Source organism: Mobula birostris, chromosome 2, assembly GCF_030028105.1.
Source record: "Mobula birostris isolate sMobBir1 chromosome 2, sMobBir1.hap1, whole genome shotgun sequence".
NCBI lineage: Eukaryota > Metazoa > Chordata > Chondrichthyes > Myliobatiformes > Myliobatidae > Mobula > Mobula birostris.
The window spans coordinates 154,227,629-154,371,807 of NC_092371.1; the positions used below are offsets into that span (position 1 = coordinate 154,227,629).

Consider the following 144,179-nt stretch of genomic DNA (forward strand, 5'->3'; position numbering starts at 1 on the left):
GAAGAAAAACCCCTTGCAGAGCTACAGAGGTTGAGAGGTTAAATGGATTACTACATACTGCATTAAAGTGTTGCAAAAGGAACAAAAGCACAAGAAAATCAGAGCGAGAGAATGCTGCTCAATCCCATCATTCAATATGATTATTGCTGATCCTCCCCCACCACCGCCCCCCCCCAGGACCCAGCTCCTCTTCTGTCCCTGTTCCTCACAGTCCTCAATTGTCCGAACACTCAAAAATGTATCGACTTCCTCTTTCACCATCATCCTTGGGGAGACAATTCCAAAGATTTATTGCAATCTGCAAGAAGATATTCCTACACATCCCAGACTTAAGTGACTGCCCTTTATCCTATACCTGTGTCTCTTGTTTGATACTCTACCATTCAACATGCACCCTGTCATATCCCAAAGATCAAATTATTTTCAATGTTCATGAAAGGATAACACATTCATCCTATGAATTAGCCGAGTGAATCTCTTCTGGCTGCATTCAAGAGTGCCGTATCCTTTCGCAATATGAAACTTGTATCGGAAGGGGCCAAATGTTAGGAATTGGAATCACATCAAATTAGTATCTTGGTCAGCATGGACAGGTTGAGCTGAAGGGTCTGTATCCATTCTCTATGAATGTAAGACACAAACCAGCACACTTTACTCCATAAGACCATAAGACATAAGAGCAGAATTAATCCATTTGGCCCATCCAGTCTGCTCCGTCATTAAATCATGACTGATCCTTTTCATTCCCCTCCTCAGCCCACTCCCTTCTCCACCTAACCTTTGATGCTATGTCCAATCAAGAACCTATCAGCCTCGGCCTTAAATGCACTCAGTGACCTGATCTCCACAGCTGCCTGTGGTGACGAATTCCACAAATTCACCAGTCTCTAGCTAAAGAAATTTCTCCACATCTCTATTTCAAAAGGACGCCCCTCTATCCTAAGGTTGTGGCTCTTGTTCTAGACTCCCCCACCATGGGAAACATCCTTTCATTCCCAGAATTGTCCTTGCAAACCTCCTCCGCAACACCAGCACATCTTTTCTCAGTCAAAGAGCCCGAGATCCGAGGAAGACCAATATTCTTTACCAGCGCTGTTGGGAGTTGTTTAAACTAATATGGCAAGGGGATAGGAACCAGAATGATAGAGCCGATGATGAGCCAGCACATTTACAAGTAGATGATGCATGTAATATGTATGCAAGGAAAGACAAGCCAATGATTGGATACAAATGCAGACAGAGCAGAGAGTTAAATTGCACCACAGAGCTCAATTCAAAAGGGTGAAGAAGGCAGGATTGAAGGTGTTGTATTTAAATGCATGTAGCATTCGAAATAAGGTGGACAAACTTGTGGCGCAATTAGAGATTGGTCAATATGATGTTGTGGCATCGCTGAGTCATGGCTGAAGCTTAACATCAAAGGATATACTTTGTATCAAAAGGACAGGCAGGAAGGCATAGGTGGTGGCGTGGCTCTGTTGGGAAGATATGGAATTACATCTTCAGAAAGAGGTGACATAGGGTCAGAGAATGTTTAATCCTTGTGGCTGGAGTTAAGAAACTGCAAGGGTAAAATTATGGGAATCATACATAGGCCTCCAGATAGTAGTCTCAAGTGGCAGGGGTAGGCAACCGTGGCTAACAAGGGAAGTTAAGGACTGCATAAAAGCCAAGGAAAGAGCATATAATGTAGCAAATGTGAGTGGGAAATTAGATGATTAGGAAGCTTTTAAAATCCAACAAAAGGCAACTAAAAAGCTATAAGAAAGGAAAAGATTAAATATGAGGGCAAACTAGCCAATAATATAAAGCAAGATACTAAAAGTTCTTTTCAGTTATGTAAAGAGTAAAAGGGTGTTGAGTGTTGATATTAGACTGCTGGAAAATTATGCTGCTGAGATAGTAATGGTGGGACAAAGAAATGGTAATGAACTTAATAAGTACTTTGCATCAGTCTTCACTGTGGAATACACTAGCAGTATGCCAGAGGTCCATGAGTGTCAGGAAGCAGGAATGAGAGACATTGCTATTACAAAGGAAAAAGTGCCAGACAAACTCAAAGATTTTAAGGTGGATACGTTACCTGGACCAGATGAACTACATCCCAGAGTCCTGAGAGAGGTTGTTGAAGAGATAATGGATGCATTGGTCACGATCTTTCCAGAAGTACTTGATTCTGGCATGGTGTCAGAGGACTGGTAGATTACAAATGTTACTCTGCAATTTAAGGAGTGTGAAAGGCAAAAGAAAGGAAATTATAGACTGGTTGGCCTAACCTCAGTGGTTGGGAAGTTGTTAGAGTCTATTATTAAGGATGGAGATGAATGATAAAATAAGTCAAAGTCAGCATGGCTTCTGTGAAGGGAGATCTTGCCTGACAAATCTATTAGAGTTCTTTAAGAAAGTAACAAGCAGGGTGAACAAAGGTGAGGCAGTGGATGTCATTTATTGGATTTTCGGAAGGCATTTGATAAGGTGACACACATGAGGCTGCTTGTATAAAGTATAAAGTATAAAGTTAACAAGATAAAATCCTATCGTGTTACAGGAAAGATACTGGCATGGATAGAGGATTGACTAACAAGCAGAAGGCAGCAAGTGGGAATATAGGAGGCCTTTGCAGGTTGGCTGCCAGTGACCAGTGGTGTTCTTCAGGGGTCAGTATTGGGACCGCTACTTATCATATCATTTGTCAATGATTTAGATAATGGAATTGATGATTTTGTGGCAAATTTTGCAGATGATATGAAGATAGGTGAAGGGGTAAGTTGTGCTGAGGAAGCAATGTGATTGCAGCAGGATTTAGACAAATTGGGCAAAAAGGTGGCAGATGGAATACAATGTTGGGAAATGTATGATAATGCACTTTGGTGAAAGAAACATTAGTGCGGACTATTACCTAAACAGGAAGATAGTTCAAACAACCCAGGTGCAAGAAGACTTAGGACTCCTCGTGCAAGACTCCCAGAAGGTTAATTTACAAGTTGAGTCTGTTGTAAAGAAGGCAAAAACAATGTTGGTATTTATTTCAAGGGGAACAGAATGTAAAAGCAAGGATATAATGCTGAGACTTTATAAGACACTAGTCAGGGCACACTGAGTACAGTATTCTCAACAGTTTTAGGCCCTATATTTCAGAAAGGATGTGATGTCATTGGAAAGAGTCCAGAGGAGGTCACAAGGATGTTTCCAGTAATGAAGGGAATAACATGAGGAACTCTTGGCAGCTTTGGGCCTGTACTCACTGGAATTTAGAAGAATTCATTGAAACCTACCGAATGCTGGAAGGACTAGATAGGGTGGATGTCAAGAGGATGTTTCCTATGCTGGAGGTATCCAGAACTAGAGGGCACAGCCTTAAAATTGAGCGGTGACCTTTTAGAACAGAGGTAAGGAGGAATTTTTTTAGCCAGTGAGTAGTGAATCTGTGGAATGCTCTGCCACAAACTGCAGTGGAGGCCAAGTCCTTGGGTATATTTAAGGGGGAAGTTGATAGTTTCCTGATTGGTCAGGGCATTAAAGGATATGGTGAGATCCAAGATCAACCATGATAGAATGGTGGAGAAGACTCGATGGGCTGAATGGCCTAATTCTGCTCCTATGTCTTATGGTCTTAAAACTGTTCACAATACTCAAGGTGAGGTCTTATAAGTCCTCAGTTTAACATACTTGCTCTTATATTCTACACCTATGTCAAATGGTCTTAATGGTCTACCTCTTGAAATCAATGCAAACATGGCATTTGTCTTCCTCACTACCAACTCAACCTGCAAGTCAACCTTTACGGTGTTCTGCACAAGGACTTCTAAGCCCCTTTGCGTCTCAGATTTCTGCATTTTCTCCCCTTTTAGAAAATAGTCAGCACATTTATTTCTTTTACCAAAGTGCGTGACCATGCATTTTCCAACATTATATTTTTCTTACCACTTATTTGCCCATTCTCCTAATCTGTCTAAGTCCTTCTGCAACTGTCCTGTTTCCTCAACACTACCTGCCCTCTACCAATCTTCATATCATCTGCAAACTTGGCAACAAAGCCATCTATTCCATCATCTAAATCACGAATATACAGCATAAAAAGAATACCGTCCAGCCAACACTCTGTTGACTTCTAACAATACTTGTCTGTATCTCCAAACAATAGCCAGGATGTGAGCTACAAATTATAATGGGAAATAGAAAAGGCATGTAAAAAGGGCAATGTTACAAGTATAATAGGGGATTTCATGTGCAGGTTGATTGGGAAAATCCAGTTGGTGCTGAATCCCAAGAAAGAGCATATGTACAATGGCTATGAGCTGGCTTTTTGGAGCAGCTTGTGGTTGAAACCACTAGGCAAATGGCAACTCAGGATTGGATATCATGCAATGACCCAGATTTGGTTAGGAATGAGAAGGCAAAGGAATCCTTAGAAGGCAGTGATCATAATATGATAGAATTTACCTAACATTTGAGAAGGAGAGGCTAAAATCAGTTGTATCAGTATTACAATGGAGTAAAGGGAATTGCACAGGCATGAGGGAGGAGCTGCCCAAAGTTGATTGGAAGAGGACACTAGCAAGGATGACAGCAGAACAGCAATGGCTGGTGTTTCTGGGGTAAATTCAGAAAGCGCATGAAAGATACATCTTAAGGATGAAGAAGTATTCTAAATGGAGGATGAGGCAACTGTGGCTAACAAGGGAAGTCAAAGACAACATAAAAGAAGAAGAGAGGCCATATAATATAGCAAAAATTAGCAGGAAGGTGAAAGCTTGGGAAGCTTTTAAAAACCAACAGAAGGGAACTATAAAAGTCATAAGGAGAGAAAAGTTGAAATATGATTGCTACCTGTGCCATGCACTAGTGAGGCCAGAACAGGAAGATCAAACAGTTAACACAGGAGCTGATGTAGGAGGAAGGGCTTCATATGTTTGTATCATTGGGAAGGTAAGCCCTCTAGAGAAGAGATGGTTTGCACCTAAACTGGAGGTGGAACTAATATCCTAGTGGGAAGGTTTGCAGGTACTGCACAGGGGGAGGGGGTTTAAACTAGATTTGCAGGGGAATGGGAACCAGATTGCCAGAACAGATAGTAGAGTGGTTGTGGAGACAGATGTTGTTAAGATCTCAGGCATAGTCAGGAAGCAAAAGGTTGAGCATGGTGAGACTAATTTCTGAGTTGCATGTATTTCAATACAAGAAGTATTGTAGGAAAGGCAGATGAGCTCAGGACAATAATCAAAACATGGAATTATAATATTATAGCCATTAGAGAGACGTGGTTGCTAGAGAGACAGGACTGCTGCTTAGACTGCTGAGTTCTTCCAGCATTTTGTGTGTATTCTGGGGATCCATTGTCAAAGAGCAGAAGGGATTAAAGGGGGAGGGGTGGTGTTATTAGTCAGGGGAAATGTCATGGCAGTGTACAGTCAGGACAAACTGGAGAACTCAACTAGTGAGGCTTAATGGGTGGAACTAAGGAATAAGAAAGGTATGACTCTGTTAATTAGGCGATATTATAAACTACAAAACAGTCCACAGATTTAGAAGAACAAATTTGTAGAGAGATCGCAGACTGTCGCAAGAAACATAAAGTTGTGATAGTAGGTGATTGAACTTTCCGTATATTGACTGAGTCTCCCATAGTGTGAAAGGACTAGATGACTAGTCCTTTTACTAGAGTTTGTCAAAGATGTTCAGGAAAGTTTCTTTGATCACTACATTGAATTCTCAATGAGAGACTGTTCAATACTTGATCTCTTATCAGTAAATGAGACAGGGCAGTTGACAGAAGTTTGTGTTGGGGAACACTGCAACTAGTGATCATAATACCATTAGTTTCAAAGTAATTATGGAAAAGAATTGCTCTGGTCCTTGGATTCTAAATTGGAGAAAGGCCGGTTTTAATGGTATCAGAAAGGACCTGGCAAGTGTGGATTGGGACTGGCTGTTTTCTGGCAAAAGTGTACTTGGTAAATGTAAGGTCCTCAAAAGTAAAACTTTAAGACTATAAAGCTTGCATGTGCCTGTCAGAATAAAAAACAAGGATAACAGGTCAGAATCAGAATCAGATTTAATATCACCAGCATAGGTCATGAAGCTTTGCGGCAGCAGTACAATGCAATACATGATAAATACAAAAAAACTGAATTACAGTAATTATATTTAAATTTATTAAATAGTTTAGTTAAAATAAGTTGTGCAAAAACAGGAATAAAACGAAGTATTAAGATAGTGTTTGTGGGTTTAATGTCCATTTAGAAATTGGCTGGCAGAGGGAAAAATGCTGTTCCTGAAGGTTTAGGGAATCTTGGTTCTTGAGAGATATTGAGGCCCTGATTAAGAACAAACAGGGGGCGCTTAGCAGGTTTAGACAGGCAGGAACATATGAGGTACTTGAGGAGTATAAAAAATGCAGGAGAAGACCTAAGAAAGAAATCAGGAGGGCTAAACGAACACATAAGGTTGCTTTAACAGAAAAGGTGAAGGAGAATCCTAAGGGCTTCTAGAGATATGCTAACAAAAGGATTTCAACAGACAAAATTGGTCACTCCACTCTCTAAGAAGGGAGAGAGGCAGAAGAAAGTAAATTATTGGCCAGTTAGCCTGACTTCAGCAGATGGACAAATGGAGTCTATAATCAAGGATAAGGTTTCAGGGTACTTAGAAGCATGTTATATAATAATCCCAAGTCAGTTTGTGTTTTTTTTTTAAAAGGGGAAATCTTGCCTGACAAATCTGTCGGGATTCTTTGAGGAAATAACAGGCAGGATAGTCAGTGGATTTTGTTTATTTGGATTTTCAGAAGGCCTTTGACAAGGTGCCACATATGAAGCTGCTTAACAAAATAAGAAACCAGGGTATTACGGGAAAGGTACTAGAATGCATAGAAGATTGGTTGACTGGCAGGAGAAAAAGAGTGGGAATAAAGGGGGCCTTTTCTGGTTGGCTGCTAGTGACTAGTGGTATCTTGAAGGGGTCAATGCTGGGACCACTTCCTTTCATGTTGTATATCAATGATTTGGATGAAAGAATTGATGATTTTCTGATGAATTTTGCAGAGCATACGAAGATAAGTGGAAGGGCAGGTAGTGTCGAGGAAGCAGGGTGTCTGCAGAAGGAATTAGAGAGATAGGGGAAATGGGCAGGAGAACTAGAATACAACAGCGAGGGTGTAATGCTAAGACTATATAAGGCATTGGTCAAACCACATGAAGTATTGTGAACAGGCCCCTTATTTAAGAACATTTGTGCTCTATTGGAGAGGGTCCAGAGGAGGTCCATGAAAATGATTCCAGGAATGAAATAGTTAACAAGGAGGCATATTTGATGGCTCTGGGTCTTTACTTGTTGAAGTTTAGAAGAATGAGGGGAGGATCTCATTGATACCGATTGAAAGGTCTAGGTACAGTGGATGTAGAGAGGATGTTTCCTATAGTAAGAAATTTTAGGACCAGAGGGCACAGCCTCAGAATTGAGGAATTTCTCTTTGGAACAGACATAAGGAAAAAATTTTTTAGCCAGAGGGTGGTAAATCTGTGGAACTTTTTGGCCGGCTGTGCAGGCCAAGTCATGGGGTATATTTAAGATGGAGGCTGACAGGTTCTTGATTAATCAGGTGTCAAAGGTTATGGTTACCAGACAGGAGAGTGGAGCTGAGGAGGATAATAAATCAGCTGTGATGGAATCGCAGAGCAGATTCAATGGGTTGAATAGCCTGATTCTACTCCTATGTCTTATTGTCTTATATCTCAGCTTGCATCAGATGTAATAGATTAATGGCCTTTCTTCTGTGCTATATCACATGTACCGTACATATGAAAATAGGAGCAGGAGAAGGCCACACAGCCCCTCAATCATGCAGCATAATTACAGTTGATCTTCCCAGCCTCATCTCCTCTTTTCTGCCAGATATTCATAGTCCTTAATCCCCTGATCTTTCAAAAATCTATCTGCTTCTTTGTTCAGTACCCACATCCTTCTCAGGTAGAGAATTACAGAGAAGGCTCTACTCACCACAGTTTTATCTGGCCATCTCCTAATTGTAATTACCTCCCCCCCCCCATTGTGGAATTATCTGAATATCTAGCCTATTATGGCCCCACAGGATCTCCCCACATTCTTCCAACCTCCAAAGAGCACAGGTTTAATTCCTTTAATGCTGGTGGATGAACAACCATCTCATCCCAAGTATTAAGCTGATGAATCTTTGCTGAGCTGCCTTCAATACCGGTGCATCTTCTCTTAAGTCACGCATAGTACTCCAGATGCAGCCTCACCAGTACCCGGTACTACTGTATCAATGCTTTCCACATTTTAAGCTACCACACCAATACGCTATATTGACAGTTTGAGCACCAGAATAACGAAATCCCTCTGTACTTTACTCACCTGCAAGCCTTATTCATTTTAATAATTGTCTGCCCTGAGCTTCTTCTTACTGAAGTGCATGACCTCACATAATCTCACAATAAATGTCATTTATCTGTATCATGCTGAATAGTTGAAACATCCTTATCAGAACAACCTCCAAGCTACTTTTTGATATTGGCAAACTTGGATATCTTCCACTCTGCTGTCTCCTTCAGCCTATTAATATAAAGTGGAAATTATTGACGACTAAGATATGTTCCTTAGATCACCTTAAGTCATGTGTCCTCCCAGCCTATAAAAGAACCATTTGTTGCTTTTCTCTTTCTTGAATCTTTAGTCCAAGCTAACACACTAATCCTATTACAAAGAACTCTTGTGCATCACCCTTTTAAGTGGCACCTTGACAAAAGTCTATTGAAAATCCAAATACCCTACACTTATCATTTCCATTCTGTTGACTCCCCTTGTATTGTCCTTGAAGAAGATTATGCAATGAAGAAACCTCAATTAACAGCCTAAAAGATATAGTAATATAAACTCTTTAGTGAATTAAATTATACAGCTGGTTACATTACCCAGCAGTCTCCTTTGCAAGTTAATGAAGGAATGTCTTCATAAGCCACCCTAGGATTTCCTAATAACTCCTGTACTCTCCAAGTGACCATCAATGTATCTTTAACAATGCTCTTTAAGAGTGCATAGAACTCCATTTAAACTAATTGGCCTGCATTATTTAGGATCTGGCTTACACCTTCTAAACTATTGCATCACCTCTTTCTCCAGAAATTAAAAATCACAATGAGTAATAAACAATTCAACAATTTGTGTTACAGTAGCTTCAATCATTTAATAAATAATCTCACAGCCTGATCAATATTAAGAGCTTTAATATCAGCCAGGGCCATTTTGACTTTATCTTCCAGGAGTTATATTTTCGGAGATATTCTATCATTCAGTAGTGACAATGTATCATCATCAGTAGTGAAAATAAATGCCAAGCAACCATTTAACACGTCTGTAACAGGAACAATATCCATCCATGTAGTACTTTCAATGCAATTGAATATCTTAATGCATTTAATCAGATAAAATTTAATACTAACTTACATAACAACATATTCAAACAGGTGGCCAACATTTGATCAAGCAGTTATAAGATCGTAAGTCATTGGAGCAGAATTAGGCCATTCGACCCATTGAGTCTGCTCTGCCATTCTATCATGGTTGGGTTATTATCCCCCTCAAGCCCATTAACCTGGCTTCTCCCTATAACTTTTCACACCTTCACTAATCAAGACCCTATTGTAGGTTTTTGCAAATAAAACAAAGTGAGGCATTTTATGTTGAATGAAACCCGTTATGCATTTTATTGAACTCCTAAATCTACATACAAAAGCATGCTAAAACTCTTTATGTAATGGCACCATCATGTCAGACCAGCCTCTTAAAGGGAATCCAAACTCAAAGTCAGTGTTTGTGAATTATGTACATTTCTCCCAATTGTGTTACACTACACAGGCCCCCCAGAACTCATTAAAACCACCATTGTGATCCTATCTGGAGCTCAGAACAAGCCACCCGGTTTGTGTCCTGTGATCCATGGACAGAGGAACAGCAGGTGCCTCTGGCTCGAATAAAGCTGTGCTGACACGCTCATAGTCACGTTGTGACGCCAAGGACAACTTCTGTTTAAATATATTCAACGACTTGGCCTCCATAGCCATCTGTGGCAATGAATTCCACAGCTTCACCACACTTGGGCTAAAGACATTCCTCCTCACCTCTGTTTTAAAGGAATGTCTTTGTATTCTGAGTCTGTGCCCTCTACTCCTAGGCTCCCCAACCTCCTCTCAAGGTCCACTCTATCTGGGCCTTTTAATATTTGATAGGTTTCAATGAGATCCCCCCTCATTCTTCTAAACTCCAACGAGTACAGGCCTAAAATCATCAAATGCTCTACACATTAACCCTTTCATTCCTGGGATCATTCTCTTGACCCTCCTTTTACAAAGTTATGTAAGAGTGATTCCAACAGTAAGTTAGTATCTTCATTCTTCATCATAAATTGCTGTGCAGAGACCCAATGCAAATTTGCATCAATGCTTGATTCCTCAGAGGACAGAAACATTCTTTTCTACTGCCCTTTTGCCTGTCCAAGGTACAGGTTTTGTTAACAGCTATAATTTCTACCTATCCCTATTCTTTTGAACGTCCTTGGATGAATCTTTGATTTGAGTCCTATGAGAGCACTTGTGTCATCCTTGATGTCTTCAGCGACAATGCACAACTCATAGTGAACGAAAAAATTCCTGTCCACAGATATTGTGGGAAATTCATTGTCAGTGCTGAGCAGTTCAAGGACCAAGGGTCAACTTTATTCACCATATACGATTACATATATTAGGAGTTTGCTGTGGTGTGTTTGCATGACATGCAACAATATTCAGCTATCATAAAAAATAAGGAATTACATAAAAATAAAGTTAGAAGTACAGATATGGAACAAATCTTCTAAAATACATAAATACCGGCATGTATTTCCAATTTTAAAAGGTTTATAATAAGCTGTCTGAAGTGTTTACAGTGCAGTGATTGAGATATTAGATAGAGGGGGCGTGGGAGGAGGGCTAGGTAGAATGGTTGATCAGATTAACTGCCTGGGGGAAGAAACTTTAGGATGGCGTAAAGTTTCTGTTTTAATAGCCTTATATTGCTTTCCAGAAGAGTGCTTTGCAGGGTGGGTAGTATGTATAGTGCCTGCAATCATTTTTCCTGCCCACTTCTCAGTCCTAGACTCACACAAGTCCTGCAGTGACTACACCCAATTACCTTTTCTACTATGCTAACAGTTTGCTGTAGTTTTCAAATATTTTGATAGGATGCCACACCAAACCAGACTGTAATGGCTGATGTGAGGTTGCTGTCTACGATGGCTGTGTAGAATTACACCAGCATGTTCTGGGGAAGACGGAATTTTACCAGCTGCCACAAGAAGGACATCCTCTGCCAAACCTTTTTGTTAATGAAGGAGATCTGGTTTTCCCATATGTAAAGTAATGATGCTACTAATGATCATGTTAATAATAATGATTTATATTATCAAAAATAGATTTTGACTATCTACCCTATATACTTCCATCAGGTCACGCCTCAGCTTACTTTGCTCCAAGAAAATCAAGCCCTATCCAATCTTCCCCATAACTGGCCTTCCATTCCAGGTGACGACCTGGTGTATGTCCTCTCCAGTGCAACACAAAGCCCCGGGAGTAGACTAACTAATGTTCTGAAATGTTGAGGCATAACCATCCAATTCATATATGTTCATGGCTTTCTGCTGCTGTGACCCATCCACTTCAAATTTCAATGTGTTGTACATTCAATGCTCTTCTACACACCACTGTTGTAGCACATGTTTACTTGAGTTGCTGTCGCTTTCCAGACAGTTTCAACCAGTTTGACCATTCTCCTCTGACCTTTCTCATTAACAAGGCATTTTTGTCCACAGAACTTCCACTCCATGGACGTTTTTGTTTGTTTTTTGCACCATTCTCTTTAAATTCTAAAGACTGTTGTGCATAAAAAACCCTAGCAGATTAGCTGTTCTCAGATACACAAACGATCCCATCCGGCACCAACTATCATTCGACAGTCAAAGTCACTTAGATCACTTTTCTTCCCCATTCTGATATTTGGTCTGAACAATAACTGAATCTCTTACTATTTCTGCATACTTTTATGCATTGAGTTGCTGCCACATGATTGGCTGATTAGTTATTTGCCTTAATGAGCAGGTAGGTGTACCTAATAAATAGGCACTGAGTACCTAATAAAATAGGCACTGAGTGCATATGCTGACCTATTAAGATCACAGTGCCATTTTCCTTCTTCACCAACTTATCAACCTATGTTTCAACTTTCAAGGAACTATAGATTTGTAGTTCAAAGTCTCTCTGTTCATTCTTAGTGTCCTGCCATTTACTGCATATGTCTTACCCATATTTGCATGCCAAATAACTAGAATGGATATTAAAGATAGCACATTAGACCTGAAAATCTACCATTTAAATTTTGCAACAGAATATGAAGGCCTGGCAGAACCAATGCCTTGTATCACTATCATCCAACTTCTCCACCCCCATTTAATATAAAAACAAATAATAAAATAGAAAACCCACTTGTATGCAATAGTCCTCCTTACCAGTAAAAATAATCAAATCAGGTCTTTATTAGTAAAGGAATTGAGTTGTGTTGCAGTTTTATAAAAATCTAGTTAGACTGCATCTTGCATTCAGTTCTGTTTGCGTCATTATGGGAAGAATGTAGAGGCTTTTGGAGGGTGTACATAAAAGATTTACCAGGACGGTGCCTGGGTTGGGGGGCATATTCTATAAGGAGGAATTGGACAAAGTTTGGATGTTTTGTCTGGAGCAGCAGAGACTGAGGGGAGATCTGATAAGAGTTTTGTAAGCTTATCAGGGCACAAGGTAGGTAGCAAGTATCTTTTTGCCAACATTGAAATGTCTAATCAGGCTTTTTATCACTAACATATGCCATGAAATTTGCTTTTTTGCTGTAAATACCAGAGAGTAGGGAATTTAAGGTGGGAGGCAATAAGTTCAAAGTAGATGTGTGAGGCTTGGAATGTGCTGCCTGGAATGGTGGTGGAGGCAAATACAATGGCAGCAGAAAAGATTAGCTGAGCATTTGACTGCAAATTGAATTAGTTCCACACAACATTTTTGACTGATGGGCCAATTCCTGTGCTGTACTGTTCTATGTTCTAATTATATTTCTATGACTTGCCATGACCAGCACCAGTTAGCTGCTCAACTGGACACAAAGTGACAGCATACTTGTCAATGACTTTAATCTACAAATATAATTACAATAGGATTAGCCTTTAACCTGATAATGATTGTTACTTGTTTATTTTGTTATTAAAATTACCATGAACTTTGTCAATTACAAACTTAAACTGTAGAGTAATCCTTCCCTGTCTCCCTCCCTCCCCCTCCCTCCTGGTCCAGGATTATAACATAAAGACAATGAAAGAGATGCATGAGGGTCTGTGGGAGAGGATGGATTAGAGAGCAGGATATTAATTCATTATTAAAGCAAATGCGGTGATGTTTACTGAATGACAGTGCTGGCAGGGTCTGTTCTTCAAATCAAACCTAAAGTGTTTTATTTATTTTTACCTTTTTCATTTCTGGAAAGGCTGTGATGGTTTTAGTTAGTTGACTTAGTTTTGTTTAATCTCATCTACAGTACCAAACATTTTTTAACCGAGAATGATTTGTCCATTCAGATTTTGGTTGTATGCTGGAAGACTCCTTTAAGCTCCTATTAACTATCCTAAAAAAAGGTCATCATCCTGAAATATAAACTCTGCTTCTTTTTCCACTAATGCTGCATATTTCCATCATTTAATACCTTTGTTGACCCTGTGCTGTTCGTAAAATTTAAAATCTTTTAGTCTCTCATCTACGAGCATCAATTTCCAGGTTCTGTGGTTTTGCACTGGATTGTTTCAAACAGCAGCCCAGCCTCAGCTGCAATCATTTACAAATGATACTGAAGGGTTAAAGTATGAGAAGAGATCACTCTTCCCTGAGTTTAGGATCTGGAGGTTGGTTTAATCGAGTTTGCTAAAATGATAAAGAACTTGGTAGAGTTCATGGAGGAAAAAATTATTTCCTGTGATAGGAGACACCACAGCAAATCGGGACAGAATTAAAGATGGAATACTCAACAGTGAAATCAGGATCCATACTTTCAGGCAGTGGAGATCTGAAGCTTTCCCTTCACAGGCTGTGTGTAGACAATTGAGGCTGATAGATTTTTGTTGTGTGTTGGTGTCTAGGGATGTGGAGCAAAGGTAAATAGTGCTAAGGTTCAGATCAGACATGACCTAATTGAATGAGGGAACAGGCTCCAGATGCTGAATGGTCTCACCCTAACCCTAGGTTACCAGGAGCCAATTTTAACTGCTGTCAACTCTGATTTCCACAGAGACCCAACATAACTTTAATGAAATCAGTGCCGATTATGGAGTCAATTCTGTTTCAGAAGAGATGCAAGAATTAGAGTGCTTTTGAGTATTGCAGAGTAAAGGTATTTTTTTAAAGCCATTTCATCCAGCCAGAATTTGCCCAGCTCAGCAAAGCCCAGAGGTCTGGATTTTACTTCAGCTATTAGCTTTGCACTGTCCAAGGGCTACAAGTGACACCAGGATTTATTTTACAGAAGTAACTTTTTATTTGTTAGAATAATAGATGCTTAGAAGGAACTTATCAATCACCCCTGCTGTGGACCACTTTCTGGAGGTCCAAGACACTAACTTCTACAAAGAAGGGATCTGTATGCTCCACAACCACTGGACTAAGTTTGTACATGTAGGAGGGGACTATGTTGAAAAATAAATGTGCTCGGTTTTCTAAAATTGACTCCTTCTACCCTAGGCCACGAATTTATCAATCACCCCTCGTACTTATGACAATGAACTGGCTGTGACTATGTGCTGGAAACAGAGTGAACCAACAGATTGATTCACACCTGGGGCCTGGGTTAAATCCAGCACAGGCTGAGAAAATGACACCTCCCTTGACGTTGCCTGGTAGGTGCAGGAGAGGGAAATTTTCACCTGGTAGAATAGAGCTTGAGGTTATGTCAATCTTTCTCTCTGACCTGTGTGACCTGACGGTGGACTCTGGGATATCCAAAGAGGAAAAGTCCTGTGTTCCCTAGCATTAGCTTTATTCACACTGATGAATAGTAAGTAAAATCAGTTTCTCAAAATTTCTGGCTGCATTCCAAATCATTTAAAGCAATTATATAAAATGTGCATTACGAATGAATCTGTTGGGAGCTGCCACGTAGAATAAGACACATTAAGTACACTGCAGCAACATTTAACTAGACGTAATGTTCATCGACCTTCTGAAGGGCACCACAGGAAAACTCCTGCAGGGTGTACAGTTTCCTCATTACAATTTCCTAGCTCTCTCTTACAAGATGTGTTGTCATGGACTGTCTTTTTTAGAAATGAGAGATTTTGACAAGTCTCACATGGGAGACTGGCCCAGAAAGTTAAGGTGCAAGGATTTCAAGTCATGTTCGCAAACTGGATCCAAAGCTGGCTTTGTGATCAGAGGCAGAGGGTTCTTTTTCTGCCTGTAAGTCCATAACCAGTGCAACACTGCAAAGGTGGGTTCTGGGGCCTTTGTTCTCTGTAACATATACAGTACAATTGACTTGGATGAGAACATGGGTGGTCTGATTAGCAAGTCTGCAGATGATATGAAATATGTGGAATTGTAGATAATGAAGAAGGTTGTCTAAGCAAGCAAGAGGTAATGCACTTTAAGAAGTCAAATTCTGGTAGGACATATGGAATAAGTGGCAGGGCCCTAAGGAGTATTGACGTTCATACGGACATTGGGGTACAAGTCCACAGCTTGACGTACAGGTAGATAGGGTAGTGAAGAAGCCATCTGGTATGCTTGCATTCATAGGCTGAAGCACCAAGTGTAATATTTGGGGTATTACATTACAGCTGTGAAAAAAACATTGTTTCAACAGGGAGTATTGTGTTCTGAAGAATGGTCTCAACTTGAAATGTCGACTGTTTACTCTTTTCCATAAATGCTGTCTGACCTGCTGAGTTCCTCCAGCATTTTGTGTGTGTTGCTTTGCAATATTGTGTGCAGCCCTGCTCACTGCACTACAGGAAGTACACAGTAGCAATAGAGGGAGTGCAGGTGAGATTCACCAGGACGTTACCTGCAATGGAGACCGCCGTCATAAGGAGAGATTGGATTGGCTGAGCTTATTCTCTCAAAAATTTAGGAAGCTGAGGGGTGAACTTACAGAGGTTGATAAAATTATAAAGGAGACAGATTGGGCAGATAGAGTCCTTTTCCCAGGGTAGATGCCACCTGGAACATGAGCTTTAGGCAAGATGGGAGAAAGGTATTGACTTACTACAGAGAGACGAGAAATGATAGAAACAGCTGAGGAGAAAGGGGAAGCAAAATCCAAAAGTGACAACAACACAGACATTGCAACATTGCATATACCAAGACTTTCCCAAGGATTCCCCTAGTGTGACAGTGGAAGCTCCAATAAGAACCCCACTAGCTTGCAATGGAGCAAATGACGGTGCACAAAGAAATTCCTATCCATACAGCACCAGAAAACATCAATGATGAGGGTAAATCTATTGGATAAATCCAGGAAAGGAAGGGAAGAATGAGAATCTGATTTATTATGAGAGAGATATGCCATGAAATTTGTTGGTTTGCAGCAGCAGTACAGTGCAATATATAAAAGTAAAGAGATCAGGTGCAGAGATTTAATAAAGATTCCCTGATGAAAATAACAGATTAAGGTGGACCTAATGTGCAATGTTATCTTGTAGAGTGCAGTAGACCCGCTGCTCATCTCCACAAGCTATTTAGTTTAATAATGCATTCTGGTGGGTTCAATTGTTGGCTCTCTTCTGATATCTCACTGAGTAAATGAGAGAAAGGCACTGGGACAGATATGAAGAAAGCCTTGAGAAATGGGACATGGATTAGTGTCCCCCATTGTTTCTTCCCACATTATCATGGATTTTGTGACTGTGATCACTTGCAAGTTATTGTTGTCATTTTATACCACTCTGACCATCCCTTTACCCCACCACATCTAACTGCTGCTGTTATATTTACAAAGTTCTCAAAAATATTTGCAATTCTCTGCTTCCTTCTTTTTAAAATTTGTGTTTCCAAATTTCATTATAGTGCTTTAAGTGTATTTTACCTTTAGGCAGTAACCTGCCTAAATTACGATCATCCACTGGCATTAACATCAACCATTATGAAATGCTTTGAGCGGCTGGTCATAGAACACTTTAAAGCCTTTCTCCTGGACAAATTGGATCCTTTCCACTTTGCTTTTCGCTCAGATTCATCCAATGCTGATGCAACAGCCTCTGCCCTCTATTCTGTCCTGTGCCACCTGGAAAATGGGGTCTTGTATGCCAGACTGCTGTTTATAGACCTCAGTTCAGCATTCATCACTATTGTACCCCAAAGACTGATGGAGAAACTGTCCTCACTGGGTCTCAACACCTCCCTCTGCAATTGGATACTGGTCTTCTTAACAGTAAGGTCACAGTCAGCCAATGTGGGCAGCAACGTCTCTTGTCCCATTACGCTGAGCACTGGCGCTCCCCAAGGCTGTGTGATCAGCCCACTGCTGTTCACACTGCTGATGCACGATTGTCGCAGGATCCAACTCAAACAGTGCCATCAAGTTTGCAGATGACACAATGGTGGCTGGCAGGTTAATGTGAGAAGACCAACCTAAGCCTGAACGTGGAGGAGACAAAGGAAATCATTGTGGGCTTCAGGGAGGTGCAAGTGACCCATCCCCCTCTGTGAATACGTGGCTCCTCTGTAGACAGAGTTAAGTGCAACAGGTTCCTGGGAGTTCACATCACAGATGACCTCACCTGGTCCCTTAATATCAACTCCCTGAACAAGAAGCCACAACTTCCTAAGAAGATTGAGGCAATCAAGGCTCCCCCATCCACCGCCCCCCCATCTTAACTGTGTTTTACCGGAGCAACGTTGAGAGCACCCTGACAAGTTGCACCTCCAGCTGGTGTGGGAGCAGTCGAGCATCGGACCAGAGATCCCTACAAAGGACTGTGAGAACAACTGAGAGGATCATAGGGATCTCCCTACCATCCATTGGGACAGTTATCACAAGAGCAGCATACGCAGAGCCCTTAGTATTATTAAGGACTCCGCTCTTCCCTCCAGCAACCTCTTTGACTTTCTACCATCAGGCAGAAGACTGTGATGCACAAAAACATTGGTCAGGGTGAGAAAGTTTCTTCCCCAGGGCATTAGGCTTCTGAACTCCCAACTGCATTGTATTTGAAGTGTCACTGGTTATCTGATCTGTACTTAACATAAAATCTGTATTTATCTGTATTTAACATAAATGCACTTTAGTTTGTAATTTATGTGTGATTCACCTGTAGATTTTATCCCTACCTTCATAAGCTATTGTTTGTTATGTGTTTTACACCTTGGTCAGAGAAATGTTGTCTTGTTTCTATATACATTATATACATGTAGGTAGTTAAATGGCAATAATCTTCACTTGACTTGACTGTCTCTTTGGCACAAATATGTAATTGTTCTCTTGTCTGCTCCACCCTTCAATACAGTCAGAGGTATTCCTCCCCACCCCTCAACTCGTCTTCTGTGCCAGTTCCCCATAGACACTCCTTCCTTTATTTTACAACAGTTTACCAATGTCCTCTCTAAATGCCCTCAACAGCCCCCAGCACCCTCTGCAGTAAAGGTTTCCAGTGAGATTAACAGGGGGAATGATGGAATTTTCCATTTGCGTTGGTTCCAGTGGCAGGTTACAGGATTGGAGGTCTGAAAGCAAATTATCCAAAAACTAATGTTCGTTCAGACCCACTGCACGGCAGCCAGAGGTGAAGTGTTGAAAATAAAAGAGAAGTCCATAAAATCTGGGTAGCGATCTGAGCATTCAGTTCACATTTCCCTTTAGGCAATCCCTCCAGGTTGAGCATAACTTGCTTCAGGAACAGCTTCTTCCCCTCTGCCATCCAATTTCTAAATGGTCATTGAACCCATGAGCACTACCTCAACACTTTTTTAAAAATTTCTGTTCTTTACTTTACTTTATAGTCACCAAACAATTGATACTAGAGTGTAGAATCATCACAGCGATATTTGATTCTGTGCTTCGCGCTCCCTGGAGTACAAGTCGATAGTAACCATAAAAAATTTAAATTATAAATCATAAGTAGAAAAATAGAAAAGTGGAAAGTAGGGTAGTGCAAAAAAACCGAGGCGCAGGTCCGGATATTTGGAGCGTATGGCCCAGAACCTGTCAGGATCCATTCAGCAGTCTTATTCAAATTGGAAAGAAGCTGTTCCCAAATCTGGCCGTACAAATCGTCAAGCTCCTGAGCCTTCTCCCGGAGGGAAGAGGGACGAAAAGTGTGTTGGCTGAGTGAGTCATGTCCTTGATTATCCTGGCAGCACTGCTCCGACAGCGTGCGGTGTAAAGTGAGTCCAAGGATGGAAGATTGGTTTGTGTGATGTGCTGGGCTGTGTTCACAATCTTCTGCAGCCTCTTCTGGTCTTGGACAAGACAACTTCCATACCATGTTGCGATGCACCCTAGAAGAATGATTTCTACTTGTACTATTTACCTTAACATAACTATTTTTTTTAGAGTATGAGAACACTCAGTCCTCTTTTATTGTCATTTAGAAATGCATACATGCATTAAGAAATGATACAATGTTTCTCCGGAGTGATATCACAGAAAACAAGACAGACCAAAGACTAACACTGACAGAACCACATAATTATAACATATAGTTACAGCAGTGCAAAGCAATACCATAATTCGATAAAGAGCAGACCATAGGCACAGTAAAAAAAAGTTCTTAAACTCCCGAGTCGATCGACTCCCAAGTCCCCAATAGCAGGCAGCAAAAGGGAGAAACTCCCTGCCATAAACCCCCAGGCACCGTCAACTTGCCGATACCTTGGAAGTAGCCGACCCCAGCTAACCCTGAGTCCATCCGTCTGAAAGCTCCGAGCCTCTCCGATGCAGCCTCCTGAGCGCCATCCTCTGCCGAGCGCCTTCAACCTCTCCCCAGCCACTGAAACACGTGGAGCCAAGGATTTTGGGGCCTTCAGCTCCGGAGATTCCGGCTACCACACAGTAGCAGCGGTAGCAAAGCAGTCATTTCAGAAGTTTTCCAGATGTTCCGCTGTACTCTTACGTCTGTCTCCATCAAATCAGGATTGTGCACGGTCCCCTACTTGACAAATAAAAGATATTCATCACCGAAGTGGCCGCGTGCGCAGTCGTCGCACCGCCATCTTCTCCCCCCTCCCGGGTGGATTTAAGATACATATATATAATTACTGTAGTTCAATCTCTTTTTCTTCAGTGTTTATCGTTGTACTGTTGCCACAACGTTATCCAATGCCTTGACATATGCCAGTGATATCAAACCTGATTCCATACCATTTCAGATTCAGAGTTGACCGATGAGATCAATACCATGCAGAGTCTGACAAGGTTTGCTGGTGGGGAGGGGGTAGTCGGTTGTTGGGTAATGCACTCCTTCCAGTGTTATACAGGATACCTGTGCAGAATTCCCAGTGGCATCCCACAATATTCCTTCTCCAATTCGAAATTCATGCATAACATGACATGCGTAACCAAGACCAAAAATCCACAGTAAAGCCATTGGCATTTTGGCTTATTTAAGTCTGAACACAAAATACAGAGTTTGGAAATAACAATTGACGTGTGAAATGATTTGGAGTTACAAGAGACTGCAGATGGTAAGAGCCCTGGTGGGGATCCAATATGGGCCAGCAGCATCTATGGGGGGAAATGAACAGTCAACATTTCCGGTCAGGGCTCTTCATCTGGACTCATAGATGGATCATCTGGATACGTGAATTAGTGACTGAAGTATAGTTTTCAGTATGACAATAATGAAAGGACGTAAAAGTATGTGCTGGATAATGCCAGAGATCAAGGGATTAATGATAATGAAGGGAGGGCAGCAAAGTGCTTTTTCAATGATGGTTTTAAACTGTTATTTACATTAATAACAATTAAAATAGTCTTTAAGAACCTCCTTCGAATAAATCAGTCTACTGAATATGAACTATACGAGAAGTTGAATGTGTGTCAGTGTATGTGACCCAATGGTAGTTCTGAAAGTACTGTCACAAACCTGCGCAAGATGTAACAATGGTTCAGTTTTACAATATTAACTAAGGTGGTACTTTTCACATGAAGGTATATTTACACGGAATCCTCTGGTTTAGCCAGAAATCACTGGTGTTTCCTTCTTTTCAAATGCTGTTTTTTTTCTGTACTGTTGAGAATTTGGTACCAATATTAGTATCAGAATCAGTAAAATTACTATGTTACAAAAATAATTAATAGGTTCCGGTAATGTCATCGTCCAAAATGGCAGCTTAAATCAACAGCTCCTCCGGAAAAACGCATATTTTGCCCCGTTAATCCATCAAATACAAGATCTTTCGAAGATATCTGAATTGATAAGGGGGGCAAAAATGGAGAAAAAGAACGGAGATAAAAAAAACCATCACTGCAGAGCCTGTGGAAGAGAGAGGTACAGCACGTGGCTCTTCTACACGTGCACGTAGCATTGAAGCTGACGGAGGCCTCCTACAGGCAAAGCGGCAAATATAATAAGGATTCTGGAAGAGATAAGGGAAGTCCAAAAAGATATAAAGCAGCAACTTAATGATATAAAGTCAGAACTGGCCAACGTCAATCGGAAAATAGCAGTGGCAGAGACTAGAATTAAGAAGGTGAAAGATCGTGTGCAAAACCTGGAACTAAGAAAGCTCACCAGCGCCTTTACTTCCTGAGAAAACTAAAGAAATTTGGCCTGTCCCCTAAAACCCTCACTAATTTTTATAGATGCGCCGTAGAAAGCATTCTTCCAGGGTGCATCACAACCTGGTATGGAAGTTGTCCTGTCCAAGACCGAAAGAAGCTGCAGAAGATCGTGAACACAGCACAGCACCTCACACAAACCAAACTTCCGTCCATGGGCTCACTTTACGCCACATGCTGTCAGAGCAGTGTTGCCAGGATAATCAAGGACATGACCCACCCAGCCAACACATTTTTCGTCCCTCTTCCCTCCAGGAAAAGGATCAGGAGCTTGAAGACTTGTACGGCCAGATTTGGGAACAGCTTCTTTCCAACTGTGATAAGACTGCTGAATGGATCCTGACCCGGATCTGGGCCATACCCTCCAAATATCCGGACCTACCTCTCAGTTTTTTTGCACTACCTTACTTTCCATTTTTCTATTTTCTATTTATGATTTATAATTTAAATTTTTAATATTTAATCATTTTTACTATTTTAAATATTTTTAATATTTAATATTCGTAATCAAGGGAGTGGAAAGCGCAGAATCAAATATCGCTGTGTTGATTGTATGTTCTAGTATCAATTGTTTGGCGACAATAAAGTATAAAGTATAAGTAAGACAATAAAAATATTAAATCAACAGAAAAGTAAATTGCTTGACCAGGAGGGAAGATCGTGACGGAAAAATATCAGGATTTATAATGTTCCCAGAGGAGTGGAGGGATTGTCGATGATGGACTTTGTAGACAAGCTGCTGCGGGAAGCACCGGAGATTCCCCAGACTATAGAGATTGAAATTGAAAGGGCACATCGTTCACTCGTCCCACGGCCTCCCAGAGACAGACAAAGTAAACCGCGCTCGATAGTACTTAAATTCCTTCGATTCAAGAGCAAAGCGGAGATTCTACGAAGGGCCTGGGGTAAGAAGAGGGTTTTTTGGAACGGGAAGTTAATATACTTCGATCATGATTACCCCCTGGCAGTCCTACAGAAACGGAATGAATATTCCGAAGCGAAACAAATATTAAAGCAAGAAAAGATTAAATTCCAGACCCCGTAACCTGCTAAACTGAGAAGGGATGCGACTGTACCAGACGGTGGAAGAGGTGACTACAGACATGAACAACAGAGGACTGCCCATTAGCGTGGTCAACCAAGGGAAACTCTGGCTGAGCAGTTGTCCCGAACTGCTTGGGAAATGGTGAGAGAACCTAGGAAGCAGGGGACAGGAGCAGGACGAGAGAAGGATATTAGGAAGAGACTGTCAGTTCTCCAAGGGCAGCCCTCACCTCCTCCAGAAGAGCCATAACTTTAAAAGTGCTGATAAGCTAAACGGAAGCAAAAATAGATGGTGATATACCTATCTTGAGAAATACATGTTATAATGTGGATTTTATATTACTCCAATTTTTTTAAATTCATTTATTCATTTCTTTTTCCCCACCTAAATGAGAATATATACATGGGAGGAATACACAGGGAAATCATTTCTGTGTAATGGACATAGTTTTTTTTACTTACTTTTATAGGTACTGCAGTGGGGGCCCTCAACCCACAGGTAGGAGGGGCTATCCCCCACGGCTAGACTTTTCTTCTAGCCCAACCCAGGGTCATCGAGAGACCCCAATCTTGGAATCACACCTTCATTACCTTTTTTTTAAATTATTCTTATTTTTTATTTTTTCAGGGAGTAGATCGATTAAACTATATTCTGCAAATTTCAATGATATACTAACAGATATCATTGGCTAAGGACAAAGTAAAATTCATTTCTTTTAATGTCAATGGGCTGTTGAATCCAGTCAAGCACAGTAAAATTCTATCAAAAATGAAAAAAGAACAAGCCCATGTAGTATATTTACAGGAAACTCACTGAAGTGATAATGAGCATGGAAATTTAAAGAGAATGGGCTTCACTAATTCGTTTTTCTCCTCATATAAATCAGGACATAGAAGAGGAGTTGCTATTCTCATCTTAAGTAAGCTAAATTTTGAAAAAATATTCGAAATGGGAGATAAGGAGGACAGATATATTCTGGTAAGGGGGAATAAGACGGAAATCCAGTTACTTTATTGAATATATACGCGCCCCCAGGAAGTGATAATAGTTTCTTCCAGAAAATTACTAATATTACGGTAATGGAAACAGAAGGTCTCTTGATATGCGCAGGAGACTTAAATTTGCCATTACAACCAAAGTTAGACTCTTCCAATAGAAAAACTTATGAAACAAAGTCTTTACATAAGAAAGTTAACACTCTTTTTGAGGATGTTGGTCTAATTGATATATGGAGGGACCTTTTCCCCGACAGAAGGGACTACACTCATTATTCTGCCCCCCATTCTGTATATACAAGAATAGACAATTTCATAACATTTGGAAAAGATAAAGACAAAATAAACACCTGTGGAATTGGGACAATAGATGTAAGTGACCATGCACCTATATATTTATGTTGATTTTGACCTACAATCAAAGAATACTACTTGGAAACTAAATTCAAGTCTACTCAATGATCCCTATTTTAAGGAACAAATTAGAAAAGGAATTGATCTTTACTTGGAATTCAATGATAATGGAGAGATTTCACCTCCCATTCTATGGGATACACTGAAGGCTGTCTTAAAAGGGAAAATTATAGCGATATCTTCATATAAGAAAAAAAATAAGGAATAGATTACAAAATAAGCTGAAGGAACGAGAAGAAAGCACAAATTGAGTTTGGCACAGGATACACTAGAGGATATTTTAAAAATTAGGAATGAAATTAATAGTTTGGCTACACAAGAAATTAGAAAAAATTTACTGTTTCTGAAACAGAGACTCTGTGATAGTGGATCTAAATCTATGAAAATACTGGCGTGGAAACTGAAAAAAAAAAGCAGAAAATACAATTCATAGAATAAGGGATCAAAGAACAAAAGTGATAAAAAAAAATAAGCTAAGTGAAATACAAGAAATTTTTTAAATGTTTTACAAAACTCTATATTCCGAAGTTCCGGGGGGAGCATAACCCAAATTGACACCTTCCTGAATTCTTTAGAGTTACTCACTTTAAGAAAAGAACAAAACAGAACGATGATTGCTGACATAACTGAAGCTGATCTAGAAACTGCAATTAGTAAGCTTAAATTAAGCAAGTCACCAAGATCAGATGGATATACGGCAGAGTGGTATAAAGAGTTTAGAAGTGAGTTAATTCCTACTTTAGTCCCCACACTGAACTGGACCCTAAGAAAGGGACAAATACCACCCAGCTGGAAGGAGGCAGTAATCTCAGCTATACCGAAAGGCAGCAAGGATAAAATGGAATGTGGGTCATTTAGAGCAATATCTGTTCTTAATGTGGATTATAGAATATTTACCTCCATCATGGTCAAACGATTAGAAGAGTTTCTACCCACACTGATACATAATGATCAGACAGGTTTCATACAACAACGCCAAGTACAAGACAATATACGAAGGACACTTCACATTATGGATCATGTTAAAAAAATGAAATTGAAGCAATAGTGATAAGCGTGGACACTCAAAAGGCATTTGATTCGGTTAATTGGAATTTTCTTTACAGAGTTATACATAGATTTGGACTACATGACACAATTATTAAAACCATACAGGCACTATACAACAATTCTACTGCCAGGATTAAAATCAATGGATATTCATCTACTAGTTTTACCCTAGAAAGGGGCACGAGACAGGGTTGTGCATGGTCACCGCTACTCTTCGCATTATACTGGAACCATTAGCTCAATACATCAGACAAAATGAAGATATCAGGGGAATTACTATTAAACGGACAGAGCATAAATTGGCCTGTTATGCGGATGATATTTTGATCTATCTAGGGCAACCAACATACCCTTTACCTAAATTGATGCAATCCTTTGAACAATATGGCCAATTATCAGGATACAAGATCAACATAGATAAAACCCAACTACTTTCATAGAACTATAGCCCACCAAGAGAAATTGAAACTAGATATCCTTGGGCATGGCAAACAGAGCCCATCAAATATTTGGGCATCATTTTGCCAAAAGATTTGGCAAAATTATCAGACTGCAATTATCAGCCTATATATAAAAAAATTAAGGAAGATATTGCAAGATGGAACCTAATTCCTTTTCTTGGTCTCACTTCAAGGACTGAATCTATTTTAAAATGAATATACTGCCCAGACTACTATATCTCTTTCAGACCCTACCAATAGAGATTAACCAAAATCAGTTCAATGAATGGAACAAGATGCTATCAGGATATATATGGCAAGGTAAAAGGCCTAGGGTTCGTCTCAAAACTTTGCAATTAGCCAAGGAAAAGGGGGGATGGGGCCTACCTTCTCTTAGAGTTTATTATTTTGTAGCACAGTTGAGAGCTGTGATATGCTGGTGCAACCCATCATGTGGCGCTCAATGGAAAAACATTGAGGAGAGGATACTCTCCATCCCCATACAGGCAACTTTGGCTGATAACAACCTATAAAGTTACATAAATAATATTGACAACCCATGGGTGAAATGGACTCTTAAAATATGGAAAATTATTATTAGAGAATATAAACTAGAGAGAGACATTGCAATTCTTAAATGGTGTGCATATGACTCGGATTTTACGCCGAATAAACTGGATACTAGATTTAAGGACTGGACGGCTAAAGGAATAACAGCTATTTGCAATATAATGAAAGAAGGAACACTGTTCAGTTTTGAAATGCTCAAAGAGAAACACTTATTAGAAAAACAAGACTTTTACTGGTATTTACAGATACGACAGTATGTTAATACGACAGATAAAAATGTAACCAACGCAAGTACATGTCTGATGGAGCTACTTAGAAAAGCATATAATTCAGACAACAGTAGTAGAATAATTTCAAGCATTTATAAGGGCTCGTCAAATCTTAAAACACATTCGACTTCATACATTAAAACAAAATGGGAGAAGGAAGGAGGGATAATAATATCTGAGGAAGACTAGACAATAATATGGAGGTATCAATGGAAGTGTACCAGTTCACAGAAATGGAGGGAGTTCGGGTGGAAAAACTTAATAAGGTATTTTATTACACCCTCTCAGAAATCCCATTACAATAGTAACTCCCCTGCTTGCTGGAGAAATTGTGGAAATCAAAATGCAAACCATTTTCATATTTTCTGGGAATACCCTGTTATCAAAGACTATTGGAGTGGGATACATAATGCCTTACAAGACATCTTTAAATGTGAAATACCCTTAGAGAGTTAGACCATATATTTTGGGTATCTACCTGAAGAATGGTTGAAAAGAGATAAATATTTAATGAATGTACTGCTGGTGGCTGATAAAAAGACCCTTACCAGGAAATGGTTATCTCAGAAGAGTCCAACTTTAAATGTACGGATGGAAATTACAATGGACATTTACAAAATGGAGAAGATAACAACATCAGTTAATCATAAGTTGGAACAATTATATTCATACTGGAAAAAATGTTTTAACTACATAACACCTCATAGGCCTGATTTTATTCTCACAAGTCAATGAATATGTTGTAAAAAAAAGATCACTCCCTTTCTATAAGTGTATACCTCAGATAAATATTATGTGGAGATTTGTGACAAATATGATTATATGAGTGTATAAGTGTATACCTCAGATAAATATTATGTGGAGATTTGTGACAAATATGATTATATGATATATATGTACAGTATCTGAAATACATCTTATGGAAATGTTTGTTTGATGATGAAATTCAATAAAAAATAAATTATAAAAAAAACAAAAATAATTAATAGTGCAAATGACAAATAACGATGTTTGTGCGTGGACCATTCAGAAATCAGTTGGCAGAGCAGAAGAAACTGTTCCTAACATGACAAGTGGGGTCTTCAGTATCCTGTACAATGGTAATAACACAAAGAGGACACTTCCAAGCTGAGGGTCCTTGATGATGGATGTTGCACTTCCTCTTGAAGATGTCCTCGATTTTGGGGAAACCTGTGATGAAACTATCTGAGTCTCCAACCCTTTGTATCCTCCTGCAATCCTGTGCATTGGGGGTTCCATAACAGGCTGTGGAGCAACCAGTCAGAATGCTCTCCACTGTGCACCTGTATAAATTTGCAAGAACCTTTGGTGAAATACCATATCTCCTCAAACTCCAAATAAAGTAGAGTCATTCTTACAATGAGCAGGTCATATTGTAGGTATGACTGTCCAATCCCAGTTGCCTTTGAGAAGATCATAGCAAGCTGTTCTATAATCACTTGAATCACTGGAATTTCAATGCTAACTGAACAATCATTCAACCACTTCAGAGGACAGTTTAGACCTTGGGACAATGAAGCTATAGAGGGATAGAAACAGGTCAAGTGAATGAGCATGAAGTTAGCTGATAGAGTAAAAGGTGGGAAAATGTGATATTACTCTCTAATATCAATGAAAATTATACTTAGATGATGTGAGACTACAAAATGTTGCTATACAAAGAAATTTATGGAAATCTTAGTACATGAAGTGCAAAAGACTAGTATGCAAGTAAAGAAAGAAATTAGGAAGGCTAGTGAAATATTGGGCTGTATAGCAAGGGGGAACTTGTAATAAATATGTTGTTACAACTTTACAGGGTGCAGTTAAAACCACATGTAATACCCTGGGAAAGGTTTCACTGCTAATGTGATGGTCTTTCTGTAGCAGCAGTGTTTGGGTTATGGTTAGAGATAACGGGTGCTTTGGAATGTGAGCCATCCAATGAGGGGAGTGTTTTCTTGTTGTGTGCCTGACACTGAGGTAATCTGGGTCTTTTGTTTGGCGGGAGATGGAGAGAGAAGATGCCAGAAAGGAGAGGTCGTAGACACCAGAAAGGAGTGGACTTGGAATGGGGTCAGGAGTCGACGAAGCCTGGGGAAATCGATGGAGGACCAGCAAAGGGGAAACCATGAGCTCCAGCTTGTGCACATTAGAGCGTTTCATTAAAATGGGCCCTTTTCATAGAAACAGAGAGAACCTACAGCACAATACAGGCCCTTTGGCCCACAATGCTGTGCCGAACATGTACTTACTTTGGAAATTACCTAGGGATATCCATAGCCCTCTATTTTTCAAAGCTCCACGTACCTATCCAGGAGTCTCTTAAAAGACCCTATCATATCTGCCTCCACCAACATTGCCAGCAGCCCATTCCACACACTCACCACTCTCTGCGTAAAAACTTACCCCTGACATCACCTCTCTATCTGCTTGCAAGCACCTTAAAACTGTGCCCTCTCGTGCTAGCCATTTCAGCCCTGGGAAGAAGCCTCTAACTATCCACACAATCAATTTTCTTTTTGTTTTATTTCACTAACCCTTTAGTCCAAGTAAGAATTATAAAGCTAAGTCATTTAATTGTATATGGTGCGCTGCCTGTTATTTCATACTACTGATTTGTATCAGGATAACACATCACACAGCATCAACACAAACAGGAGGTTTTGCACCTCAATCTCACACGTTTGGTCGGGCCAGATATTGTCTGCCCTAGACTTATGCAGTCGTCAGAACCTGAGGGTTCCACACTTAGAGTCATTATTGAAACATACTGTCTAATTTCCAAATGAGATTGATCTGAAGGATTTAGAAGGACAATTCCCTGAGTACCTACTAGGGAATAATTTCTAGTACCTACTAGAAAGGGGGAAAATATTCAGAGTGACGAAATGAGGAGAAACTACTCCTCTCAGACTTGTGAACCTTTCTCTATCCCAAAGAGCTGTGGATAAAGACTTAGTGAACAAATTCAAGTCCAAGAGTGACAGACATTTTAACTACAAGAAAGTCAAAGACCCCAAAGAGAATAGGAAAGTGGAATTGAGACCAAAATTTCATTATAGTGCCGGTTCACAGGTCTCCTGCTTCCTATGTGCCTATGGCAATGGATAAAATGTACAAATTTTATAACTAACTTCAGATGTTCAGATTATCTCAGTAGTTAGTCCATTATAGTAACACAACTATTGCATTGCAACATTCAAGCACGGTGGCTGTAGAAGCAATGGTTCTAATCTTCCATTTTGGAGTTCTTCAGGATGCAGAATGACTGGTTTCGAGGTGGCTGACATTGTCAATATGGGACCCACAAACTCTCCCACAGATGGAACAGGAGTCACCAGATGGGATGGGTGAGTGGGTGATTTGTGAAGTGTTCACAGAAGCCTTACACCACTAAATGTACTTTGATAATAAGTTTACCTTGACTTCGAGTAATTTTTTTTTTAAGTCTTGTGCACTTTACTGCTGCCGCAAAGCAACAAAGTTCATGACATGTGTCAGTGATAAAAAACCTGTCTTATTCTGATTTTGTCTCCACAAAATCCCCCAAATTCAATTTGCTTCAATACCGCCATAGCAATTATGGTCTTTACTATATTGTTTAAAGGAAGAGTTTAAATCCAGGAAAAGAACCAAGGAGCACTGGATGTTACAGAGACAGTTTATTCGACCTTCAGCCCTTTCTGTCACCATTTCCACTTCCCTACCACCCAGTGGGGATCCACTCCTGGAACAGGTAAAAAAAACCTTTAACAGTCCAGAGTGCATCTGAGTTTCAAGCCTTGCATGTTAATAACAGAAAAATTGGAGAGAACAAAGAATTGTACAATACTGACCCTCAGTGGATTATTGAAGTGCTTGTGTTCTGGATCGTTTGTTCTATGCAAAATAAGGCAAAGTGATCCTCAGCACTTCGTATAAAAGATGAGCGCAATTAAGATTATTTTATGTACCAATTGCACCATCTAGTGGTGATTGTCAATAGTGCACCTGCTGCAGTACTGTGTATTCACAGCTACTGTAAGAAACAGTGAAGTTCAAGTTCATGTTTATCATTATCTGACTGCACCAATATACAACCAAATGAAACAATGTTTTTCTGGGCCATGGTGCACCCACAAAACATACATCACACACAGAACAAAAAAAAAACAAAATATACCATAAAATAAAAAAAATAAAACATAATTCAATGTGCATGTAGTGCTCAGCACAGGTAAACAGTAAACAGTACAGGAAATAGTAAACTGTTTGCTGATCTCATGACAGGACCTCAACAGTGGCAGGGTGGGATACTCCTATATCTCTTTCCACAGTAGTGGGTCAAAGAGATTGCAGGAAGGGTGGTAGGGATCCTCAACAATGCTTTGGGGCCTTTGTTTGCAATACTTCAGGAAAATGATGTAAATAGGGGGAGCGAGACCCCAATGATCTTCTTAGAGGTTTTTACGGTTCTCTGTAGGGTCTTGCAGTCCGATGCTTTGCAGCTTCCAGATCAAACAATGATGCAGCCAGACAGGTGCTCCTTTAGAAAGTTGTTAGAATGGAGGTGATGTGCCTTGCAAGCCTTAGTCTCCTCAGAAAGTGTAAGTGTATGGTTCAAGTTAATTCATCCATTATGTACACACCAAGAGAGCCTGCGCTCTTCACTCTCTGCAGCAGAGCCATTGATATGCAATGGAGAGTGATCAACCTGTGGCTTCCTGAAGTCCACAATCATCTATTTTTTATTGTTCATGTTGAGACTCAGGTGGTTGTTCTCACACCACTTGACAAGCCTCTCTGCCTCTTCTCTGTATGCCGACTCATCATTGTTGCTGATGAGGCCAACCACTGTTGTATCATCAGTGAACTTGATGATACGGTTTGAGCTGGATCTGACAGTGCAGTCGTGAGTCAGCAGCATAAACAACAGCAGGCTGAGCACACAGCCCTGGGGGGCACCAATGCTCAGTGTGATGGAGTTTGAGATCTTGCTGCCAGCTTGGACTGACCAGGGTCTTTCCGCCAAGAAGTTCAAGACCCAGTTACAGTGGAGGGTGTCAAGTCCCAATGGGGACAGTTTACCCACCATGTCTGAGGGATGATTCTGTTAAACGCTGAGCTGAAGTTGACGAACAACATCCTGGTATATAAGTCATCGTTTTTGAGGTGGAACAGGACAGAGCGGAGGGCCAGCGCTATGGCATCATCAGTGGACTTTTTGAGTGGTCAGCGAACTGGAAAGGGCCCAATGCAGCCGGAAGATGGGATTTTACACAGTCTATTACCAGCCGTTCAAAGCACTTCATGATTGTTGAAGCCAGTGCCACTGGGCTGTAATTGTCTAGGCACATTACCATTGCTGTTTTGGGCTCAGGGATGACGGTGGTGGCTGTTTTTAAGCCTGCAGGCACTGTGCAATATTTCAGAGAGATATTAATAATGTCTGTTAAGACCTCTGTTAGCTGGGCCACACAGCCCCTCAGCACCTGATTAGTTATGTTCTCCAGCCCTGCACTTTACACGGGCATCCCCCTCACCTCAGCTGCGGCCAGTCAGGGTGCTAGATCCCCCAGGGAGGGGGGACTTTCCTAGACGTTACATCATTCAGAATGCAGAGAAGGCATTCAGCCTATCAGAAAGGGAGGCATAACTATTGTTGATGCACAGGGTGGACTTGTGGCTATAGTTGGTTTCCTTGCCACATGCGCCACACGTCACTGTGGCGCGCAGGGATAAGGAAATTTGATATGTAGTCTGAGTATCCAAGTATTGGTATAGTTGAGATCTAATGTATTCTCTCCCCTGGTTGCGAAGTTGACATGCTTGTAGAACTTCGGCAGAACTGTTTTTAAGTTGGCCTGTAAACCACCAGTAACAATGAAGACACCATCAGGTGAGTGGCTTCGGGGTTACAGATGGGAGACACTGGGTCTGCAGGGATCCATTTTAAGTCTTGCTTGAATACCAGTGCACTTACTTGTAACGGCCATTGTAGTAGACCTCGGCATGGAGAAAGGGCCCACGTTAGTGTGCCACCTTTGTTATTCCGCTCACTAATGAGGTGCACTTGCAGACTTTAGTATTCTTTATGACCAGCAGTGTTCCCAGGCATAGAAAATTCAAATAGCACAAAAGCTTTCACTGTTGACTGGAGTCACAGTGGGCACTGTGTCCATGAGCACAGCCATCTTGTAACGTAAAGATCATCAGTTTGTTTCCACCTGGGGTGCAGACCAGGATTTCTTTTCCCCCCACGGTCAGAGCAGAAGAATTCCTTGACCTCAAAGGTGGTTTCTGGGGCTAAATATACCCACATATTATCTCCAAAATCAAGATCCTCTTCTAGCCTGCCCTCATTGTTTTCCACTAAGGTTTACAGAAAGACTGCAAACTATTTACTCCCAATATCTCAGATGACAAAGGCAATTATCAATAAAGTTCACCACTAGTGGAATCCAACAGTGGAAAAAATCAAGACATCAGATGTGGAATAAAATTCACCAGCTGTGATCCCTGCCTGCCACTCTGCTTCTGAAATCAAGGCATGGGATATATTTCAGCAACACTGTCTCAAATCCGCCAGGCTGAATGCATGCAATATATGGAAGAAGCTGGATGATCTTGTAGCACAGTTAGAGACTGGCAGATACGACGTTGTGGGCAACACCAAGATACCGCTGAAAGAAAATCATAGTTGAGAACTTAACATCCAAGGATACATCTTGTATGAAAGGACAGGCAGGTAGGCAGAGGAGGTGGCATGGTTCTGTTGGTAAAAAATTGAAATCAAACCCTTAGAAAGAGGTGACAGAAGATTGATAGGTTTTGAATCCTTGAAGGTAGAGTTAAGAAACTACAACTGTAAAAAGATCCTGATGGGAATTATATACACTCCCCAAACAGTAGCCAGGATGTGGGATATATATTTCAACAGGAAATAAAAACGGCATGCATTAAGGGAAATATTATGATAGTCATGATAGATTCCCTTTATGCAGATAGATTGGGAAAATCAGGTTGGTCCTGGATCCCAAGAGAGAATTTGTAGAATGCCTACAAGATGCTTTTTTAGAGCAGTTTGTGGTTGAGCCCCCTATAGGAAAACCAATTTTGGATTGGGTATCGTATAATAAAATCAGATTTGATCAGGGAGCTTATGGTAAAGGAACCCTTGGGAGCCATTTGATCTCCTGAAGTGCAACACCTCATACTGGGCCAGATTAAACTCCATGCCCTATTTCTCCGCACTTAACTGCGTTCTGATCTATATTCCACTGTAACCTTTGGTAATCTTCTACGCTATCCGTAACACCACCAAACTTCGGTGTACTTACGCCAAATTTCAGCTTCCGCTCTGGCATTTTATTTGGGAAGAGATTTTGAGTACCACAGATTGTATGTTTTATCTCAAACACACACAATAAAAATGCTAGAAACACTCAGCAGGTCAGCATTTTTTTAAATATTTTTATTCAGACATCTGTCATTTGTCCTGACGAAGGGTCTCGGCCTGAAACGTCGACTGCACCTCTTCCTACAGATGCTGCCTGGCCTGCTGCGTTCACCAGCAACTTTGATGTGTGTTGCTTGAATTTCCAGCATCTGCAGAATTCCTGTTGTTTGTTATTTGTTTATTTTCAGTTATTTTATCTTTTATCTCATTTCTGATGAATATTACAAAAACACTTAATGCTAACACCAATTTACCTACGAACATATGTGTCCCTGCCTAGATTATCGACTAGTTGTGGGATGTTCCTGGTAAATTTATTATTGTCATATGTACCAAGGTACAGTAAGAAACTTGTCTTGCATACTGTTCTTACAGATCAATTCATTATGCAGTGTACTGAGGTAAAACAATTACAAACTGCAGAATGTGCAGTGCACATAGACAATAAGACACAAGGTCACAACAAATTAGATGGTGTGGTCAAGAGTGTCATCAACAATTGAATCAGCACCCATCTTTCTGATGGAAGAATTCATCACTATACTTCATCATTTTTAACCATGTTCCCCTCACATAAAGGAAGACAGTTGTAATTGTTAGAAGTCAATTATCCCAGCCCAGCACATCACTGCACATCTTGAGCCTACAAAAAACTATTTTCAGCTATTTTAATCAATAATCTTTCTCCCATCATAACACTAAAAATTGGGATATTCACTGATGAATACACAATGATTCATTCTAGACACACTCACCACAAAGCAGTGCTGCCCATGCCATATGAAATAGATTTGGACAACATTCAGACATAGCCCAACAGTTATCAAATAACATTCTGGCAATAACTAACTCCAAGTAGAGAGACCTTAATTTCTTACCTTGAGATTCAAGAGCATTACCATTGCTGCGTCACCCAACGCTGCCATACCACCATTGACCAGAAACTCAACACTACTAGCAATTCAAAAACTGTGGGTGCAAGAACAAGATAGAAACTGGGCATTCTGGAATGAGTGACTCAGCTCCTGACAACCCAAGGACTTTTCAGCATCTTCAAAGCACAATTCAGGAACATGATGAAATGCTTTCCACTTCTCTATAGCTCCAAAAACTCTGAAGAAACTCCACACCACTCAGGATAAAGCAGATACTCCTAAAGCAACTCCAAGTCAAGTGGTCCCCTACCATGAAGAAAAGCAATGAAGGGAAGTCGTTGCTCACTGCCACTTACACAAGGGAGGAAGGGGAGCTGGGGGATCTTTGGGGTTCTTGCGCTTAACTGTCATTCGTGCTTTGGGGTACTCCTTTTTGTGAATGCTTGCAAAGAAAAAACATTTCAGGATGTATATTGTATACATTTCTCTGACATAAAATTGGACCTTTGAGCCTTTGAACAACACTGAGGTCACCTTCACCAGGAGCTCAGCAAATCGAGAAGATGGGTCATCGTCGGGTCTTACCTACTCCTGGAAACTACAGGAGAATATTAGTTGTTTGTGCCCATCTGTTCCCTTTTGTGAGCTGATGTCTTCTTCGGTCTCCATTCACACACACACAGACCAGTTTCTTGACTGACATAATAGTGGTGATTTTACCTGGTGTGTAGATGCCTTATGATTATATTCCTTCTTTGCTCAAAGAGTATTCACCTGGAAGCCAATTACATTTGGAATGAAGGGAGCAACATTAGATAATTAGCATCAACATAGTAATTAAATCTGAATTAAAAACAAACATAATTTTCAAACAAAATAAGAAAAGCACACAGTGAACAGTAATGTACTATCCATCTTTCTTAATTACTTGAGTCCTGTTTACAGTACATACATTCCTCGGGACCATATAATACCATCCCAATTACATTATCAGAGTGGATAATCACCAATGCAAAATGGGTCTATTCAAGCATTTTTCTATATTGGAAATATCTACATAAAATATTTGAAGCTTTGCATTAGCATTATCTAAGTGCTATAATTACTTTAATTATACAAGCAATGAATTAAGTGTAAATGTGTTATTTATAATATACGTAGCATATATTTTAAAAAACTAATTGGAAGTATAATAAAAGTCTGAAAATGGTGCTGGCAATAGCTCAATGAATCATTACCGGCATCAACCATTGAAGGGCACTGCTTGCTCTTTGAAGAAATGTGAACATGGAATTTCACTTCATTAATGATCAAATGAAAATAAAACATAACTAGAACATAGAACAATACAGCAGAGAACAGGCCCTGCAGCCCACGAGGTCGGGCTAAACTAATTAAACTACCACCTGCATGGTCCCTCTTGGCTCTCCTAATTCCTTCCTTGAGTTCTTTTCTAGCCTCTAAAAATCATTTGGTTACATTTTCAAAGAACTCTAAGATTTGCATGTGTTGGTTGTTAACACAAACACATTACACTATATCAACACACACAAAATGCTGGAGGAATTCAGCAGGCCAGGCAGCATCTATGGAAGAGAGTACAGTTGACCCGAAGGGAGGGGGGGGATGAAGTATGGAGCTGAGAAGTTGATTGGTGAAAGAGACAGAAAACCATGGCAGAAAGAAAAGGGGGAGGAGCACTAGAGGGAGGCAATAGGTGGGCAAGGAGATAAAGTGAGAGAGGGAAAAGGAGACAGGGAATGGTGAACGAGGGGGAGGTGTGACATTACCAGAAGTTTGGGAAATCAATGTTCATGCCATCAGGTTGGAGGCTACCCAAACGGAATACAAGATGTTGTTCCTCCAACCTGAGTGTGGTCTCATCGCGACATTGGAGGAGGCAACAATTGACATATTGGAATTAAAATGGGTGGCCACCGGGAGATCCCACTTCTTCCGGCGAGCAGAGCCTAGATGCTTGGCGAAGTGGTCTCCCAGTCTATGTTGGGTCTCACCAATATACAGGAGGCCACACCAGGCACACTGGTACCGCAGCATTAAAGCCAGGAGCAACAGGTTCTGGCAGCATCTCTAGGAAGAGGTACAGTTGACGTTTCGGACCGAGACCCTTCATCAGGAGGGTAAGGGGTGCTTTGGAATGTGAGCCATCCAATGAGGGGAGTGCTTTTTCAGCTATGTGCCTGACACCAAAGTGATCTGGGTCTTTTGTTCGGCAGAAGATGGACAGCGAAGATGCCAGAAAGGAGGGGTCGCAGACACCAGAAAGGAGAGGTCGTAGACACCAGAAAGGAGTGGACTTGGAGTGGGGCCAGGAGTCGACGAAGCCCGGGGAAATCGATGAAGGACCAGCAGAAAGGAAATCATGAGCTCCAACTTGTGCACTGTTTCATTAAAATGTGCCCTTTTCTTTTTGTTTTACTTCACTAACCCTTTAATCAAATGAAGAATTATAAAGCTAAATCATTTAATTGCAAATGGAGTACTGCCTGTTATTTTGTGGTACTGATTTGTAACAGGGTAACACATCACACAGCATCCACACAAACGGGAGTTTTCGCATCTCAATCTCATACGTTTGCTGGGGCCAGAGATGGTCTTCCCTAGACTTAAGCAGCCGTCAGGACTTGAGGGCTACACACATTCAGATGGAGACGTAATTACTTCTCATGTATGTGTAGGATGTAAGAAATAAAGTCAATTCAATGATGAGTCCTAGAGAAGAAAAAGTTATGCAGCAGAATGACATTGATGCATTATCCATTTTATAATAGACATTAAATGATGCAACATAGCTACAATGGCAATTTTTTCAGTAAGAAATTTAATATTTTTTTTTAGAAAAGAAACATGCAATTGTCAAGAAACACAGGTAGATGCACCATGCTTTTCAAATGTACAGGACAAAGCAATATATACATAAATTTCACAATATACAAATACTTTCATAAGGTAGTTTAATCCTTTTAAGATGGTAATTAAGATTTGGCAGAAATTCTGTAAAATAATTTTGGTTGTGAGAATCTATTAAATATTTTGTCATTTCTAATGATAATCCCTCCCTCAAAAAGATGTTAAATTATGAAGACTGAGTAATAAACTAAAAATTAACATCTTCACAAAAAAATAAAATGTCTATCCTTATCTTACAAAAAATATAATGAAACCTTGGCTTTTTCTTATCCTCCACTGTAAGTGAAGTTTGGCAATTGAACTTGCATACTTCAGCCACTAATTCAGTACACCAAGATTATGTCTGCATTTCAGAATACTTTTTCTACATATATTGCAAATTTACAAATTCCTATCCCTTCCCCCAAGTGCATAAGTTATGTATAACAATTTTAAAAATAAAAATTTCTAAATAACACACAAGCATAATGCTTGACATGAGCATTCTGTGCTTGCCATGCATATACAAATGTGCTACAGTGAATTTGCAAATCAATCTGGAAACCTTTTAAAATCGGAAGCACTATTAAACAGAGTTGAGGAATGAAGGTCTCTTCTAAAGTCACTTCCATGTCTTTAGATATACTTATGCCATGGTATATCCATAGCTGCCGCAGTGTAATGCCACGAGAATTCGATCTTTCAGGTTTTCTTTGCTGGGATATTCTGGCAATTTCAACATGTTAATGCTGGAAAAGATGATTTTGAAATGTTTGCATTAAATTTGTATAAAGATCTGAATTGTACCTATTAATGTTTTAAATGCATCAAAGAACAAGGTAAGCTTCTGAATTTATGAATTACGATTCATCCTGAGATCCGACCGTCACAGAAATTTGTTGTAAAGAAACAGCTGAGGAGGAAATAACACAATGATTGTTGGTCCAGTCAATATTCCAGCTTATAGTTCTGGAGAATTGAGCTCCAGAACACTCTGCATTTTAAACCAAGTTGTTCCTATAGTTACAGTAATGGCACCCAACATGGAAAAATTGTCAACATCCTGTACAAAAAAAAAGTAGGACAATCTGGCTTACCACTGCCATGTACGCTCTCAGTCATCAGCAGATAATAGAAGATGTCATCATTTTAACTACACTCAAGAAGCTCAACATCCTACAAGACACAGCAGCCCACCCACAACCACTCACTCCAGCACTGATACACAGGACTAGCAACGGGTACCATCTACAAGGTGCCTTGTAGTAACACACAAAGACCACCACCTGAAAGTTGCCTTCCAAGCCATGTAGAAATATATTGCCGGCATTGGGCGAAAATCATGGAAATCTCTCACTAACCTCATTGTAGGTATACCTACACCTCAAGGACGGCAGCAATTCACTGCCATTTTCTTAAGGACAATTAAGTGCTGACTTAGCTGCAAATCCCAAGTCCCCTTCAATGAATAAACAAAAAAAATACTAAGGCTGTGGCAGAAAGTACCCAAAATATCTTGGGGCATGATGTCAACTGTTAATCTAATGAAAGTCAATTCTAAAGGTGTTTTATGGTCTATTTGCATAAATATTAAACTTAAGTAAATCTCAGACATGTAATATTTTATGGTTTGTCAATTAGATTTGATTTACAAATAGAGAAATATAAAAGTAAATACCATTGTACATTTCATTGTGGTGGCAATTCTTTTTAATCACAGAAAATTACTGCCTACTATTCTAGCTACATGAGAGCCCATAAATACATTTATCTAACAGCTGTTAAAAGTGTGCAAAGAATACCTAATAAATGACAATACTGACAATTAGTCTTTAAGAAAATGGCTGTTGGATTGCGATGATTTTATTGGAGAAATTTCTGCCTTGACTTAACAAAATTTCAGAGTACTTTAAATGCTTCCAATACATTGTTTCATTTATTCTTCTGCTGGCATTTATCTTCCTGTCACAGCATTTAATAGTCTAAACAGACTATCATCTTGAAATCAATTCATTTTTATGAAACCAAGGACAAACCATAGTTTGAATGACATTTCTAACAGATACAGATGGAATTAAGAGAAAGATTTATATTGACTTATAAATTTAATAAATCAAATGCTCCCTCCATTTTACAATGCTCATAGATTCTACATACCAGGTACTGGATGTTGGTAAGAGGTTAGAAGTGTATGGTACAGCAGCTATCGTGAACTTCTGCAATCCACTGCCACCCATAAGGTAAGCAAAGCCACCATGTGGGACCCTTGAGCTTAGAAAATGAAAAGTTTAAGAACATAAATAAACACAATCTGTTCATTTCCGTTAAAACATACTTGTATCAAAGTAAATAAAAATGTTACACTTTGTACAAAGCATGGTACTGTAATACACGTTTCTACGTACTGTTAGCTTCAAATAATCAATCTGCAAAGGAAAGAAATACTAGAGCAGCATTTCTGCTATTTCCAACAGCACCACTCAGTGCAGCATAGCTCCTAACATCAAGGGTATCAAGTTAATAAAACCAACCCTCCGCCAAACATCAAACACACATGTAGATGAGCCCAAAACCAAGAAATTGCAGAGTTGTGGACACAGCTCAGTCCAGCGCAAAGACCAGCCTCCCCTCCCTGAACTCCATCCACACTTCCTGCTGCCTCAGAAAAGCAGTCAGCATAATCAAAGACCACCCCTATGCCTCACCATTACTCCACCCCACCCCCACCCGATCACTCTCTCTTCTCCCTTCTATCAGATAGAAGATACAAAAGCTTGACAACTTTTAACCACTCCACTTTACGCCATCAGGCTACCTGGACGAAATAGGGGTGCTGCCCCTCCACCCTGAGAGCATCCTCATTGTGGCAAAAGAGGCCATGGACCAACATGTCGGAACGGGAATGGAGAGAGGAATTAAAATGGTTAGTCACTGGGAAATTCCACTTTTGGGGGATGGAGCAGAGGTGCTCATCAAAGCTTGATTTACATTGGTACTCACCAGTGTAGAAGAGGCTGCATCAGGAGCATCAGATCGGTAGCCTCGAACCTGATGGCATGAATAACGGTTTCTCCTCCCGGTAATTTTATTTCTCTCTTCCCACCTTCCCTATTCCCCACTCCAGCTTCTTAGCTCTTCTCCTCACCTGCCTATCACCTCTCCCTGGGTACCCTCCTCCTTCCTTTTCTCCCATGATCCACTTTCCTCTCATCAGATTCCTTCCTCTGCCGTCCCTTATCTTTCCCACCCACCTGGCTTCACCTATCAGCTTCTAGCTGTTCCTTCTTTCCTTCCCCCTTTTTATTCTGGCATCTTTCCCCTTCCCTTTCAGTCCGGAAGGTGGCTCAGCCTGTAACTTTGACTGTGTGTTAATTTCCATAGATGCTGCCTGACCTGTTGAATTCCTCCAGCATCTTGAGTATGTTGCTCTGGATTTCCAGCATCTGCAGAATCCTGTGTTTTCTGGATATCATAAGCACGGTCTTTCTCCAAGCTCCCTCAGCTTATACAAACATGCACATCCACACCAAGACTTCATGCTGTAGCTCATGATCACCAATTAGCAAAGGCTCAGACAATCCAGATATTCCAAATCACCAGCACATAGAGAACCAAAGGGCATTATTCAGAGTCATGTGATAAACAGGGACAAGAAAATGATCTGCGGTGTCCACCAGTTGAACTTGTGATCTGCAGTAAATGCCAACAGGTCAATGCCTCAATGGTTAATTCCCAACAACTCAACTGCTATGCAGATTTAGGATATCGATGTACTCACTCACAATTCATCTGCCATAATGGCTTCTCAGTAAACTTGATTAAGTAACGCCATTGACAACTATTCCAGACTGCTCCATCAAGCCAGCCCATCGAGGGCAATAGCTTCTGTGGTCAAACTGAAACAGTAGTCTTTTAGCAGCCACAGGAGAATCATGCCAGCACATTTTAACCAACTTAATTTTTTTTTTTTAGGAAACCACTGAACACGCCATCGCCGATTAAGTGGACAGTGAGAACTTGCACTCATTCCATGGTAGCATAGCGGTTGGTGCGGTGCTGGGCGGGCAGCGTGGTGACAAGGGCCAGAAGGGCCTATTCGTGTTGCTCTCAATAAATAAGCTGTACACAAGGAGAACAGCATGGCCTTCGTCAGCCACAATTCTGAATTCTAAACAGAGAAATGCCATTTTCATATAGATTTGACTAGCAGTTATGGATATTGGCTATTTGGTAAACTGTGAATGTCTGAATTCCTTACTTGCAAAATCAATCACCATTCACAATTACAGGTGTTATAAATTAATTGAAAGTACAAGTTAACAACTTGATGATACTTTGAAGTTGGCAAAGTAATTGTCACTTCATTGGTGTGCATGTCCCTTGCATCCCTCTGTCATATTCTTACCTTGTCTCAGTAAGCCTCAATGGCTCTGGTAAACTGCTGTGCAAAGGGAAGCTATGCTTCTCAAAGACCTTTCTTGCCTGGGCTGTCTGCACTCTATCTGTAATCTAACCTTATCTGGACATTAACCCTTGCCTTACTGCAACTTCCACAAAAAGACCTATTCAATGTGCATCCCTGGATACTCATCAACCACATCAATTGATCTGGTGTCACACAAAAACCAGACTGGGCAAGGATGGCAGATTTTTTTGCTTGAAGGATATTAGATAGGTTTTTACAACAATATAGTTCTTCTGCAGTCCTCATTACAAATGACCAGAACTTTCATTCCAGACAATTACTCAGATTTAAGTTCAACAGCTAACATGCTGTGATCTGAATATCGGTCTCTGGATCACAAGTTTGGTACAAGCTCAATTTAATGTTAATAGACAAGTAATGACATATATTATTTGATTTTGCATTTCACATAGCATTACCCATATACTGGCACTGCTTAGAACAGATTCTTTCACTGCACAACAAAACATGATGTAGCACATGCTAGAACTGATGCACATCCTGCAGTACTTTACTCAAGTATAGTTTTTAATGATATGCCTTTCATGCCAATGTGCTCAAGGAAATCCTAACTGCAACAAGGTAATGAAGGAGGATTTTCATATAAAAATCACGACGTCACTCAGCAGAGCAGTGAAATAATCTGACAGATGCCATTACTGCTTGTTCATTCTGACAATGATTAAATGTGACATCCAAAGTGAAGTTTACTTCTAGGTCAGAAGTTTTCTCCATCAACTGATCCATCCTTGCATAATACCAACCTCCCACAGGAGTCCGAAATACAAGCATGATCTGATGTTGAAATTAAGCATCTGCTCTGCAATATCTGTTCCCAGGTGCCTACACTCATGAATGGGATTGAACACAACACAAAAAGATGAAGGTGAGATCATAATTCTTGCTAATAGGGTGAAATATGATCCTACTACCACAGGGACATCAGGAAGTTATTCATGCGTAAAAATCAGTATGTGAGGCTCTGGAAATCAGCATGAGAGAATATAAAGCTTCAGTTAGGCCACATTGGAATACTGTATTCAATGCTGGTCACCCCCATTATAGAAAGGATATGGAGACATTGGAAGTGGTGCAGGAAAGGATCATCAGAATGCTGCCTGGATTTGAGAGTATTAGCTACAAGGAGGAAATGGATAGATTCTCTGGAGCATCAGTGCCTGAGGGAGACTAGACAGAAGTTTATGAAATGAGAGGCATAGATAGGATAGGTAGTCAAGAGTCCTTTCCAAGGGTAAAAATGGCAAAGACTGGAGGCCATAACATTAAGATGAGATGGGGTAAGCTTAAGGAGATAGGCAGGGCAAGTTCATTTTCTACAAGAGGAGTAGGTGCTTGGAATGCACTGCCAGGCATGGTGATGCAAGTAGACACAACAGTGACATTTTAACAAATGTGTAAATGAAGAGGATGAATCATAGACAGGAAAGCTGGGATTAGCTTCATTTGGCATCATAATCAGCACAAACATCATGGCCCAATGGCCCTGTTCCTCTGCTTTAATTTACAATATTTTATCTCTCTCCAAGCTGTACGTTCGTGACAATGGGTGTAGAGAGTGTCACTTTGTTTGCAGTGGGATGGAGGTTTTGCAGGTTGCATGAACAAGCATTTATCTTTGATTAGACACTTGGTCAATGCCTGGCTCCTTGGCTTAGCAGAACAAAGGATATCCCGTTGGTAACCTCCATCTATTAGGATAGCACTAACTGCTGTAGATCCCTGACAGAGCCAACCACCTCAGTATTAATAAGTCATGGGATTGCAATGAAGTATGGCATTCGATATCAAGAACTTCCTATGATCCATGCAACACACACAAAATGCTGGAGGAACTCAGCAGGCCAGGCAGCATCTATGGAAAAGAGTACAGTTGACATTTTGGGCCAAGACTCTTCAGGAGGACTGGAGAGAAAAAAAAAATGAGGAGTCAGAATTAGAAGGTGGGGGGAGGCAAGGAAGAAACACAAAGTGATAGGTGAAACCGGGGGGAGGGGAAGTGAAGAGCTGGGAAGTTGACTGGTGAAAGAGGTACAGGGCTGGAGAAGGGGTAATCTAATAGGAGAGGGCAGAAGTCCATGGAAAAAATTAAAAGGGGAAGGAGCAGCGGAGGAAGGCAATGGGAAAGCAAGGAGATAAGGTGAGAGAGGAAAAAGGGGATGGGAAATAGAGAAGGGGAGGCCATTACTAGGAGTTCGTATGATATGTACGATTGAATTGAATTGACTTTATTACTTACATCCTTCATATCCATAAGTAAAAGTCATTACATTACGTCTCCGTTCAAATATGCAATGTGCAATTATAATAATTTATAATAAATATTATGTACAACAGGGCAGTCAATATAACATAGAAATACAGTTGCATTAGCATGAATTAAGCAAGTCTGATGGCCTGAAAGAAGCTGTCCTGGAGCCTGTTGGTCCTGCCTTTTATGCTGCCTTACTGTTTCCCAGATGGTGGCAGCTAGAAGTTTGTGGTTGCAGTGACATGGGTCTCCAATGATCCTTCGGGCCCTTTTTACACACCTGTCTTTGTAAATGTCCTGAATAGTGGGAAGTTCACATCTACAGATGCACTGGGCTGTCCACTTCCCTCTCTGCAGAGTCCTGCGACTGAGGGAAGTACAGTTCCCATACCAGGCAGTAATGCAGCCAGTCAGGATGCTCTCAATTGTGCTCCTATAGAAAGTTCTTAGAATTTGGGGGGGCCACACCAAACTTCTTCAACCATCTGAAGTGAAAGAGGTGCTGTCGTGCCTTTTTCACCACACAGCCGGTATGTAGACTATTTGAGATCCTCGGTGATGTTTAATCCAAGGAACTTAAAGCTGATGTCTTGAAAATTCATTCACAATGAACTCACCCTAAGAGTCGTTGCCTCGAACTTTAAAAAGTTCCCAAGCCTCTCTGAATACTCTACCATATCTACTAATTCATACAGCACGAAAAGTCATTTTAACCCAACTCGTCCATGCTGACCAAGGTGCCCTCCTGAGTAGTCCCGTTTACCTATATTTGGTCCATATCCCTTGAAACCTTTTCGATCCATCAATCTGTGCAATTATCTGTTAAAGTTGTTATTGTACCACCCTCTACTATTTGCTCTGACAGCTCAATCCATACACCCACCACCCCCTGTATCAAACACCTGTTCCTCTGGTCCCCTTTAAATCTCCCACCCCTTCACCTGCAACCTATGTCTTCTAGTTTCAAACAGCCCTACCCTGGGAAAGACTGACAATGCTCCAAACCTAGGCTCCTCATGATTTTATAAACCTCTGTCAGGTTACCCATCAGCCTCCATGACCCAGAGAAAATAGTCCCAGACAATCCAGCCTCTCAAGCCCCAGCAACATCCTCAACCTCACAAATTTTTTCTGCATCCTCTTTAGCTTAATCTTTTAATATGGCAACCAGAACAACACACAATGCTATAAGTGCGATCTCACTCGTGTCCTATACGGCCATCGATCCCAAAGCCTTTTGTAATGGAGTAATGCTAACGTTGTTACCATTGAGGCACTCACTGAATAAGTAGCTCAACTGATGACTGCTGCAAAAAGCAGAGTGTTTGTTTTAGCATATTGGATATTAGCTTATTTGAATAATTCTGCAGTCAGTACTGACACTATCCTGTCAGATCTCCTGATGTCAGCAGAAAGTCTTTTGAAATCAGAAATAAAACACAAACTAGAACTCTATGATCGATCTACTGAGACTAAACATAATAGCTGTCATGTGTAGCTTTGAGCGACAATTTATGTTAATCTGGGTGAAAACATGCAATGCAATTATGACAAAGCGCATTCAGAAAATGTCAGTAATGCTCCTATAGATTTGTGATCAATTGCGTACCATGCAATTTCAGAACAAAGAAAATTAAATTAATGGAAGTTACTTCAGGTTAAAATCAACTTTGGTTTGCATTAGCCTGAAAAACTGCTACTCAGTCCAGTATCTGGCCAGTTTTGTTTACATTTTTAATGCCAGTTTTCCCCATCAAGATCCACTAAGTACATTCAGTGGCCACTTAGGTATCTCCTACACACCACTGTTGCAACACATGGTTATGAGTTACTGTCGCCTCCTTGTCAGCTTGAACGAGTCTGGCCATTCGGGAACAATGGCGCCCGTTGAAATGCCACTCACTGTTTTTATTTGTTTTTCACACCATTCTCTGTAAACTCTAAAGAATGCTGTGCATGAAACTCCCACAAGTTCATCAGTTTGAGATATTCAAACATCTCATCCAACACCAACAATCATTGCATGGTGAAAGTCATTTAGATCAGATCTTCCTTCATTCTGATGTTCGGTCTGAAACACAACTGAGCCTCCTGACTATGTCTGCATGCTTTAATGAGTTGCTGCCACGTGACTGGCTGATTAGATATTTTCATTAATAAGGATAGGTGAACCTAATAAAATGGCCACTGAGTGTATGTTACAAATTGTGATCACAATTGGATTGTTTCATACTCCAATTGACCAAAATCAATTTTAAAAATATTTACCAAAATAGATTTAAATGTTCATAAATACTATTGGAAATCTTCACGATGACAACCCCGAACTATTTCAAAAGCTGAAACAAATTCCATTTCATTTGACTTTAGTGCATTAGTTTTTTTTCCTCAGCCACTTGCCGTCTCTTCCTTCACCCAAGCATTCCAATAATTAGAAAGTCAATTAGCAAAGTCAGATATATTTGCAGATCTGAACGGGTGCCTGAAATTATGTCGTCACATGGCTTTATGAATCAATTTTAATCAGTTTGCCTTACCTGCCTGTAACAAACTGTAATAGTAATACACATTCTTCTTGAGTGAACTCTTTGACAACTTCCCAGAACCACTAGAAAAAAAGATTTGAGTTGACATTACACAGGAGATTCTGCAGCTGTTGGAAATTTTGAGCAACAAACACAGATGACTGCTTTGAGATAACATTAAGTGATATTTTTAATGGGTGGAAAAGGTACCTGTGTGTACTTTACACAACAGACAACTTTTCTATAAGGGGAATAAACTGTTCTCTGGCTTTTAACCAAGGACAGCATCAATTTTAAGCAACGTTTTGATGACAAACCCTGCCATTTTCACCAGGGATGATGCCTGATGGAATGGCAGAGCTTGTCATTAAAACGTTGATTAAAATCAATACCTGTACTCAGCTGGATGCCCGAGAAGGGTTTATTTGTCATATATGCTGGGAAAGCACTAGGTCCTTTTTCTATAAGGGCTTTTTAAAATATTGATAAATTATATTGTACTAGCCCTAGAATGAATAGAGTTCATTTCCCATGCCTTCTGAATATGGTAGTTAGCTCAGTTCACTGAAATCTTGAGATTGCCATAGTTTTTGATGCAACTAAGTGCCTTAAGGCTAAACTGCTCCATAAGGTAGGAAGGTAGTAAGAGTGAACTATAGTGGAACTGGAGTCCCATCTGGCACAGGTAAACATAAAAGTTTCTTACGTAAATAATGTATGACTACAATTGAAATACTTCATTGCCTTTTATCATCTTAGTTTCAGATTTTTGAAAGCAAAAAAATTAAATTCAAATTCTCAAGATGCCATGTGATGTATGAATTTGTGAACTAGTATTGTTGATCTCTGGATCACTCTACATTATGATAGACTATATCCGATGTAATGCGAAAGGCAGAATATACCTGCTGAAAATCTGAAGGTTTATTTCAATAATGCAAACACTCACTATGGATTCTTAATAGACTATAAACATGGCCTTACAAAAAAAGTTTTATAAATACAAAGCACTAAATAGCAGTTAAATGCCAATTTAACTGAGGAATTCATAGTCATGGCAACATTAATGCTGACTTTTTCTTTTTCTACAATGGCTATTTTACTTGCTGGGTGTTTGCACCATTCTTTCATTACAGATATCCAGCAACTACATCCAATGCCCTGTTTTACTGTTCCTGAATCATGTTTCTGCTCCTGCCTTCCTTCATTTACATCTCTTCCAGACAGATAATCTGTACTGACAAGACTTCATATCCTCTGTCACCCAGCATCATCACCATTTTGTATTCACCAACATCATCATGAAATACTTCTTGTTCCACTTCTCTCCAACACAAAAGACATTTTTAACTAGTTCTGATGAAAGGTCACAAACCTGATACATTAACTTTTTCTTCTCTCTACCTTACCTGCTGTGTATTTCCAGTATTTTCTGGTTTTTCTATTTCATCAGTCCAAAAGTCAAAGATAAATGGAAAGGAAATATTTTGTACATCTTCAGCCCAAAATGGTCCATGCCAACCAAGATGCCCCACACAAACTCATCCCATTTGCTAGCATTTAGCCCATTTCCTTCTAAACCTTTCCTATCCATGTACCTGTCCAACAGTCTTCCAAAATACACTACACGCATTTTCAATTACATTTTATTAACTTAATTATGGTAATATTTTTGTAATATTAGGTGCTATGTGTGATATATGTTTTGTGGGTGCACCGTGGTCCAGAGGAATGTTGTTTTCTTACATTCAGATTATAATACACCTGAAAAGTTATGTAAATGCCTCAATAACTTCCTCCGGCACTAATTCCACAGTGATACCAGACTTTCTGTAAAATTAAAAATTGAGTCCATCTTATAATTTTTTCCTCTCAACTTAAACCCTCATTTCTTGATTCCTAACCCTATCTACGCCCCTAATGGCTTGAAACAGCTTTGTAAAAATCACTGTCCCTTACAGTCTACAAAATAAAGTCTAAACCTATCCAACCTCTCCCTATATCTTAACGCTCAAGTACTGGCAACATCCTTCTAAATTTTTACCACAATTTTTTTTACACTCTTACTATTTTAATATCCTTCCCACAGCAGGCTGACAAAACTCAACACAATACTCCAAGTGTGACCTCCCAACTTCTATACTCAATGTCCGCACCTACGCAGGCCAGTGGGCCAACAGCCTTCTTCACTACCATGACTACACGTGATTCTACTTAAGTGAACCACTATACCACCTACTTCAGTTTAATTTTCAATTTACTAACCATTAAGTTACAGTTAAGTTACTTGACATAACCATATCTACATTGCTCAACAGTAACACATATCCAAATACTTTACTATAATCCTGAATACATAAGTCATTGAAGAGAGTAACATTTTCCCCCACTAATGTTAACTAGAGTTAGTGCATTATATTTACTGCGTTATCTTCCACGTATGGCAAATATTTATACTTTAATACTGCACAACTATGTAACAATGCAATCCACATTCAAGAAACTTAAGCGACAGCACAAAGAGTGAAGTGCAAATTAAAAATGTTTTGCAAGTTTCTACAATTTAGATTTTCTTTTCCTCGTATGGAGACTTCCTTCTATCTTCAAGTTTGTTTTTTTTAAACATCTTTTAGGGATACATTCCTGTACTATATGCTGATAACAGAGCTTAAATATAGCCTTCTTGAAGAAAAGGTACACAGCTAATGAATTTTATCTTGCAAGCTGTACTCAGTACCTTTATCACTGGTTCTTCTTTATCATAGCCACTGGTGTATTCTGTATTGTGTTGCCAGTCAGTCACGTCAATCTCCGGCATCCCTGACAGCAGCAATTCCTTAAGAGAACAATTTGTCATTGTTATCTGTGCAGCCAAGAAATAAAATTCAGACCAGAAATAAAATGCAAATCAGAAATTAAATGTAAACATTTGCATTGTGCCAATTCCATGTTATCCTTTCATCAAAGCTGTTTAATTACTTTCCTCAATATTATTATATCTCACCTTGAAAGGTTAATGAAAAAATTGTTTAATATAACTTCAAGTCTATCAGACATCACTTCAGGAACATATTATTTAAAAAAGTTAGCCTTGCACAATTGAAGACGATCTTCATAAGTTTTTTATGCAAGTAACTGAGGTAGACACTGATACTTTCAAAGTCTGACATGTCCTCTCATAGTAATGAGGTCATTTCTTTAAATTTTTATTATTTCAAAAGGGAAAGAAATAGTCCCAACTATCTAATATAACGATTCACCAATTGATTTTCATGAAGTCCAAAAAAATTAAACAAGCTCGGATTTAAAAGTATTTTTATGCTATCTGTATTTACAGCTTCACTGTACGTAAATACTAACCAAACAGTAACCGATTAGCTGTGGAGGCAAAAGAGACTGCAGATGCTGGAATCTGGAGTAACAACCAGCATCTGTGGAAGGAAAGAAATTGACAATGTTTTGGGTCAAAACCCTGCACCTGCTGTGGAAAGACTTATCAACCCATGCACTTAAAATTATTGTATACATTTGGCAAAATACTTTAGAAAAAAAATTAGAGGACAAAGACATTCTTTTTTTATTCAGCTGAAATACTGGTCAAGGTTTAGACATGGCAGCATGTGTGGGACTGTCAAGAGCATTTTAAAAAGGAGGACAAAAATGGAAGCAGTGGTCTAGAAAGCAGCCATTTGCCAAGGGGACTTTGAAGTCAGAGCATCAGGCTTCAGCAAGAACAGTTAATAGTGATCAGGTTTTTTTTTGTTTTTCTCTCGGTAGGAACTGGTGTTAGAGGATTATGGAAGCAAGGGCAGCGATATGCTCCTCCTGCAAGATGTAGGAGATCACTTCCAAAATACCTGCAGGAAGTATGTCTGCCACAGAACAAATGAAGCTCTAGTAAAATTTACTATGGAGCAACTGAGACATGGAAAATGTCATAGATAGTATATTTAGTGTGGCAGTCACAGAAAGGAGATAGGTAACCTCTGCTTCAAACAACAGACAAAGGGATGGCCTCTGAGAGGAAAAGCAGAAGCGGTAACTAAGTTTATGATGCTACCATTGACTGTTCCACCATTAGGCGAGGACAAAGTCTAGCAACAGCATTGGAAGGAAATAAGTTAGCCCACGAGCAAGACTCCAGAATATACATTAGTTCCTTGTTGCCAGAGTCAGGAGTGTCTTGGAGTGGACTTGGAATGTCTTGAGATAGGTGGGACTTGCACAAGGTCAAATCTAAACTGGAGGGGGACCAATATCCTTGAAAAGCAGTTTGTTTATGCTGCTCAAAAGTGTTTAAACTAATTTGGCAGAGACATGAGTTCAGCAGCAGTGTGGTTGGCAGGAAGATTGACTCAAATGTCAAGGATAAAGTAAGCTCAGTAGGCAAAGTAGACAGGCATGATAGATGACGTTGGTGAGCAGGAGAAGATGGTGTGTGGTAGGCTCAACTGCGTTTACTTTAATGGAAGGAGACAAGTCAGATAAGCTTAAAGCATGGATCAGTACATGGAACTATGACTTTACTGCATGAGAAAAGGGCAGGACTGGCAGCTTATTGTTCTGCAGTATAGAAGTTTCAAGTTTCAAAGCAGGATGCAATAAGGAAATACATAGAGAGGAATCATCCAAAGACACTAGAGGGCAATCACTTTGTGAGGGTAATACTATGGTCAGTGGGAATCAGAAAGAAAAAACAGTTATTTAAGCAAATTGCAGCTAGATGTAAAAACAATAGAGTATAATAGTGGAAGATTATAGTGTTGCCAATTTTGACTGAGATTACATAACATGGGACAGAGTTTGTCAAATCTATCAAAGCCAAATTTGGAGCCAACATGTAGATAGCTTTTAAGAAACCAGGCTGTTCTTAACTTTGTCTTAGGAAATGAAATGAGGTACATGGTGAAGGTTTCAATTGGGGAATATTTTGGGAATAGTGACTATAATTCTGTTCATTTTATGGCAGTTACAGAAAGGTGAAGGTTAGTCCTTAAGACAAATCGTGGCAAGGCTGATTTGAATGGAGGAAGAGAGGACCTAGTGAAAAGGAGCAAACAGTTGTGAGTAAAGCATTCGATAAGCGGCGATTTTTGAAAGTCAGTTAGCAAGAGTTAAGGTAGTATGTTTAGGTAAGGGTAAAAGGAAAAGATGGCAAGATTATAGCATTTTGAATGCCAAGTTATTGATTGTTTGATCAAAAAAAGTGAAGCACATGACAAGTACTAACAAATACAGTTGAGTCCCCTGGGGACTATAAGGGTGTAAAAGAGTGTTGAAATTGGGAGGGCAAAGAGAGGCCAAGAAATATCCTTCGCAGGCAAGACTGAGGCGAATCCCAATTCATTCTATATTACAGGTACGAGGACATCGTGAAAAAGAGTGGTTGCCTTGGGGATCAAAGGGATAATGAATTTTTAAAGCCGGGGATGTAGGCATAGTCTTTAATGAATACTTATCATCAGTACTTACAAAGGACGCAAACAGTAGAGAGTAGAGGGATACATTGAAGGTCTGAAGTATGTCAATACAAGATGTGTTAGATGTCTTAAAAGATACAAGGTAAATAACTCCCCAGATTCCTATGCGATACATCCCAAAATGTAATAAGAAACAAGGGAGCTAGACCCCTGATGGAGCATTCTACATTTTGATTAGGCACAAACAAGGTAACAGATTGGAGGATAGTTAATGATGTTCCTTCATTTAAGAGTAGCAGAGATAAGCTAGGTAACCGAACACCTTCACCTTGTCCGCTGCAAAAAGCAAGATCACTTGGTGTGTATCCATTTCATTGAACTTCCCATTCCCATTCTGATATTTCTGTTCATGGACTCCTGTACAGCCATAATGAGACCACTCTCAGGTCGGAGGAGCAAAATCTCATTCTGTCTGGGTAGTCTCCAAGCTGATGGCATGAACATCGATTTCTCTAGCTTCTGGTAATTTCTCCCCCCCACCCCCAACACCTTCTTTCTTTTTCCATTCCCCATTCTGGTTCCCCTCTCACCCCTTGTCCTCTCCTCACCTGCCCATTTTCTCTCTCTGGTTTCTTCTCCTTCCCTTTCTTCCATATTTCACTGTCCTTTCTTATCAGATTCCTTCTTTAATCTTTTATATCCCAGATTCTTACTTCATCCCCTACTGTTCTCCCACCCACCCACCTTACCTTCATATTCTGGCTTCCTTTTTAGTCCCGACGAGGGGTCTTGATCTGAAACATTGACTGTTTATTCTCCTCCACAGATGCTGCCTGATTTGCTGAGTTCCTCCAGCACTGGTGTGTGTGTGTGTTGCTCAAGATTTCCAGCATTTCCAGAATCTCTTATATTTATAAACTCAGGCCAGTAAACCTTCCATCCACGGTAGAGAAATTACTGGAGACAATTCTGAAGGATAGGAATTCATTTGGAAAGGCAAGGACTGATTAGGAATAATCAACATGGCTTGTGCAGGGTGTAGTTCTATCTCACTAATTTAATTGAATATTGTGATGGATGATGACGGTAGATATTGTCTACATGAATCCAAGGCATGGTAGGCTGGTTCTAAAGGATAAAGCAGCTAGGATCCAATGGAAACTGGCTAATTGGATCCACGATGCCTTGGTGATAGGGAAACCACTGGCTTCCTACCTGATGGTTTGGTGACTAATAGTGTCCTCCATGAATCAAAGCTAGGCCTTTACTGATGTGACATACATTAGCAATCTGAATGCAAATGTAGGAAATACGATTAGTAAGTTTGCAGAAAACAAACCCGATGGCATGTAAATAGCGAGGAAAGTTACTTAAAGCTACGGCAAGATATAAATCTGACGGGACATTTGGCAAGCATTGTGATTGGAATTTAATCCTGATAAGTATAAAGTGATGTATTTTGGCAAATCAAAAGGGGAGAACGTGTACAGCAAATGTTAGAGCACCAAGGAATGTTGATGAACAGAGAAACTAGAGGTGCAAATCCATGGTCCCCTAAAATTGGAAACATAGGTCAACAGGGTAGTGTAGAGATCAGGACAATAAATATGCAACGCAAGTCCTTATAATGCAACTTTACAAGCCACTTGTTAGGCCACACATGGAATACTATTTGCATTTCTAGCTGCCACAATACAAGGAGGATGTGATTGCACTGGAGAAAATGCAGAGAAGGTTCACTAGAATGTAGTCTGGATTGTTTGACTTGGTCGAGGATAGGATTACTTTCCATGGAGCAAAGGAAGATGAAGGGTGGCAGAAGTATATAAAAATACAGTAGTTAAGGTTAATAGTAAAAAATCTTCCGCCCATGGAGTACCAAAAACAGAAGCACATAGATTCAAGGTAAGGGGAAGGAGTTTTATAAGGAAACTTTGTTTTTATTTTCACAGAGCAGTTGATACCTAGAATCTGCTGCCAGTGGTGGTAGAATCAGATAAAAGCTGACACATAGAAACTGCAGTCCTAATGTGGACAAGTAGGATTAGTGAAAATGGGTTAAGCGGGCATGAAAGTGGTAGGCTAAAGAGACCACATCTAATTCTGCAACCTAATAAATTAGCTTGATTGCACTTTTAATCTGTTCAACATTTATGCATACTCCTCTAAATCCTTTCACCTTTATTAGCAAGTTGGAAATTCAGCATAGTATATGAAGGTATTCTAATTTTTTTTGATTCACGATTTTCACAATAAGACATCATCTACTGGGGTATGCATCTTTGATTTGCAAAGGTAGATTTGGCTGTAATGAATAGCACGTCATTCCCTGTCCATACAAATACATTTCACTCAGACTTGACAATTTATCGAATTTTGCTGAACTTCTCCCAAGAATGCACTCTCCTAAAAGTACAGACAGAAATGACTGTACTGTGGAAATAATTCGGGGGTGGGGGCGGGGGACATGATCATCTCAAGTACTCCTTGCTCTCATTATTCTTTTCTTCTTCTTGATCCACTCCTTAATCACTTATATTAATTTTAACAATGGTTTAGTAAATTGCAAAATACAATGTGCACTTACCAGCTCATATTCATCAAAAAGCTGAACGAGGGATGCTGGGATGAACAGGTGAAAGCCTTGCAAAAATGCATTTATCTGAGGCTGAATAGCACGAGTCATTCTTAATTCAGTAACCAGCTGGACGTACTCAGCCTACAAAGAAAGGGTAGCTATTTAATGGTCTGCAAATTGGAAGTCCATTAGCTGAAATAATGCACAAAGGTCAACAAAACTAGCACTTTTATGTATTTGATCCTTTCAATTATCTTTTAATCATTACAACAAGCAAGTTCTGTTGCGTTATTAATGAATCAATAGTGCAATACAAAATGTTGGTATTAATAACTTAAAAAGGGATTCAACAGCAGTACTGAAACTTCCTGAACTTATAGATCGTGGAGACTGGGGAGGCAAAATACATTTGACATTCAATCAAGCAACAAAACAGAGTTGTGAAAGTTTGCTTTATCTAGCATCCTGTACAACTGTAAGCATTCAAAAGTAGAGGTAAATTAATTGGGAACATATGCCTCGTATTCAAACTCTTCATAAATGTATACAATCACCAAGAATTTGAGAAACAACCTACTGAAAAACTGCCCTGTTTTTTGCCTTTTTACAAAATTATAATGATTAAAACATTATTGGCATTTTGGCACATATTTCAATTAGACTGAAAAAGTAATCAGACAAGAAGACCACTGAATCCATTGAAGTTTCTGATGACAAATGATTCTTTAAGGAAAGACCAATTTCCTGGAGCAAATATCACTGCTCAGATAAAACTGCAAAACTAAAAACATTAAGAGTCAAATTCAAAAGACCTGAATAGCTTTTAAGTCACAAAGTTTTTAAGACTTTTTCAGTCCAAAATGAATAAACACTTTTTCCAATAAAATACATCCACCAGTTTTTCTGTTTGCTCATTCACTAAACTCTTTGCAACTTAATGCCTCTACAAACACAACTCATGATGGTGGAAAACAAAAATACGTGATTTTTCTGTCCCGTCATCCAAATGCCACAGAGTAAAGGAAAAGATATCAAACTATCAAAACATTAACAAGTGTGTAAGTTCCAAGAAAGCATGGGTTAAAGACAACCATATGACATAGGAGAAGAAATAGGCTAATTTATGATCTCTCTCAATCCTAATCTCCTGCCTTCTCACCGTACATTTTCAGCCCTAATCCAGAGCCTGTCAACCCCCACTTTGAATATGCTCAATGACTTGGCCCCCACGGCTGTTTGTGACAATGAATTCCACGGGTTAACCACCCTCTGGCTAAAGAAATTGCGTCTCATCTCTGTTCTAAATAGATGTCCCTCTACCATGAATCTCTGTCCTCTAATCCTAGACTCACTCAATATAGGAAACATTCAAAATATAAACATTCAATATTCCGTAAGTTTCAATGGGATCTTCTAAACATAAGAACAGGCCCAGAGCCATCAAATGCTCCTCATACTTTAACTCTTTCATTCCCAGAATCATTCTTGTAGATCCCCTCTTGACTCTCTCCTTGGATAAGGGGCCCATAACTGCTCATAATACTTCATGCAGTCTGACCAATGCTTTATAAAGCCTCATCATTACATTCTTTGTCCTATATTCTAGTCCACACAAAGTGAATGTTAAAATTGCATTTGCTTTCCTTATCAACTCAACCTGCAAATTAATCTTTAGGGAATCCTGCACAAGAACCCACAAATCCCTTTGCACCTCTTCATTTTTAAATTTTCTCCCCATTTAGAAAATAATTGACAACTTTATTCCTTCTAGCAGAATGCATGACCTTACACTTCCTAACACTACATTCCACTTGCCACTACTTTGCACATTCTCCCAATCTGTCCAAGTCCTTCTGCAGACTCCCTACTTCCTCAAAACTATCTTTCCCTCCACCTATCTTTGTATCATCTGCAAACCTGGACAAAAAGCCATCAATTCTGTCATCCAAATCACTGACATAACATGAAAAGAAGTGGACCTAACTCTGACTCCTGCTGAACACTTGTCATCAGCAGCAATCAGAAAATGCCCGCATTATTCCCACTTTTTGCCTCCTGCCAGTCAGCCAATCTTCTCTTCACGCTAGTAACTTTCCTGTAATACTCCCTTATGTATAGCACCTTGTCAAAGGCACATCCACTGACTCACCTTTCCTCACAGAATTCGAACAGATCTGTCAGGCAATATTTCCCTTAAGGAAATCATACTGTCAATGGCCTATTTTATCATGAGCCTCAAAGTATCCTGAAAACTCACCCTTAATAATGGACTCCAACATCATCCCAACCACTGAAGTCAGTCATACTAGCTTCTTCTTCTTCTGCTTCCCTCCCTTCTTAAAAGAGTGTAGTGGCACTTGCAATTTTCCAGTCCTCTAGAACCATTCTAGAATCTAGTGATTCTTGAAAGGTCATTATTAATGCCTCCACAACCTCTTCAGCTACACTTTTCAAAATCCTGGGGTCTTTTCATCTGGTCGAGGTAAATTTGCTACCTTCAGACCTTTCAGCTTCCAAAGGAACTTCTGCTTATTAATAGCAATTACATTCACCCTGCTCTCTGACACTCTAGTCTCTAGCATTCTGCTAGTGCACCCCACAGTGAAGATTGAGGCAAAATACTTGTATTCATCTGCCATTTTTGTGTCCCCCATTCCCCATTACTAGCTCTCCAATGTCATTCTCCAGTGATCTAATATACATTCTCGCCTCTTTTTTACTCTTTATATATCTGAAAGAACTTTTGATATCCTTGTATATTATTAGCTAGCTTTCCTTATTTCACCATTTCTCTCCTGATGGCTTTTTAGTTGTCTTCTATTGTTTTCTAATACTTTCCCAATCCTCTAACTTCCCACTAATTTTTGCTACATTATATGCCCTCTCTTTTCCTTTTATGTCTTTGATTGCCCTTGTCAGCCACTGTTGCCTCATCTTCCCTTTAGAGTGTTTCATCTTTGGGATTTGCCTTCCTGCGCCATCCAAACTCCAGCCATTGCTGTTCTGCCATCACCCCTGCTACTGTCCCAGTCAACTTTGCCAGCTTCTCTCTTATGCCTCTGGAATTCTCTTGGCTCTACTGTAATACTGATACATCTGACTTTATCTTCTCCCTCTTAAATCGCAGAGTGAATTCTATATTATGATTATTGCCTCCTACCCAAATTTGGTTCATTACACAACACCCAAACCAGAATTACCTTTCCCCTAGTGTACTCAACTACAAGCTGCTCTATAAAGCCATCTCACAGGCTTTCTACAAATTTCCTTTCTTGCAATCCAGCACCAACCTGATTTTTCCCAATCTACCTGAATATTGAAGTCCCCCATGACTGCCCTAACTTGCCCTTTTTAGGGCAACACACACACAAAATGCTGGATGAAATCAGAAGATCAGGCAACATCTATGGAAATAAATAAACAGTCAACATTTCAGGCCAAGACCCTTCTTTAGGACTTTTTACATGCATTTTCGATCTCCCACTGTAACCTGTATTCCAGATCCTGGCCACTATTTGGAGGAGTGTATATAACTCCTATCAGGGTCTCTTTACCCTTGCAGTTTCTTAACTCTACCCACAAGGATTCAACATCTTCCAATCCTATGTCACACCTAAGGATTTGATTTCATTTTTTAACAACAGAACCACCCTACCTCCATCTGTCTGTTTGCTTGTCCTTTTGATACAATATGCATCCTTGGATATTAAGGTCTCATCTATGATCTTCTTTCAGCCTCACTCAATGACGCTGATTTCAGCTCATTCTGCTGACTACAATTTTTTCCTATCATTTGCCTGTCCTTCCTCACAGTCTCACTGCACTCTGCACTGCCAAGTCTTTCAAAGGCAGAGGTGGAATACGCTTCAAGGTTTGTACACCTTGTGGTGTTCAAACGGAGCGATTCCGTCTCAGACCTGTTCACACGACCTGGAACACCTTGCCATTCCTCTGCAACTGGATACTTGACTTCCTAACCAGAAGATCACAATCTGTGCAAATTGGTAATATCTCCTCCTTGCTGACGATCAACACTGGCACACCTCAGGGATGTGCGCTTTGCCCACTACTCTATTCCTTCTACACCCATGACTGTGTAGCTAGGTACAGCTCAAATACCATCTATAATGATACAGCTGTTGCTGGCAGAATTTCAGATGGTGACAAGACGGCACACAACAGTAAGATATATCAGCTAGCTGACTGCTGTCACAGCGACAACCTTGCACTCAACATCAGTAAGACCAAAGTGCTGATTGTGGACTTCAGAAGGGGTAAGACAAGGAATCAGAAGGGGGAAAAGTGACCAATTTCAAGTTCCTGGGTGCCAATATCTCTGAGGATCTAACCTGAACCCAACATATCAATGCAGCTACAAAGGCGGCACAACAGTGGGAGTTTGCGGAGATTTGGTTTGTTACCCAAAGCACTTCTAAATTTCTACAGTTGTACTGTTGGGAGCATTCTAACTGGCTGCATCACTGTCTGGTATGGGGGGGGGGGGGTGGATACTGCACAGGATTGAAGTAAGCTCCAGAGAGTTGTAAAGTTACGTCAGCTCCATCACAGGCACTAGCCTTCATAGTATGCAGGTCATCTTCAATCAGCGATGCCTCAAAAAGGCAGTGTCCATCATTAGGTACCCCCATCACCCAGCTCATGCCCTTTTCTCAATGCTACCATTAAGAAGATACAGAAGCCTGAAGGCACACACTCAACATTTCCCCTCTATTATTATGTATTGTATTGTACTGCTGTTGCAAAGTCAACAAATTACACAACATATGCCGGTGATATTAAACCTGATTCTGATCTACTTGCATACCAACTACCCCATTCTCAGCCCTATCACTTTAGTTCACATACCCTTGCGAATTAGTTTAAACCTTCCCCAACAACTCAAGCAAATCTGCCCACAAGGATATTGGTCAAATAAAACTCACTCCCGGGGAGTCTTGTTCTTTTCCAATAGCTCCTGCCTTGCAACGATGTTTCTCTTTCACTCACTACTTCAAATTATGACTCACTCCCGACAAGACTTGTTCCTTTCAAATGTCTCCCTACATTCAACGATATACATCTCCCTCTCCTTCAAATTAATACAACATCCAGGCAAGGATAGCCTTGGGTAGTTGCAGTCAAATCAGACCTTTGAAATCAGACCACCGGAACCAACCTTGCTCGCTGCAGACGAGATAATGTGTCACCAACCTAGATGAACTTAGCCTCCCTGTACACAATAGGGCAGGGGTCCCCAACTTTTTTGCACTGCAGACCAATTTAATATTGACAATATTCTTGCGGACCGGCCCACTGGGGGGGGGGGGGGGGGGGGGGAGAGGAGGGTTGCCAATGGACAAGAGTAGCAGTCAGATACGTTGAGCTTACCCCGAGAAAGACTACAATGACCATGAAGCCTTGCGCATGCGTGACCTGCACATGCGTGTACCTGCCAATTTTTTTTCTGCAAATCGTTTTTGCCAATTCCGTTCGGGGGGGGAGGGGGGTGTTCATCACGACCGGAATATCAGTGATAAGTGGCTAATACACTCAATTTCATTTCTAAAAGGGTTTATTTAATATTAAACACACAGCACATATTTTGCTCGCATGAATATAGTGATAGGTCAATTATCAGGGGAGGACAGGGGAGCTTGAAGTAGGTGTTGAATAAACTTCCAGTAGAAGTGGTAGAGGCAGGTTTGATATTATCATTTAAAGAAAAATTGGATAGGTATATGGACAGGAAAGGAATGGAGGGTTATGGGCTGAGTGCAGGTCGGTGGGACTAAGTGAGAGTAGAGTTCAGCACGGACTAGAAGGGCAGAGATGGCCTGTTTTCGTGCTGTAATTGTTACATGGTTATATAAGTCAATAGCATCATAACATTTTAAGTAACGTTTGGAAATTAAACACACAGCACATATTTTCCCCGTATAAACACATAAAATCATTGCAACACACCAATATCGCTGAATCAGTGGGAGCCCTGGGCTTGTTTCCCTGCAACAAGACGGTCCTATCGAGGGGTGATAGGAGACAGCGATACTCGAAGGGGGTTCCTTATGTCCAGTCTATTCCGCAATTTAGTTTTCGTTGCATTCATTGCAGAAAACTCCGCTTCGCAGAAAGAAGTTGGAAATGGAAGCAACGTTTTCAGTGCTTTTGTGACTATCTCAGGATACTTAGCCTTGACTTTAATCCAGAATACCAGCAGTGATGTTATGTCAAACATACTTTTCTGCCCGCCGTCATTTGCAAGCTCGAAGAGTTGATCTCCTTCCCGCGCTGACATAGATGAAACGCAGGTAATGACCTCGCATGCGTTCAAATTCAACAGTGGGCGTGACAGGGAATAAGGAAAGGTGCAGCTGACTCCTACCACGAAATCATATCGTTTCCTCCCGGCCCGGTAGCACATGCTTTGCAGCCCAGTACCGGTCCATGGCCCGGTGATTGGGGACTGCAGCAATAGGGGGTGCCAGAGGCAGACAAGATAGGAATAATGGAAGGATAAGAAATACACCCAACAACTAAAGGGCGATTGTTTTACTGACTTCTATGTGTTCTTGCTTGACAGCGTGTAGTTTCTATTGACTTTTAACTTCTCTATTGTGAATGGTAAGTAAGGAATTCAAACAATTTACCAAATGGTCAATATCGGTAACTGATAAGCCAATTCTGTATAAAAATAGCCTCCATTTAGGTTTCAGAACAGTGTGGGTGACAGGGGCCATTCTGTTCTCCTTGTGCACAAGTAATATGAAATATTTTTGAGTTGTAAGAGTGCATGTGTTCTGGACCCAGTTATTTTATTATCAGCATAGATACAAATAATTTCACAAATAATACACTACCGCATGTTTGACCAAATCATTGTTTTGGTGGTTGTTATATTCAGTATTATCTGTTTGTTGCCCTCCAATACTTAGACAAGATTCAAAAGCCCTTTTGCAAATGGAGTATTCACTGACATTTTGAAACACGTTACATGTGGTAAAATCTGGAATCTACATACTGATAATAAAGTCTTCGCTAATCAGTAAACGTTGCAACCCTCGGTCCACATCAACTCTAATACAATTAATGACCAAAGATGATGTGCAAAAAACGTCTGCCACGTGAAAAGAAAGAAATATTATCATAGCCAACTTACCTTATTTTCCTGTGTCACAAGTATACTTATGCCTCCAGGTTTTAAAGGTACTTCTTCCATTGCACCAAATACATCAGTCTCTACAGAAAAAGTAAGTTCCAGCCCAAGGTCACTAATATCATTATCCAGAATCCACTGAAGGTTTTTGGCATATTCTGGGTCAATGGATGCCACATCTTGATAATTTACAGGGATACCTGAAAACATATACACACCAGGACAATCTTTCAGCCACAAAATGCTATGATGCCAAGTAGATACAGAAATCAAATTATGAATCCAACTAAAGCTAAGTCCTTGTACATGTGTGTCATTATCAGATCTTAAGTCACACTTCAATTCAGTAACGACTTTGAAGTGTAACCTAAGATTGCTATAGTTTTTCAATCACCATTCTTGTTGGATAATAATTGATTTTCTTTTTGCCTGCCTTTGATGAATCTAACATTGTAACCTTCTCTTATCTACATGTTACAATGGGACATGGATAAGATACTGATCTGGGCTGAAAGTGGCAGATAGAATTCAATCCAGAAAAGTGTGAAGTGATAAGCTTTGCAAGGTTGATCTTGAAGGGTTAATGGCAGGATTATTAACAGTGTAGCGGAACAGAAGAATCTTGGAGTTCACGTCCACAGATCCCTCAAAGTTACCATGCAAGTTGATAGGTTGTTAAGAAGCAACAGGGTGTGTTGACCTTCATAACTCACGAGACTGAGTTCAAAGCAGCTCTATAAAACTCCAGTTGGGCCACACTGATCAGTACAGGCTGCCTTACTTTAGGGAGGGTGCTGAAGAGATTTACTGGGATGCTGCCTGGATTAGGGAGCATGTCTTATGAGGAAAAGTTAAGCAAACTAGGGCTTTTCTCTTTGGAGAAAAGGAGGATAAGAGGCAACTTGAAAGAAGTGTACAATCTAGGCTTAGATGGAGAGGAAAGCCAGCACCTTTTTCCTCAAAGCAGCTAATATGAGAATGCATACTATTAAGGTGATTGGAGGGGGGGAATATCAGAGGCAAATTTTTTTTTAAAAACATATAATGTTGAGTGTGTGGAAAGTCCTGCCAGGATGCTGGTAAAGGCCAATAAATTAGGGACATTTGAGAAAAGCTTAGATAAGCACATGGATGAAAGAGATGAAAGACAAGTGGAGTACTATGCGGGAGGGTAGGCTTACGTTCAACTTGGAGTAGGTTAAAAGGTCAACAAAACACTGTGCCCAAAGGACGTATATTGTGCTGTACTATTCTGCATCTTCTATGTTTTATTTGTTTCTCACATTCTCCTCATGACACTATTCCAGCTCGACCATGAGGATGAAAGAGATGATTATAGATCAATACATCATTTACAAAGGCCAAATGGATCAGTGGTGATAGCATCATTAGAAGTACATCTTTTGTGATAATAAACTTCAAATACATTATTTGAGCAGTCTTTAATCTCTCAACTTTCTTGCCACAATAACTTGTTCAGAAACCCCACCCTCAGAACATGAAGGAGACTTCTGCATTCAAGATCAAAAGGCATTAATATACTTGTCAGTCTTTTATGCAGTCGCCTTCAAACTTACTGACCCTATGAAATCCCAAATACCTTAATTAAAATCTCTTTTGATCAAACTTATTGCCACCTTTTTTGGATTCAGCATCAAGTTATGTTCCTATGAAAAACCTTGAGATGTTAGCTTATGTTCCAGATGAAATCAATTTTTTACCGCTGTTACAAAAGGCAGCTTCCCTCAGCCTCAAAGACTATATTCACGTCTTCCTTTTTGTTCCCATTTTCATTGGAGATGGCCTGTACTTTCATCATGTACATGTGTGACCCAAAACCAAAATAACACGAGTTATTGTTTAGTTTCCCACCCATGAATTGCTATTCTTGAAAACCAAAGAACAGTTCTAATTACAATATGAATTTCCAAACACAATTCTTACCAAGTATATGTTTGTAGAATGAACGTGTAAAGTAGATGTTAACCAGTTGTCGGTGATAAAGTGCCAAACCTAGAATCTGCCCTGCAAACCGGAAATAATTCAAATGGTCTGGATTCACTGAGGAATTGCTGTTTGGCTGGAACGTAGTTCCTAAATAAAAAAAATCAACTTACTTCCTCAATTTAATTGATAAAGCAAATATATACTCGAAGAACTTTTGTTCAAAATTTACATTAAAATAGTTATCAACAAATTGAAAAGGTTGAAATTTTTTAAATCTCAAATCAATATTGATAATGAAGGTAGCTTTTATCAGTGTACCAGGAACGTACCATCTGCTGACTGAGTGAAGAGAGCATAGTCTGGGTTAATTATTTCACTGGACAGTATGTCGAACCATTCACGCACCACTCCTTGGCCCTGAATGCAAAAAGGGGAAGAATTCAAAGGGAAAATTTAACAGTAGGGTCCCTAGTCCTTTGCTCCCATTCCCCTTTCAGCAAAGTATGCCCAAATGCATCTTAGTTGAAGCAATTGAAAACCCTTTCCATAAGACCATAAAACATAGGAGAAGTTGGCCATGCAGCCCATTGAGTCTGGTCTGCCATTTAATCATGGGCTGATCCAATTCTTCCAGTCATCCCTACTCCCTTGCCTTCTCCCCATACCCTTTGATACCTTGGCTAATCAAGAACCTATCTATCTCTGCCTTAAATGCACCCAATAGCTTGGCCTCCACAGCTGCTCATGGCATCAAATTCCACAGATTTACTACCCTCTGACTAAAGTAATTTCTCCGCATCTCATCTCTGTTCTAAATGGACATCCTTCAATCCTGAAGTTGTGCCCTCTTGTCCGAGACTCCCCTACCATGGGAAATAACTGTTCAGGCCTCTTAACATTCAGATACTTTCAATATTATTTAGAAAATTTCACAATAACTTCCAAAATCATTGTGATTGGGAAATTAGATTTACAGTGTAAAGGAATTGTTCATCCCACTGTGCTCATGCCAGCTAAAAAGTGATTTGAAGTTAATCCTACTTCACAGCTCTTGAAGTATTTAATCTTTTACCTGTATACACTGCCCTTAGGATATGAAGAGGTTCTGTTTCTACAGACATCTGGACGCCAATTTGCCCATAGGTCGGAAAATACACAATTCACTGATACTTTAATGATAGCTCCAATATAGTATAATGAATTGTGGTGGTAGCTAATTAACAGTAGCATGTATTTGTCTTCCACTGCCTGGCTATGATGGTAAATAATGAGGATGTTAGAATAAACTCTTCTCGGGCTTCCAGTCAAGGTACAAGTGTCAATTATAACCGACATTTCTATAACAAACTCTGCCACCTTTTTCAGGGATGATGCCTGAGTGTAGTCCAGTAGTATTTATACCCCCTCCCCTGCCCCCACCCCCCCATCTGTCCCTCCTAGTTGGTTAGTCCCCATCCAATCAGCCGGTTTCTGCTCTCCTACACCATTTGCAATCAAATTCCAGTTCTTCCTTACAGCAAGACCTCAGTCTTTATTAAAATTCTTTTTCCTCTAGTTTTATTTCAAGAAAGTCTTGCTCTAAGTAAGAACTAGAATTCGATCGTAAACAAAGCAGGAGAATGGAAACCTGGTTGGATGAGGACTAACCAATCAGGAGTGTCGAACTGCAGGGGTATAAATACCACCGGATTAGATATGCCCAGGCATCATCCCTGAAGAAGATGGAAGAGTTTGCCATCGAAGCGTTGGTTATAATTGATACTTGCACCTGGCTAAAAGCCCAAGAAGAACTTATTCATCATATACACCAAGAAAGCACTAGATCTTTTTTCAGGATGTTACAGTCCTTTTTGCCAAAGTATTAATAAAAATAATTGCTTGTCAATTTCCAAAGCAATTCTAAAGTGGCCTCCTGCCATGAAACTGGCAGCTTGTGTTCTTAAAAGATGATAGTATCTGATGCAAACCACACAAAATGTTGGAGGAATCCAAAAGGTCAAGCAGCATCTATGGAAATTAATAGACGGTCGACATTTTGGAATAAGACCCCTTTTTCAGGACTGAGAAGGAAGGGGGAAGATGCCAGAACAAAAAGTTGGTGGGATGGGAAAAAACTAGCTGGAAGGTGATAGGTGAAGCTTGGTGGTTGGGAAAGGTCAAGGGTTGGACCATAGGAGAAAGGGAAGAAGGAGATGACTCAGGGGAAATAATAGGCAGGTGAGAAGTAGTAAAAAGTCAGTGGGGAATAGAAAGGGAAGGGAGTATTTGTTTAGGAAGGAAAAAAATCTATATTTATGTCATCAGGTTTGTAGGGTACCCATACGGAATACAAGATATTGTTCCTCCACCCTGAGGGTGGCCTCATCTTGGCACAAGATGCAGTCATGGTCGGACACATCGGAAGGGGAATGGGTAGGGTATTGGAATTAAAATGTTTGGACACCGAGAGGTCCTGCTTGTGGTAGATGATACGAGTGGTCCTCAGTTTACGACGGTCTCGTCAATGTAGCAGAGGCTACATCAGAAGCACTGGACACAGTAGACGACCCCAGCTGATTCACAGGTGAAGTGTTGCCTCACCTGAATGGACTGTTTGGGGCCCTGAATGGAGGTGAGGGAGGTGTATAGGCAGCTGTAGCACTTAGGCCACTTGCAGAGACAAGTGCAAGGAGGGATAAGTCGCAAGGGACAAATGGACAAGGGAATCGCAGAGGGAGCGCTCCTGGCAGAAAACTTTGGGGGGGGGGGGGGAGGTTTGTGAGTAAAGATGTAGGATCCCATGGAGATGGCAGAAGTTGCACAGGATGATGTGTTGGATACAGAGGTTGATGGGGTGGTAAGGACAAGAGGGACTCTATCACTATTAAAGCGGCAGGAAGATGAAGTGAGCACAGATGCATGGGAAACGGAGGAGATGCGAATGAGGATAGCATCAATAGTACAGGGAGGGAAACCACATTCTTTAAAGGAGGTCATCTCTGAGATTCTGAAACTGAAAACCATGTGTAAGGGGGTTTCGTCTTTTATGTTACTGTGTAGGCTAATTAAAATGGCTTCTTTGTTATGTTATACTTGAGAATGCTTCTTTGTTATGTTAAACGCTGAGAAAGTTCTTGCGCTAGCAGCTTGTTTTGGGTTAGAGTGTGATAAGGATATGTTACGAACCAATTGGGATAGTTGTTATGTTTTTGGTGTATTTGAAGATACCGTATGTGCGGGGTTTTGGGGCAGAAGGTGGAAGAGAGAGACAGAGGATGGATGAGGTGCTGTGAGCCCTTTAACGGGGTCGGACCCCAAGCGGGGCGATCAGTGAGGAGAGGAGACGGAGACGGACTCGTGTGGAGCATCTAGTCGACCACTGTTGTTGGTCCCAGGCGGCTGGTCGAGGTGGTCCGAGGGGTCGCAGGTGAAGAAGAAGGGTCCTGAGCTCCAACTGTTTGTGCACGAAGAGTTTGAACTTTGATAAGTGTGGTGCCTTTGATTTTCCTTTTATATTTTATTCTCTGTTAATTATATAGTTCCAGTAATATCTATAAACTGTAAATCATTTAATCGTATCTGGTGTATTGTCTATTATTTGGGCGGGGTGGGGTACATCACATTGCATCCACACAAACTAATTACCTAGTTTGCCAGGGCCGAGGGCTGTTTCCCTAGACGACAGCGAGCCCAGCGACCCTGAGGCTGGCTGGGGGGGCTACACTGGGGGCTCGTCCGGGATTGGATCTACTGGTATGCTGTGTGGTGGCCCTGTTTAAATCAGTGATGTGTGTCTCTGTGGGTTATTTGCTGGTGATTGCTGCAAGTGCAGTGGGTGAGGTCTTTGTTCGAGTTCAGACGAACATTTACGAGTTGGAGGTGGAACTCGGGGCTTCTATGCTGTTGGGAGAGAGAGGAAAGAGTGGTCTGATTTGGAGGTAGTGTCTGCGAATAAATGTCCTAGCTCTGGCAGGCTCCACCTGGCATTTGGGATAGTGTCCACCCCTAGAGGGGCGGAGGCATGCGAGACGCGGGTGGAGCGGATCTCTCAGTTGTTAGATGAATGGCAGTGTTCGGTTCAGGGAGAGCGACGGGGATTGGTGGAAAGTTTAAGTAGGCGGGTTGGTCCCCTGAAATGATCCCCCCTGGCACAGCAAGCAACTTAGCTGCCCTCCTAGCCAGAGAAGACGCACTAAAAACTTTCCCCCCCTCTTTCAAATAACTGACAGCTGTCACTATGGTGTAAGTGAACCTGACAGCTCTAACACCGTCACCAACCCGTTCAGCTGATCACAGAGGTGTCGGGAAGCTTAGTGGAGGCCCAGTGGGGAACAGCTTGGGGTCTCTGGGGAAGCACATTCCCAGCAACGTACCAATGAACTTCCGAAAGGAAAAGACCCTATTCCTGAAGGCTTACAGGGACAACGCCCCAGGGTGTCGTTACAGATAGAGAGAAGCGATGCTAAAGCCATCCTCGACCCTGGGGCGCAGGTCAAGTTGTTGTACAGTTCGTTTTACAACCAGTGTCTGAAGCATTTATCCTTGACAACTGCAAGGGCACCGGAGACTTTGGGTACTAGTGGCAGTAGTTATCCAGAAGATGATGATTGGTTAATGACCCTGGAGTTCATGGGGGCATTGTCTGGGCACCCAGCCTGTTGAGTTGCTTCTGAGGACATGTGTAGTAGCCTTGAGCCGGTACCGAATTTAAATGAGACCCAGCGGTGTTACGGCCTGGGGAAAGTAGCTGAGGGTGAGATCCTCTTAGTAGATGCTCCGAACTACCACGAGGGAGGGGAGTTGACCGCTGAAGACACCTCAGTGAGAGAGAGGTCACGGCAACTGGACCCTGGCGGCGTGGAAGATGAAGGCAGCGTGTGTGTGGATTATGCGACGTGGTTTAATGTGCTGGATCTGAGGAGTGGATGTTGCCAGATCCCGAGGAGTGCGGCTGTCCAGCCGAAGACGGAGTTATTAGTTCCCTAGGATTCTTCTGATCCGAAAAGATGCCCAAGGGCATATCCGGAGCCCCTGCATCCTTCCCGCGGGGCATGAGGAAGACCATGGGGTAAGTGAAGGTGTGTGGAGTTTTGGCGTATGTAGATGACCGCCTAGAGTTTGGATTCGCCTGGGGGGATTATGACAAGAGGTGAGTGGCTGAGCCCGGGTGACAGAAGTGAAGTGTCACATGTGGAGGAGTTTTTGGCCGGAGGAGTTTGGTGCAATGTGAGAAAAATGACCAGACATACCAGTTGAACTTCCTGGTGTTGGAACAGACGGTGGTGGACCTGGGGATGGAAACACAGGTCGTCAATCTGAATGAGACACAGGGGAAAGAGGGGATCTGCACCGCTGAACTGAGTGCTGAGAAATGCCAGCCGGAGACTGAGTGCCGCGCTTGTGGGACGACCATTGCAGACTTGGAATTCACGCTCGTCAACGTGGAGAAGGAGCAACTGGATTCTGAGCCGACACTGCAGTCTTGTACTGATAAATTAATCCAGCAAGAAGAAACAACGACCCACCTTCGAAGGGATCAGCAGAAACTCAAAGACGTCGATCCAGAAAGGATTGGAAGATTTACAAGATCAAGGAAGTGTTCTGACTCAAGCCAACAGAAAACCAAGAGCCCAGGGAGGGGAGTTTGACTACACTCCCGAGGAGGTGAAGAAATGGAGGACAGATCTCGGAAAACGGACACGGACGCTTGAAAGGAACCTGAAGACAACCATCGACAGTTTAAATGAAGTGGAAAAACTGAAAGTTGACCTGGAAGACGTCATCAGGAAGAAAAAACTGGAGGCTGAACATCCTTTAACTGCTGCTTTTCAGGTCAGGGTGGAAGAAGCTAGTAGGATATCTGCGTCTCAGATTGAGATGGCCAAGAACCCTGAGCCGGAACTGCTGAGGCTGTGGCGAGAGTTGAAGGAGTCCCCAAAGAAGCTGACGTCTCGACTGCAGGAGGCTGAAGGGGTAGCCCCGGCTAAATGTTTCAGTTTGGAGAAACTCAAACAGCAGCTACCGATCGGGAGAATGAGGAAGAAAACGGATTCGAAGGATGTTGTGCTGGACATGTGGTACATGCTACCTTTCGCTAATTTCCCCGTGATTGAGGAAGAGACCTTTGGCCCTTCTCCCACGAGTCAGGTGTAGTGAGGAGGGCTAGCTGTGGGCAGTCTGAGTTACGGCAGGAGCAGGAAGGAAAAGTAGCGAGGCCCTGGACACGGGACAGGGGTCGCCGAGTTGTAATGGTGGCCTGAGTGAGAGTGGGACAGGCGTAAGGTCCACTGTTTGGGGAGCACTGTCACTGTGTGTATCTGTGTATATGTGTGTTGTGTGTCTGCAGGACTGGTTGGCGAGTTATTTAGAAGTCATGAGGACATGACTTTGTTTGGCAGGGGGAGAGTGTAAGGGGGTTTCGTCTTTTATGGTGCTGCATAGACTAATTAAAATGGCTTCTTTGTTATGTTATACCTGGGAAAGCTTCTTTGTTATGTTAAACGCTGAGAAAGTTCTTGCACTAGCAGCTTGTTTTGGGTTAGAGTGTGATAAGAATATGTTATGAACCAATTGGGATAGTTGTTATGTTTTTGGTGTATTTGAAGATACTGTATGCGCGGGGTTTTGGGGCAGAAGGCGGGAGAGAAAGAAAGAGGATGGACGAGGTGCTGTGAGCCCGCTAACGGAGTCGGACCCCGAGCAGGGTGATCGGTGAGGAGAGGAGACAGAGACGGACTCGTGTGGAGCGTCTGGTCGACCACTGCTGTTGGTCCCAGGTGGCCGGTCGAGGTGGTCCGAGGGGTCGCAGGGTGAAGAAGGGTCCTGAGCTCCAACTGTTTGTGCATGAGGAGATTGAACTTTGATAAGTGTGGCGCCTTTTATTTCCCTTTTATATTTTATTCTCTATTAATTATATAGTTCCAGTAATATCTATAAACTGTAAATCATTTCATCGTATCTGGTGTATTGTCTGTTATTTGGGCGAGGTGGGGTACATCACATAGCATCCACACAAACTAATTACCCAGTTTGCCGGGGCCGAGGGCAGTTTCCCTAGACGACAGCGAGCCGAGCGTCCCTGAGGCTGGCCAGGGGGGCTACACATGCATTGGGAACAGATATGGCAGAGGTGAGGAAAGGGAATAGCATTTTTACAGGAGGTAGGGTGGGAAGAGATATAGTCAAGATAACCACAGGAATCAGTAGGTTGGCTCCAGAAATCGAAACAGAAAGATCAAGAAAGGGAAGGGAGGTGTCAAGAGGTGGACAAAGTGAATTTAAGGGTAGGGCAAAAGTTAGTAATCTGACTACTGCAGAGAGGTTACACGTAAATAGATCTTTTGCATAATTAAGCTCAAATTGTTCGTAAACCAGGGCCTGCACTCTCTCCTCCCTAGTTCTAACCACAGCAAAATTTTCTATCCAGGTTTTTTCCCCAAGAGAACTGAGGCTCAAGGGTATCCTGGAAATTTCAGGTATCAACTCACATTCTATCAAGAGATCTATTCAACATAAACATAATCAGGTATTTAGCATACTAGCAATTATAGCAATGAAAAATCAATCTACATGTAAAGCAGGCCAATGCAAATAAATATTTAAACTTTTCTAGTATTACTTTGTCAAACTGTTTCTTCAATATTGCTGCAGCATTGAAAGTGACCGGCCAGATTTCTCTTTCAAATGGCACAGGGTCAATGAATTTCTTTATCTTGAATTTATGTGTAATTTATCTGAATAATTTTAACAAAACTTCTCAGTAGAATAAAATTAGGATCAATAAATTTACATGTTGTTTTCTAAGTGCATAACCATACCTTGGAGGAATGAGGACCTTATAAGGGTGTACAAAATTAAGGGGCTCAAATATAGAAGTAAAGTTATAGAAGATATCTAAAACCAGATTGGGTTAAGGGATAGGAGACCTAGAGGGGATCTAAAGAAAAGGATGGTTGAAATCAGGAATACTGCTTAAAGGTATAGCTGGCACTGTCAACATTTTTGAATACAGGCAAATCTTGAATCAGCAGGGCACAAACTGTTACCAGTGTATTTGTAATAAGGATTAGTAGACATGGATGTTTGATGGTTGGTATGGACATGGTGGACCAAAGGGCCTTTTCAAATGCCACATGATTTGTTTCAGCAAGAATACTATAAGTAATCAGGAAAATGAACCGATCCAACACGATATATTGTTTCTCAGAGCCCGTCAGAAATTCCGATGTAAAATTTTAAATGGTAATCTTAATTGAAAACATTAACGCACTATCGACTTAAATGTTACAATATCACTGATGACATCAAAATTATGTAACAATCTGATAACTTGATGTATTTGTAAAATGTATAGAATTACATAGGTACCAGAAATTATTTAAATCATTCTGAAAGGGAAACAATGCATACCATCCCTTCTTCTCCATGAAAACGCACAGCGACACCTTGTTTCAATTTTTCATAGCTTGCTTTTGAAACAACCTCACAACTACTCTGGAAAATTGAATCTACAAAAAGAGAATCCATGTTATTATTGCAATTTCCAAAGAGTTAGAAAATTGATGTGACAACAAGTTATGATGTAGCCAAGCTCTCAACTGAGGAGTGTGCCAGAGGTCATGCTGAAATAATAGCATTACCCAAGGCACTAATATCAAGGGAGATGCTGCCTCAAGGCATTAAAAAAACTAACTTAACAATACAATATTATTACTGCAGTTTTCAAAGGGTACGGGAATTGATGTGATCAACTGAAGTGACAACAAATTATAATGTACACTGCTGGATGTAATGGCCTTCAAACCTTCCCTATATACAAATCAGCCCCAAACTTGTAGCTGAACTTCTGATAAACAGTCCCTCAGCAGCCTATTTCCTCTATTCTAATTAGTCACGCAAAGCTGCCAAAAACAAAGCAAAAATTCTTTCCTAGTTCTAACATCACCAATTTTTTTTCACCTCACGAGGGATACTGGAGTACAAGCTTATCCACCAAGGATGCTTTCCACATGCACCTGTTCAAACTGATTTTCATCACAGTTTTATTACTTAAGGGGGAATAGGATTGACAGTCCATTATATTTAGATCAATAAACCAAATATCTCCTACACTATGAAGAGACATAATATTGCACATACAATAAAGCAATTTTAAAATATACATCTGAATTTTGGTCTGGGTTATTAATTTCACACAGAGATCATGCAAGTTTTTAGATTTTCTTTTGGTGATGCATATGCAAGCTATTATTTACATACATATCATTTATTTACATGACACGCAGCAACTTCCAGCAAGAAAGCATACAGTGAAACCACAAGTTAAGGAAGATGTCAGAAATTCCATGCTTTGACAAAAGGTACATGATAATGGCATATTGTTGCCCAGCTCAACACTTAGACATATTAAAATAGCTTTATATTGCTGTATCAACAAATAGGTAATAAGCAAAGCATGCTGGAGCTTGCTAAATCTATGAAATGCAGTAGATTCTAGTTAATCAGGCTATCAGTAAATCGAGCAGTCGCTTATTTGGGACACTAAACTGCTGCCAAACAGTTTCTAAATAATGGCAGTCACGTGCACTTGTGTGGCCTCTAGATACTAAAGAGTTTATAAATAGCGTCAGTTGTATGTTTGTGTTCAAAAAGCAGTGATTTTTGTCAGTGATAGTGAGAAATGAGCAGTAAGACAAATCTGGACCGTTTTGCTCACTGTGATTTCAAGCTTTCAGGTGCTGGAAACAGCCAGCAGTGAAAATGGATTGATTTCACGGCTTCAACAAGTTAGGAACCACGCAGAATTTGAAGGTGTCAACAATCATCTTGAATATTACAATGAAAATGAACATATTGAGGATGCAATCGTCAATAGCATTGTTTGAAGGCAGGCCATTACCTGCACTAGGTGCCTGTGCTGATTTTGTTCATTTATAGTCAATCAAAAGAACACGGTAGCATACACTGCATGAATTCCTTCATTGATAACTATTAGGAACTAATACAGTTTTATACTGCTGCAGTAGTATTGGCTATGTTCTAATTTGTGCTTTATTTCATTTAAATACATAATTCATTACTCAGTCAAACTGTACTTTGTCTTTTTTTAAATACCTTTTTAACTATTTCCATGAAACTATGGTTAATTAGGGCAAAATGTACTGGTCTCAATCCTTCCCAATTAACCGGAATCTACTGCATATCCAGTGTAACCTTGATTATTCCAAAATAACTTCTTGATATCGGAAAATTGAAAAACTAACCTTCACTACGAAATTGCCTAATATCTTCAGGTTTAAATTACTGATAGGAGATAGAAAAATGTTTCCCGTGACCCTTGTATCCCAATTGTTATTTTACTTTCCATTTGTGATTGGATATTGAAAATACTACAGTAACCTAAGCCTTGTCCTACCCTTCACACTGTCAGTTCCTCTTCAACCTCTCTGCAACTTAAAACCAACTTGTTTGCTCAGATTCCCACTTCCGATTAAATGCCTTCAACCCAAAATTTTACCTCTTTCCCGAGCTACAGATGTTGGCTGACCTGTTGAGTATTTCCTGTATTTTTATTTCAAATTTAGAGAATCTGCATTTTTGTTTTTGTTTTTTCAAAAATACAATATATTAAAATCCAGTAGACAATATACACCTTAAGGACAAAAGAAATAAGAATAGCAAGTAGCCATATAGACTCAGAGGAGAATACACCGTCATTCAATAATGCCTAATCTTATTTTGACCTCAGGGTCAACTTTCCAATACCCATAAACTTTAAATTCCCTGTCATACAAAAATCTGTCTCAGCCTTCAAAACGTTCAACAACTCTGCCTGCTCTAGAAAATGTATAACTCTAATAGTCAGCCACTCACTAAATCAAAAAAATGACAAATGTGTTAGCAAAAAAGGAAAATAGTGTGACTCACTTCAAAGCCACTATGCAAACCAATGTTCCCATAACCCTGCTCAATCCTTCAGATAAAGAATGGTAGAGGAAGGGAACAAAACCAATTTCTCTTTTTACCATTACAATCCCCATTCACTACAAAAAGAGAAATGGCAGTAAACCTTAGAGCAGTGGCAGCACACAAATAGAACAATATAGCTAGGAACAATGTACAATGTTATGCCAAAATCATTAAAATAATGCTGCTGAATTAAACGAATTGCTTCTACCTGCACACAGCTGCATCTTAAACACCTCTGTAGGGTCTGCCCCCACCATAATGCCTAGCAGTGTATTCCTTGACCTGCACATCTCCTTCGAACTTTCTACCTCTTGCTTTAAATGCATGCCTTCCAGAAAAAAGATAATGGCTGTCTGCTCTACCTTTGTCTCTCATGAAGTGATAAACTTCTATCAGGTCTTCTTTCAGTCTTTGCCACTCCAGAAACGAAACTACAGGTCAACCCTCACTAATCCAGCACCATTGGGACCTGAGGAGTGCCGGATTAGTGAAAATGCCAAATTACAGAAGGATCACATTAAGCATAATCAGTGCCGGATTATCAAAAGATCCGAATTACAGGTAGTCGGATTAGTGAAGGTCGATCTGTAGTCTGTCCAACCTCTTCAGAGCACATGCTCTCTAATCCAGGCAGCGTCCTGGTGCCTTTTTCTGTGTCTATCAACTTGGGCAGCCATTTTCAGAGAGCTACAAACTTAGACTACAGGATTCTTCTGCACATCAATTCTATCCAGTGTCCAACCATTAACTGTATTTTCTTTTATATTTGACATCCCAAAATGCATCACTTCACACTTAACCAGATAAAACTCCACCTGCCATTTCCCAAATACAAATTACTTACATCATGCTGCATCCTTTGGAACTCTTACACTATCCACAATGGCACGTCTTCGTGTCATCTACAGACTTGCTTACCCACCCGTACACGTTTTCAATCAAGCCACTTACGTAAAATTACACAAATAGCAGAGGTCTCCACAGAATACCACTAATCAGATTTCCAGCCAGATTAACTCCCAATGGCCATTACCCTCTGCTTCCACTGCAAACAAATTCTGAATCTAAATGGCTAAGTCACTGTGGATCCCATGTATCTTAAGAATTAGATAGAACCTGAAGGTAGCCACTTCTTTAAGTCTTTACAAGCTATCCTTTTATTAATGTATGAAATATTTTAAAATCTTCATACATTCTCTCTGCCTCAAACAACTGCCAAAAATGTAATACTTCATCTTCACTTGGAAACAGCAAAGTGGGAGAGAGAATTATGAAATTGGACAAGGATAATCACTGGATCAGGAAAGCTGCCAAAAGACAACTTTCCTGGTTTGGGGATAACCCAACCTATTAAAATACAGCACAAATGCAGGCCCTTTTACCCAAGCAGTCCATGCCCACCACAGTGCCCATCCAACTAGTCCCATTTTTTGCATTCAGTCTATAAGCCTGTAAGTCCTGTCCCTTTGTGTACTTATACAAGTGTTCTTAAATATTACTATTGTACCTGCCTCAAGTATTTCCTCTGGTAGCTCATTCCAAGCTTTTCCATCTTTAGGATATAAAACTATCAGTGATTTACCTATTTCTAGCAAATGCAAATAAAACTGAGTAATCACATAATAGATAATTTCTGAATTCTTTCCATTTAACATGTTGTAATTTAGTTTTGAGTGAAGAAACCTTTACATCATATTGAAAGAAAACCTGAACCACCTTTTTTTTGGTTTCATTAAATGAGAATTTTCACAGTTTAAATACCTTTATCAAAGTGACATGATCCCAGATAAAGCACTTCATCGAAATAAAATTTATTTAGATAACATTTTCAAATTAACTGTTATTACTATGGATAAAATAAACAACTTTGAGTACCTCGATGAACAAGCAAGATATCATTTTCATTAACAGGCCTGTGTACCATGTCAGAATCAGGATGATTGGCATGAAGGTGTTCATAGAACCACTCGCATCGATCTTTGAAGGGCTAGATGATAAGAATGAAAAATATTTAAAGAATGAATATTGATTCTCTGGAAAAATACACAATAGGTCAAAATCCTCAGGTAAAAACACGAAGGCTATGATGTCTTCATTCATTGTTATCCAACATTGGACCTCAGTCATTATTCCCCACTGCTCCAAACTAGTTCAGAATAACAAAGGAGGTTTCACAACTGGACAAGGTCATCAAAAAGACAAAAAATGAGGAAGAACAGAGAAAGTGATCTCACTAGAAGCCAAGTTTTCAGCCTGCCATTTCCTTCCATCTTCAGCTACAAAATAATTTACTGGCTAAACGTTAATAGTAATTTTAGTTAGAATCAAAGGTTTGTAGCACAAACAGAGAGATGAATTTGTCAACTAAACTTCACAGATTACTAACACTGGGGGGGGGGGGGGAACACTACATTGGAATTAAGAGTATGACTTCAGTCAATCTTCTGAACACCCAGAGAAATAGAACAGCATAAAATAAGTGGTTAAATAGAACAGCCATCTGCTGTTTAAGATCAGAAATTGAACTTGATAAAATCTCTACATTTTATAAATTTAGAAACTGAAGCAAATTTACAATGAGAAATTAACCAATACCTGTGCTTTGATGATGTGCATGAACCTCGACATCAACTCAGGGCACTCCAGAAGAAAGTGAAAGTGGTCAAATATTATTATAGGGTTTCTGCAGCAAATAATAATAATATTTTTAAAAAGATAACTACAATAAAGTAAACAACAAAGGAGACACCTGAAAACATCTGCTCACCTTGTCACAAAACATTTCAAAACATCATCATGCCTACACACAAATTCAATGAAGCGAGGTGATGTCATTCTGTAAAAACAAAATGTACGATGTTTTACGCAATCAATGACACTAGAAAACAGCAAAAAAAATGTGATTACATGACTGAGGTGATAACAATACAAAGGGGATACTAAGCTATGTAGTCATACCTAAGGCATAAGAACTACCATCAGAAGCTTAGGAGATCTAATGTGATCTAGCTGAATATCTTCGGTATTTCCAATCATCAACAGAAGGGAATTTCTCCTCAATTATAGACAATTCAGAGACACTGGAATATATCCACTGTATACGTGATATTTTCTCTCCCAATGGGTATACTATTCCTGAAATATTTACAACTTTGGTACTTATTTCCTTCATCCTCAGACTGTTATCATGTGGTTCTTTTCCACGCTCCTAAGCTTTCCAACTTGCTTCTTCAACTTTTCTGAAATCTCACACAATGTTCTGGAAACTCGACATTCTGATGACTTCCCATCCAGTAATTCTGAAACCATGCACCTCCTCCACTGTAACGTTATTTGTCCCTCTGTAATGAGCTTGACCAGCACTGCTTTAAAATCATTTTAACAGTATCTGCCTTATTTCTAAACATCGGGTCTTACCTGAAGATCAAATCTATATATTCTGTAATAACTAAATTTCAGTGTAAATGTTTAAAAATGGAACAAAATAAATTTTAAAAAATTACAGATGTTGGAATTCTGCTAAGGTGAGTACTTGCAGCAATTTCTGGTTTTATTCTAAACTATTTGCCAGTTATTATGCAAGTGGAAAGCACAAGTAGCAGCATTACATCTGCCCCTTAAGCCTGTCTTACCATTCAGTCACACCATGACACAAACTTAAGCACAAAACCACTTTCCTACCCTAGCAGCATACCCCTCAAATCCTTGTTATTCTAGTATTTATCAATTTCTACCCAGACAATATTCGACAAGTACCTCCACAACTTTCTGGAATGAAGAATAACAATACTTGCGACCTTCAATATTCCTCAACTCTGAAATGAGATGCTGTCAATCTCCCGCGGAATCTGTTTCATTAACAGCTGTGCCCTACTTATAAATTATTCTGTCATAAGCAAACGTGGCAATGGTATATATTCACTTAATTCATCAATATAGATAATAAACTCTCATGATCTATGATAGCTCACAAACCACTGATCACCAATCAGAAAATAAAACATTTATTCCCATTCTTTTCTGTTAGCTAGGTGCCTTCTATCCATATCAATAAATTGCTCCCAACACTGAACTTGCATTTTATGCAATAACATCTTCTGGCACCTTATCAAATACCTTCCAAATACTCAATATCTTACGCCTGCTGTTCCTTTATCCATCCTATCCACTATACCTTGAAAGAAATCCAGCAAACGCATCAAACACTATTTCTCATAAAATCATGTTGATTCTAAAAATAGTTTACTACTGACTCCCCAATGGCAGCTGCCAAGCTAATTGGCCGATGTTTTTATGCTTCCTGCCCCTCCCTTTTTGTACCTTTGCATCACGTACATGGTATTCCAGTCACATGACATCTCAGCAAAATGTAGGGAATTTTGGAAGATTACAATAAATGTATTCACTAGCTTCAATGTCATAAAATACTTTTCAGGTCCAGGGAACTCGTCAATCTTAAGTCCCATTCATTTGCCTATAATGAATTTTTGCTAGTTGGTAATTATTTTAAGCTCTTCCCTCACAAAATTCCCATGGTTAACTACTATTGGGATCGTTTGATGTCTTTTATTGTGAAAACCCATTTGGAACCTCTGCCATTTCTCAATTTTATTTATTAATGCCTCAATCTCATCTCCTGAGTGACAAACTTTAGATGCTCTTTCTTTGTTGTAAATAGTTCTTATTCAGATGGTTTTACCATACAGCAGGGGATGAAGTTGAAATTAAGGATATGATCAAAATTAATCCCAAGTTTCTCACCCCTGTGGCATCTGACAGGAGCAACACATATAAAACGCTTGGATCACGGCACTCAGTCGATTTGCTGTCATAGAAATTACATCTAAACCATCTGAACTGGCATCCTGTATCTGATCTTCACTGTCTTCTTCCTTCTCAGAGCTGGCACATTGATTTTCCAGGACCTCCTTCCTTACAGTATCAAGAGTCTGTGCATTTACAACAGCTCTTTGCTCTTGGGCTCTCTGTTTCAGTAAAATGGAAGCAATATTTTTAGAATCCATTGCAGAGTCTTCTTGATTTTTCTTCAATTCAGTAGCAATGAGAACCAGCCACTCATCCAGTGAATGCCACAGCAGCTCTAATGGCTGTAAAAGCAAAAAAAAAATTAAAACCATCACAAAAACAGCACTTTATTATGGAAGTTTTCTGCAAATTCACTAAGGTTTATAATGCTAAAAAACAAGTACTGTATTTGATTCTATTTTCTGGAACCACATCAATCCTATTAAATGCCAATTGTAGTGACTTGCATCTTAGAAATGCTACAACGGGAAAACCAAAGACCTGTAAATCTCTGCCACATGAAGTTTTTCAGGTTTATGTGGGGATTTTCTAAGTTTCTAATGCTAAAAATGGAGAAATACAGTGCTGTGCAAATGTTTTGAGCACATACATCCAGCTAGGGTGCCTTAAGACTTTTGCACACCCTATTTGTCCATGTCAAGCAGAGAGCATGTTTATAAATCTGATAGAAGCAAAGGACACACACAAAATGCTGGAGGAACTCAACTGGCCAGGTAGCATCTATTGGAAAGAGTAAATAGTCAACATTTTGGGCCGAGACCTTTCATCAGGACCGTAGCTATTGATTGGGTAGGGTTCATCATCAGCCTTGGAGATGGATCATTTGAATATATTCATGGCAGAGGCAGATAGACAATCAAGCTACAAGGTAACATCTTAGGATTATATCGAAAATAGAGAATGGCTTTGTTGAGAAGACCCGATCTTATTTATTAACACCCAAAGCTCACAGGCCAATTGGCCTACTGAGGTTATGCTGTTTAATGCTTTAGGTTTATCTCCCAGCAAAAGAATCCTGTTCTTCAAAATGGTGCTATGGAACTTTTATTCTCCCACTCCATCACAGAGGCCTGATATTATGTGCTCAAGTCACCTTAAAAAGACCAACATTCTGAAACACTGAAAATCGTTCTAATACAAGAATCAAAAAGAGGGTATTCTTCTGCCATTGAAAACAAGGGCTGTTTTTAGATCTCAAGACAATTTTCCAGGCCTACCCCTACATCCTTCAGCTCCTCAACATCCAGAATTCTAATGATCTCTAAAGAAATTTCACCTAGGCTCAGTCCTAAATTGCCTACCCTATATTTTTAATGTAACTCTTTCATTGCCCACAGAGACTGGAATTATCTCTGCAATGACATTCAAGGACCTAACTACACTGATGGCTCGGACAGCCCTAATGTTTGGACTCTAGTCCTCACTGGCTATCAAAATAGTTTCATGCATTCAATTCTGTGCTGATAGCTACAGTCTTATATTGAGTCACTGCAAACCCCTAGTAGCCAAAATCTCAACTGAGATCTGTACCATGGGTCACGCTGAAATAATAGCATTGGCCTAGGCACTAATATCAAGGGAAAGGAAGGGAAGGGAAGACCTGCCTCAAGGTATATTGGAAAAAAAACTTAGCAAAACAACTTTAAGAACCAGAGCAAATCAATGCTTTATTTGAAATGTATGAAATATATTAACTAGAAGTCTGCTTCAAAACTTAAAGCTGAAGATTCTTCATTTTGGAAAACTGAAACCATTTAATACATTAAAATTAAATGTATTTTTTTTGATCTGCAGATTCCTTATGACACATCCCAGATGAGGGAAAGTAAAAGTTATCTAATTAAAGATTATGCTTCATATGACTTGTAAACATGTACATACTCCGTTAACCAAACTTACTTCTTTTTCAAGAGATGTCTGATTAATGTTTGCATGCTTTGTGAAATTCAGCTCTTTTACTTCAATCTTCCTAATAACGTCATACAATTTTCTGACCTTGAAAACTTGGCTTCGTGGAGTTTTATTTCCATTGTAAGCCATATCATTTCCATTACTAGGAGAGGATGGGCCTAGGCGAAATACATGACAGAAAAGACGCACTATCTTCAACAGACTCTTCATCTGTGCTTCGTAGTTACTTGATATACTGAGAAAAGAGAATAACTAGGATTTATAATGAGACTGTAAAGGTTTTGCATAACAAATATTCCAAATAAATATTTTTAATTGTTGCAGAATGGAATACACTCAGTCTGAATGAATATTAGCCAATTGGTATGTAGGAATTCAAAATAATAGGTCAATGTTCTTTGGGTCCATGACTACAATGATGTAGAAATAACAAGCTCAAATACATACAAATCAGAAATACAGATACATAATCACCTTTGCCGTTGTTTGAACATACCTATAACTAAATGTTCTATAACAATCAAACATTTTTGTACAAGCAGCTTACAATACAGAGCAGCTTTCTACAGACCATTCTATCATATTGATTTTATCAGATTAAAGTGCTTTCACCTCGAAGACCAAGCAAATAGTATTTTGGTCCTTCATTACTCTGGACATCTCACAATTAAGCGTTAGGATGATTACATTACAGATCTGCACATACAGCTGAAGAAATTTGGAAAAATCATTTTGGAAACATAGCCCAGACAATTTCTTACTAATTAGAATGTTATATTATGGGTGAAAAAAGCAAATCAGAACTAAAATAATTAAAATATCTTTTGATGTTTAAAAAAGTACCTCAACTCACCTGAGTAGCTTGTGACCATTTGTTGTGGCAACCTCAGCAAGACTGGTGAGGATCTTCTGATACTGGTTCTCATTCTGTGGACACAAGTGCTCAAGAACCTTGCGTAACTAAATGCAAAAACTTAGCTTTAGTCACTTAATTTGTCTAAAATACTTATAATGTATTCTGCACAGCTACCAGAAATACAAAATTTTAAAAACTTGTAACAATCACCATCACAAGTGATAAGGTATTAGAAAACTGATGGGAGTAAAGGAAGACAAGCCACCAGGTCCAAATGGCTTGCAGATCATTTTAAAGAAAGTGGCTGCAGAAATCGCAAAGGAATTGGTTAAAGTTTTACAAGGTCATTTCCAGGAAGGTACCAACTGGAAAACTGCAAGTGTGACTTCATTGCTCATGGAAATAAGACAAAAAGCAGTTAGGGGTACAGTGAAAAATTCTGTCCTCTAAAGAACAGCATACTGCATTGAAAGCATTACAAAAAGATTCACGAAGCTGATGCATGGATGAAAGGGCTGTCGTATCACAAGTAGCCAAAAGATTATACTCTTTAGTGAATGAAGAGTGATCATATTGAAGCATGAGATTCTGACTGGGGCATCACAGGGTAGACACGACTATGTTTCACCTTCTAGCTTTCCTCCTTCCCCTCCCACCACCTTTTTATTCTGGCATCTTCCCCCTTCCTTTCCAATCTTGAAGATGGATTTCAGCCCAAAACATCAACTATTTATTCATTTCCATAGACGCCACTTGACCTGACAAGTTCCTCCATCATTTTCTGTGTTGCTACTTTGAATTTGCAGCATCTGCAGACCTTTTTGAGTTTACATTTTCACAAGTCAGTGAAAACACAAGACGTAGCTACAGTATGAGGGGATGGTTGCTTAAACATTAAGCATTAGATGTGCTCAATATTTTTCATATTGACAAGTCTCTTTTTTGAAGATAAGCTCTACTTAAAGTGAAATTTAACAAGTCTCTTTTGTTAGAATTAAACAGAAGATCTGAAGAGTATCTAGAAAAAAATGGTTTCTCTAACCGAGAAGAACTGCAGTGAATTCACGAATTCAAAAATTGAGAAAGAGTGGATAGGAAAGTAAATACCTATTGCAATAACCACCAATGGGGTTTCCACCTTTAAGACAGGCACTAACTAATAAAACTATATAACATAAATCTTTAGAAGTATAATGTTAGAAAATTTACATCACTTCAGTATCACTGAATATTTAATCCAATTCTACTTATAGAATCCAATATAGAATCCAAGTTGGAATACTACATCAGTGAAAGTTTAAAGATTACACAGGTCATTAATCCAATATTACAAGTCACATTGTAACATCTATTACAAAGGCCAAAACTATTCCATAATATCAGCACCATGATTTAAGTGTCTTTTCAGAGAGGAAGAAAAGGCCTAGTTTTTAAAATCACTCCCAAATGATCAGAATCATTGAACAGAACTGAGGTTCCATATTGTAACACTAGATGGCGCAGGATGACATAATATGACAACTGTATATACACACACACACATTTTAGTATTCACTGTAAATTGTGCAAGTACATTTAAAATAAGTAACTAATCCTGTTAAGTTCGACTTTACCATGTTTTCCTTGATATCCTCACTCTGTGTCATCTGGATAAGTGTTTGAAAGAGCCGGGGATGGTGTTGGATTAAAATTTCACACGTTTCCCCATATCCACCCTGAAGAAGCAAAAGCATCATAGCATTATTCGTGACCAACTTGCTAAGAAAATAAAGTAAAACTTTGAGCAGATAATTATGAAAAGGGCAAGCGTGAGGAATTGTGCAGGAATTATGTTGGACCCGTCAATGGCATTCCAAACTGGTTGCCTTCTTAAGATACTAAGTCCACTGGAGATAAGTAGAAATTTGTTAACTTGAAGGGCAGCAAATCAGGAGGGCTATGACAGCTCAAATACTGAGCATGCCTAAGAAAAAAAATTATAGATTTTTGAATAAAAAGGAATTAAAGGTTGCAGGGAACTAGCACTGAGAAATAAAAATCAAATTGAAAAGTAAAGAAAACACAAAGAAGCAAATGACCTACTCATTTCTGCTCCTTGTGTTCCTACAAATTAGTGCAACAACTGTAACTAAAGCAATTGCAAATTCCTGGCTGTTAAAATTATACACTATGAAGAGGGGATGAACTCTGGTCACTGCAAGGATGGTTTAAGCTTATGCATGATGCTAACTTTGCAGAAAAATGAAATAATTCCATAGATAGCTTTGCATGTCTTTAAATAATTCTGACAAAGCTATACAGAATGCAAACATTGTTTTCTCTTGCTAGGGTGTCTAAAACTTCTGCCCCATTACAAGACTGCAATAGGAAGTTTCTTCACCCCAGGGAGGGTGAACTTGTGGAATTCATCATTAGAGAACAAGTTGCTGAATATACTTTGAGACTGATATACTTATGCAAAAGGCAGAGAGAGATATATAGAAAAAGTGACAGCATACCTCGAGATGATTGATTTGAGATATTATCAAAATGAATAGCAGAGAAGGCTCAAAGCTCAACCTATCTACTTCCGTGTTTCTAATCAAAGTCGCATGTCCATCAATAGTTTAATTCAGAACCACAGAAACTTCATAATTCACCTATTAGAACCTACGCTAAAAAATATTATATGCCTCAACTCTAATTTCTATTCCTCCTATGGATGGAAAATAGGAGGACCTTTCTTAAATTGCTATATCAGAAAAAACAATACGGTGTTATACCTGCACACAGAGATCCAGTGGAGTAACACCATTGTTGTCAGGTAAGTATTTGGCACCTCTTGAAATCAAGATCTGCGCTGTATCCCTTTGACCATGGCTGCAATAAATTGACATAATATCAACTTCAAAAAGGTATAATCAGGAGCATTACAAGACACTGAAACTAACCCAGCTTTTTCTGTGGCAGCCGATGTGGGGAATAAGGAAGCACAGCAGCACTTGGGAATGTGGAAAGATCTTTCTCTCCTTTTTAATTCAAGTCAGAATCAGAATGTGGAAGCACAGGAGACTGCAAATGCAGGAATATATATAGAACTTGACAAATGAACAGAGTTAAAATCTGGCAAGCTCAGCAGCTGACAGGTCTTAAAAGCAGCTGCACTGATTTTTTGAAGTTTCCTACATTACCAATGGATCTCACAGACTGGACAACCACAAAACATTCAAGTCAAGAGGGAAAGAGGGACAGAAAGCACGAAATTGAAGGCCATTAGCCTATTATCAATAAAGTATCTGCAGCAGAACATTTATAAAATCATAAAATGATTAAATAGCATTGATACGGTTTAATGAAAGGGGAATCCTGTTTGATGAATTAGAAAGCTTTCTCATGATACAACTAGCAAAGCAGAAAATCATTAGGTGTAACACAGTTAATAACTTACAACAGAAATAACCGTTCATAGCATTGGAGGTAATACATTAAAATTAGTATTTACAAGAATAGCTCACTAAAACTATAATCAGATAAATGGATTTTTTTTTACGATTTGAAGTTGTTAACCTATGAGATGCCAGTTTAGGGCTGGAACCACAATTATTTGCAATCTATAAAGGGCTTAGAATACAGATGACATTTTGTGTCTGCTATCCCATTCAGTAATATCATGACTGATGTGATTAACTCCATTCTCCTGCCTGCTGCTCATAAACCACAACTGCTCTTTGATCAATAGTGTACATACCTGACTGTATTCAATGATTCAACCACCACAGATCTCTGGGATAAAGAGTTCCAAAGATTTATCGCCAATCTAAGAAATCTTTGCTCACCTTAAATTAGAATATTTTTCCCTGAAACATTGCCCCCTCATCCTTGAATTCCCCAAGTGAAAAATCCTCTCACCTAACCCTCCCTACCCAAAATTCTTCCCCCCACTACGATATTTCATTATCCTAAATCCTTGACAAGTATAGTTCAAACCTATTCTTCCCAAGAATCAACCTAAAGCACCCCACACAACCAAGTTTGCCAGTGTTACAAAAATTGACACAAAATTTGTGAGGACAGAATCACCAAATGGGTGAGAGCTTAAGCTGTCAAGCAAGCCACAAAAAAATACTTATGAAACAGAACATTATGCATTTAATTCAGACATTAAAACCTCACGCTGAATGGACAAGGATAAGAGGTAAAACAGGAGATATCCCTGTTTAATTACTGGAGCAATTTTGAAAATGCCATTAATTACTTAATGCCATCAACAAACACTGGACTTCCAGATACGATCTGCTAACGTGAAGAACTATATGGTGGCAAGACCACAATCTTTGCCCTAACTCTACCTTACTAGTTCAGGATTAAAGAGAATAACTTTCCTGTTTTACCTCTTCTTGGGGGGAGAGAAAGGGGATGTTACAAATAGAGGAATCTATTATGTGGCAGGTAATTTCATATAGTACTGAGCTTCAAGCCATACGGGGAAACATACAAATCCGGTGCAGGCCACATGGCCAAGCCTAGTTACTAGATGACAATACTGTCATTGAAGGAAATACTCCAATTACGGAGTTTAGTTTCAATTCACAGACACTCCCAGTTAGAACAACTTTGCCTAATGCTGTTTTAAAAGTTTGCATAATTCAAAACATCTTTTTAAATGCTGGTCTTCAAAATGAGAAGCCATATTCTATTAGTGGAAATCAACCCATAAGACCTAGTGCAAAAGCAAACAATTACAGATTTAAATCTGACCTAAAAACACAATTCTTTAAAAAAAATTGCATGGTACCTGCAAGCGAAGTACAAAGGAGTAGCGCCTGATACATTAGGCCTGTTAATATCCGCACCACTGTCAAGAAGACAAAGTACTGTCTGTGAAGAAAAAAAAAGATGAGATAACTGCCAGATACCAAAACTAAGAATAATCTCACTGCTGTAATATACACAAAAGGGCCAGTGAAGCTTCAAACAATTTCTTCCACAAGAACAGAAAAACTGTTTTCGCATGCTGGCTGAAGGAGGGAGGTGAGTGAGGACATCAAGTCACTGCAAATAAGAGCTTGTACAATCAACAGGACAATAAATTTAACATGATTAAAGCTAACAACATCAATGACTTAACAGAGTAAGAAAACTTTTCTATGGCAAATGGGATTAGAGGGATACAAGATAAACGGCAAGAGCAGCAAATGATATCCGGATGAAAAACTTCACACAGTTATGATGTAAATGCATGGTTTGAAAGAAAGATGGAAGGACATTATTCAATAGCATTTTTCAACAGGGAATTGAATTAATATTTCAAAGGGTAAGATTTAGAACAATGGTGAAAAGCTAATTGGAAAGATCTCCAAAAAAGAATATATGCAGAGACACATGCCTAATTGATTGTTTCTGTGCTACATCAGCCTATGATCTTGCACAGTGCAGCATTCCAGCTTCTGCAGTTTGATATCAATCCAAACTATGTCAAATTTGAACTCAGTGTCCTGCTTCAGGGTCAAATATATCACCACTAACCAAAGCAAACAAGTCTTTATTTAATTCATGACAACACTACTGTCAAAATTTACCCTTATTAAATAATGCAGTTTTACCTTGGAATGAGCTTTAAAAATTAGTAAATAGATAGTCCTAATACAAAGGATGTTGTTCTGGATTTTATCTTTGCAATGGAATCTTGCAAGTACATGAAGTGGTTTTGTTATGAAGCCCAGTTTTGATTTCTTTGCAGTAGGGAACCCTAAGGAGTATTTGATATGGGTCTTATGACTGAGCTTATGACTAAATCAATTTCCTGAAAAGATCAACTGATGTGCACATTTAGCTTGTTGATGTCCTCACTCAGGATCACCAATTCGCCACTTATCATGTATATTCTAGCTGGTGAAATAGTGGTTGTTAAAGGAAACAAGACCCAGACCACAACATACTTTACAAAGCGAAGTGACAAAGAACTGAATGCACCAGATAGACTGACAATGAAATGTCACGTCACGAACACCAAAGAAATTGTAAAATATAAAAGACAAAAATAATAAGAGCACAGCAGAAAGCACTGAAATGTTTTCAGCAAGGCCAACCTGATCAGTTAAATTTCCAGTTATCGTATTTACAAGATGTGTGTATCTTCATGTTGATTTATATTGTGTCCTCCCATTTACCAGCCATATTCCCCCATTCCCTTCATATTCATGTGTCTATCTAAAAGCCTCAATTCTAAACTACTCACTTCCACTACAAGCCCTGGTAACTCATTCCAGGCACCCTTCCACTCTCTGCGTAAATAAACTTGCCCCTCACGTTGCCTTTAACTTCAACCCTCCAACATGAAAAGTCTGTCCTCTGCTGTTTGACATTTCTACGCTGGGGAACAGATTCTGACTGTACCCTACCCATGCCTCTAAATTTTAAAACCTTCCAAGTGGTCTCCTCCAGCCTTGAATACTCTAAGAACAACCCAGGTTTGGAGCTCATATATTTTAATCCAGGCAGTATCCCAGCAAACCTCTACTGCACCCTTTCTAGCCTCCTATAATGATGATACCAAAACTGCACAGAATATTCCAAGTGCAGTTCAATTAAAGTTTTATAGGGCTGCAGCATCACTTCTTTACTCTAATACTTAATGCCCCCACCAACATAGGCAAGCATGTCATATGCCTACTTCACTTTCAGTGGACAGTGGACTGTGGACTTGGACTCCAAGATTCTGCTGTACCTCAGTACTATTAAGGGACCGACCATTACCTGTATACCTCATTATTTCTCCCTTCCCCTTGACAAGATTAAACCCCGTCTGCCACTTCGCTGCCCAGACTTCGACACATAATTTAGAAATAAATGCGATGCATTCAAAAATACTCATGAATTGAAATTTCATTTTAAAATACATTATGTTGTCCATCTAGATATTTAAAAGCAGTATTTTTCTGTTTGACAGTTGCAAAAGCAATTCAAAATGGCATCAAACCATTGCTTTTCTTTTAAGGCTTTTGTACTAACCGTCTTATGCCCATTCTGACAAGCCACATGTAAAGCAGTCTGGCCCATTGCATCTTCAACATCCACATTACTAACATGCTGCAGTAGATCATGAAGAAGCTCAGTGCGTCCATTGACAGCCAGCCAATGAATCTGCAGCAAAGAAATTGCTTTCTTTAAATTGTTGCAATTTACTTGTTGCGATATACTTAATTGTAAAATAATTGGATTTCTGTGTATAAAACCAGAGATAAACAGCAAAGACCGTGCATTTCTTGCAATTTCCAGTTGCTTCAGCAACCTGAGAGATCTATAAATTCTTTTCTTTAAATCCCAAAATCAAGATTGATGCCATGTAGCATTATTTATTCTATATTTGCTAAAACTTCATTTACATAAAAGGTATAAATCAGACTTTGACATCACAAATTGGAGTAGCTTTATTAGAAAGTTATGGATCAAACTACATTTTCTGCATACATCTCCAGACCCCAAATTAGCACACAGTTAAATAAGTACAAAAGCTACTGTAAAGCCAATTAACAAAAATGCAATTTTCAGCAATAATCTTCTTTAATAAATTGCAAATTAAAATGGAACAACTTGAATCAACTCCATTTACTTATCTTTTGCCCCCTGAAGCCTCTGAACATCCTGCTCACTGCATATATGGCATTTTGCTTCACATCATCATCGAACTTAAACATTACACTTACTTGGTTTTCTGCATTAATTACACATAAAATGTGGTCTGATCTTTATCTAAGTCACAATAATAGCCAGAACATAATCTGCCTAAACTATTAACACACAAAAAATTGTACTTCCTCTCCTCAATGCTGAGTACACCATTTAAACAATCGCAGTCTAAGTTCAAAAAAGTATGTAAACCTCTTGGGGCAAAGCCTTCTACAAAAGCTATTTGGAGTCAGGTGTTCCAATCAATGAGATGGGATTGGAGGTGTGGGCTGTCAAGGTGCCCTGCCCTATAAGAAAAGACACTCAAAGTCAGGTTACTGACAGAGCCTGCTCTTCTCAAGAAAGGCCTGTTTATGTGCACCATGCCTCGATCAAAACAACTTCAGAGGACCTTAGAAGAGCTGCAGAGATACATGAAGCTGCAGAAGACTACAAAAGCATTCCTAAAGACCCGAGTGTTCATCAGTCCACTGTAAGAGAAAATATCTACAAATGAAGGAAATTCAGTACTGTTGCTACACTCCCTAGGAGTGGGCAACCTGCAAGGATCACACCAAGAACACAACACGCAATGCTGAAGGTGCTGAAGAAGAATCCAAGGGCAACAGCAAAAGATCTGCCAAAATCTCTAGAACTTGCATCCACCATAATAAAACACTGAACAAGAATGGTGTTCATGGAAGGACATCACAGAGGAAGCCACTGCTCTCCAAAATAACATTACTGCATGTCTCAAGTTTGCAAAAGACTACCTGGATGTTTCACAATGCTTCCGGGACAATGTTCTTTGGACAGGCAAGACAAAAGTTAACTTTTTGGCAGAAATGCACGCACCTTTGTTTACAGGAAGAGGACACTGCCCATCAACACCAAAATCTCATCCTAACTGTGAAGCAATATGAGAGGACCATCATGGTTTGGGACAGCTTTGTTGCTTCAGAGCCCAGACAGCCTACAATCACCGAGGGAACAAAGAATTCAAAATTGTATCAAGACACTTTACAGGAGAATGTCAGGAGAGCGGTCCGTCATCTGAAGCTGAATGGAAGTTAGATGGTGCAACAAGACAACCATCTGAAGCACAAGAGTAAATTAACAACAGAATAGTTTAAAAGGAAGAAGATTTATGTTTTGAAATGGCCGCATCAGAATCCAGACCTTACCCAATTGAGATGCTGGGGCATGACCCGAAAAGGACTGTTCAGGCAAGGTATCCCAGAAATATTGATGAATTGAAACAGTTTTGTGTGGAGGAAAGTACTAAAATTCCTCCTCGCCATTGTGCAAGTCTGATCAGCAGCTACAAGAAACGTTTAGTGGAGGGTATTGCTGCTAAAGGAGATTCTACCAATTATTAAAAACAAGTGTTCACATACTTTTTCCAGCCTGGACTGTAAATGATTAAACAACGTGTTCAATAAAGACATGAAAATACAACTGTTTATGTGTTATTAGTTTAGGCAGATTGTGTTTGTCTATTAACGCAACTTAGATGAAGATCAGACCACATACGAGTAATTAATGCAGAAAACCAGGTAATTGCAAAGAATTCACAAACTTTTTCTTGCAACTATAATTCCCTCATCCAATTATTGATATAGACTGAAATCCAGGCACACCACCACCAATGCTTCCAGCACCTAACTCATCACTTAACCCCAACTCAAAAATGAAACCCTTTTTCTTCTATTCGGTGCATGATTCCATGTCAAATCTGTTTAATAATCATGTGGCGTTTTGCAAATCCAAATAGATATCAAACGGTTCTTGTTCATCTATTCTGGTTTCATCCTCAATTTAAGAATTACCTGACACTATTTCCTTCCCACAAATCCAAATGTCCCGTTTCCGTGCTGTATTACTCTGTGACTAGTGTAACATTGGTTTACTGTAATCTGTCCAAAAATCAGTTTCAGGTTTATTATCACTGACATATGCTGTGAAATTTGTTGTTCTGTGGAAGCAGTACAGTGCAAGATATAAAAATTCCAAAGTTACAGAAGTAAAAAGCCGGCTAATAGTGTAGTGGGACCCGCGCTAGACTTAAAAGGCGAGTGAAACATAGAAAACCTACAGCACAATACAGGCCCTTTGGCCCACGAAGTTGTGCTGAACATGTCCCTACTTAGAAATTACAAGGCTGCCCTCTATTTTTCTAAGCTCCATGTACCTATCCAAAAGTCTCTTAAAAGACCCTATTGTATCCACCTCCACCACCGTTGCCAGCAGCCCATTCCACACACTCACCACTCTCTGCGTAAAAAACTTACTCCTGACATGTCCTCTGTACCTACTCCCCAGCACCTTAAACCTGTGTCCTCTTGTGGCAACCATTTCAGCCCTGGGAAAAAGTCTCTGACTATCCACACTATCAATGCCTCTCATCATCTAATACACCTCTATCAGGTCACCTCTCATCTTCCGTCGCTCCAAGGAGAAAAGGCCGAGTTCACTCAACCTATTCTCATAAGGCACGCTCCCCAATCCAAGGCAACATCCTCATAAATCTCTTCTGCACCTTTTCTATGGCTTCCGCATCCTTCCTGTAGTGAGGCAACCCGAAATGAGCATAGTACTCCAAGTGGGGTCTGACCAGGGTCCTATATAGCTGCAACGTTACCTCTCGGTTCCTAAATTCAATTCCTTTTTTTTTTAAATTTTATTTTTATTTGGATAAGGAATTCACAAATATCATGTACTTTTTTCACACATATAACCTTTTCCATTTTTTATATGTATAAAACTATAATTATTTATACATTCTTAAGTACACATTGAGATGATATAAAAGGAAATTAGACATTTAAATAGATAATTATGTACTGTGGTAATTCTAATCTATTAGGCTAAGTAATGGTATTAGTTGTTAAGAAAAATGGTAATAATAGTTTCCATATAACTCTTCTGGACCATTTCCACTGGTCCAAAATGTTGTATATAAGCCTATGTATCAACCATTGTAGGTGTTTATATCCTAATTTGTTCATGCTTGCTCCTGCCCGCAGACATAATTATCCTATCCTTATGTACTTATTTACTTAATTTTTTCATTTTTTATCCCTTTCCCAATTCTTTCCCTTTACTTGTGTTAATTCTCTATTTTCCAAAAGAAAACAAAAAAAAAGACAGTTAGACTAGGGGTGCTTACGTTAGCAATATTACTGTGTTGATGAGAAGAGCAGTATAAATCATTAGGAGAGTCATCTAAAGTCTGCTCGCATTGGGGTTATATATTCAATCCATTTATTCCAGATTTGATAAAATTTTTCTTTTTGAATTCTCAGGGAGTAAGTCAACTTTTCCATTTTAAATATTTCCAAGATAATTTCGTGCCAATCTTCTAATGTAGGTGGTATTGGATTTAGCCACTTTCTAGTGATTGATTTCTTACTTGCCGCAAAGAGGGCCTGCAGCAACTTTATATCTTCCTTCTGTTCAAGAAACAATACATGCCCCAAATAGAGCGACTCAAAGTTCAGAGGTATATGGGACCTAAGTATCTTAACTAATGTTCTATGAATACCTTCCCAATATAGACTTAATTTAGGGCAATCCCAGAAAATATGAAAATGATTTGCCTCCTTGGAGCCGCACCTTCTCCAACACGTCACGTTTGTATCTTTATATTTTTCCTGATATGGGGTCTTGAAGTATCTTATAATGTTTTTCCAACAATGTTCTCTCCAAGTCAAAGAATTAGTCGAGGACCATTGAAAGCTGCAGATTTTCCCCCAAGCCTCCTCTGTAAGTACCAACCCCGCTTCTTTCTCCCACTTTATATTAAAGAGAAGTGGGAGAAAGAAGCGGGGTTGGTACTTTCAGAGGAGGCTTGGGGGAAAATCTGCAGCTTTCAATGGTCCTCGACTAATTCTTTGACTTGGAGAGAACATTGTATAATGCACTCTCCCATGCTAAAAATGTAAATACACTATATTAGTGTATTTACATTTTTAGCATGGGAGAGTGCATTATATAATTGAGAAACTGATTTACTAGGTATTGAACTGCAAGCCGAATTCAGAATCTTGAAAAATTCTAATTCTACTGTTGATAGGTCTGTATATCTACAACTCTGGATAACATAGTTTCGTACTTGAAGGTACCTAAAAAAGTCATTATGTTCTAGGCCATGTTTGTCCTGCAGGATTTGGAAACTTTGTAATACTCCTTTATCTATAAATGAGAGGTAGGTTGTAAGACCTTTCTTTATCCATAGCTCAAATCTTTTATCTCCTCTGTTGGGAAGGAATTCGGTATCATATGCACACCATCTAAAGAGTTTTAACATGTTATTAATTCCACATGAATTAACCACCTTCTGCCATACTTTTAATGTAAGATTTATCCAACTGTTTTTTAAATTTTTCCAACTGGGCCATCAATCCTTTGTCAGCTATTGAGGCCTGTAGAGGAAAACTGTCAACTAATCCAAATTCTATTTCCTTCCATCTAGCCTTATATTCCCTATTACACCAATATAACAGAGTGGTTATCTGTGAGGCATAAAAATAATTTCTCAGGCAAGGAAGAACCATACCTCCTCCTTCCTTCCCTAAATGTAAGGTGTTATATCGAATTCTAGGTTTCTTTCCTTGCCAAATGAAGCGGGAAATCCATTTGTCCCATTCCCTGAATTGATTATCTTCCACCTCCACCGGTAAAGTACAGAAAAGATACAATAACCGAGGAAGAATATTCATTTTTATAGTATTTATCCTTGAATTTAAACTTAAAAAGGGGATAAGATTCCATCTATGCATATCTGCTTTTATCTCTGAGATTAATGGCCCATAATTTACCTGTGACAGTGTTGAAAGATCCTTCAGCAGGGTTATTCCTAAATATTTTAATGATTTAGCTTCCCACTTAAGATCATATGTATCCTGCAATTTTTTGGATGGTGTATAATTTAGGGACATAACCTGCGTTTTCTTTACATTTATTTTATAACCTGATATTTTCCCAAAGTCATCCAACAGTGTAAACAATCCTATAAATGATTTTTCTGGTTCACTCAGATAGACCAAAACATCATCTGCGAATAACGCCACTTTCTGTTCAATCCCTGCCACCTTGATACCTTTTACAATTTCGCTCTGTCTTATTAGTTGGGCAAGCGGTTCAATATATAGCGCAAAAAGGAGAGGAGAAATTGGGCATCCCTGTCTAGTGCCTCTCTCTCAGATGAAGGAGTCAGAGAGGTCCCCATTTATCTTAATTCCGGCTGTAGGGCTGTCATATAGAGTCTGAATTATTTTAATAAACTTTTCTTGAAAGCCGAATCTTCCTAACACTCTGTATAGGAATGCCCAACTAACCGAATCAAAAGCTTTCTCAGCGTCCAATCCTACTACCATTGTCTGTCTCGTTCTTATTAACCTGTTCTAATATGTGCAGAGTTCTCCTTATGTTGTCCTGTGTTTGTCTTTGTTGAATAAATCCAGTCTGGTCTAAGTGGATTAGGCCAGGCAAAAGCTTTTCCAATCTGCGCGCTAATATAGATGTAAATAGTTTGTAATCTAAATTAAGAACACTAATTGGCCGATAATTGCCACATTCTAGTTTATCTTTACCCTCTTTAGGAATAACTGAAATAATCGCTTCTCTCCAGGAAGGTGAAGTTTCTCCTCTCTGCAAGATCCAATTAAAGGTGTTAAGTAGTAATGGGGCTAACTGTGTCTTCAGGGACTTGTACCACTCTGAGGTAAACCCATCAGAACCTGGGGACTTTCCAGCCTTTAACCTAGAGATGTTCTTTAACAGCTACTGGTTCTAATAAACTTTCATTTTGTAAATCTGTAAGTTTAGGTAGATCTAAAAAATTCAATACACTGTCTATATAGGGCTCATTGGGGGCCCGGGGTTGGGAGTACAGCTCTCGATAATATGTTTCAAAACTCTCTTGAATTTTCCCTATTGTACTCTCCACAAGCTTTGTCTTTGGATTCTTTATTTTATGAATTGTATTGTCTGCTTGTTGTTTTCGTAATTTATATGCTAATAATCTAGCTGATTTACCTCCTACTTCATAATTCTTTTGTCTCAGGTAAAGAAAATTCCTTTGAGTTTCCAACGTATAAATATCGTCAATTTCACTTTGCAATTTCCTAATTTCCGGTTTTCGATTTGAATTACTTTTGTTGCTATCTACAACTTGAAGTTGTTTTAATTTTCCTTGAAGGTCTGCTAATTTTTGTGCATTGATTTTTTTCATGTGAGTGGTAATGGAAATAATTTTCCCTCTCAGTACAGCTTTCAATGTATCCCATAAGATCACTGGTGATGTTTCTCCCGTGTCATTAAGGTCTAGATATTCTTTGATTTCTCCCCTTAATCTCTCCATTACTTTCGGGTTATTGAGTATATGTGAGTTTAGCCTCCATAGTGTTTTCCTCATTTTCCTTTCCAGGATTAGAGACATAGAGACTGGGCTATGATCCGATAGATCAATTGTTGCAATATTACAGTTTTTTATCCTGAGTCTATCTGTATTAAAGATAAAGAAATAGTCTATCCTTGAATAGGCTGAATAAGGGAAAGAGTAATGTGTATAATCTTTACTAGTAGGGTGTAATTCCCTCCAGACATCTATAATTCCCAACTCCTCCATCAATGAATTCATTTTCCAAGTCAGAGGTTTATTCTGAGTAACTATTCTTGAAGAATCTAATACAGGATTTAATCTAATATTAAAATCCCCTCCACAAATTACTACTCCTTGAGAACTGACCATTAGGTCAAAAATGTGTCTATAAAATAACCATTCACAACCTGGAGGAGCATAAACATTCAGCAATGTTATTTCTGTACCTTCTATTCTTCCTGTGATTTTTACAAACCGTCCTTCTTTGTCTTTAGTCTCTGAAATATGTTCATAATTAAGAGTACTTGATATTAAAGTAGCTACCCCCCTTTTGTGACTCAATTTATATGATGAATAAAATACATGCTTAAAGCCCATTCTTTTTAATTTTCCATGTTCAGATTGGCTCATATGTGTTTCCTGGAGGAAAGCTATTTGTGCTTTCTCTTTTTTCAATTTAGACATAATCTTATTTCTTTTAATTGGATTCAAAACCCTATTAACATTATAGGAAATTATTTTTACCAATTCAGTTTGCATTTTTCTCTAGTAGAAAAAAAAACACTCTCCTTTTCTAACCAAACAGTAAGCAATCCCTTCTCAACAGTAAACCAAGACATATAACCACACTCTAGACATTTTTGAACGTGCAACATTTGAACGTGTAACATTTTTCCCGACTTCCTGAGTGAATATTCCTGCCTGAGCACCGACCCCCCTCAGTTCAGAGGGATAACCTCTATCTTCACCCTGTGTTAGAGGGCCCTCAGCAGTTTGAATAATCATAGAGGATTTTCTCCTATTTATGTCTCGACCAAATTGCTATCATTCAAGTTATTCCGCCTAGTTTATTTTCAGTTACCAGTTTTCATTTTACCTTTAAGTCCGATTTACTCTTTTCAGTCATTTCTCTTAATTAATCTGTATTCTCTGTACATTCGCGTCTGAATATTTGCAGCTTTTCCTTGTAGTTTGACACTCTGGTTCTTGTGGAGCGTCCTCGCCCCACTAACTGCCACGACTTCTGCCGAATCCTCTCCAGTAGCGACTCCGGTTGGGTGATAACTTTAATAGGTAGTCCCCGGTCCGCCAGGTCCGACGTTGCCTCCTCCACCGTAGGGTAAGTTTTTGTCCCTTCGTCGTAAAAGACTCTCAGCCGAGCTGGATACAGGGTCTGGAATCTGATGTTGTTTTCCTTCAGGACTCTCCGTGTTTCCGTATATTCCTTCCGTCTGGCAAGAATCCCCGGTGCGTAGTCATGGTCTAAACTGATTTTACAGTTGTTCCACATGAAACCTTTATTTTGCCATGCCCTTTTAAGCACCTCTTCCTTCGTTCTGTAACTGAGAAATCTGACTAGAATTGATCTGGGCTGGGCGCCTGCCGGGGGCTGTGGTGCCAACGCGTGGTGAGCTCTTTCTATCTGTAGGTCTTTTGCGGCCGGTATATCAAGGTTCTCTCTAAGCAGCTTCTCTATGAAGGGAATCATCAATCCGGGTTTACCTTCGTTTCCTTCGGGAACTCCGTAAGTCCTCACATTTTCCCTTCTTGAGTGGCCTTCTTGATCTATTAGTTTCCACCGGAGCTGGTCTTGCAGCTTCAGCATTTCTGCTATCACTTCCTCGGCGTTTTGTAGCTTCTCTTCAATTCCAACAATCCTCGCTTCGGCTTCATCTATCCGCGAGTTAGTTTTTACTATTTCTCCTTTAATATCTTCCAGCTGTTTGCTGTTATCTTGTCGGAACTCGCGAATCTCTCCGAGAATCAAAGACAGAGTCACCGATTCCCCCTCATTAACTCTGTCCTGGCTTGCCGTGGGGGAGCTAGGCCCGTCGCCTTGCTGCGTCTCTTTATGTTTATCAGCCTTCGGAGTGGACTTTTTAATCTTGTTGTTAGACATCATCCTTGCCCCTTTTATTAATATAGTTATGCAATATTAAGTATTTGTCTAAATTCGATTTTGGGGCAGTTTACCTTCTTTTTTGTCGAGAGACCTTTTCCTTACGCCACCATTCCCTTGATGACCCGGAAGTCCCCTAAATTCAATTCCATGATTGATGAAGGCCAATACGCCGTACGCCTTCTTAACCACAGAGTCAACCTGCGCAGCTGCTTTGACTCAGACCCCAAGATCCCTCTGATCCTCCACACTGCCAAGAGTCTGACAAGTGGTCCTGGATTGGAATCCAGCCGGCCTCTTTCACACTTTCCATCCATGCTGGGTCAAGCATCGAGCTAGCAACTCGGCATCATAATAATAGACAAAGAAGCTCAAGAAACGGCATGGTTGTCTCCTGATGTGCCACAGAGCGTGGAGAAGAAGAACAACAACGTAAATAAATAAATACATAATGTGAAAGCGAAAAAATGAGATAGCATTAAAGGACCATTCATAAATCTGATGGTGGAGGGGAAGAAGCCAATTCCGAAACATTGCAGGCTCCTGTACTTCCTCCCTGATGGCAGAAATGAGAAGAGGCATGTCACAGACTGTGAGGTTTCTTGAGGTCCCTTGAGGTTTTTGTGGCATCACCTTTTGAAGATGTCCTTTTGCTCATGATGGAGCAGGCCAAGTCTACAACCCTGTCCATAAGACCTATTATACTAGGCCATTTAACCCAATGAGTCTGCTCCACCGTTCCATCATGGCTGATTTATTGTCCCTCTCAACTCCATTCTCTTCTCTTCTTCCCATAAACTTTGACGCCCTTACTAATCAAGAACTTAACAACCTCTGCTTTAAATATACTCTATAACTTGGCCTCAACAACCATCCGTAGCAATGAATTCCAGATTCACCACGCTCTGGCTACACAAATTCCTCATCTCTGTTCCAAACAGATGCCCTTGTATTCTAAGGCTATGCCCTATAGTCCAGGCTCCCTCCCACTATAGGAAACATCCTCTTCAAATCCATTTATGTTGGCCTTTCAATATTCAATTGGTTTCAATGAGATACCCCCTCATTCTTCAAAACTCCAGAGGGTACAGGCCCTGAGCCATCAAACGCTTCTCTCCAGTCCCTTTCAATTGTGCACACTGGAGCCTTCATAGCAGGCAGTGATACAACCCGTCAGAATGTTCTCCGCATAAATATATAGAAATTGGCTAGCTTTTGGTGACATACCAAATTTCCTCAAACTCCTAATAAAGCACAGTTGCTGCCATGCTTTCTTTGTGATTGCATCAATGTGTTCGGCCTTGGACATATCCTCTGAGACGTTGATGCCCAGAACCTTGAAACTGCTGACCACTAAATAAGGACTGGTGTGCATTCTCTCAACCTACCCTTCCTGAAGTACACAATTCCTTGCTCTTGTTAATGTTGAGTGTAAGTTTATTGTTGCGACACCAGTCAACCAGCCAATTTATCTCACTATCACCAGAGATTCTGCAATCAACAAATTTATAGATGACATTGGAGTTGTGCCGAGCCACACAGTCAGGAGTGTAGGGAGAGTAGAGCAGTGGATTAAGCCTACCACTTTGTGTTTCACCTGAGCTGGTTATCAGCAAGGAGATGTTCTTACTGATCCACGCTGACTGTGGTCTCCTGATGAGGAAGTTGATAATGCAGTAGCAGAGGAAGATACAGAGGCCCAGGTTCTAAATTTTGTTAATTAGTACTGAGGGGATGATTGCATAGAATGCTGAGCTGTAATCAGTAAGGATGAATTAAGAGCCAGAGAAATTGTGCCTGCTGTAGACCTCCTTTGGCATTCAGCAAATTGCAATGAGTCCAGGTTCTTGCTCAGACAGGACTTAATTATACCCATGACCAAATTCTCAAAGTACTTCATCACACTATAAATGAATGCTACTAGGTCAGCGGTCCCCAACCACCAGGCCGCGGACCGGTACCGGGCCGCAGAGCATGCGCTACTGGGCCGCGAAGAAGAGATATGATTTGGTCAGCTGCATCTTTCCTCATTCCCTGTCACGGCCACCGATCAGCCATTACGCATGCGAGGTCATGACCTTCGCGTCATCCGTGTCAGGGCGGGAAGGCGATCAACTCCTCGAGCTTGCAAATGACAATGGGCTGAAAAGTATGTTTGACATAACATCTCTGTCGGCATTTTGGATCAAAGTCAAGGCTAAGTATCCTGAGATAGCCACGAAAGCGCTAAAAACGTTGCTTCCATTTCCAACATTTTTCTGCGAGGCGGAGTTTTCTGCAATGAATGCAACGAAAACTAAACTGCGGAATAGACTGGACATCAGGAACCCCCTTCGAGTATCGCTGTCTCCCATCACCCCTCGATAGGACGGTGTTGTTGCAGGGAAACAAGCCCAGGGCTCCCACTGATTCAGCGATATTGGTGTGTTGCAATGATTTTATATATTCATACGGGGGAAATATGTAATGTGCATTTAATATCCAAATAGTACTTAAAATGTTATGATGCTATTGACTTATAAGTGACTTATATAACCATATAACAATTACAGCACGGAAACAGGCCATCTCTCCCCTTCTAGTCCGTGCCGAACGCTACTCTCACCCAGTCCCACCAACCTGCACTCAGCCCATAACCCTCCATTCCTTTCCTGTCCATATACCTATCCAATTTTTCTTTAAATGATCATATCGAACTTGCTTCTGCCACTTCTACTGGAAGTTCGTTCAATATTTCAAGCTCCCCTGATAATTGACTTATCATTATATCCATGCGAGGAAAATATGCGCTGCGTTTAATATTAAATTCGTTAGATAAACCTTTTTAGAAACAAAATTGAGTGTATTACCCACTTATCAACTATATTCCGGTAGTGATTAACACCCATCCCCACGAACAGAATCGCCAAAAAAGTATTTGCTTTGGGGGGCGGGAATCGGCATGTCACGACGCGCATGTGCATTGGTGCCCGCGCAAGGCTTCATGGTCATTGTAGTCTTTTGGGTAAACAACGCACTTGACTGCTACTCTTGTTCGTTGGCAACCCTACAACCGCTCACCACCCCCCCGTCGGCCAGTCCACAAGAATATTGTCAATATTAAACCAGTCCGCAGTGCAAAAAAGGTTGGGGACCCCTGTACTAGTTGTTAATCGTTGAGGCAGTTCACCTTGCTCTTCTCGGGCATTGCTATGAATGATGCTTCCTCGAAGCAGGTGGGAACTTACAACTACAGCAGTGAGAGGTTTAATGTGTCAGTGAACACTCTAACCAGTTGATCAGCACAGGTTTTCAGTATGCTATTAGTGCATTACACCTTGTGAGGTCTCACCCTCTTGAAGGATGTGCTAACGTCAGCTTCGGAGACAGATCACAGGGTCACCAGATGCTGTGAGGATTCACACAAGTGTAGTTTTATTCCCCCTTTCAAATCATCCATAAAAGTCATTGAACTCATCAGGGAGCGAAGCATCACTGCCATTTATGATGTTAAGATTTCGCTTTAAGGGAAATAATGGCATGCAAACCCTGCCACAGCTGTCATGCATCCAATTTTGTCTCTAACTTCACCTGGAATTGCCTATGGCCTTCGGTAGGTTGTACCTGAACTTCTTGTAATAAGATCATCAAACAGGTTAACATAAAACGTAATAATCTTTTGTGTGTTTTTCAATCTTGCCAGTTATTTGGTTTTGTAGAACAAGTTAGTTTTGAAAAGAGATCTCTTCATTCACAGAAAGAATGCAACATGGAAGGAGGCCTACCGTTACCTATAAAGCACTTTCAATATTCTGAAATCATGAAAGGCACCTTTTCTAAAATGTTAATCTACATATTCATTTAACAATAAATAAACAGAAAAAATTACACATTGTAGCTTGCTGCTGTAATGGCTAACAGTAAAGGAAAAATACAAGATTTTATACATACTGCAGTCAGTCCTTCATTGTTGCAGATGTTCACATCAGCACTATACTCCAGTAATTTTCCCATACACTTTTTCTGCCTGTAAATAGAATACATCCTTTGACAACACTTCCATTGGTTAAAATGAAAACAAAGAACATGAATGAGGCTCATTCACTTCCACACATACATCAGTGATCTTACCTTTTTGTCTCTTCCACAAATGCATTATTGGTAATGTCTAACCAAACTCAATGGACAAAAATATTGTCTATCTTAATAACAAGAGTTGCAATGAAAGATTAGCTTTATTTGTCACACATGCATCAAAACAAACATGCACAGTGAAATGAGTCATTTATCTCAAATCAAACTAGTAACGATTGTGCCAGACAGCCTGCAGGTGCCACCACACTTCCAGCACCATCACAGCATGCCCCAACTCACTAACCATAACCCATACATCCTTGGAATGTGGGAGAAAACCATAGGACCCGGAGAAAATCCACGCAGTCACAGAGAGAATGTACAAACTCCTTACTGACAACAGTGAGAATTGAATCCTGATCTTACTACAGCTGCCACAATAAAACATTGCACTGTTACACATCGTGCGGCCCCATACCATCATCATCAATGCCATCTTTGACTTTTGCCATCATGACCTGCAATTAACCTCAATTCCAATTTATGAGGCTTCTATCTTGTGTGGTTGGGAAATGGAGACCTTGCATGATCTGGTGTGCACTTGGCCTTCTTTCCACTAAAGTTGTCAGTTTTCATTCTTCACCTATTGCAACTTGACCCATTATGAATGATCATACACTAACTAAAATACAATTTCTTCACCAGAGTCAAGTCCCACAGGATCCAGTTACTTTGAAATGTTCTGAAAAAAACTCAGCAACCTGTAACATTAACTGTGTCTCACTCAAATGTTCTGCCTGACCCAAGTAGATCCACTTTATATTTAAGGTCACCTCACATGCAAATATTTGTCCTGACCTCATTAATGACCTTCAGCACAATACAACGAAATCCACCAACACCAGATTTCTCCTCTCTCAACCCCAATTCTACCTGCTCCATTGATGGTACTGCCTGACTCCCCTCAGTTTCTACACTTAACTGGTTTTGGATGGAAATCCAACCAACTCAGTGTTCTCAAAGAGGGCTGATTTGACAACTTTTGGTCCGTTCCTATAACAGTACTGTGAAATTTACAGTGAAATTTTAAATTTCTACTGTATGAAATTAGTGGAAGAAGCCAAAAAGAGGCCATAGATATAGGAGCAGAATTAGGCCATTTGGCCCATAGTCTTTTCTGCAAAAACAGTACTCTACCTAGACCAAAATGTACAACTGAAAAATACTTGACAGTTGGCTAACGTTTCAAACATTGGGCATGGTTATTGCCGCAACAGAGAATTATTCTTCTGAAATACTATAGGCACAATGATTGCACAACTATTAAATAACAAGAATCATTGACACATACAGCTGTGGAGGCCAGGTTATTGGGTATACTTAAAGTGGATGTTGAAAGGTTCTTGAATAGTAAGGGAGTCAAAGGTTAAGGGGAGAAGACAGGAGAATGGGGAAGCAGACTCAATGGGCCAAATGGTCTAATTCTGCTCCTATGTCTTATAGTCTAAGATCAATAACTAAATCACCTGGGCTATCGATCCTGAGTAACAAATTCAAATACTATATCAGTGGAAGGATTTCAATTCACTTAATAACCTGGGCTACAAAATTACCAAACTGTTATAATAGCCTTCAAGCAAGGAACTCTGCTGTCCCTGTGGTTTAGTCAATATGTGAATTCAGCTGAAAATTTCAAACAGCTGCATTTTTTTTTTAACTTTTCATCTTCAGCTGCTTCATCGATGGTCATCATTCAAACACAAAGTCAGAAATGAGGATATATAGCAGTCCTATAAAACACACCGTACAAATAACTGTACAAAGACTGATGGTACATGCATAAAGTGACGCTAGGTAATGTATAGATAGCGGTGGTGGTAGGCTGGGCTAATAGCTGGAGTTGTTGATCAGCCCTGACGGCTTGGGAAAAGTACTGTCTGGCACGGATACTACATAGCCTCCCTGATGAGAGTGGGACAAACAGCCCATAAGCAAGGTGGGTGGGATCCTCATGACCCCACTGGCCTTTTCCAAGCATCTTTTTGTATGTCCTTGATGGCAGAAAGCCTGGTGCCAGTAAAATGTGCTGCACAGTTTTAATTACCCCACTGTAGAGCCCCACTGTAGGCAGCAGTGCAGTTTCCATACCAGACTGTGATGCAGCACGTTAGGATGCTCTCCACTGTGCAACTGTAAAAGATCATGACCATTGATGTGCATATATCAGCTCTCTTCAGCCTCCTCAGAAAGTAGGAGCTTTGGTGAGTTTTCTTGACTGTGGGGAATGTGTTCTGGGACCACAAGAATTTGGATATTTATGCACTCTCAGCAGATTCCATTGCTACGCTGCCAATGTGAAGGGGGGTGAGTGGTGTAAGCTTTTCTGAAGTTGATAACCATCTCCTTTGTCTTGCTGACATTGAGGAAGGGGTTATTTGCCTGGCACCAGGTCTCGAGCTCTTCCACCTCCTCTGTGCAGGTCTTCTCATCATTGTTGATGACAGCCACTTTTGTCTTGGGCGAACTCAATAATGTGATTGGTCGGGTGTTTGGTCATACAGTTGTGTGTGACTGTAGTGTATAGCAGTGGGCCCAACACACAGCCTTGGGACAGTATCTATTGAGGATTATGGGGAGGGAGGAACGGTTGTACATCTTGACCATCTGAAGTCTATTCATTAGGATGACCAACACCCGGTTTCACAGTGCTGTATTCAGACCAACGTCATTATCATCACTCTGTGTCCTACCACAATGTATTGAAGATAACCAATGTCCAGAAACTCAGTTTGACTTGCCATATAAATACCACGTCCACAAGAAAAAATCAGAAGTGACAGCAGACCTACCATTTTATACTTTATACTTTATTGTCACCAAACAATTGATACTAGAACGTACAATCATCATAGCGATTCTGTGCTTCCCGCTCCCTGGATTACAAATAGATAGTAAATATTAAAAATTTAAATTATAAATCATAAATAGAGAAATAGAAAAATGGAAAGTAAGGTAGTGCAAAAAAACCGAGATGCTGGTCCGAATATTTGGAGGGTACGGCCCAGATCCGGTCAGGATCCGTTCAGCAGTCTTATCACAGTTGGAAAGAAGCTGTTCCCAATTCTGGCCATACGAGTCTTCAAGCTCCTGAGCCTTCTCCCGGAGGAAAGAGGGACGAAAAGTGTGTTGGCTGGGTGGGTCGTGTCCTTGATTATCCTGCCAGCACTGCTCCAACAGCGTGCAGTGTAAAGTGAGTCCAAGGACGGAAGATCGGTTTGCGTGATGTGCTGCGCCAAGTTCACGATCTTCTGCAGCTTCTTCCGGTCTTGGACAGGACAACTTCCATACCAGGTTGTGATGCACCCTAGAAGAATGCTTTCTATGGCGCATCTATAAAAATTAGTGAGGGTTTTAGGGGGCAGGCCAAATTTCTTTAGTTTTCTCAGAAAGTAAAGGCACTGGTGGGCCTTCTTGGCAGTGGACTCTGCTTGATTGGACCAAGTCAGGTCATTTGTGATATTGACCCCAAAGAACTTAAAGCTTTTGACCTGTTCCACTTGCGCACCACTGATGTAAATTGGGTCGTGCGGTCCGCTACTCCTTCTGAAGTCAACAACCAATTCCTTCATCTTGCTGACATTGAGGAATAGGTTATTGTCTTCACACCATGCCACCAGGTTCTTAATTTCCTCTCTGTATTCAAACTAATCATTACCCAAGATACAGTCTACAATTGTTGTGTCATCAGCAAACTTATATATTGAGTTCGATGGAAACTTGGCTACACAATCATAGGTGTACAGTGAGTACAGCAGGGGGCTGAGTACACAGCCTTGTGGGGCACCCGTGCTCAGAGTGATTGTAGAGGAGAGCTTGTCCCCTATTTTTACAGCCTGAGTCCTGTCTGTGAGGAAGTTGACGATCCAGCTGCAGATCTGAGTGCTAAGGCCCAGGTTCCGGAGCTTAGGCATCAGTTTATTTGGAATGATGGCATTAAAGGCATTGCTGTAGTCGATGAAAAGGAGCCTTATGTATGCGTCTTTATTCTCCAGGTGTTCTAAGGAGGAATGTAGGGCCAGAGAGATGGCATCTGCCGTTGACCTGTTGCTCTGGTAGGCGAATTGCAAAGCGTCAAGGTTGACCAGTAGACCATGGTTGATGTGTGCCATAACCAATCTCTCAAAGCACTTCATAGCAATTGATGTCAGAGCCACAGGTCGATAGTCATTCAGGCATGCCACCTTGCTCTTCTTCGGCACTGGGATTATCATTGCCTTCTTAAAACACGAGGGGATCTTAGACTGAATTGAGGAGTAGTTGAAGATGTCAGCCAACACTCCAGCTAGCTCGCTTGCACAGGCCCGGAGAACCCGTCCTGGGACGCTATCTGGGCCCGTCGCCTTCCTTGGATTTATCTTCAGGAAGGCCTTTCTAACATCCTCCTCGGTGACAATGAATCTCGATGCCACCAGGTCCAGTTCATCCGGAGGGAGCAGGACGTTCATCTTCTGTTCAAATCTTGCATAGAATACGTTAAGTTCATAAGGAAGAGAAGCGCCACAGTTATTGATATTCCCAGCCTTTTCTTTGTGCCCAATGATCTCATTTAGACCCTGCCATAGACTACTGGCATCCCTTTGGTTAGCCTGCGCTTCCAACTTGGTCGATATTGCCTCTTGGCGCCCTTAATGGCTTTCCGGAGTTCACGCCTGGATTCCGTGTCGCGACTGGTATCCCCAGACCTAAAAGCCTCAGCTCTAGCCTTTAAAAGGGACTTGACCCCATAATTTATAAATATCTGGGGAGCATTCTCTCTGAGGATAGCGGCATTGATGATAACATCCAGTGCCACATTAAACAGGCATCAGCTGCCTTTCGGAGACTTCAGCGTAGAGTCTTTCAGAACAGAAGCCTTCATCCCTCCACAAAGGTCGCCATATACCAAGCAGTCTGTGTCACCACCCTCCTTTATAGCTGTGAAGCTTGGGTAACCTACAGCCATCACATCAAGTCCTTGAAGTGCTTCCACCTAAGCTGCCTCCAGTGCATCCTGGGAATGACCTGGCATGAGCGGGTACCTCACACTGAAATACTTGTAAAGACCAACTGCAGGAGTATTGAGGCCATGATCACCCAGCGTCAGGGGCACGTGATAAGGATGCCCCCATGTTGGCTACCCCACGGAGTGTTATATGGCCAGTGTTATATGGTCGACGCTCAGCTGGAAGGCCAAAGAAGCGCTATAAGGATTAGATGAAGAATTAAGGAAGTGCAAGATCAGACCCGAGGACCTGGAAGATGTTGCTGCTGACCGTACCACGTGGTGACAGCTGTGTTGGGACGGGGTTCATATTCTGGAGATGGAAAGAACAACCAGAAGACAGCAGAAGAGAGCCAGGAGAAATGCAGCCATGGTTGCCACCACAACCACATATACATGTCCCACCTGCAATAGAGCTTGTGGGTCCAGGATAGGACTGTATAGTCATCAAACATCTCACTGTTAAAGGAGTGGACATCGTCATCGGATTTCGATGGACAACCGAAGAGAAGAGACCACCCACACTGGATCCCCTATAATTCGCCTACCGAAGGAACCACTGTATCAACAATGCCATAGCCACAGCACTACACACCATCCTCACTCACCTGGAGAAGAGAGATGCATACGTTAGAATACTGTTTCTGGACTACAGCTCAGCATTCAACAACATAATTCCTTCCAGACTTAACAGGAAGCTCAGAGACCTCTGCCTTGTGCAGCTGGCTCTTGGACTCCCTATTGGATTGCCAACAGGTGGTAAGGGTGGGCTCCCTCACTTGTCCCTTGTCCCTCTGACCCTCATCACAGGTGCCCCCCAGCGTTGTATCCTGAGTCCCTTTACACCCACAACTGTGCTGAACACACAGCTCCAATCTGCTGATCAAATTTGCAGATGACACGATATTGACTGGCTTTATTTCTAAAGAAACACCCTGACACAGTGGTGCCAAGATAACAACCTCTCCCTTAATGTCCAAAAGACAAAAAAGCTGATCGTAAGATTACTGGAAGAATGGAGACAGGCTCGCCCCGATCAACATCAACAGGACTGCAGTTGAGAGGGTGAGTAGTTTTAAGTTCCTTGGTATACACCTCGCCGAAGATCTCACCTGGACTGTGCACATCTCTTCCACCTCAGACGATTGAAGAAGTTCGGCATGGGCCCCCAAGTCCTCAAGATCTTCTACAGGGACACCACTGAGAGCATCCTGGCTGGCTGTATCACCGCCTGGTATGGGAACTGCACCAACCTTGATCACTGGGCATTGCAGAGAGTGGTACGGACAGCCCAGGGCATCTGTGGATGTGAACTTCCCTCCACTGAGGACATTTACAGCAAAAGAGGCGTAAAGAAGTTCTGAAAGATCATCGGGGACACCAGTCAACCCAACCATAAACTGCTTCTGTCTGACAAATGGTACCATAGCATTAAAGCCAGAACCAACAGGCTACGGACAGCTTCTTTCTACGTGCCATTAGAATTATAAATTGACATGTCTATACACTGTGACGGAGTCATAATGCAAAGCTTTTTACTCCCTCACATTGTGGGACAGATGTGATTAGATGAATAGATGAGCAGCATCCACAAATGCACTGAAGTTACATGCCTAGGTTATTACAACAGTATCTCCTAAATGGATAACACCTGAAAATTTCTCCCCAAACTGCATACCACATTGATTTGGAAAGTACAGTAGGGTTAAAATCCTTCAACTCCCTACCCAAGAACAGTATAGGAATACTTTCACCAGAAGGGCTCCTCTGCTTCAAGGCAGCTTAACATCACCTTCACAGGTCCTATCAACACTGCCCAGATCCCAAAAATTGAAAAAAAAAGCAGCAAAATCTTAACAAGTGAAGCAATCCATGTCCACTAGCTGCAAGACAATGGGCTGATAGGTGATAAGTAATCTATGATACGTACCAGGCAATGATTATTACAATAAAAAATCTAACGACTTATCTTGACATCATACGGCATTACAATCATCGAAAAACTGCAACGAGAATCTCATCTGGGCCAGCTACAAAATACTATGGCCACATGGGTATCCAGTGGCAAGTGATTTGCTCCTCACTCCACGCACATAAATTCGGCATGCAATGGAATACTCTCCCTGTCTGGAAGAGTATAGCTCCAACAACTGTCTGGAATCTCAATACACAATACTCAATACAATGTCAAGACACATAAACCTGTTTCACTGGCATTAAGTTCATTTCAAACATTCATCTCCCCACCACTGACATACTGTGGCTGCTGTGCATTATCTACAAAAATGTACTACACTCTACTTGTCAAATCTACACTTTGACCAGTGCAGGATTCTCCCCAATTCTTAAAAACCACTCCGACATTTTCCCATTCTTTCACAGTTGTTGGATAACTGATTTCCATTGCATAATTCATAGGAGAACCTTCATTGTAAGGACAAGGATCGTTTAAGATGGTGCTCATCACCAAATACAAAGGACAGACACACAAATACACTGGTGGTGACATTTGGATTACAAAAAAAAATAATGGAATCCATTGCTATACAGGTAAAATGCCACATTGGTGGCATAATTCGATTGCTTAATCTAATTAATACATACTTCTACATGACAAATCTTAGTATTTCATTATATTCCAAATAAATCCTTAATAAAAGATACCAGGTGGAAAAAATACTAATGTATTAAAAGACTTTAAAAGCCTCAGCATACTCACCCATTTCGAGCTGCTAGGTGAAGGGGAGTGCATCCAGAAATATCCTGGTAGTTTGGATTTGCTCCTTTCTTCAGAAGCAGAATAAGGCATTCAACAGAGCCACAACTGAGGTGTAAAGAAAATAGTCATTATTAGGCATGATTACTTTTATTTTATCACTGCAATTTTATTCCAGTAGTTCATAATGCCAACTTTCAGATTTCAGGAAGAGAAAAACACCAAGAGATAAGTCACAAACACGAGGAAATCTGCAGATGCTGGAAATTCAAGCGACACACACAAAATGCTGGTGGAACGCAGCAGGCCAGGCAGCCTTTGCCCTGACAAAGGGTCTCGGCCCAAGACGTCGACTGTACTTCTTCCTATAGATACTGCCTGGCCTGCTGCGTTCCACCAGCATTTTGTGTGTGTTGAGAGATAAGTCACAACACTTTCACTTTTAGGGGTATAATAAATGAGATTTAAGTAGAATGGACCACAACATTCCTGCCATTCCCACCACCCTTATTTAAAATACCCATTAATAGTCCAGTCCTAAAGGTAGCCAGATAATTTTCCAGGTAAACTGGTTTGGAGTACATTTTGTCCAATTTAGCCAACTTTTGTTCCACCAAAATTGACAATATCTATGGAAAAGATTGACTTGAACCAACTCTATGTCCAGCCCCGTAATCTAGCACAACTGTTAAACACATTTAATGGAAGACAAAATGAAGTTTGTAATAAAGTAATAGCAATGTAAATCATAAAAATAGCAAACTCTCTAGAATCTTACTTTGCAGCAATATGCAACAGGCTTCTCTTGACACGACCAAAAGCATAATTGACATCAAATTTTGAATTTGTCAACAATTCTGAAACGGACCTTAAAAAGAAACAATATAACACAATATTGCAAATAGTTTCAATGATATGCACAAAACTACAATAGATTTCCATAATAACAGCAAGTAATACAATTACTTTTTTAACTTCTTCAGGGAAACTCGTTAGCCTTCACAAATAATAAAGAACAATGCTTAAATTAGTGGCAATGCACACAAAGGAACTCAACAGGCCAAGCAGCATCTGTGAGGGAAATGGAAAGTCAGCATTTCTGGTCAAGACCCCTTATCAAAACTGCTTAAATTAGTTAGTTCTCCTTGTCCAATTACATAGGAAAATGAATTATTGCAAGAGTTATAATAGCCCAGAATTATCATGAAAGAACTTCAACTTGAACCAAAATCAGGGAGAGAAATAGTTAAATAGCAGCAATACAATATCACAACACAACCATAGCCATAGCCTCTGAAACAAAGATTAATTTTAGCCTCCCACATATTCAATGAAGTGAAATGAAAGTTACTCAGACTTGGTCCATTGTACTTCCGGCCATCCACATGACTCCCTCCAAAATATGAACCTGAGGTAGTTTGCTGGGACAGAACAAGGAGTCGTTTACATTGCATTTACTCACACTGTTCTTGATACTCAAAATACACAATAAATACATTCAGGAAGAGTAATCTTCTAATGGCACTACCAGGACAATTACCATGACAACAACTTTTAATTTAGATTTAACAAGCCCTCATGAAAAAATGACATTAACAGTAAAAGGTCCAATTACTTTAATCTTCATAAAATATGTAAACATGTTTTATCCTTGTAGGTTTTAAATTTTCATTCTATTAGAATATTATCATCACGCAATCTCCCTTTCCATTTAGTCTCAAATAACTGAAATGTATTGGACTACGAAGCTCACCTGTGCTGATCAGCCATTACCATTGGCATCAACGTATAAACTGCGGTTTCATTATCTACAAGCACAAAATACCTGTGGTTATTTCAGCTAAAAGAAACACTGCTACATTAATACATTAAGCCCACTGCTTCATCAGATTCAAACATCTTCTCTTTACACAGAGATATTCTTTATTTCATATTTTCATTTCTGTATTTCCCCATCCTTATTTTCTTATGGAATTTGAAATAAATGTTTGTAGTAACACAAGTTAAGTTTAAGAACCAGGATTCCTAACTTTTGTTCTTTCAGCTAAATAATAAAAGGTGAACTAGCTTAAGTCCCTTTGTAAGGAGAAAAATGCATTCAATTTTCCACTTCAATGATATCTGCTGTAGAGTACATTAGCAGAGTATGGGGCAAGTGCATTTACTGAAACAGAACAGACAGATGCCTATACTGTATTCACTCGTATCACACCACTCCTGATTTAGGAGTCCTTAATACAATGCCTTAAGAAATCAAAGCACAACTTTAAGAGTCCAACCTGATTTTAAAACTTCACACCATGACCAAATCCCATTGCAAAGCTTTCACACTGCATACTGCCCAAAGTTGTAACTTTCTCCTAATGAGTACAATGCAAAGTTCAAAAGCAGATTCTGCAAGATAGAAAAGCATGTATTTGACTGTCCTCATTCACTGAGTAGGCAAAACAGTTTGTGGTCAGCATCATTCTAGAGTAGTAGGTATCAGCTGTTGTAACAGTACCACTTCACTAACTTGGGGTAGAGACAATTTTAGAGTCTAATGCTTAATCCACTCCTGTCATTTCCCTCACAGGAAGCGCCTCACCTCAATCACTCTCATCCCCGAAGTCTGCATGCTTCACTAAATCTATCATAAAGCAGCTCCTGCCTCACTTCATATATTTTCTGCAGCTGGCTCAATGTAGAGCACTCTGCCACTCTGCCATGTTGAACTAGTATTACTTTATACAATGAATTCACATTTCAACTTGGATCTTAAAAGAAAACATGAGTTTTTTTGGGGGGTATTCTGATATTTGAGTTTAAAAAGCGAGTGAGATAACTACGATTCAGGGCTGTGTTTAGATTTTTGTTTGGGCCACAAGTGTGCAGGCGGAAGAAGCTGATATGTGATTTCTTTAGTTCAATTGAACCTAAGGTGCGCACACATCTATTGTTACTAGCGCACAAAGGAATTTAAACTGTACGCAAAAGGTTGTTACCATCAACCTCATTGGCATGCAAATATATTTCATGATCATAATCAATCACATTTCCTTTCCCAGTTTCTCATGTAGAAAGGGTTTCTAGTTATATTAACAGCAAAAGGATAGTGAGTGATGAAATTGGTCCCTTAGAGAATCAGAGTGGATGGCTATGTGCGGAGCCAAAAGAGATGGTGGAGATTTTGAACAATTTCTTTTCTTCGGTATTCACCAAGGAGAAGGATATTGAATTGTGTAAGGTAAGGGAAACAGGTAGGGTAGTTATGGAAACTATGACGATTAAAGAGGAGGAAGTACTGGTGCTTTTAAGGATTATAAAAGTGGATAAGTCTCCGGGTCCTGACCAGGATATTACCCAGGACCTTGAGGAACGCTAGTGTGGAAATAGCAGGGGCTCTGACAGAAATATTTCAAATGTCATTAGAAACGGGGATGGTGCCGGAGGATTGGCGTATTGCTCATGTTGTTCCATTGTTTAAAAAGGATTCTAAGAATAAACCCAGCAATTATCAGCCAGTGAGTTTGACATCAGTGGTGGGTAAATTGATAGAAAGTATTCTTAGAGATAGTATATATAATTATCTGGATAGACGGGGTCTGATTAGGAACAGTCAACATGGATTTGTGCGTGGAAGGTCGTATTTGTCAGATCTTATTGAATTTTTTGATGAGGTTACTAGGAAAGTTGACAAGGGTAAAGCGGTGGATGTTGTCTATATGGACTTCAGTAAGGCCTTTGACAAGGTTCCACACGGAAGGTTAGTTAGGAAGGTTCAGTCATAAGGTATTAACATTGAAGTAGTAAAATGGATTCAGCAGTGGCTGGATGGGAGACACCAGAGAGTAGTGGTGGATAACTGTTTGTCAGATTGGAGGCCGGTGTCTAGTGGTGTGCCTCAGGGATCTGTACTGGGTCCAATGTTGTTTGTCATATACATCAATGATATGGATGATGGGGTGGTAAATTGGATTAGTAAGTATGCAGATGATACTAAGATAGGTGGCATTGTGGATAATGAAGTAGGTTTTCAAAGCTTGCAGAGAGATTGCCAGTTAGAAGAGTGGGCTGAAAGATGGCAGATGGAGTTTAATGCTGATAAATATGAGGTGCTACATTTTGGTAGGACTAATCAAAATAGGACATATGTGGTAAATGGTAGGGCACTGAAGAATGCAGTAGAGCAGAGGGATCTAGGAATAATGGTGCATAGTTCCCTGAAGGTGGAATCTCATGTGGATAGGGTCGTGAAGAAAGCTTTTGGTATGCTGGCCTTTATAAATCAGAGCATTGATATAGGAGTTGGGATGTAATGTTGAAATTGTACAAGGCATTGGTAAGGCCAAATTTGGAGTATTGTGTACAGTTCTGGTCACCGAATTATTGGAAAATTGTCAATAAAATTGAAAGAGTACAGAGAAGATTTACTAGAATGTTACCTGGGTTTCACCTCTTAAGTTACAGAGAAAGGTTGAACAAGTCTTTATTCTTTGGAGCATAGAAGGTTGAGGGGGGACTTGATAGAGGTATTTAAAATTATGAGGAAGACAGATGGAGTTGATGTGGATAGGCTTTTTCCATTGAGAGTGGGGGAGATTCAAACAAGAGGACAGAATTGAGAGTTAAAGGGCAAAAGTTTAGGGGTAACATGAGGGGGAACTTCTTTACTCAGAGAATGGTAGCTGTATGAAACGAGCTTCCAGCAGAAGTGGTTGAGGCAGGTTCAATGTTGTCATTTAAAGTTAAATTGGATAGCTATATGGACAGGAGAGGAATGGAGGGTTATGGGCTGACTGCAGGTCGGTGAGACTAGGTGAGAGTAAGAGTTCAGCACGGACTAGAAGGGCCGAGATGGCCTGTTTCCCTGCTGTAATTGTTATACGGTTATATGGTGTTGACAACGTGGAGTTTGCAATAATTTGTCTGCAGATACTCCAACAGGCTTACTTATACTGCTTTTATTGAAGAAATTATTCAGTGCACACATTGCTGTCACTGGGCAAAAGAATTGCACAGCACAAGATTTTTGCGCACACTGGCCATTACAAATTAGAAAGAACATTGGTCAGGCCCTACCTCCACACCTCCCCCTCACCACCACCCTGGGGTCAACCCCACCCTCTCCTCTCCACTCACCCTAGGGATCAGGCATCCTATCCTCTTTCCCCTGCACTGAACTGGCAATCAGACTCCCTTTCCATTGCTCCCCAGACCTGGGCGATCAGGCCACCCCTTTAATTTTCCCCCACCGCCCTGGGGGTCGGGTAGGGTCAGGTCAACCCCCCCCCCCATCATTACAATGGGGGTCAGACACCCCTTCTGATTCCTCAACAACCCAGGTGTCAGACCGCTAATCCTTTTCACCCACCACCCCGGGGATCAAGCCCACTCTCCCCTTTTCCCCACTACCCTGGGGTTCAAGCCGCCTCTCCTCTTTCCCCACAACGGGGGTCAAGCACCTTTCTTCCTTCCCCCCGTCCCACCACCCACCACCGTGGAGTCAGAATGCCCGCCGCCCGCCCTGACCACCGTGATGGTCAGTCCCCACACGTTCTCCTCCTCCACTGCTCGAGGGTTCGTACCACTCGCCTCCCCCTGCGGGTCCCGCACATTCTGTACCTTCGGGAAGCTCCACGGTCCGAGCCCGCCTCAAAGAACGGGTCAGCCGGTTCAACTGCTCCATCGCCCGCTCCATCATCTGCCGACGTAGCAAGTGGAAGAAAGTACGGCCCGAACTCTGGCCTCCCACCCTCCGATCAGGACCTACCACCGCTCCGCATCGTCCGGCTCACGTTCAAACCACAAGCCGAACCCCAGGCCGTTCGTGCCGTCTTCGTCATCACACTTCCGCCTCCTCCGCACACGCCATTGGCTGCAGCACCGACGCGAATCAGCGCGTGGCACTGCGTTGTTTTGGGACTTGTAGTTTTCAGTAGTCTCCAATGAATGATGGAAGTGGGAGTTCGCTAAAAAGTCGTTGGTTTCAATACTTGACTCTAAATCTCCAATTATCTTCTTTTGATTTGAGGTCATCAGAATCAACCGTGCAATTTCTGCGTGTGTGCAAATTTACAATGAGCTGTGTCCAGCACCCATACGCTCAACATTACCTTTCTACAGGTTTCAGCTCTTCCTCGCCAGTTGTGCGCCAAGTCTCATTCATCCAACAACACAGTTCCTGGAGGGCAAACTAAAAAATGTCCATTCATTTGTTCAAAACCTTTACTGGCGCTGCTTTTCACAGTCTCTCATTCACTCCTACAACCCAGTAAGATTTCTGCACTCTGTGAAAACATACACATTCTTTCGATTTCTGAATGAACATTTAACAATTATATATTTTTCTCACCCCTTATGGGCGATGTATATGTGTATTCCTCCCTCAATCTCAGGTCCTCTGCCAGAGGCATGGCAGCCTCAGGGTTCGGCGCAGTATCTTTGCTGTTCCTAGTAGTGCGCTATTCTGGACTGAGATCTCAGATGCTGTTCCTGCGATTTGTTAGAGCCATCCTCCCAATCCAGGTGTCACGCTCCAAGTGCTCCTATCACAACCGGGATTTACTCTGGCTTTAACCTTTCACGTCCTCTCTATCTGCTCTTTCAAGCCCTGGTATTTCTCCAGCTTCTCATATTTTTTCTTCCCGATATTACTGTCATTCGAGATTGCTACATCTATTACTACTGCTCTCTTCCGTTATTACTATGTCTGGTTGATTGTCCAGTACCTGCCTATCAGTCTGTATTTGGAAGTCCCACGTGATCATAGCTCTGTCATTCTCCACTACCTTCACGGGTGTTTCCCATTTGGACTGGGGAGTGTCCAATCCATACTCAGAGCAAATGTTCCTGTACATAATTCCTGCAACTTGGCTGCGCCGTTCAGTGTGTGCTGTTTTTTGCCTGCGTCTTGCACCCTGCTACTATGTGCTGGATCGTTTCAGCAGATTCTTTGCACAGTCTGCATCATGGGTCTTGTCTGGTTTGATAGATCCTGCTTCTATTGCTCCTGTGCTCAGTGCCTGTTCTTGTGCAGCCATGAGCAGCACCTCTGTGCCATTTCCAGCCATTGGTAGGACTTTCTTATGTCAGCCTCCTCTGGTATCTGGCGATGGCACATCCCATGCAGCGGCTTGTCCTGCCATGGCCTCTGGTCCTTTGGCTCTGCTTCACCCACTTCTATTTCCATATCCACCGCCTGCTGTCTGAGGTATTCTCCAAGCAGGTCATCCTTCGGGACCATCTTCCTGACACACTCATAGATGTTTCGCTTTTCTTCCAGGACTATGGCCTTGACACTTCCGAGTCCCCATCCTCCTTTATTCCAGCAGGTGTACAGTCACTCAACTTCCGACTTTGGATGGAATCCTCTGTGTAAGTAATTTCCAGGTCCTTATGTCAATGGCTTCTAGTTCCTTACTTGGCCAGCAAACTATTGCGGCTGGGTATCTGATGACTGGTAGGGCAAAAATGTATTGATGGCTCTGATCTTGTTCTTCCCATTCAACTGGGTTTTTGGGACATGTCTCACACTTTGGAGGTACTTGGATGTTGCAGCCTTTGGCTTCCACATGCCTGCCAGATACCCAGGCATTTGTAGATGTCCTGTACATCTAGCATGTGGCCTTCAGGTAACTCAAATCCTTCAGTTTTTACAGGTTTGCCTCTTTTCGTGACCATCCAGCTGCACTTTCCCAGTCCAAATAACATCCCAATATCTCAGCTGTACACCCTTGTCAGGTGGATTAGTGAGTCAATGTCTTATTTCTGGCATGCAGCTTGATGTCATCAATGTACAGGAGGTGGCTGATGGTCACTCCACTCTTGAACCTGTACCCATATCCATTCTTTGATATGATCTGACTGAGGGGGTTCAAGCCTATGCAGGACTGCAATGGGGATAGCGCATCACCCTGGTACATTCCACATCCGATGGACACTTGTGCCATTGGCTTTGAGTTAACTTCTAGCACTGTCATACAACAGCCCACCGAGTTCTGATGAAGGTCCTTAGCGTCTTGTTGACCATGCATGGGGCATCGAGTTGTACGCTTCCTGGTGGTTGATCCAGGCTGTGCTTATGTATATACTTACTGTCGTTCACACTTTTTCTATTATCATAGATTGCATTGTACTGCTGCCACAAAGTTAACATATTTCAGGACATATGCCAATAATATTAAACCTGATTCTGATTCTGATAATGTAGTGACCAGAAGTGAAATATTCTGAAATATTATATGCTATTTTTTTCTTTTTGTTTATATTAACATAAACATGGAACAGTACAGTGCAGGACGGGCCTGTCAGCCCACAAAGTTGTGTGGAACCAATTAAACCAATGACTCCTAATTAATCTAATTCCTCTTTCCCACACATTGACCATATCCTTCTCTTCTCCATGTATTTGTGTTCCTTAAACACTTCTATATATCTGCCTCTCCCACCACCCCTGGGAGTGCATTTCAGGAGCCACTAATCTCTGTATATCAACTGCCACTCTGGAGAAAACAGCCTCAGAATTTCCACCCTCACCTCGTAGCATAAGATCAATTCATTACAACAGTTATTGAAGTCGTACAAGGTAAAATAATAACATAATGCAGAATAAAGGGTTACAGTTACAAGAGAAGGTGCAGTGCAATTAAAGAGTAAAGCATAAGGTCATAATGTGGCAGAGTCCATGGAGGGGAGGTTGGATTTTGCAAAGTGCTGAGTTGTGGCAGGCATTTTTTGCACTCTACAGGCAGGACAAATAGATGGGCAGTTGGTATACACATAGATGAGTATGTAGTGAGTCTGTGAGGAAGGGCAAGCAGATGATGGGACAAAATTGCAGTCAGTGGGATGAAGTAAAGTGTAACATGGGGGCTGAATCAAAAAGGGTGATGAATCCAGGACTGAAGGTGTCATATTTGAATGCAGCATCCAAGGTAGGTGGGGTAGCTCTGTTAGGAAAACATGTTTTCATAACCTTAGAAAGAGTTGACATCTTGTGTAGAATCCTTGTGTGTAGAGTTGAGAAAATGTAAGTGTGAAAGACATTGATAGTGTTATATACAGGCTGCTGAACATTAGCCAGGATGTGGGCTACAAATTACAAAAGGAGAAAGCAATGACATGTAAAAAGGGCAACGTTACGACAGTGATGGTGACCTCAATATGCAGGTAAACTGGGAAAATCAGAACACCTATGAGATGACTTTTTAAACCAGCTTGTGGTTGAACCCTCAAATGGAAAGGCAATTCTGAATTGCGTGTTGTCTAATGAACCAGATTTGATTAGGGAGCTTAAAGTAAAGGAACTCTTAAGAGGCAGTGATCACAATATGATAGATTTTGTAAACTCATCCAGGAGGAAGTTAGAACAGCTGTGGATGAAGAGAGATCTACCAAAGCAGTGGGCATGAAGCAGCAGGGAGCTTGGACCAGATGGAAGCAGGCCAGAGAAAGGAGAGTGACGTGACAGCGAGCAGAGCCACATTGAATTATGTTCCTTGTCCAGGCGTATGACATTTTGCCCAGACCATTAAACCTGCATAGCTGGGGGAAGGTAGATGCCTGTTCAAGGAGAGAAACGTCTGAGTATGTCCTGAGCTGCTGCCTGAAAGCTCTTGGAGAGGACCAATACTGTTGGAGACATGGCCTGGTATTGAAGACCCCTGCAGAGGCAATCTTCTCAAGCCTCAGTAACAGCAAACAATCTGAATCCTGCAAATGAGCCATCACCTTTGTGAGAGATAGAGAGCAATCACAAGCATGAGTAAAGCCACCCACAGGGATTCTAGCATCTGCTTACGGCTGGCAGCTCATGACTGACCTGCAGAAACAACTAAAGGTCTCACAGCACATCATCAAAACCACCTTGAAACCAGACATCCTCCTGGTCTCAGAGGCAGCAAAACACATCATCCTGCTGGAGCTAACAGTGCTGTTCAAGGAATGTCTGGAGAAGGCCTGTGAGAGGAAGTGGAGAAAACCTCAAGATGGCTCTGGATGAAGAGAGCCAGTCATTGGGGATCTGCAGCACATGCTACCTGAACACAAGTCGTCACTTGATCAACCATAGCTGGGCTGTCTGGGTGAGGGTGTCTGATGTTGAAACACTTGAAACACCCAATGACCTGAGATTACATCACTGATGATGTGTTCAGAGCACCGTGAAATGTATTCTTCAAATCACTCTGCAGTTTGAGGGGGAGAAGATAAAATTAGATGTACAGTATAAGAATCAGAATCAGAATCGGGTTTAATATCACTGGCATATGTCATGAAATTTGTTGATATGTGGCAGCGGTACATTGCAAAACGTAATAAAAACTGTAAAATACAATAAGAAGAATATATATTTTAAAAAAGTTTAATGAAATAATAAGCAGTACAAAAAGACAGAAAAAAAGTAGTGAGGTAGTGTTCATGGGTTCAATGTCCATTCAGAAATGTGATGGCCGAGAGGAGGAAGCTATTCCTGAATCATTGAGTGTGTGCCTTCAGGTTCCTGTACCTCCTTCTTTATGATAGCAATGAGAAGAGGGAAATTCCTGGGTGATAGAGGTCCTAATGATTGATACCTTTTTGAGGCATTATCTCTTGAAGATGTCCTGGATGCTGACAAGGTTATTGCCATGATGGAGTTGACTGCGTTTACAACTTACTGCAGCTTTTTTCAATCTTGAGCAGTGCCCCCCTCCACCACCAGTTAGAATGCTCTCTGCGGTGCATCTATAGAAATTTACAAGTGTCTTTGGGGATATACCAAATCTTGTCAAACTCCTAATGAAACATAGCCACTGTCATGCCTTATTTGTTACTGCATCAATATGTTGAGCCCAGGATAGACTTTCAGAGATGTTGACACCCAGAAATTTGAGATTGCTCTCTTTTTCCTCTTCTCATCCCTCAATGAGGACGGTGAATGTCCCCTCATCTTACCGTTTCTGAAGTCCACAATCAATTCTTTGGTCTTACTGATGTTGTGTACAAGGTTGTTGCTGTGACATCTCTCAACTAGCTGATCTATCTCGCTCCTGTATGCTTTCTTGTCCCCATCTGAAATTCTGCCAACAATAGTTGTGTCATCAGCAAACCTACAGATGACATTTGAGCTGTCCCCAGCCACATTGCCGTGGGTGGAGACGGAATAGAGCAGTGGGCTAAGCACACATTGTTGAGTTGTGCCAGTGTTGATTATATCAGCAAGGTGGAGATGTTATTTCTCATCTGCATAGACTGTGGTCTGCCAGTGAGGAAGTCAAGGTTCAAATTGCTGAGAAAGATACAGAGGCACAGGTTTTGGAGCTTTATTACACTGTATCAGAGTTACAGTGGAGTAAAGAGAGTTACCAAAGCATGAGAGAGGAGCCAAAGATGATTGGAAGGGACACTGGTGGGATGGCATTTAATATACCAAAAATTGTTGCAAGTTAGAGAATTGGGAAGCTTTTAGAAAGCAATAGAAGGCAACTAAAAAAAAAGCCACAAGGAGAGAAAGATGAAATATGAAGTTAGGCTGGCTAATAATGTAAAAGGGGATACTAAAAGACCTCTTCAGATACTTAAAGAGTAAAGGAGAGGTGAGACTGGATATTGGACCGTTGGAAAATGTCACTGAAGAGGTAGTACTGGGGGATAGAGAAATTGCAGATGAACTTACGTATTTTGTGTCAGTCTTCACTGTGAAAGGCACTAGCAGTATGGCAGAAATTTGACAGTGCCAGAGGGCAAAAGTGAATGTAGTTGCTATTACTAAGGAGGAATTGCTAAGGAAGTTGAAAGGTCTGAAGGTAGATAAGTCAATGGGACCAGATGGACTACACCCCAGGATTCTGAAAGATGTAGCTGAAGAGATTGTGGAGGCATTAGTATGATCTTTGAAGAATCGCTGGAATCTGGAATGGCTGTGGAGGACTGGAAAATTGAACCGTCACTCCACTCTTTAAGAACGGAGGGAGGCAGAAGAAAGGGAATTATAGGCCAGTTAGCATGACTTCAGTGGTTGGGAAGCTGTTATTAAGGATGAGGTTTTAGAGTACTTGGAAGTACATGATAAAATAAGCCAAAGTCAGCATGGTTTCCTTAAGGTGAAATCTTGCCTGATAAATCTGTTGGAATTCCTTGAGGAAATAACAGTCAGGATAGACAAAGGAGAGTTAGTGGATGCTGTTTACTTGAATTTTCAGGAAGCCTTTGAGAATGTGGCACACATGAGGCAGTTTAACAAGATAAGAGCCATAGTATTACAAAAAAGTTAGGATATTGGCTGACTGGCTGGAGACACAAGTGGGGGGATAAAGGTGGTCTTTTCTATTTGGCTGTTCGGTGATGAGTGGTGTTCCTCAGTGGTCGCTGTTGGGACAACTTCCTTTCATGTTATATATCAATGATATGGATGACGTAATTGGTGGCTTTGTGTCCAAGTTTTCAGACAATATGAAGATAGGTGGAGGGGCGGGGAGTGTTGAGTAAGCGGGGAGTCTGCAGAACTTGGACAGGCAAAGAAGTGGCAGATGGATTACAGAGTAGGGAAGTTTATGGTCATGCACATTGGTAGAAGGAATAAAGGCGTAGGCTATTTTCTAAATGGGGAGAATATTCAAAAATCCAAGGTGTAAAAGGATGTGGGAGTCCTCATGCAGGATTCCCTAAAGGTTAATTTGCAGGTTGAGTCAGTGGTGAGGAAGGCATATGCAATGTAAGCATTCATTTTGTGAAGACTAAAATATAAAAGCAGCGGGGCGGCGTCACGTGATGACGTGGGATTGAGACGTGTAAATCCAGCTCTCCCGTAAAAAATCAGCAAAGTACCGTTTAAACAAAGTAAAGTTAATAAATACTTTCCGAAAACTACTTATAAACTTCGTAAGACTACTCTACGATATGCCTCATAAACCGCAACAGAAGAAGTCTGTTGTTGTGAAGTCGCCGCGAGATGGGAAGAAAAAAAGGCCTATTGCAGCGATGGAGCCTCGGATTCAGGTTGGATCTCCTTCAGAGGAGACACATTTTATCTCTGGCGTAGAAGAACAGGGAGCAATGGCGGCGGTAGCGGTCTCTCGGAAGAAAATGCCGGAATTGCGCATGCGCAAACCGACACAATTTAAACTACAAGAACCGACGGCCACGGCAACTGAAAGTGACTCAGAGTCAGAACTGGATATCGCAGAGAATACAGATGAAGAAGAGGAGGAAGAACTGGAAGAGATTGGAAGTAAAGGAGACGATGGAGACATAAGAAAAGCTTTATTGCAGTTAACGGCTGAATTAAGAAAATTAAGAATAGAGGCTAGAGACGTAAAGATGTGCTATGATAAAGCTATGAAAAGACAGGATAAAATGGATAAGAAACTTCAGAAGATGGAAAGAACAATCGAGCATATTAACGATAGAGTGGAAAAAACAGAAAATAATGTGCTTGTCTGGAACATGGAAAGAAATTGACTCTTGGAGAAACTGGACATGTTGGAAAATTTTAGTAGACATAATAACATTAAAATTGTTGGTCTCAAAGAAGGTATAGAGGGAGATAATCCAATAGAATTTTTCAAAGATGGATCCCGAAAACCTTGCAAATGAAAGAGGAAGACCGATCAACTGAAATTGAGCAGGTACATAGAGCTCTGAGACCAAAACCACAAGATGACCAATATCCACGATCAATTTTAATCAAATTCTTAAGATTTCAAGACAAAGAAAGGATTCTACAGACGGCTGCCCAAGATGCCAAGAAGAGAAAAGGGCCACTGATGATAGAGGGAAGAACATTTTTTTCTACCCTGACATAAGTTATGAACTTTTGAAAAGAAGGAAGAAGTTTAATCCAGTGAAAAAAGCTCTATGGGATCACGGTTATCAATTTATATTGCGTTATCCTGCAACCTTGAAGATTTTCTTGCCTGGTGGAGAAAAAAGATTTTTTGACGATTACCGGAAAGCGGAGGAGTTTGTGCGAGATTCTTTGAACATTCACCAGATACAAGAACAAACTTAGGGGAGTGAGATGGATTGAAGATGAAGACTGGATCAAGGATTAGGCCTGTTGAATTTTTAGGCGGATGAATATATAAATATATTATTAATTATATGAGGGAGGGGAAGAAAGGTTAAAATTTGAGGAATATTTGCTGGGAATAATAACATTAATTTTTTTCTATATATATATATAATTTTTTGTTACGGGGGAGCTGGAAGAAACACTGTCCAATCGCTACATTATTCATGTGTGCAAGCATGGCAGTAGCCACAACCCGCACAATGGAGGGGGGTAGTGTTGTGTATCTTTTCATTCACAACATTAGTGGGGGGGGGGTATTTTGTTTTTTCTTTTTTTGTATCTTATCCATCTTTTTTTTTCTTTTTGCCTGGATGATTGGGAGGGAAACACATAGCAACATGGTGAAGTTCAAAGAGATTCCCCAGGGAACTATGAGAGTTGAGAAGCTAAATAATGTTTTAGATTTTAAGAGATAAATGTGTAACACTTTTGAATATTTGGAGCCCTTATTTATAGCTCCGATGATGAAGATCTGGGTTCCTTGGGGGAAAGTAACAAATACATATGAAATTTATTTTTATCCCATGGAGCATGTGCAAACCTTCCAATATTCAGGTGGTTCCTTTTTTTTTTCTTTTTTTTCTTTTCTTTTCAGGTAGGAGAATATATCGGGGGGGGTTAAGGAGAGGGGGAGGGTAGATTTTTTTTTAAGTATCACTTGAAAACTCAATAAAATTATATTAAAAAAAAATAAAAGCAAAGATGTAATGCTGAAGCTTTATAAGACACTGGTGAGGCTTCACTTGTGTGAGCAGTTTTAGTCCCCTTATTTAAGAAGGGATTTGCTGACATCAGAGGGGTTTCAGAGTAAGTTCATGAGAATGATTCTGGAAATAAAAGGCTTATTGTATGAGGAACAATTGATGGCTCTAGGCCTTTACTTGCTGGAATTTAGAAGAATGAGGGGGGATCTCATTGAAACCTATTGAATATTGAAAGGCCTGTACAGAGTGGTTGTAGTGGGTGAGTCTAGGACCGGAGGACATTGCCTTAGGATATCCATTTTGAATGGAGATGAGGGGGAATGTTTTTTGCCAGAGGGTAGGGAATCTGTGGAATTCATTGCCACAGATGGCTGTAGAGGCCAAGGCATGGGATATATTTAAAGTGGTTCTTGATTAATCAGGGCATCAAAGATTACGGGGAGAAGGCAGGAGAATAGAATTGAGGGGGATAATAAATCAGCAATAACAGAATGGCAAGGCAGACTCTCTGGGCTGATTGGTCTAATTCTGCTCCTATATCTTATGGTCTAACAGTTGCAATACCAAACCATGATGCTTTTGGTGGGGTATAAATAAAAATTGTTGAGAGTCAAAGGGGACAGGCCAGATTTCTTTATCCTCCTAAGGAAGCTGAGGTGCTGCTGTACTTTCATGACCATGTCATCTTTGTGGTTGGACCATGACAGCTTATTGGCAATGTTCACTCCTAGGAATCTGAAACTTTCAACCCTTTTAACTCAGCACCATGGATGTAAACAGGAGTATGTGCTCTGCCACCACCCCCACCCCCTGCCCCACTTCCTGGAGTAAATGACCAACTTGTTTGTTTTGTAGACATTGAGGGAATGATTGTCAATGACACCACATCATTGAGCTCTCATTCTTTTTTTATGTACTCTAAGACATCTTTATTTCATTTAAGGCCACTATGGTGGCAGCATCTTCAATGATGTAGATTAAGTTAGAGAAGAATCTGGCCACACAGTTGTGAATGCACAGGATCTGATGACATAGCTCTGTGGGGCACAAGAGATGAGAATCATTGTTTTGGAGGTGTTGCTGCCTATACATACTTAGTGTGTTCTGTTAGTCAGCAACTCAAAGTTCAAGTTGCAAAAGGAAGTGTCATCTCCCAAGTCTAAAAGTACGAAGATGAGTTTAATTTTGATCATCACACCATAGGAAAGGTTTAATCACATTGGAAAAGGTGCAGAGGATATATGAGGATGTTTCTGGGGCTGGAAGATGATAGGTATTATTTATTTATTGAGTTACAGTGTGGAGTAGGCCCTTCTGGCCCTTTGAGCCACGCCACGCAGCAAATCCCCAACTTAATGCTAACCTAAACACAGGACAATTTATAATGAGGAAGTACTCAATAGGTTGAGATTATTTTCTTTTGAACAGAAGAAATTGAGAAGAAACTTGAATGAGGTGCATGAAATTATTAAGAGATGAATCGGGTAAGTAAATAAGAAGAATATATTTCCCCTTATCATGGAGGTAAGTAAAAAAAACAGGAGGCATAAGTTCCAGAACTGACTGACTTTAATTCAGGTTTTTAGCATCCCAGTCAGATTATTGAACATTCTTACCAAGTAATTTGACATTTGCTAATTGGGGTAACAAGATTTTTACAGTTTTCTAAAAAGCCTTGAAGTTATTAGCTAGAATGATGTTGTTCACTTATAAAGAATTTAATTCAGATATTAAAAAATGTTTTAGCAAATTGCCCAAATAAAAATTCAAATATCTTAATTTCACTCTCTGAAGCTAGATACTTCTGCAGATGACTACATATTTTATTTCATATCCAGCTTTTTAATCTTTCATGGCTTCCCCTCTACCAACGCTACTAAAATCCCAGCATTCCTAGTGTTTAGCATTCCACAAATAGTCGGATGTGCTTTCAGCTGCCTTGACCCCAGCTCCATAATCAGAATCAAGTCTACTATCCATGACATATGTTGTGAAACTTGTTGTTTTGCAGCAGCAGTACACTGCAAGACATAAAACTTATCGTAAGTTACAAAAATTAAAAAGTGCATAAGAGAAATAATGCAATCTTGTTCATGGACCATTCAGAAATCTGATGGCAGAGGGAAGAAGCTTTTCCTAGAATGTTGAGTGTACGTCTTTAGGCTCCTGTAGATATGCCCCAGTGGTAGTAATGAGAAGAGGCTCCTTTCAGTACTATTCATTGGCACCTCCATACCAGCAGATGTTGCAACTGTTCAGCACCACCATACATCTGTAGAAATCTGTGTCTCTTTCTCCTCCAAGATGCTCCCCTTGCCACCAAATCTAAATCAGCTTAATATCAAACCTTGTTTCCGATTAGAGCCGTCAAGTGGCTTGGACATCACAATATTAAATGCATCAATATAAAACAGAGTTGTTGCTGCGAAGAAACTCATATTCCATTTCATTACATTATCTTATCAGTTTTCATTCAGCCGCTTTGAACACGCATCATCTTCAGGCACATCCATGGGAGAGAAGTTCATTTTCCTTTTGGAGCGCATGGCAGCTTGCAGCCATAAACATCTGACTGAAAGCTCAATTTCCTCCAGCAAAGCTTCCAGTCAAGGATGTTTACAGCAGCACATACTGTCAAGCTACTTGAGTAGATGCTGCTTTCTCCTCATGCAATATGTCATTCCAGCTAGCAGGAATAACCAGGAGGTTCAATGTAGCCTGAACAAAACAGAAAAAAAACATTAAAAATCAACCAATTGGGTATTTACTGCCCAGGCCACAATTAGAGCACAGAGCAAAAATGCAGGTCAACTCAGGAAGACAACATGCAGTATGGTTAGCAAGTTTATATGGCTACGGAGGCTAAGTTACTACATATATTTAAAGTGGAGGTTGATAGGTTCTTGATTAGCAAGAGCATCAAGCGTTATGGAGAGAAGGTAGGAAAATGGGGTTGATAGAGATAATACTTCAGCCATGTGCATAGGGCAGAGAGACACAATGGGCTGATTGGCCTAATTCTGCTCCTATGTCTAATGATCCTATTATAAATATTCAAATAAAATACTCTTGGAACTTCATGGTAGTAAAGATTAACTATACTGATTCCTTGGTCCATTCATACCGTGGGCCACCACAGTAGCATAGCAGTTAGCGTGACACAACTACGGCTTGGGTGTCCTGAAGTTTGGAACTCAATTCCAGCACCATTCTGTAAGGAGTCTCTGTACATCCTTCCCCAGGACTGTTTGGGTTTTCCCCAAGTGCTCCATTTTCCTTCAACAGTCGAAAGATGTACCGGTTAGGTTAATTGGTCAATATAAGTTATCCCATGAGTAGGTGAGGGTTAATCGGGGTTATGGGGTTGCTAGTGTGGCGTGGCTCGAAGGACCTACTCTGCATTGTATTGCCGAACAAGATAAATAAGCATTGAAGCTGAGAGCCAAAAAGAGTCAGGGAATACTACCTGATTAATACTTTATACTTTATAGTCACCAAACAATTGATACTAGAACGTACAATCATCACAGCCATATTTGATTCTGCGCTTCCCGCTCCCTAGATTATAAATATTAAATATTAAAAATAGTAAAAATTAGTAAATATAAAAATTTAGATTATAAATCATAAATAGAAAATAGAAAAGGGAAAGTAAGGTAGTTCAAAAAAACTGAGAGGCAGGTACGGATATTGGGAAGGTACGGCCTAGATCCAGGTCAGGATCCGTTCAGCAGTCTTATCACAGTTGGAAAGAAGCTGTTCCCAAATCTGGCTGTACAAGTCTTCAAGCTCCTGAGCCTTCTCCCGGAGGGAAGAGGGACGAAAAGTGTGTTGGCTGGGTGGGTTGTGTCCTTGATTATCTTGACAGCACTGCTCCGACAGCATGCGGTGTAAAGTGAGTCCAAGGATGGAAGATCGGTTTGTGTGATGTGCTGCGCCGTGTTCACGATCTTCGGCAGCTTCTTTCGGTCTTGGACAGGACAACTTCCATACCAGGTTGTGATGCAACCTAGAAGAATGCTTTCTACGCTGCATCTATAAAAATTAGTGAGGGTTTTAGGGGACAGGCCAAGTTTCTTTAGTTTTCTCAGGAAGTAAAGGTGCTGGAGGGCCTTCTTGGCAGTGAACTCTGCTTGGTTGGACCAAGTCAGGTCATTTGTGTTATTGACCCTGAGGAACTTAAAGCTTTTGACCTGCTCCACTTGCCCACCACCGATGTAAATAGGGTCGTGCGGTCCGCTACTCCTTCTGAAGTCAACAACCAATTCCTTCAACACACATCAAAGTTGCTGGTGAATGCAGCAGGCCAGGCAGCATCTCTAGGAAGAGGTACAGTTGACGTTTCAGGCCGAAACCCTTACGAAGGGTCTCGGCCTGAAACGTCAACTGTACCTCTTCCTAGAGATGCTGCCTGGCCTGCTGCGTTCACCAGCAAATTTGATGTGTGTTGCTTGAATTTCCAGCATCTGCAGAATTCCTCGTGTTTGCGTTTTTAAAAACCAATTCCTTCGTCTTGCTGACGTTGAGGGATAGGTTATTGTCTTCGCACCATGCCACCAGGTTCTTAATTTCCTCTCTGTACTCAAACTCATCATTACCCGAGATACGGCCTACAATTGTTGTGTCATCAGCAAACTTATATATTGAATTCGATGGAAAATGGCTACACAATCATGGGTGTACAGTGAGTACAGCAGGGGGCTGAGTACACAGCCTTGTGGGGCACCAGTGCTCAGAGTGATTGTAGAGGAGAGCTTGCCCCTATTTACACAGCCTGGGTCCTGTCTGTGAGGAAGTTGAAGACCCAGCTGCAGATCTGAGCGCTAAGGCCCAGGTTCCGAAGCTTAGGAATCAGTTTATTTGGAATGATGGTATTAAAGGCAGATCTGTAGTCAATGAAAAGAAGCCTTATTTATGCGTCTTTACTCTCCAGATGTTCTAAGGAGGAATGTAGGGCCAGAGAGATGGCATCTACCGTTGACCTGTTGCTCCGGTAGGCGAATTGCAAAGCGTCGAGGTTGACTGGTAGGCTGTGATTGATGTGTGCCATAACCAGTCTCTCGAAGCACCTCATAACAATTGATGTCAGAGCCACAGGTCAATAGTCATTCAGGCATCGAATATTAATAATCCAACATACCTTAACTTCTGTCACAACTCCAGACAGACCAGTTAATTTGAAGTTGTCGTTGGTATAATCTGGTTTTGCACAGCACAGTGGCAGAAAGGAAAATCCCAGGTATTCCATACAAATTGCACAGCCTGCAATACTGCAGCATCCACTGGCATTGTCTTTATGATAGGTATCATTCTTTTTCCAATTACAAATACATCCTTTGGCCTTCTACATTATTTGATTCAAAGGACCAGGTTTTAAAATATTCATTTGCAAAATTTTTAATAAATTCAAAGATGATTCATCCTTCTTCTTCAACCCTTTACCTTTTCGACCTATTACCTCATAGCTTCTCACCATGCCCCTCCCTCATTTCCTACCTTCCCTCTTCACCTCTCACCTTCCAGCTTGTACGCCTTCCCCTCCCCTCACCTTGTCATTCTGCACTTTTCCCTTTCCTTTCCAGTCCCGATGAAGAGTCTTGGCCTAAAACGTCGACTGTTTTTTCCTCTCCAAAGATGTTACCTGATCTGCTGAGTTCCTCCAGTATTTTGTGTGTGTTACTTCAGATCTCCAGCATTTGCAATGTCTTTTGTGACAATGACTTGCGGTGTCGTTTTTCTTCCCTGCCAGTCAAAATCTAAACCTAAGATCAGAACTTTAAAAGCTGCTCCTCGAAACTCAGCAGGCATGAAACTACTTTCTTTAAAAAGTGAAAGAACCAATCATTGGAGTTCCAGTTCATGATTCAAACAGGATTGTTGAGCAGCAGTTCAATTCCTGTAACAAAACTTCCTTTGCTGAAGCAACAGAGAATTAAAAGACTAAATTTCCTAAAACTAGGTGGAGCAGATGTACAATTCTGGAATTGTCTAACATTGATTGTGCGCTATCAAAGCTTTCTGGCAACCCACATATTTTTATTGGCCTAGTCAGTAGCAGAACAAAGCAGGGCTTCATTGCAGCAAAGCAATCCAGCATTCCAAGAATGCTTTAACACTTGGCATGCTAAACAAGGTTCGAAGAGGTTGGACAATATAGAAACATAGAAAACCTACAGCACAATACAGGCCTTTCAGCCCACAAAGTTGTGCCGAACATGTCCCTACCTTAGAACTACCTAGGCTTACCTATAGCCCTCTATTTTTCAAAGCTCCATGTACCTATCCAAATAGTCTCTTAAAAGACCCTATCATATCTGCCTCCACCAACGTTGCCAGCAGCCCATTCCACACACTCACCACTCTCTGAGTAAAAACCTTACCCCTGACATCTCCTCTGTACCTACTCCCCAGCACATTAAACCTGTGTCCTCTTGTGGCAACTATTTCAGCCCTGGGAAAAAGCCTCTGACTATCCACACAATCAATGCCTCGCATCATCTTATACACCTTTAGCAGGTCACCTCTCATCCTCCGTCGCTCCAAGGAGAAAAGGCCAAGTTCTACTACTACTAATACTACGTTGACTCAGGCCTAGGGGGCCGGTGTCGGGCACTATGACGGAGCCTCCACTTCTCCCTCTCCCTTATCAGTGTGTTCAGTTCATCTACATTAGTCGCGCCACTGTCTTCTAGGAGCATGTTAACCATAGTCTTGGGAAGGCGCCCAGGGTTCATCCTCCCGTGCTTGGGCTCCCATATGATGACTAGGCTGGCAGGTAGCTCGGGGTGGCGTAAACATTGCCCCGCTAGTTGCAGTCTTCTCACCTTGATTTTAGTGGAGAGCTCGGTAGGTTGTCATACAGCTCAACGTTCAACATGTGCTGTTGCCAACTCACATCAAGAGCCATCCGGAGCATTCGTGTATAGCAACCATCTAGAGACTTTCGTATCGTCTTGGTGAGTGTCCACGTCTCACATCCATACGTGAGAATGGACTCTATGACTACTATGAAAATCCTCTCTTTAAGCCCTCTGGTCAGGTTCGATTTCCAGATTTCCTTCATGTCGTTCATAGCCCTCCACGCCAGCGCCTTCCGTATCTTTATGCCCTCCTCATCATTCTTGACCCGAGGTGCTTGTAGTCAAAGACTTTGTTAATGGTATCATTCTCTACTGTCTTGAGAGTACCTTTGTCGCAGTTAAACGCCATGTTCTCTGTGCTTTTAGTGTTCAGGTGAAGTCCAACTTTATTGCATTCAATTTCCACTTATGTCATCTGCAAAATTGAGATCTGTGAGTGTAACTGGTCTGACCCTTTTGGTTCGTCCTGGTTTTATGGTAAAACCAAGCTTGTCATGATCTTTGGTAGCTTGACGCAGAGCGTAATCAAGGACGATTATAAAGATGTAGGGTGCCAGAGTATCTCCTTGCAGCACACCAGCTAGGAGCTCGAACACTGCTGTTTCTCCATCTGGTGATACAACTTTCGCCATGGTTTTGGTATAGCTGGACTCTATTGCTCTCAGTAGATGGTCTGGCACTCCATAAGCATTCAGGATCTTCAGCATTTTACCTCGGTGAATGGAGTCAAAAGCTTTGCGAAAATCGATGTAAGCAAGCATGGCTGGTAGGTTGTTCTTCTTGACTTCCTCGATGATCCTACGGAGAGCAAGTATTTGCATTACTGTTGTGCGCTTCTGCCGAAAACCATTCTGATTGAATCTTAGCTTAGGGTCAATGGTGGTGCGGATCCTGTTCAAGTTCATCCGATTGTATAACTTTGCTAAGATGCAGGTCAAGCTGATACGCAGTAGTTATCTGTCTTTGTGAGAGATCCAGACTTGGGGACTGGGATAATGTTCAACAGTAACCACTGTTCTGGTTTGTCAACTTTCATCAGTGTCGTATTACATATGTCCAGCAAGATGTTGTCCAGGTCTCAGTTCTTCAGGATATCTGGTGGTATCCCATCTGGTCCAGCGCTCCTGCCCTGTTTGAGTGCATATTTGGCCTTCTTCAGTTCCTCAATGGTGAATGGGCCGTCATTGATGTTGACTGCGTTAATATTGTGGGTATGTCCTCTTCTTCTTCTGTGATTGTTGGAGGGCTTCCCAGCAGGTTCTTAAAGTGGGCAAACCATGTCTGGACACGGTCCTCTGCTGTTTTACCACTTATTTGACCTGATGGGGACTTCTTCCGTCTACTGATCTCATTGACTAGGCGCCATGCTTCTCCATGCTGCATGTCTTCATTAGCAGCTTCTATCTCTCTAATTCTCTCAGCTAGTTCCTCTTCCTTCAGTCGGTCGTAGGTGGCAAAGAGATTCTTCTTTGCTGTCTTGAACTTGTCTCTTAGCTCTTCTGTTTTGCTCCTTCTAAGTTCGGCGTGACAAGCGTTGACCACACTTCTTGCTGAGACGACGTCAGGATGTTTCGAGATCCGACTCTTCTTGATTCACTTCACAGTAGGCAAACTCTTTGTTGCATCTGTGTGTGCGTCTATGAGCCGTTGATAGCGGTCGGTGGCAGTCTCTTCCTCCCCCCTTTCCAGTGGGTCGAAGCGATTTCTCACCTCCATTGTGTACTAGGCTTGAAGAACAGGTTGTGAGGAGAATGCCTTCCAGTCTATCTTCTCCTTGGGACCTGTGGCTTTGAGTTGCTGCAGGCTCAGTCTCACTTGCATTGACACTACTCTGTGATCAGAACTGACTGAGTTGAAGGTGCTGTAGGCTTCTGTGTCGATCACACAATTACGCCATTTTGTTCTTACGAGGATGTAATCAAGCTGTTTCCTGTAGATTGAGGCTCTGTTTTCATATGTCCACAGTTTACCAGCTTGCTTCTTGAATTGTGTGTTGGCGGCAATGAGACTGTGTTCCTGGATGAAATCAACTAGATATTGTCCATTTCTGTTGGTAAAGTCTTGGTATGAGTATGGAACATCTTCCAGTCCGACCTGGGCATTAAAATCGCTGAGCACAGCCAGGAAGTTATGTGCCGGTATTGAAGTGACAGCTTTGTGAAGCTTACTGTAGAAGGCCTCCACCTCTTTCTCCTCGCTGCAGTTGTGTGGGGAGTAACAGATGATGACAGAGTTCACTCAACCTATTCTCATAAGGCATGCTCCCCAATCCAGGCAACATCCTTGTAAATCTCCTCTGCACCCTTTCTATGGCTTCCATATCCTTCCTGTGGTGAGGTGACCAGAACTGAACACAGTACTCCAAGTGGGGTCTGACCAGGGTCCTATATAGCTGAAAAATTACCTCTCGGCTCCTAAATTCAATTCCACGATTAATGAAGGCCAATGCATCGTATGTCTTCTTAATCACAGAGTCAACCTACGCAGTAGCCTTGAGTGTCCTATGGACTTGGACACCAAAATTCCTCTGATCCTCCACACTGCCAAGAGTATTACCATTAATACTATATTCTGCCATCATATTTGACCTACCAAAATGAACCACTTCACACTTATCTGGGTTGAACTCCATCTGCCACTTCTCAGCCCACTTTTGCATCCTATCCATGTCCCACTGTAACCTCTGACAGCCCTCCACACTATCCACAACACCCCCAACCTTTGTGTCATCAGCAAACTTACTAATCCATCCCTCCACTTCCTCATCCAGAAGAGTAAGGGTCCCAGAACAGATCCCTGATGCGCTCCACTAGTGACCGACCTCCATGCAGAATATGACCTGTCTACAACCACTCTTTGCCTTCTGTGGGCAAGCCAGTTCTAGATCCACAAAGCAATGTCCCCTTAGATTCCATGCCTCCTTACTTCCTCAATAAACCTTGCATGGGGTACCTTATCAAATGCCTTGCTGAAATCCATATACGCTACATCTACTGCTCTTCCTTCAATGTGTTTAGTCACAGCCTCAAAAAACTCAATCAGGCTAGTAAGGCACGACTTGCCCTTGATAAAGCCATGCTGACTATTCCTAATCATATTATACCTCTCCAAATGTTCATAAATCCCGCCTCTCATGATCCTCTCCATCAACTTACCAAATACTGAGGTAAGACTCACTGGTCTATAATTTCCTGGGCTATCTCTACTCCCTTTCTTGAATACAGGAACAACATCTGCAACCCTCCAATCCTCCTGAACCTCTCCCGTCCCCATTGATGATGCAAAGATCACTGCCAGAGGCTTAGCAAACACCCCCTCCCCCCCATCTCCCACAGTAGCCTGGGGTACATCTCATCCGGTCCCAGAGACTTATCTAACTTGATGCTTTCCAAAAGCTCCAGCACATCTTCTTTCCTAATATCTACACGCTCAAGCTTTTCAGTCTGCTGCAAGTCATCGCTACAATCACCAAGATCCTTTTCCATAGTGAATACTGAAGTAAAGTATTCATTAATTACCTCTGCTATTTCCTCTGGTTCCATACATACTTTCCCACTGTCACACTTGATAGGTCCTATTCTTTCATGTCTTATCCTCTTACTCTTCACATACTTGTAGAATGATTTGGGGTTTTCCTTAATCCTGCCCGCCAAGCCCTTCTCATGGCCCCTTCTGGCTCTCTTAATTTCCTTCTTAAGTTCCTTCCTATTAGCCTTATAATCTTCTAGATCTTTAACATTACCTAGCTCTCTGAACCTTTTGTAAGCTTTTTTTTTCTTCTTGACTAGATTTATTACAGCCTTTGTACACCACAGTTCCTGTACCCTACCATAACTTCCCTGTCGCATTAGAACGTACCTATGCAGAACTCCACACAAATATCCCCTGAACATTTGCCTAATTTCTTCTGGACTTTTTCCTGAGAACATCTGTTTCCAATTTAAGCTTCCAATTTCCTGTCCGGTAGCCTCATAACTCCCCTTACTCCAATTAAATGCTTTTCTAACTTGTCTGTTCTTATCTCTCTCCATTGCTATTGTAAAGGAGATAGAATTACGATCACTATCTCCAAGATGCTCTCCCACTGAGAGATCTGACACCTGACCAGGTTCATTTCCCAATTCCAAATCAAGTACAGCCTCTCCTCTTGTAGGCTTATCTATATATTGTGTCAAGAAACCTTCCTGAACACACCTAACAAACTCCACCCCATCTAAACCCCTTGCTCTAGGGAGATGCCAATCGATATTTGGGAAATTAAAATCTCCTATCAAGACAACTCTGTTATTATTACAACTTTCCAGGATCTGTTTCCCTACCTGCTCCTCGATATCCCTGTTAATATTGGGCGGCCTATAAAAAACACCCAGTAAAGTTATTGACCCCTTCCTGTTCCTAACCTCCACCCACAGAGACTTCGTAGACAGTCCCTCCATGGCGTCCATCTTTTCTGCAGCTGTGACACTATCTCTGATCAACAGTGCCACACTCCCACCTCTTTTGCCTCCCTCCCTGTCCTTTCTGAAACATCTAAAACCCGGCACTTGAAGTAACCATTCCTGTCCCTGCGCCATCCAAGTCTCTGTAATGGCCACCACATCATAGCTCCAAGTACTGATCCACAATCTAAGCTCATCCGCTTTGTTCACAACACTCCCTGTGTTAAAATAGACGCATCTCAACCTTTGGTCTGAGCACGTCCCTTCTCTATCATCTGCCTATCCTCCCTCTCGCACTGTCTCTATTTGTGAGCTTTCTCTATTTGAGAGCCAACCTCCTCTTCCCCAGTCTCTTCAGTACGGTTCCCACCCCCCAACAATTCTAGTTTAAACTCTCCCCAGTAACCTTAGCAAACCTCCTCGCCAGGATATTGGTCCCCCTGGGATTCAAGTGCAATCCCTCCTTTTTGTACAGGTCACACCTGCCCCCAAAGAGGTCCCAGTGATCCAGAAATCTGGATCCCTGCCCCCTGCTCCAATCCCTCAGTCACGCATTTATCCTCCACCTCATTCTATTCCTATTCTCATAGGAATAATGTTTGAGATCTATGAGTATAACACATTATTCACTAAGGTGATTTAACTCTAAGTACTGCAAGTTGTAAAACATGAAGAATTATTTGCTTGTGAATAATTGGAAAGTCAACAAAATATGAAAGATCAAAGTAGTTCAGAAACTAAATTTTAAGATATTTTGTTAAAATATGACAATGTTTCTTCAGTATATAATATATAATTCATTACAGCAAGATGCATAAAATAGATCAAAGTCAGATGAGGCCATTAGAAAAACAGGATAATGTTGTTCATTGCTTATTGCTGAACTTGTCATCGGCTTGAAAGGAAGATTCAAAGGTATTCACTAAACAACAATTGTCTGCTTTATTCCTATTATTTAAATTTATTCTTCTCAAGTCTGGTGCTCAAATTCTGGAAGCACTAAAGCAGCGCCTATCATGATATACCCATCCACTGCTAACAATACAAATAAGAAAGACACCTTTAAGATTGCTTTTCTATTTGTTTAAATCTGTCACAGCATTTTTTGCACTCCAAAGTGTCTCCATATTTCATATTATGACATTCTTTGACTCATCAAATCCATACCAGCTCACAGAGCAACTCTGCTACCCTAAGTATTTCCCAGAAACTTGTGCTCTCTCAACAACCCATCAACACCTGCCACCCACCTGCATCAAAGGGGATACTCAGAGTGGCTCATTAATCTGCCAGCATGCCCATGGGATATGGGAGGAAAAGTACACATTCATATAGAGCTCCGATTGAACCTGGGGAAGGAGGGCTATTGGTTAGCAGCACTATCTGTTACGCCCCAATGGCACCCCGAATTACTCCAAGTTCTATGTTTCTTAATTCTGCTCACTAATTATTTTACCAAGGGAGCATATCAAAAGCCTTCTGAAAGTCCAAATGCATAATGTGTATTGGTTCACCATCCGTTGTACAAGTTACATTTTCAGAAAAAGGCAAGATATTTTTAAAGTAAGATTTTCCTTTCATTAGCCCATGCTGACTTTATTCTATGCATTAATATGTTGAGTGTTCCGTCATTGTATTTTTCGAAGATACTCTTATATTTGCCCTATAATTATATTAAGTGTCCTTGGCTGTAATCCCTATTTTCCCCCCTCCTTTCAACATGATAAACTTACATTTGCCACCCTCCATCGTATCAGAACTGCTCCAGAATTTAAAGAATATTGGAAAACACTTGATATTTGGAAAAAAAAGTATGTTTGCCACCATAAGCCAAGGCATTGTGTATAAGAGTTAAGTGGTCCTGTTGCATTGAATGAGAACATTGATTAGATGGCATTTGGAGTTTTTGTATGATTCTGGTCAACACACTATGGAAAGAATGTGGCTACAATGCTAAATATGCAGGAGAGATTCACCAGAGTGTTGCCGGAAATGGAAGGCTGGAGTTGTAACATGAGATTGGATGGGTTGGGTATATTCTCATTGGAATATGGGAAGTTCAGTAATGACCAATAAGGAAAGGCTGTGCTGGTGAATTGAGGCAATGATGAAATTCACCATTCAATGTCTACCATTCATTGGGAACTGACTCCCAAATAAGTGGGAAGTCATCAACACTTTCTAGCTAAGTTTCTCCATGTACCTTTATTGTCAGAGGGAGCTGCTGTACCACGAGGACAAACTTAAAAGTGTTTTGCTTTATGGATACTAAATAAAAGGTCCTCCCTACATTAACTTTGGTGTGCATAAAGATCTGTTTTGCATTGAGGAAAATCAAGGTGAGGGTTTTTTTTAATTTTATTTCCAAATATAGCATAGATGACATTTGACACTAGTCTGTACTGGGACTGGGTCTATGGTGTATCCTTTGTTAGGATCACAGCTTACATGCCATCATATAGCAAAATGAAAATTGAGAAAAAAATCTAAGTGTAGACAAATTTGGGGATTCCTCCAGAGTCCTACCTTGGTTGACAGTCAATGGCTTTCTGTAAGATTAAGATACAATGTGTGATACTAATATTTCTTCTGTAGTTTTCACATGATGATGATCATATTCATTGTGCCTCCTATCTTGAAGATGGTCACATTTAATAAGGTCCAATATTCCCTGGCATATCCTCCTTTTCCAAGATGAGGAAAACAAGGCTGTGAATTCATGCCAAATGCTCCAAATTTTGGAACTCAGCAGGAACATCATTTGCTCTGTAGGCATTGATGCTTTTCAGCTGAAAAGTAGATTCCAAACTTTTGTTAAGGTAGCAGCAAGATAGGATTTAATCATATGGGATGGAGTCAAGGATGCTCAAAAACACGGACTCAGTAGGTGGATTTTCAAACTATTCCTTCTAGGGGCTGAAGACCACCTCTCCGTCCTTGATAAACTCATGACTATTCTCTTAGTGAGATGGACTACTGGATGCTTAGGGCTGCTGATGGACTGAGTGCCTGTGTCATGGTTGCCAGTGAGTTGTTGGACCTCCTCCACAAGTTCCATCCATTATCTGCCCTTTCTTGCGAGTTTTCTGGAGGTACTTTGCTTTAGGTAGCTGTGGAGCTCTTATTTTGCCATTGCAAGGCATGGTAGACTTTCCAAATGAATATATGTGTGACCAAATATAGGAACAGGATTAAGCCATTCAGCCCATCAGTCTGTTTGCCATATAAAAAGGTTAGCGCTGCTTTCCCAGCTCCATGTGGAAATCTTTTAAGTCCTTGCTTGTCAAGAATGTATCTACTGCTGTCTTAAAATTATTGAAAAGCTTTGCATTCACAATATTTGAAGCAAAACAGTTGCAGAGTCTCAAGACCTTTTGACAAACCATTTTGCCTTATCTTTCTAAAATGGGAGATCCCTTATTCTTAAGTGGTGATCCACGGTCACGTCCTTTCCAGCTCCACCCTGTTGAGATCTTTTAGAAACTTAAGTTTCAAACATCCTTTCTCAGTTCTCTGTATGCCAGCAGGTACAGATCAAACCCTTTCTCAAATTCGAAGTGTGTATTCCAGTTACTAGTATACATTTTTTCTCAACTGCTTCCAATACTTCTGCTTCTTCCTTAAGGAAAGCAATAGTGTGAAAACTACTCCAGATATGGTTTCATCCAGCCTTAAGTAACCTCTCTTTAGTATATAATTTAGCTTGCAATAAAGAACACTATTTTCTTTCCAATTTACTTACAGCTGCATACCAGCCTTTTGCGAATTATGTTACGAGGACATTCAGATCTCTCTGTGCCTCAGAGGTCTGCAATCTCCCAAGAACATCTTGTGCTTGCACAATTAGCTCTCCCAAATCCACATTGTTATTAACCCAGTCCTGGTGTTTTCTGATCAAAGAGGCATGATTCTCTTCATGAATGTGAATTACAGAGGACTTCAGGGCAGGTCACTTTGAAGCTAGGGTTAGTTGGGATGGACAGATTGTTTGAGTAGATCTTCCTTTGTAGGGCCTTTAGCACTTTAGCACTTCGGCATTGATTTTCTTTTATCAGCATTTATGGTCAATACAGTAAGTGTTGGCATTTGTCATTTCAGACATGCTTCAGTCACTCATTTGGATGATGATACAAAGTCTGGAGGTGTGGTAGACAGTGAGGAAGGTTTTCAGAGCCTGCAGAGGGACTTGGATCAGCTGGAAAAATGGGCTGAAAAATGGCAGATGGAGTTTAATACTGACAAGTGTGAGGTATTGCACGTTGGAAGGACAAATCAATGTAGAACATACAGGGTTAATGGTAAGGCACTGAGGAGTGCAGTGGAACAGAGGGATCTGGGAATACAGATACAAAATTCCCTAAAAGTGGCGTCACAGGTAGATAGGGTTGTAAAGAGAGCTTTTGGTACATTGGCCTTTATTAATCAAAATATTGAGTATAAGAGCTGGAATGTTATGATGAGGTTGTATAAGGCATTGGTGAGGCTGAATCTGGAGTATTGTGTTCAGTTTTGGTCACCAAATTACAGGAAGGATATAAATAAGGTTGAAAGAGTGCAGAGAAGGTTTACAAGGATGTTGCCGGGACTTGAGAAACTCAGTTACAGAGAAAGGTTGAATAGGTTAGGACTTTATTCCCTGGAGCGTAGAAGAATGAGGGGAGATTTGATAGAGGTATATAAAATTATGATGGGTATAGATAGAGTGAATGAAAGCAGGCTTTTTCCACTGAGGCAAGGGGAGAAAAAAAACCAGAGGACATGGGTTTAGGGTGAGGGGGGAAAAGTTTAAAGGGAACATTAAAGGGGGCTTCTTCACACAGAAAGTGGTGGGAGTATGGAATGAGCTGCCAGATGAGGTGGTAAATGCGGGTTCTTTTTTAACATTTAAGAATAAATTGGACAGATACGTGGATGGGAGGTGTATAGAGGGATATGGTTCGTGTGCAGGTCAGTGGGACTAGGCAGAAAATGGTTCAGAACAGCCAAGAAGGGCCAAAAGGCCTGTTTCTGTGCTGTAGTTTCTATGGTTTCTATGACATGATGTAAGAGGTGCTGAAGATAAAGGCTCTAAGTATATCATTAGGTGAAAGACTCCAATGCAGTTAGTCATCCCTTTGCTTCCTTGCCAACCATACCTTTTCAAGCTCAATGTCATTTCTGACCCTGAGAAGATTAATCTGCCTCTGTTTATGTCTCAGAGCCAAGGATTACTCAAGAATTGAGTTTATACACAATGGGTCATGGTGAGCTGGTTTCACAACAGAAGATGTTGGAGGGTGACAGGGCATAAATAGAAAAGAAAAATATTGATGCTGGAAAACTGAAATAATGAATGAAAATGTTGGGAGATATTCAGCAGGTTGAATCTCTGGAAAGCTGTTGAGATTCCTGAAGCAGGATTTCCAACAGTTCCTTTTCCACTGCAAATATAGTTCAAGCCACCGTGTTTCTGCAGCAGAGTGTTTCTTGCTCTGTGCAGTTAGTGTTACAAGACCATGACCTTTCATGATTACATTAACTCTGTTTTTCCCCTTCTCTATCAAAGCTGCCTGACCTGCTAAGCAGCTGAGGGGAAGCTGTATGACTCCACATTAGAATTGAATAATGCACTATCGAAACAACCCTTGGTTTCCCAAATTTCACACCGACTATCAAGCACCCACTAACACTAATTACATTCAATTATCCGCTAACGACATGGTGTCATGACAATAATCATTTTCTTAATGTAACAGAACAAGAGAGTTGGTCATTGACTTCATGAATGGGGCCGGGACATACACTTCCATGTATATCAACAGTGCTGAGGTTAAGAAGATTGAGAGCTTCAAGCTCCATTTTTATTTGTGAATCACATGCTCCAAAAAAAAACTAGGGAAAATTGTAAAGCATGAAAAAAATAATCAAAAACTTTTGGTAGTTCAAAAGTATTCAATCCCCTTTACTTAATACTTAATTGAACCACCTCTTGCAGCTACTGCAGCCAGTAGCATTTTTAGAAAAGTCTCCATCAGCTTTGCACAACGTGATGGCACCCATTTCACCTTGCAAAATTGCTCAAGCTGTACCAGGTTAGTAGGGGAGCGGCAGTGGACAGTAATCTTGAGGTCTTGCCGGAGATGTATGATCAGGTTGTTAAGACTTTGACTGGGCCACTTGGGACATCAATTTTCTTCATTTGAACCACTCCATGGCTGCTCTAGCAGTGTGCATTGGGTTCTTGTCCTGCTGCAAGATTAAGCTTTCTGGCAGAGGCTAGCAAGTTTTTAATCCGGGATCTCTCTGTATTTAGCAGCATTCATCTTCCCATCAATCTTAACCAGATTTCTAGTCCCTGCTGCTGAAAAGTATCCCCATAGTACGATGCTACCTCCACCATACTTTACAGTAGGGATGGTGTTACCTGGCTGATGGATATTATTAGATTTACGCCACACTGACCACTTACTGTTCAAAACAAAAAGTTCCACTTTAGTCTCATATGACCACAAGACCTTCTTCCACATCTTTATAGTATCTACCAAGAGATGCTTTGCAAAGTCTTTACAGGCAAGGATATGCTTTTTTTATTTTAGCCGGGGCTTCTTCCTTGCCACTCTTCCAAAAATATCCTTCCTGTGCAAGGCTTTAGGGACTGCAGAGGCATGAACTTCATCTCCAGTTCCAGCCAGTGACTACTGCAGCTCACTCAGTGTGACTGTTGGTGTCACAGCAGCCCTCTTACATTCTTCTCCAGCTTAAGCTTAGAAGGGCATCCTGACCCAGGTTGTGTGGCTGAGGTTTCATATTTTTTCTACTTTTTCATGATAGACTGCATTGAGCTCTGTGATATGTTCAGTGCCTTGAGATGATTTTGTACCATTCCCCAGATTTGTGCTTCTCTATTATCATTACCATGACTTGTCTTGGATATTCTTTTGTCTTCATTTTGGTTTGGTCTGTTGAAAATCTACCATACTGTTGGATTGAAACTTACAGAGACGGGGAATTCTTATGAATTCATTGAAAATAGGTGATTCTCCAATTTTCTACATCAACAAATTGGATGATTTGGTAAGGTAATATATAGTATTGCACCTGAGGAAAGTTAGGAATTACAAAGGGGACAAATACTTTTTCAGCCTCCTAATATTGGCTTATTATTTTTTAGTAAATTGTTGACAGGCTTTGGAATTTTTCTTTTGATTTAACATGAAGGGCAATGTTTTGTAGATCAGTTCAAAAATCTTACTTCACTATTTTAAATTAAGAAAATGAATCAGGTTTATTATCACTGGCATGTGACGTGAAATTTGTTAACTTAGCAGCAGCAGTTCAATGCAATACATAATCTCGCAAAGTTAAAAGATAAAGTAAAAATAATAATAAACAAGTAAAGCAATTAAAGTATATATATATATATATATATATATATATATATAGAATAG

The 144,179-nt window shown here is 40.6% G+C and overlaps 1 protein-coding gene across 9 annotated transcripts; it reads right to left on the minus strand.

Moving 5' to 3' along the window:
* Window positions 1-37,826: 37,826 nt before the first annotated feature.
* hace1 (HECT domain and ankyrin repeat containing E3 ubiquitin protein ligase 1) lies at window positions 37,827-116,524 on the minus strand. Of its 9 annotated transcripts, none has more exons than XM_072250379.1 (24): window positions 116,322-116,524; window positions 112,471-112,525; window positions 111,496-111,585; window positions 110,721-110,825; window positions 102,838-102,913; window positions 89,747-89,878; window positions 87,531-87,613; window positions 85,519-85,615; window positions 84,370-84,471; window positions 82,754-82,860; window positions 81,985-82,135; window positions 79,924-80,147; window positions 77,930-77,998; window positions 77,758-77,845; window positions 77,038-77,149; window positions 72,604-72,701; window positions 64,545-64,632; window positions 64,213-64,362; window positions 62,272-62,468; window positions 55,125-55,256; window positions 49,855-49,953; window positions 47,130-47,200; window positions 40,016-40,129; window positions 37,827-38,607 (listed from the first exon to the last, which is right to left on the minus strand). In XM_072250379.1, the coding sequence occupies exons 1-24, from the start codon at window positions 116,398-116,400 to the stop codon at window positions 38,505-38,507; spliced, it is 2,622 nt and encodes an 873-aa protein (XP_072106480.1). In that variant the 5' UTR covers window positions 116,401-116,524; the 3' UTR covers window positions 37,827-38,504. The 9 variants fall into 9 exon arrangements, with proteins under 9 accessions (XP_072106480.1, XP_072106451.1, XP_072106461.1 ...); XM_072250350.1 differs by having other exon boundaries at window positions 79,924-80,270; XM_072250360.1 differs by having other exon boundaries at window positions 81,889-82,135.
* Between the last annotated feature and the right edge of the window lie 27,655 nt (window positions 116,525-144,179).

Coding starts and splice junctions, on each gene's coding strand:
- hace1 (XM_072250344.1), bottom strand. CDS start 116,400: ATGATGGAGCGGGCGATGGAGCAGTTGAACCGGCTGACCCGTTCTTTG. Junction 110,826..111,495: donor CTGTTGCATATTGCTGCAAA/GTAAGATTCTAG, acceptor TTTACACCTCAG/TTGTGGCTCTGTTGAATGCC. Junction 82,861..84,369: donor AGGATATCAAGGAAAACATG/GTAAAGTCGAAC, acceptor TTTTGCATTTAG/TTACGCAAGGTTCTTGAGCA.